The sequence below is a fragment of the Trematomus bernacchii genome, unplaced genomic scaffold, assembly GCF_902827165.1.
Source record: "Trematomus bernacchii unplaced genomic scaffold, fTreBer1.1, whole genome shotgun sequence".
Taxonomy (NCBI): Eukaryota; Metazoa; Chordata; class Actinopteri; order Perciformes; family Nototheniidae; genus Trematomus; species Trematomus bernacchii.
Window position 1 is genome coordinate 366,220 of NW_022987577.1, and position 144,179 is coordinate 510,398.

At 41.3% G+C, this 144,179-nt stretch overlaps 8 protein-coding genes across 14 annotated transcripts in view; all 8 read left to right on the forward strand.

Annotated features, from left to right (window-relative positions):
• Nucleotides 1-27,208: 27,208 nt before the first annotated feature.
• Nucleotides 27,209-31,215, forward strand: LOC117479828 (E3 ubiquitin-protein ligase TRIM21-like). Of its 2 annotated transcripts, none has more exons than XM_034126918.1 (2): nt 27,209-27,350; nt 29,350-31,215. In XM_034126918.1, exon 2 carries the CDS (start codon nt 29,359-29,361, stop codon nt 31,000-31,002), a length of 1,644 nt encoding a protein of 547 aa, XP_033982809.1. In that variant the 5' UTR covers nt 27,209-27,350; nt 29,350-29,358; the 3' UTR covers nt 31,003-31,215. The 2 variants fall into 2 exon arrangements, with proteins under 2 accessions (XP_033982809.1, XP_033982810.1); XM_034126919.1 differs by having other exon boundaries at nt 27,268-27,350; nt 29,357-31,215.
• A 13,537-nt stretch (nt 31,216-44,752) lies between these two features.
• LOC117479825 (E3 ubiquitin-protein ligase TRIM21-like) lies at nt 44,753-61,774 on the forward strand. 2 transcript variants are annotated; one of them, XM_034126915.1, is made up of 3 exons: nt 44,833-44,904; nt 58,371-58,375; nt 58,838-61,774. In XM_034126915.1, exon 3 carries the CDS (start codon nt 58,842-58,844, stop codon nt 60,495-60,497), a length of 1,656 nt encoding a protein of 551 aa, XP_033982806.1. In that variant the 5' UTR covers nt 44,833-44,904; nt 58,371-58,375; nt 58,838-58,841; the 3' UTR covers nt 60,498-61,774. The 2 variants fall into 2 exon arrangements, with proteins under 2 accessions (XP_033982805.1, XP_033982806.1); XM_034126914.1 differs by lacking the exon at nt 58,371-58,375 and having other exon boundaries at nt 44,753-44,904; nt 58,840-61,774.
• On the forward strand, nt 44,819-70,087 carry LOC117479829 (E3 ubiquitin-protein ligase TRIM39-like). Of its 2 annotated transcripts, none has more exons than XM_034126920.1 (3): nt 44,819-44,904; nt 65,062-65,260; nt 67,149-70,087. In XM_034126920.1, the coding sequence occupies exon 3, from the start codon at nt 67,158-67,160 to the stop codon at nt 68,796-68,798; it is 1,641 nt and encodes a 546-aa protein (XP_033982811.1). In that variant the 5' UTR covers nt 44,819-44,904; nt 65,062-65,260; nt 67,149-67,157; the 3' UTR covers nt 68,799-70,087. The 2 variants fall into 2 exon arrangements, with proteins under 2 accessions (XP_033982811.1, XP_033982813.1); XM_034126922.1 differs by having other exon boundaries at nt 67,156-70,087.
• Nucleotides 70,088-78,353: 8,266 nt separating this feature from the next.
• On the forward strand, nt 78,354-94,599 carry LOC117479841 (palmitoyltransferase ZDHHC7-like). Of its 4 annotated transcripts, none has more exons than XM_034126936.1 (9): nt 78,354-78,401; nt 80,376-80,443; nt 83,883-84,198; nt 86,386-86,510; nt 88,107-88,203; nt 90,150-90,231; nt 91,194-91,324; nt 91,894-92,109; nt 93,836-94,599. In XM_034126936.1, the coding sequence occupies exons 3-8, from the start codon at nt 83,884-83,886 to the stop codon at nt 92,074-92,076; spliced, it is 933 nt and encodes a 310-aa protein (XP_033982827.1). In that variant the 5' UTR covers nt 78,354-78,401; nt 80,376-80,443; nt 83,883; the 3' UTR covers nt 92,077-92,109; nt 93,836-94,599. The 4 variants fall into 4 exon arrangements, with proteins under 4 accessions (XP_033982827.1, XP_033982826.1, XP_033982828.1 ...); XM_034126935.1 differs by having other exon boundaries at nt 80,376-80,439; XM_034126937.1 differs by lacking the exon at nt 78,354-78,401 and adding an exon at nt 79,222-79,371 and having other exon boundaries at nt 80,376-80,439.
• Nucleotides 81,400-83,337, forward strand: LOC117479799 (protein ALP1-like). The gene is made up of 2 exons (XM_034126883.1): nt 81,400-82,138; nt 83,186-83,337. Exons 1-2 carry the CDS (start codon nt 81,400-81,402, stop codon nt 83,335-83,337), a joined length of 891 nt encoding a protein of 296 aa, XP_033982774.1.
• A 5,399-nt stretch (nt 94,600-99,998) lies between the features above and the next one.
• Nucleotides 99,999-111,260, forward strand: LOC117479808 (gastrula zinc finger protein XlCGF57.1-like). Its single transcript, XM_034126900.1, has 2 exons — nt 99,999-100,666; nt 109,491-111,260. Exons 1-2 carry the CDS (start codon nt 100,483-100,485, stop codon nt 111,131-111,133), a joined length of 1,827 nt encoding a protein of 608 aa, XP_033982791.1. The 5' UTR covers nt 99,999-100,482; the 3' UTR covers nt 111,134-111,260.
• A 16,198-nt stretch (nt 111,261-127,458) lies between these two features.
• LOC117479809 (gastrula zinc finger protein XlCGF57.1-like) lies at nt 127,459-138,702 on the forward strand. Its single transcript, XM_034126901.1, has 2 exons — nt 127,459-128,133; nt 137,219-138,702. The coding sequence occupies exons 1-2, from the start codon at nt 127,950-127,952 to the stop codon at nt 138,616-138,618; spliced, it is 1,584 nt and encodes a 527-aa protein (XP_033982792.1). The 5' UTR covers nt 127,459-127,949; the 3' UTR covers nt 138,619-138,702.
• Nucleotides 138,703-141,071: 2,369 nt separating this feature from the next.
• Nucleotides 141,072-144,179, forward strand: part of LOC117479810 (transmembrane emp24 domain-containing protein 6-like) — a 5,883-nt gene continuing 2,775 nt past the window's right edge. The window contains exons 1-2 of the mRNA XM_034126902.1: nt 141,072-141,455; nt 142,560-142,686. Coding sequence (XP_033982793.1) covers nt 141,249-141,455; nt 142,560-142,686 — 334 coding nt within the window. The 5' untranslated portion in view covers nt 141,072-141,248. The remainder of the gene's footprint in view (nt 141,456-142,559; nt 142,687-144,179) is intronic.

Consider the following 144,179-nt stretch of genomic DNA (forward strand, 5'->3'; position numbering starts at 1 on the left):
ATCTCCTACACACACTTCTCCTACACACATCTCATCTGAAAACCCTCCTACACTCACTTCATCTCCTACACACACTTCTCCTACACACACCTCACCTGTATCTCCTACACACACTTCTCCTACACACACCTCACCTGTATCTCCTACACACACCTCATCTCCTACACACACTTCATCTCCTACACACTTCATCTCCTACACACACCTCACCTGTATCTCCTACACACACCTCACCTGTATCTCCTACACACACCTCATCTCCTACACACACTTCATCTCCTACACACACTTCTCCTACACACACCTCACCTGTATCTCCTACACACACTTCATCTCCTACACACACCTCATCTCCTACACACACTTCATCTACACCCGAGTATTTAATGAGCCTTCAGTTTGGTCCTTCAACATTAGATATTCAGTGCATTACAACTTAATGAAGCGTCTGCAGTTCTTCAGGAACGTCTCCGTCAGTGTTACTGTTCATAATGTCACATGTTCACCTCTCAGAGTTCATGTTATTTGTTTCGGTGAAGCTTCAGACTCGATGTGTTTCGTCCATTTTGTGTCCACTCCATTGTTTTTCACTTTAACATGAAAGGATGTCAAAGCCGCTAAACTGCAGAAGTCGAGCCTTCATTATTTTTGTACCACTGGTTTTATTTTTAAGGTTTTGGATGTTTTTTTAAATGATGTGAATGTGCCTTATTTAATTCACACCTTGATAATACATATAATAAATCATTGAGACTAATTTAATGATGAGATTAATGTTTTTGTTCCGGTTTAACAGTATTTAATTTCATTTCATTTAATCGGTTATTTGAACCGGGACAGTGCACATCGATGAACACTTTAAAACAAAACAATGCTTACAAGCGTAAATGAGCCGGATTTTAGCTTTGAGCTCAGGGGCAGTCCATGTAAACACATACTTTTAAAAGACTTAAAATGGTAAAAACTCAAGAAATTGTGTTTTTCAAGGATGGTACAGTGGTGAAGTAGAGTATTTAATCACATGAGAGATTATCATATTGAATTTGAAACGAGTGAACATTCAGCTAAATGTTCTTAATCCCAGTGCTTGATAGGATGCGACTGCAGTGAAGTAAACACACCAGTTTGCCTCGTTGTGCTGGTTCAGAGCTGACCACTGATCAGTTATTGGGCTACAGCCCATAGTTACAGAGCTTGTTTCTCAGCTTCAGAGGAGTGTCCACATTCTCCGGCTGGTTCGAGCCTCTGAGGGGAGGAACCGAGAATCTGTCAAACCACACACTCGCTGTGAGACTGTGGCGAACCGTGTCTATCACAACTGGACCTTCTGTAGAAACACACCCCCCAGTTAATGGGAGAAATACGATACGATAGGATAATACTTTAATGGTCAGATCAAGTCTGAAATGCTCCTTGCTTCACAGCAGCTCCATGTGTAACATCAACAGACAAACATCAGGACACAATACATGAGAAACAAACAACAAACATGTAACATAGCAGCAGGATCAGTGAGAGATGCTCAACGAGCCTTCAGCGTGCATCTGATCTGCAGCTCTGTGTTCACTGAGAGGGTCGACTGGAGCACAAAGGATGCTTCAGTCTGACTCTATTGAATCGAGGGACCCTGTATCTCACATTAGATGGTAGCGGGATAGGATCCAGAACTCAGGATCCAGAACTCAGGATCCAGAACTCAGGATCCAGAACTCAGGATCCAGAACTCAGGATCCAGAACTCAGGATCCACGACTCAGGATCCAGAACTCAGGATCCAGAACTCAGGATCCACGACTCAGGATCCAGAACTCAGGATCCACGACTCAGGATCCAGAACTCAGGATCCAGGACTCAGGATCCAGAACTCAGGATCCAGGACTCAGGATCCAGGACTCAGGATCCACGACTCAGGATCCAGAACTCAGGATCCAGGACTCAGGATCCACGACTCAGGATCCAGAACTCAGGATCCAGGACTCAGGATCCAGGACTCAGGATCCACGACTCAGGATCCAGAACTCAGGATCCAGAACTCAGGATCCACGACTCAGGATCCAGAACTCAGGATCCACGACTCAGGATCCAGAACTCAGGATCCAGGACTCAGGATCCAGAACTCAGGATCCAGGACTCAGGATCCAGGACTCAGGATCCACGACTCAGGATCCAGAACTCAGGATCCAGGACTCAGGATCCAGAACTCAGGATCCAGAACTCAGGATCCAGGACTCAGGATCCACGACTCAGGATCCACGACTCAGGATCCAGAACTCAGGATCCAGAACTCAGGATCCAGGCATTCACAAAAAACACATTTCGGGGGAAGCGGGGTCATTCGAGACATGAGAGTAAACAGGTACAGAGAGAGAGGAAAGAAGTAAGGTGTCCCCGACAGTCTAAGACTATCAGGAAGAATAAGGGGCTGATGATGATGATGATGATGATGATGTCGTCCTATAAGCTTTATTGGGACAGTAGGGTATAATGAGATATTTAAGATCAGATGTTGCCTGCCCATTGAAGGATTTGTACGCAAGAAGAAGCATTTGTAATGATATCCTGTGTGTTATAGGGAACCAGTGCAAAGCAGCCAAAACAGGAGGAATGTGGCAACTTCAGATTTTTTCAAACTTGACTTCCTCTTAACAGTGGGTATAAATAAAGTCAGTTTTGCAGATGAGTCATACAAACTAGCTGCAACACGAGGCTCCTGAAAGGGGGGGGCTGTTCATACTCTGCATTATGACAATAAGCCAATACACGGCACATCAAACAGGATATGTACTTAGTAAGTAAGAGGACATGGACTTCATGAACACACAACATTAAACTGTGCAACAACAAGCTGTCCATTCACCATCCTCTCCTCTCCTGCTGCTGCAGGGACTGAGGAAGCAGACGTTGTTGTGCAGCTCTCACTTTACTCCACTAGATGTCAATGCTGGCCTTTCCAACACAAAGAGCTTTAACCCACGTGTTGTGCAATCAAAGAGGACCTGAGATTTGACTCCATTAAGACTAGAGATGACGCTTTGAAGATAAACTATTAAGGTTTTAAGTCCTACCTGATAAAGTCCTAGCATAATGCAACGTTCCCTTCTCTTGCGTTTCGGTCAAAAGTGACCGAATGACTTTTGTTTTAATCATAAATATTGTGTTTTTCATCCAATTGCCTCAATACCTTATGTTATCCTCCACACTAGGCCTCTGAACATATACACTTGATGATCACCACTTGCATTGAATTTTGAGTGATTTATTCAACAGTGAAACACCCATGATGTTTTCGGTCATTGAGGAAAACAGTATCAGTGTCTTATTTTATATTCATCACAGTGAGTGCAGTGAATGCTGAACTTGATGGGCCCACCGGTGGGTCCGGACCATGACATGAAACACTGGCTTGCTGTATCAAATCAATACATCCCATACATCATTGGAACGGGAAGAATCCAGGTAAACACAGCCTACATGGCAAGCATCTTTATAATATACAGCAGGGGTCGGCAACCTTTTTGATATGAAGTGCCATTCAAACATTTTTTTTTTTTATCAGCGTTCGACGATCGTGAATTATCAACGGGGGGGAGGGGGGGGGGGTGAAGAGCTCGACGAAAACGCTCGGGAAAAGTGATGTTTTAAACTCAGTTAATGGGGCTCATTCACTGGCGTTCCACAAACAACAACCAACATAATTGTTAGATTCAAATGAAGACATTATTCAAGTTTACATTAACTTTGGATAATAACACGGGAGAATGAGCGGAAGCGCTCTCTTTTCCTCTCTCCCCCTCTCTCTCTCTCCTGACAGCCTGTCAGTATCTCATGCAGCTCACTGATCCAGTAATGAGTGACAGTGAAGAATAAATATATTTATAACTAGTTTAGCTTGTTCCAGAGGTAGATAAAATAGCTAAGTGCGTTAGGTCTAACTCTTGTGTGTTCTGCTCCGCTCACCGGTCCGTCACAGCGGGTGGAGCTGCAGGATTTTGCTTCACACACGTTGCAAACCGCTATTTTATTGTCTTTTTCGGACACCTTAAAATACTACCAGACTAGTGAAGCGATTTTGGCGAGCTTGTTTTGCCGCACACAGAGAAAAGTGTCATGTATTTTACGTCTCGCGATTGGCCTTTTTAGAGAGCACCGATCGATCGGCAGAGAGTGAGTATCGGCCGATATCGATCGCCACGCAAAAACTGCGGCATTTTTACAGCTCCTTATGAGTATTGCAATTTGTGAAGTGCTTTCCTCTGTGGTGAAACTATGAGCACTGCATTACGGAGGAAAGCGGAAAATGAATGGGTATGAGTGTATATAAGCACTATTTTTTAACTTACTGCAAAAAATAACATGAAATCCACCCCTGGTGTCATTCTGTCTGCCACCCCTTGATTCGACTTGCTTTGGCTGTTCAAATGAGATGTCAACCATCAAAATTGGATAAGGGGTTCCAGAGATATGACTGTGCAAAACACACCGGTCAATTTTGACCGAAAATAGCATGGGAAGGGGGGTATGACCTAACACAAGAGAAGGGTTAAGACAATGACAGGCATGATTTGAATATTTAATCGTCCATAATTTGCATTTAAAGGACTTGATCTCAGATATATGCACAGTAAATATAATAAAAAAGAACAGATTTACCATGAATTCATGCCAGCCCTGTGGGTTTTATAACAAACTGCAGCCTGATGCATGCTTCTTATAAATGACTGTATCACCAGTCTGATACTGAAACTAATGACATGAATGCATGAGTTAAATAAACTCTTAATCTCCTATACTTTCACATATCTACACTTTAGTAGTGAAAGGTGATTGAGGGATACTCTATCTGATTAATGTGCTTAAAACAAGTTATTTGAAAGAAGAATGTTACATTAATAATTGTGAAAACTCAAAATCAAAGAGCAGCCTGAAAGTGGCCCGGAGAAAAAGGGTTTCCATCTTTGCTTTTATACATTTTTATGAGGAAGAAATAGGATTAAAGTTGGGAAAGCAGTAGAAATGTGACATTACATGTAGGAGAAACAGTGAGTTGGTTATTAGAGGGTCTGTGGGACAACCCTGTCTCCTAGAAATTACGTTCCCACAAAACTAAACTGCATTCTCAAATACATTTCGCAAGAAACGTATTTCCTTCCACGTTACGTTTGTTATGAACATATCTTAAATACGTTTATTTTCTACATATCTTCTAGAAACCTATTTTCTCTCACATGACGTTTGTTATGAACGTATCTTAAATACGTTTGCTTTCTACCTATATTTGCCATTTCTTTTCTAGCTTATAATAATGATAATAGTCATTTATTAATATCATTTTAGAGCAAACTTATTTTCGCGCTGGCTGGCGGCTGACTTTTCAGTTGACCAAATCCGTTATTATGCTGGTTAATGGTTAATAATCACAATATTGTTTGTAGTCGTTTCATACAGCATTCTCAATTACATTTAATTTTGTCCCACGTTACGTTTGTTCTGAACATATCTTAAATACGTTTGCTTTCTATGGGCATAGATATGTCTCATAATTATTTGTGTGAACAGAAAAATAATTTGTGTGTAAATATGTGATTTGTAAATGTAAAACACCATCCACAAATGCATTTAAAAGATTTGCAAACTCACAAATAAATGTGCAAATGTAAAACGGATCTGCAAATGCGCAAAATATTTTTACAAATAAAAAAAAGATCTTTGAATATCTCTTTAACATTTACAACTTTAGATCAGGCATTTGTGAATCCATTTTGTATTTGTCAACCAAAAATGCGCTTGTGGATCTCACGTTTCTGCTTGTGGATCTCAAATCTCTGCTTCTGGATCTCAAATCTCTGCTTGTGGATCGTCTTTTTACACACACGGAGTTTTGAAACAACCTTTCCGCCGGTCTCGGCTAAAATCTACTCGTGTCACTCGGTTATTTTCGGAAGCCACTTGATGGCCTGCTGATGACGACATTTCCGCATGGTTTTCAAAGTAAGAGCATGATGGTTTGTTTAAAGCGCTGTTTTTTTAATGAACAGCGGAACGTTAGATGCCATGGCCATGGGAAGTAGGGGTGCTGAGGGTGCTGCAGCACCCCCTGACGGAGGACAGGGAATCTGCACGTCCACAAGATTAATGGAAATATAATACAAATATAATACAAAAAAAACTAATTTTCGGCATTGATGTAACAACATTCATAATTAAGTAAAGATAACACCCTTTTCACCCCGGTTACATTTTCCATTTCCCCTGAGAGGCTCAGTGAGGTAAAGGACTGTTTAAAGCTCCCATGTCATGCTTTTCCGGTTATTACCCGTCCCCTTGTGTGTTATGAAGGTTTTTATGCATGTAAACGGTGTGCAGAGTCAAAACCCTCAAAGTACACCCTGTAGCGAGTAAAACTCTAACACAGAAAATACCTCCCCAAAACGCCTCGTTGGAGATACGTCACTGCCCATTTGAGTCTTCCGGGTACCGCATGATGTCATGCGGTACCCGGAACGAAATGGACCAATCCCGAAGAGCTATGGCCACACCAGCAGCGGCGTGTTCCTCCTCCAGAGGTTCGAAGAACCGGCATTTCACAGACGAAAGCTTCCAAAACATTGCCCAGTTTGAGGCCGGATATGCACAGCTTGTTTGGACCGTTTGGAGCAGGGGAAGATCTGGGTATACAACCTGTAAGTTTGCATTGTTATTTGTGTATTTATCAAACAAGACTGTTTAAATGTGTAAACTGTGTTGGACTGCTAAGCCATTGACACAGTGCTAACTGTGCTAACTAAGTTGCTAGAGTTTCCATATATCAACTCTAATATCAGCAGATGGCCTTGCATACATGTATCTCATAGCAGGAGAATGTCTGCATTCACACACAAAATACCTATTGACAGTATACTGCGGGTGATTTGCCGGTCAGTCGCGAAACGTAATTACATTATAGCTGGCGTAGCGATCTAACACACGGAGCACTAGTTTTGGTCAGAAAAACATTTTTGTTATGCTACGTTGCTAGCGTTTAAATATATCAACTACAATGTCAGCAGATGGCCTTACATGTTTGTCATGGCAGGAGAATGTCTGCAGTCACACACACGGAATACTCATACAGTATACTCCGGTTTACCGTACATTGTGACCGTACATATACTGCATGTAGCTAACGAGGCTAGCTGTATGCTAGCGCAAAACAATGTATTCATGCAAGTTACATTGTATGGTAGCAGAATACCCGTATACGATTGCAATTATAAACACGTTATTGCTAGCCTAATATGAACCACTAGCTTTTGTTCATAGTAGTTTTATTACACTGCATTATAGTTGCCTTTCCTCCAAGCTAACGTTCATATCGTGTTAGCTACCAAGGTAAACAAAGCTAGGTTAGCATATTAGCAGGCAAGCTGTTCATTACACAACTACTACTAACGAATCTAAAACAACTAAGTTTCTCTAATATTTTGTGATTTGCATTTGATTTCGTCCAGCCAGATCCTGGCGGACAATCCATGACGGGGAAGGGATTCTACTACTACTGAGGCCTCGTGCTAAAAGGCACCGCACCGCACCGGCTGTGCGCAGGCAAGAGGAGGAGGAATGAATGATATACCGTGTATATATGTATATTTATGTTCATTTTGTACATTTCTAAAAATAAAGTTTAATGGAAATACTTAGTAGGCCTATCCTTTCTTCCCTGAATTCATATATAGCAAACCATGATTTGATTTCTCATCAAACAGTAGTAGTTTATAACGGGTAAAAATAACTTACTCTTTGTTATGAGAGTAGCTCGTAGGCCACAACGGAAAGACAAGGAGACATACACGAGTTTACAAAACCACGGCACATTTATTGTGGTAAATGCAGATAGGTGGTTGAGAGGATCGCAGAGTTAGTCTTCCTGCAGCCGCTTTGGAGAGAGACTGGGGCCGTAGTGTCCGGAGGTGTCCGTGATCGTGCTGATTAGCCGCTTCAGCTCCACCCCATCGTAAGACAAAGGCCCTGGGGCCGTCACACTCTTCTATAACAACAGTTAAAAATATATATGTATATAAAATATACCGCTGTACCGACGCCATGATAAGACTGATGTTACGCTGAGAGCAGCCGGGAAAAGCACTGACATGGGTGCAGCCTCTCTGGTGGTTGACTAATCAGAACGAGTGGCCGAGCTGACCAATCGGAGCACACTAGGCTCACAGGGAGGGGGGGGCAAGAGCTCCAACGAGTCGTTTAGTGGAGAAAGTGAATACTGCTGAATACACATGCTTGACAGAGATGCTGTATGCGAAACCAATGTGAGTTTGGAAAATTGCACAGTATAAATCTATTTTAGTATACCTCAACAATGTAATTATGATCAGTGGAAATGGCCATGACATGGGCCCTTTAAATAGTTCACTTTAGTCTAAGTTATCTCAGTGGGTCTCAAACGGTTTGGTCACAATTTATGTAAACAAATATTTCCAAGGCACTCCTTTATAATTATTAGGATAAATAAAACAGGTTTGAAATCATTCCAATGTATACTATAGACAGTAAACCAAAAATATCCTTTAAAACTGGAGAGATTAAAAAATATGCATAAATAAATAACTGTTAACTACGTAAAATAAGATATAAATGAACAACAAAAATAAAGTACGTTACATTTATTTGTTATTGGCTATGGTAGGTTATTGGTTATGTTCACATACTTATTTGATTATTAAAATGTAAACCGATCTTCTTCATATGGGTGTTTTAGAGTTGTACCCCCTAGATCCAGTCTCTTGTAATTATGCTCAAAGTGCTCCAGATTGAAGCATTTTACTTTAAAATGTTAAAAACAATCTTCCCGGGGGGGCATACCCCCGGACCCCCTTAGAGGATGTGACGTGTTAAAACATGTTAATACAATACTAAATACATTTTAAGCCTTTTTATATAAGCTGTCCAACATGTCAATAATGCGGCTTTCACACCAGTGCTTTTCCCATTCTAGCTCCTCTAGAGCTTTTCTGGTTCAGCTCCGGTTTCCCTTTTCTGCTCCCGCTCTGTTCACACCGCCCAGAGCCCGACTGGTGCTGCCGCTGCTGCGTCATGACGTCACCGTTTACATCGCTGATTTGCTCCCCAACGGCGCTCACAACAACAACAACAACAACAACAACAACAACAGCAACAACAACGGGGGACTGCGTCGGGTCGATGATCGTGTTGCTTTTAATCATACGAAGCCAGATTAAATTAAATAACGACTTCTCCAACCTTATACTTTTCTCCAGAGTGCCGTGGTTCATTGTTTATTAATGTGTTTCAGCGGCATTTACCGACCGCTGCAGTGCTGGCTGCTCTTCCACGGGAGTTTATTCTCCCGTTAGCTCCGGGTTAGCTCACACGGCTCTAAGGTATTCACTGTCTGACTGTCACACAAGCAGCTCATACATATCCCCAGTTCCCCTTAAAGTGGACCTATCATGGTATATTTAAATGATATATTGTAGGGCCATACCTATATAAGGTATATTTATACGTTTCTGTTTTCAAAATACCAAACAGATCATGCATTTTAGCCATGCCTCATTTTGCTCAATTTTTTGTTAGCTCTGCTCTGCAAGGGCAGATTCAGCACCATCTACTGGCCTGGCATATGTACTACAGCGTCTCCAGCGCTTTCGAACGGCAATGGTCATGGCTGTCTCCTCCTGATTGGTGGAGTTGGCCCAATAGCCGTAGCGCCACCGTCCTGACGTCAGGACAGTGTTCAAATCTGGATCAGTTTTTATCAGATCCGTTGCAGCCCCTTTTTTTAGAGATTTGGGTATGGAGGAAAATAGAGAGGGTTGTGTTTTCTGACACTTGGTGAGTTCCCTGGATCACCGGGGACACATATTCATGTAGAAAAGACGTACAAAAGTGCATTTTGCATGATAGGTCCCCTTTAAGTTGCAGCCCATGTATTGATTCCATCCGATAGCTGCTATAATACAAAACAAAACGTCTCTCCACAATGATCAATAACAGCGAACGGATGGTCAAAGTAAGGTATAAATAAACAGAATCACACGAAGCCTGGTTAGTGTTGCCTGACTTTATAAAGTGTTTTTTTTTCTATAAGTGTGTTGTTGCCTTCTAGTCACTTTGCTCAGCGCTACTTCTTGTAGGCAGGCATGACGAGACTCTTCAGTCGACCCATGTTCAGGGGAGGTGGGTTTAGTTTCCTGCACGCCTCGACGGGGGGGGGGGGGGGGATGCCAGCTAAAATCTTGCCTAGGGCAGCAAATTGGTCAGAACCGGCCCTGGTGTCATCCCCACAGCACCCCCCATTTGAAACATGTTCCCACGGCTATGTTAGATGCATTCTTTATCACTGTTACGCCCAGATCTAGGGGAAACTAGGCGCAGCATAAAATTACCCTCTCCCAACTCTTCCCACTCCCAAGAACATGGACACCGAGACAGAGAATGCCGTTTGGTCATTTTAATTACCAAAGTTTTTAACAAAGAAACGCAACAACCCACAAAACAAACAAATCTCTGAACACATAAATATTGCCTAACAAATAAGAAAAATAAACGTACAGGCTTCTTACCTACTCTGACGTATAAACAGAAGAAAACGAGAATCAACCAAAAGAAAAGGGTTTCACACTTTTGCATAAATTAAAGCGTGTCCAACAAGGACAGGTTAAAGTAGTTTCTTTTCTGAGGTTTTCAAGACAAGCAAGAGGACCAGTATACGGTATAAGTAGACCACAGCACAACAGGACAGATACAGGAGGAGGGAACAATATCTACACACAAATGACATAACGACCCAGGGTCGTAACAATCACCATCATCATCATGTTACAGTGATACAGTTAGTTTGTGTTAGTTTATTGGTTCAACTTTCTTCATTGTTTTTTTTGTATTCAGTCAAGCGGGTCAAAGTTACAAAGCACTTCACATCTTGCTTTTCTACAGATTACCTTACCACTGCACTGGTAAGGTAAAACTAGGCCGGTTAATAACGTATTTAGGTCAGCCTTAGTAAGGCTACATTAAATGCATATATTCCTGTCTATTGCTTTCATTTGTATTTAATGTTATTGTTTCCACACATTTCACAATTTGGGATGAATGAGGTATCTATCTATCTATCTATCTATCTATATATCCATCTATCCATCCATCTATATATCCATATATCCATCCATCCGTCTGTCTGTCTGTCTGTCTGTCTGTCTGTCTGTCTGTCTACAGATAGACAGACAGACAGACAGACAGACAGACAGACAGACAGACAGACAGACAGACAGACAGACAGACAGACAGACAGACAGACAGACAGACAGACAGACAGACAGACAGACAGACAGACAGACGGATGGATGGATATATGGATATATAGATAGATAGATAGATAGATAGATAGATAGATAGATAGATAGATAGATAGATAGATAGATAGACACCCATGAAACAGAACTGTAAACAGATGTACTTTTTCTTATGGATATTTTACAAATCACTCCCCTTTTTAAACTGTATTCTTGTTTTACTGTCCTATAGTATTTCATACCTGTTTTTCATTTATTCTCTTATTGTTTTATAGCCTAACTATAATGATCATATGAAGTGTGCCTCGGAAATACTTGTTTACATAAATGGTGATCAAACTGTTTTGAGACCCACTGAGATAACTTAGACTAAAGTGAACTATCTAAACACTGAGAGTCCTTTAGCTCACTGAGCTGACGTTATCTGACAGGAGAGGACTTTCCTTTCACTAAGTTGTAGAAACAGCTTCTAATATCGGTTAGCGCAGCAACAACAATCTTGCTCTCTCTCTCTCTCTCTCGCTCGCTCACTCGTGCCACACAGACACACACGGAGCCGAGCTTGAATGAAACACCCAGAAGTAGGCTACTTGTACTGTACTGTAGCAGCATATCATTTTCGAATCAATCATTTTTCAAATTACGAAGTTCACATATATTATATTATACGGACGGACAGACGGACAGACGGACAGACGGACATATAGATAGATACTTCATTCATCCCAAATTATGAAATGTGTGGAAACAAGTATAAACATAATAACATGAAATACAAATGAAAGCAATAGACAGGAATATATGCATATACAGTAGAAAGGACACAATGAATATTATAACATTTGATGTAGCCTTACTATTGTAAGCATTGGGTTGAGAGGTCATGTGTTGTGAGCATGCGCAGTCGGGGCTAGAGTGGTGTGTGACATGTGTGTGACTCGACGTTAATAAACGGAGGCATCTGTGACGCTCCAAAAAGTACTAAGTTCCTGAGTTCTTGTTACACAGAAGTATTCTTGAAGCCTTAACACCTCGGACGTTACATTGGTGGCAGCGGCGGGATGGTTTTGGTGCCAGGGAATGGTCTCCACGTGAGCGGGGAACCCGAGACACCTCTGCGGACTTCTCACCGCGACGACCGGGCAGCGATGTCCCGCAAGGACCACACAGCCCTGGGGAACGTCAGCCAGGGCGTGGAGTGAGGTTTTTGTCTCCCTCTCGGCGGTCACCATCTCCATCCTCACACGGACGGCTGCAGGGAAACTTCCAGTGACTGGCGTCGAGACCCAGATGCCGGTTTCACCACTACAGGGTCAAATGGACTATTCTGCTGGGAAAGCGCCTGCTCGTGCATTGGACTCTTGTTCTGTGGGTGAGTCTAAGCCCACAGCCTATGTTAGAGGACTTGTTGAGGGTGTTGATGTTACTGTTTTGATTGACTCTGGGTCCAATGTTTCACTTATTTCTGAGGACTTCAGAATGTCCACGTCTGCCTTACGTAAACGTGTGCTAAATACCCAGTACACTTTTTCACGCACAGTAAATGGTCAATTGTTGGACACTCTGGGTACTGTGACTCTTCCCATACAGTTGGGGGGCAAACATTGGGAGCAGGCTGTGCATGTAGTGCGAGGGGCAACACAAGCTATTCTGCTGGGGTTTGATTTCATGTTGCAGGCTCGAGCTGTTATGGATGTTGGTCGTGGTCTGCTTCACCTGGGGGATGTTGATATTCCTCTCATGCATGCCACAGATTTCATACCAGAATGTTGTTACATCTCTATGTCTGTTGATGCTATTATTCCCCCTTTCAGTGAAATGATTGTCCCAGTTAATGTGAATATTCCCCGTACTGCTGGTCTGCCCATTGACTCTTTCTTAGGCTACCTGGAGCCTGAGGTGCGTGATAACGTGGGACTTGTGATTGCACGTACAGTTGCACCGGTGAAGAATGGATGCACTGTGGCAAGGCTGCTCAACCCGACAGAGAAGGAGTTAAAGCTGCACACCGGTTCCCATTTAGGTGTGTTGCACCATGTTAAGGACTGTGATCTACTCACCCCCGCTGAGGTTTTCCCCTCTCAGCAGGGGGCTACCCCTCTGCCGGATGTGGCTGGTTTCCCGTTGTCTGCTGAACAGAGACTGCAGCTGCAGGCCTTGATGGGGAAACACCAAGGGGTGTTCGGCTCTGGGAAGGGCAGAACAGGAAACACCGGTCTGATCAAACACCGCATACAGACAGGTGATCATTCCCCGGTCAAGCGTCGGGCCTACCGTACTTCGCCAGAAAAACGGAAGGAGATAGGCAGACAGGTTCAGTGCCTGTTGGAGGATGACATAATTGAAGAGAGTTGTAGCCCGTGGTCCGCCCCAGTGGTCCTCGTCAGGAAAAAGAACAACACATGGCGATTCTGCGTGGATTACAGGGGACTCAACTCTGTGACAATAAAGGATTCTCATCCACTGCCACGGGTGGATGACACATTGGACGCATTGGCGGGGGCCTCCTGGTTCAGCACCTTGGATTTTTCTGACGGTTACTGGCAGGTGGAAATGGCTGAGGAGGACCGCGAAAAGACAGCATTCACCACTGGCCAGGGCCTATACCAGTTCAAATCCATGCCTATGGGTCTAACCAATGCACCCGCTACCTTCCAGAGGGTTATGGAGCTGGTGTTAAGGGGGCTGCCATGGCACATCTGCATGGTGTATCTTGACGATATACTAATTTACAGTAGTTCGTTTGAGGCCCACATGTCTGCTTTGGAGGAGGTCTTCATTCGGATTGGGGCAGCTGGGCTTAGATTGAACGCCAGGAAGTGCCATCTTGCCCGTGATCATGTGGTATTCCTTGGTCACGTCGTCTCCGCCGGGGGGCTTCGTCCTGACCCCCGTAACACAGATAAGGTGAAGACTTGGCCAGTTCCACGGTCCGCTACAGAGGTGCGTGCTTTTCTGGGTCTCTGCTCTTATTATAGGAGGTTTGTGAGGAGTTTTGCCCAGCGTGCTGCCCCCCTCAACCATCTGACAGGGAAGGATGTCCCTTTTCAGTGGACGGCGGATTGCCAGGGGGCATTTGAGTTTTTGCGGGATGGTCTTTGTGCCGAACCTATCATGTGTCACCCGGACTTCACCAAGAGTTTCGTGCTGGGTACAGATGCTTCGCAGATTGCTGTGGGGGCTGTGCTGTCACAAGAAGTGGATGGCCTGGAGAGAGTGGTGGCCTACGCTAGTCGCTCCCTCACAGCAGCTGAACGGCGTTGGTCCACCTACGACAGGGAGCTGTGGGCGATAGTGTGGGCAGTGCGTAATTTCAGGCATTACTTGGGTCTTCTCCCCTTCACAATTATCACAGATCATCAACCTTTGTTGGGTCTGCGACGACTTCAGGTTGACAATGACAGGACGGGGCGTCGTAGCCGTTGGGCTCTGGAGCTGGACCCATACGACTGGATGATTGTGCACAAGAGTGGGGCCAAACACACAAATGCAGATGCCCTTTCACGCAGGCCTGACACCACTGAAGCTTTGGAGAACTCAGGCAGTCTCGATGCCACATCCGCTCCCTTGAGTACAATTCTCCCTGGCGCTGGGGACAGTGGTCCTAGTGATGTGTGTGCTGTGGGCACTCCTGCCACGGCCCAAGCCCAGGGACCGATTTCAGGACCTCCTTCTCCTGACTCAGGGTCTTCAGTGGACCAGACCCTAATCTTCACTCTGTCACATGATGGCTCCGGTATTAGGGAGCTCCAGCAAAAGGATGCAGACATCGGACAAGTTTTGGCCTGGCTGGAGCATGGCCAACGGCCCCCTAGATGGAGGTTAAAAGATGCTAGTCGGGGTGTGAAGAGACTTTGGCATGAGTTTCCCCGGCTGACTTTTGTGGAGGGACTTTTATGTAGAGTTGTTTGGCTGTCTGAGGCAGGGCAGTCTACTCAGGTTGTTGTTCCTGCTGTCTTAGTTCCAGAGGTCCTGGGACACTTGCATGGTGCTCCACTGACTGCTCACCTGGCGTATGATCGCGTTTTGGCACGCGCAAGAAGTGTGTGCTATTGGGCCTCCATGCACAGTGACATTCGTTCGTGGTGTGACCAATGTTATGCCTGTCAGAGAAGGAAGTCCCCGGTGCCTAAACACCATGCCCCCATGAGAACTTCACATGCAGTTAGACCTTTCCAGCGGGTGGCGGCTGACATACTGGAGTTGCCGGTCACATCAAAAGGCAACCGGTATGTGTTGGTTGTTGAGGACTATTTCACAAAATTTGTAAATCTGTATGCCATCCCCGATCAAAAAGCCCCGACGGTCGCGGAGTGTCTCTTCCAGAACTACATCTTGGAGCATGGGGTAATGGAAACTCTGCACACTGATATGGGCAGACAGTTCGAATCAGATGTTGTGAGGCATTTGTGCGGCGTGTTAGGTGTGAAGAAGACGCACACCACGCCTTACAATCCGAAGTCTGATGGCATGGTAGAGAGGTTTAATAGGACACTTATCGATCAGTTGGCGAAATCTCTTCTATCATGTGAGGGGGAGTGGGACTCTTTTCTGTCACAGGTCGCATTTGCGTACAATACCAGTGTACATTCCAGCACAGGCTTCACGCCATATTTTCTCACGCATGGCAGGGAGGCCAGGACTCCTGTGGATGTGTTACTGGGTCCAAAGCGGGATGATCTGGTGCAGGGTCCCCGGGAAGACTTTGCTGGTTCCCTTCTCAGACGCTTGGACACGGCGTTTGATCAGACAAGGGATAACAATTTTGCTGCAAGCAGCAAACAGAAGTCGTACTATGACGCCAGAGTGAGGCACGACCCGTATGAAGTCGGGGATTTGGTGTGGTTAAATGATCCCACTGAGAGCCGCCGTAAACTGGCTCCCCACTGGAAGGGGCCTTATCTGGTGCAGAGGCGAATGGATAGGGGTGATGAAGTGGGGGTCACGTACCAACTAAGTAGCCCGTTTGGGGATGAAGCCTCTCTCCAAACTGTCCATTACGACAGACTACGGCGATACAACCTGCCGGTAGCTTTTCCCTTGGAGGGACCATCAAGGTCTCTCTTACACCTTTCTCAGCCTCTTCCGTTGCAAGATGCAGTCTCCCCACAGAGCTCTGGACGCTTGAGGTTTTCCGATGGGGAAAGTGGCTGTGATCTTGGGCCGGGTTCTGGGGCTGGTGATTCCCCTGAGCTCGAACAAGCCGCACCGACGGTGTCCCGGGCTGGGAGGTTAGCGCGGCCTCCTGTCCGATTTTTGGACTTTGTTATGGGCTGAATGACTGGTGGTTACGTGCTTGTGTGATTATTTTCTCCTGTGTATTCTATGCTGCATAATTGGTTTTTTTCATGTTTCGAGTGTGCAGGACAGGGGAATAAGTTATGTCATACCTAGTTTGATGTTTTATTTGGGCTGTGGATGTGTTTTGTTTGTCATTGTTTTTATTCAAAGATTTTTTTTTCGAATGTACGTCATGCCTGCATGTATTATTCTGCGGGGTAGTGTGTGGTTTGTTATGTTTTTGGGGTTTTTCGTGGTTGTATTGTTTTTTTATGTTTTGTTGTGTTTTCACCATGTGTGTGGAAATGGGGACATTTCTTTCAGTAAGGGGGGACGCATGTAAGCATTGGGTTGAGAGGTCATGTGTTGTGAGCATGCGCAGTCGGGGCTAGAGTGGTGTGTGACATGTGTGTGACTCGACGTTAATAAACGGAGGCATCTGTGACGCTCCAAAAAGTACTAAGTTCCTGAGTTCTTGTTACACAGAAGTATTCTTGAAGCCTTAACACCTCGGACGTTACACTATGAAGGCTAACCTAAATACGGTGCTTTTCTACAGATGACCTTATCTGTACTGGTAAGGTAAAACTAGGCCGATTAATAAGATGTGAAGTGCTTTGTAACTTTGACCCGCTTGACTGAATACACAAAAAACAATGAAGAAAGAGTTTCCTCTGGGCTGCTTCGCTGCCAGCTGCTCCGGGACCCGAAAGTGGCAGAGCCTGTACTTCAACATCAATGCATACGAATGTGCTCGATATATGCTGTATTGAACCAATAAACTAACACAAACTAACTGTATCACTATAACATGATGATGATGGTGATGAAGAATGCATCTAACGTTCCGCTGTTCATTATAATACAAAAACAGAGTATTAAACAAGCCATCATGCTCTTACTTTGAAATCATGCGGAAATGTTGTCATCAGCAGGCCATCACGTGGTTTCCGAAAACAACCGAGTGACACGAGTATATTTTTTGCCGAGACCGGCGGAAAGTATGTCTCAAAATTCCGTGTGTGTAAAAAGACGATCCACAAGCAGAGATTTGAGATCCACAAGCAGAGATTTGAGATCCGCAAGCGCATTTTTGGTTGACAAATACAAAATGGATTCACAAATGCCTGATCGAAAGTTGTCAATGTTAAAGAGATATTCACAGATCTTTTTTTTATTTGTGAAAATATTTAGCGTATTTGCAGATCCGTTTTACATTTGCAAATTTATTTGTGAGTTTGCAAATCTTTTAAATGCATTTGTGGATGGTGTTTTACATTTACAAATCACATATTTACACACAAATTATTTTTCTGTTCACACAAATAATTATGAGACATATCTATGCCCATAGCTTTCTACCTATCTTTGACATTTCTTTTCTAGCTTATAATAATGATAATAGTAATTTATTAATATCATTTTAGAGCACACATTTGAAATCGACGATCGGGCTTGATATCCTATGGTTAAATTAAAATCAGTAGGCGAGGCTGTAATTTCGCCAGCTGCGAGGCAGAGTTTTAACATGCCAAAAAGCTGCTGTGTCGTTTATTGCACCTCAAACACCTCAAACTTCCTCTAAGGACAGCAGAAGAGCTCTGTGGCTTCAGGCTTGATCGCCGTTCAAATGACAGCGTTGGTTTCCCCAAAAGTGGGTGGGGCTGTGACGTAGATTTTACTCTCATCTATTATTCAAAACCATTCTATTTAATCCAAACGTAAATTACATGCCAGTGTTTTATCTTTTTATTAAGCGATTTGTTTATGTTGTTTAACTCATAGATATATATAAACATATGTTTTTATATATATCTATGGTTTTTTTTTTTTTTTTTTTTTTTATTGAACATTTTTTTAAACATACAAAAGCTCGGTGAGGATATCATCAACTTATCAACATAAGTTCAAGACATTCATTCACAATAAGACAAAAAAACATAACTAATACATCCAGTAATAGCCAGGGGGAAAGAAAAAAGCATAAAGGCACAAAAACATTTAAGAGGCATTAAGCTTACTTAAAATAATAACCATTTGGAAATGTCATTGCAAATCTTTATAGACAGGTTACAAGATTGTATTTTTCTAAGGGACAGAAAAAAGGACTTGAACTCATTTATGAAACAGGGAAAGGAGGGCTTGCCTCCTCTCCATTTACTACAATGTAAATGGTATTTACCCAAAATAATAATTATATTTACCAAATCAGAAATGGGAGAGTCCAAATTATCAATATAATATAAAATGTGATATATTTTGAAGGCCGGAATATTTGTTAATTTAAGTAACAACCAATCTCTCACATTCGACCAAAACAATTCAGAAAAGGGGCAAGAGAAAAATAAATGTTCCAACGATTCATCAGATAAATTACAAAAGGAACATGGTTCCACTTCAAATTTAAATCTTGAATTTAAAAAAGTAGAAACCGGGTAGATTTTATGAACAATTTTAAAATGAGTTTCTTTTGCTTTAGGGGAAATAGGCCATTTTATAAAATCAGATAGAGCTTTTTCCATTACAGATAAAGTGTCTAAATCGGTCACTTGAGGAAATAAGCCTATATCGCCAATAATTTCCAAATTAGGTAAAACTGATACAACATTTGAGTACAGTAAAGTATTATGAATCATTCCAATAAGTGGTACAGGAATTGCTTTACAGATTTTGTTATAATCTTTAGCAGTACACTATATTGTATTTCGTTGAAAAGGCCAAAAAATCTAGCAGTTTACCATTGCAATCTAGTAAATCTCTAACAAACAAAATACCCCTCTCATGCCAATCACTCCTAAACAAGGATTTTCTGTTTATGATAATCACTCTATTGTTCCATAACGTAGATCCATGAGGAGAAAAATTGTGGGTAAATATCATCTTCCAATAATGAAGTATCTGCTTATGAAAATTTGACAATTTGGTCGGAATCTTATTAACCTCAAAATCACATTTTAAAAGAAAATCAAACCCTCCTAGACGTTTAAATATGGCCTTTGGAATATGGAACCACATGGATTCTGGCTGGGACAAAAAGGCTTTCAACCATTTTATTTTAATTGTTCCAATCATCGATTCAAAGTCTAAAGCTTTAATTCCGCCTTTATCATATTCTTTAACAAGCTGTGACTTTTTAATGTAGTGAGTTTTATTTCTCCACAAGAATTGGAAAATAATTGAGTTGGCTTTTTTTATATTAGCCGAAGAGACAAAACATGAGTGGCATGGATAAATAAGTTTAGATATACCTTCTGCTTTAGTAAGAAGAACTCTGCCAAAAATAGTAAGATCTCTAGTTAACCAACGACTGAGAGATTTCTTCATATCTGTGATACGGTTACAAATATTAAGATCTTCTCTCCTGATATAATTTTTAGATAATGTTATTCCCAAATATTTCACCTCAGGTACCACTCTAATAGAGTCAATAGTGGAATCATCACATGAATGGATAGGGAGTAATTCACATTTTGAAAGATTAAGAGATAACCCTGATGCTTTTGAAAAAATTGAAATTGTGTTAAGAGTTTCCTTTACCATGGATTTATTCTTTAGGAAAATGGATGTGTCATCCGCAAATTGACTAATTTTGAACTCTTTGTCAAAGAGGGTAATGCCTAATATTTTGTGATTCTTTATAATAAGCGTTGTTAATACTTGGGTGGTCAGAATAAATAATTTGGGGGAAATAGGACAACCCTGTCGAATACCACGTAAAACCTTAAACCTAGGGCTCATTCCAGGGTTCAAAGATACAGAACTATAAATGTCCGAGTAGAGCATCCTAATTATGTTGCAGAAATGTTCACCAAAACCCAGAAATGTCAGAGTTTCCATTAAAAAGGAATGTTCAACAGTATCAAAAGCCTTGTAAAAATCCAGAAATAGTACGAGACCTTCAGTATCAATAAACTCCTGGTAATCAAGCATATCCAATATCAGTCTGGTATGGTTATGAATACTTCTGCCCTTTATAAAGGCTGATTGACATTCATCTATTAGTTGATTCAGACCCGAGTTTAACCTGTTAGCATAAACATGTGCTAAAAGTTTGTAATCATTACATAACAGGGTAATAGGTCTCCAATTATCCAACAAAAGATTATTTTTATTTGGTTTTGGAATTAAGGTAATAAGGCCATGTTTCATGGTTGGCGAAAGGTTTCCTGCTGAAATGCAATCTGTGAACGCCTTATAAAGCATTTCTCGCACATCTGACCAAAAACATTTATAAAACTCTATGGTTAAACCATCCAGCCCTGGTGATTTGCCACCAGACATTTGCAGTAATGCACTATCTAATTCTTCAATTTTTAGTCCATCGTCCATATACTGTTTAAAAGAATAATCTATTGTCTTTTTGAATTCTGTAATTTTACTAAAAAAGTTATCACAATTTTCTTTAGAAAACTTTGAGTTATATAAATTGCTATAAAAAAGTCTAATTTCTTCATTTATCTGGTCTTGATTTTCAATAGTGACATCATTAATAATCAGTTTTTGGATTTTCTTTTTCACTTGTCTTTGCTTTTCAAGATTGAAGAAATAAGAAGTGTTTTTCTCTCCTTGCTCAATCCATCGGGCTCTCCAACGAATAAAAGCTCCCTTTGCTTTTTCCAAATACATGTTGTCTAATTGAGTTTGTAAATTGTTCAGTTGAATTTGCTCATCCAATGATAACTCAGCTTTAAGGCATAAATTATTAATTGCACTTGTCATCTCTTGTTGTTTTTGTTTCTTTAATCTAGAAGAGTATTTACAGGATTTTATCGCAATCTGTCTCACACTAAATTTAAACCATTCCCATTTACTGAGAGATGACATATCCAAAGCCAGAGTTTCTTTTATCAGTTGTTTGATCTCTCTACAAAAATCTGCATTCTCCAAAAGACTATTATTGAATTTCCATATAGGGTTAAGATTGGGACTGAAGTTGCATAGTACAAAGAGATGACACAGTGATCCGTCAGAGGTGATGCTGAAATGTCACACTTTGAGACATTATTAGTTAAACTAGTAGAGATTAACCAATAATCGAGCCTAGAGCACTGACCATTGTTAGAAGAGTTAAACCAGGTATATTGTGATTTTGAGGGATTATTTATTCTCCAAACATCAGTTAAATTAAGTTTAGAGGCCAAGTGAATAATAGAATCATTAAAATTATGACATTGTCCCCTTAAAGGAAGACGATCTAACCACTCATCAGGAACTACATTAAAATCCCCTCCGATTATAATCTTATCAGTCATATAAAGTGCTTTCCATTCCTCTAATTTTTGGCACAAGATTGAAAGAAAATTATTGTTTTGAATCATTCTGTTATACCCATAAACACACACCAGTATGTAATTAGACCCATTCACATCAGTCACAACCATTAGCCAATGACCGTTTGTATCACTCCTGTGGTCAATTATATTTCCAGGTAACCTGTTAAATAAAATCATCACTCCAGCCGAATGTGTTGTTCCATGGCTGAAAAAAATGTTGTCTCCCCATTGTACTTTCCAGAACTTAGTGTCTGCCTCTGCAGAATGAGTTTCTTGCAGAAAAACACAATTTGCTTTTTGTTCCTTACAAAAAAGAAAAATTGCCTTACGTTTCACATTGTTTTTTAGCCCCCTAGCATTTAAGGATATGAAAGATAACATTGAAAGAGCAAAGATAGAATCTTTAAGAAAATGCGCAAAGGAATGTTATATCGATGCGCAGGAGTGAGTAACGTAGCCCTTAACAAACATATTTAGTGCAATAGCTCACAACATTTTGAATATAACCTGAGACAAGTCCAATCAAACACTCAAACTGAGAACTTCAGCATACCTACTGAGGACAGAAAACCTGCTCCCTGTCCTTCCAGTTAATTACTGCGGTGTTTTTCACTTTATTCCGGGTCCACTCTTTTGTTGTCAATCAGCGCGAAGCCTTCCTTCAAAAAGGCTCTCTTCCCCTTTCTCCTGGCTTCTTGAACCAGTGGCCACAGCTTGGAGCGAGCCTCCCGGTCCTCCTTGGAGAAATCCTCTTTGAAACGAATGTGCATCTCGCTGCAGACTCTCGCATCTTTGGACTTTTTCCAGATCTCGTCACGGTCCTCATCCCGAACTGAATGATGATTGACCGCGGTGTGTTGTTGGAAGTAGCTGCATTACCCTTCATACCCAGCCGATGGACAGTGTCCACTGAGTCACGCAGCTTCTCCACAGACAGCGGAACAACTCTTGTGAGTATCCCGATCACAGCTTCTCTTGTGTTTTCTCCTTCTTTTTCAGGCAGACCATTCATCCTCAGATTCCACCTCCGTTTGTAGCGGGCTTGCTCCTCGCCAGACTTACGTAGTAAAGTGTTATCTTTTAGAAGATCATCAAACTTTTTCTGAAGAGCAGAAATGTCTTTCTTATTTTCTTTAGCTGCTTCAGTGTTTGCTTCAATGCGTTTTTCAAACTTTCTTAACAGCTCTGTCTGTTCATCCATTTTTCCGGATAAGACTTGAATTGCCTGGAGAATGGTGCTGTTGCTATCCTCTGCCATTTGTGTTTCGCCGTGAACCTTCGATTTCTTTGGATTCGGTCCTTTAGTTGGTGTGTGGTCCCGATTTATTTTGTGTCCCTTAGAGTTGTCTGCTTCCATGTCCTCAATATCCGAGTCGTCACACGCCTCACGGAGAACTTTTAAGTTGTAATCGTGGTCGGTCATGCTAGCAGGCACTTTATGTCAAAAGTGTTGGTAACTGGAGAATTAAAGTAAAATGTGACTATTTAAGCTTCTATAATAACTTAAAGTGTATCATGAATAAGCTATTGCCTGTCAGTTTTACAGTCAAGGACTAAAATCTAAACTTTTTCTACGAGCCTGCAACGTTGTTACTTCTCACTCCGCCATCTTCCCGCGGATCATATCTATGGTTTAACTGGGAATGTTTTCACATTGAACCGGAAGTACGTCACTTCACTTTGTCTTCTTCGTCCCTTTTACGTTCCAGACAATGCATGGCTCAGCGTAACAGACTGAACAGCGACCCCAGGTGTGTCTACATTGGAATTACATCTTCATTACTGAAGGAAAAATACTTTACCTTGTGTTTGTTAACTGGGTTTTTAATGCAGTTGGCTTTTCTTAATGGTTACAATATTGCTATGAGTTACAGTATATATCTGAAGCAAATTATGTTTCTGAAGATGTGTAGTCAATTCCACCCTTCAATGTAGCATAAATGTGAACTCTCATTACAGGAACAATACCGGAAACAGACGTAGGAAAGATCCTCAGCTCGCTGATTGGATGTTTTAGCCGCAATGCACGTTGGGAGATGGTGTTTATGCGATGTGAAATCCGAAAACATTAAAAAAAAAAATAATAATACTTTATTCTGAGTGTTCTTGCTTTTCTCTTTGAAAGTCATCACATAACGGCATTGTAATACACGGTTCGGCTGCATTAAATATTACACATCTGCCATAGTTCTTTATTTATAGAGCCCTGATGAGAAGACTTCTGGACTGAAGTTCTGGAAGAACTGCCGCCGAAACTGAATACGTGACGTGGATCATAAATATATCAACAATTAAACAACATCTTACATTTCTTTTCACAAAATACGTCTCCTTGCAGTATCAATACTAATACGGCTGACTTTTATATTTGATCCAATTGGTAGATAGGTTATATTTACACCATAACGGTGCACAGCTGATAGAAAAGGACTTGTAGTTTTTAAAGATATTACTGATTTTCTTTGAATATAAGAATGTAAATACTGAGTTGAGAGAATAGTCAGGGGATTTGGGTGATGGGAGACACATCTATGGAATCACAATTTCAATAGCTTACCATTAAATGACGGATATACCTTTCTGTCTGTGATGTTTTACAAATCAGATATTAATGTGTAGAAGTAAACATGAGAAATAATATAGCAATATCCTGTACAATTATGTAAAAACATGAATAAAACTACACATCTTCAGATGTTATACATACATAAGTGTCCTACACTAATAATACAAAGTTATTATTAGTATACTGTGTGTACCTTGTGTGCACCGCCTAGTGGTTAAAGCACGTTATTGAATCATTTTTGTTGAATAATGTTATTTTTGTTGAATAATGTTATTTGATGAATAAAATATTAAGAGTACATACTTTCATAGGGGGAAAGTAGAAGGTCAATGATAGAAATATAGAATATAAAAAATCAAGAAGATACTGTAAGTGATCTCTACAATAAAACAGTTTAGTGCCTGATGTACAAAGATATTAATATGAGGATGTGCAAAACAGACAAACTAATTAACCTTTATTAACACATTAAAGAATACTTTAGGTTTTCTTTCAAATAAGAAAAAAGCTTTGGGGGTATCTATCTACAGATAAATATTAAGCCTGACAAAGTACTTAGCGTCTAATATATTGCTTTCCTGCAATGTTAACTGTGTTGAAGCACTTATTTTAACTGATATTATATATATATTAATTATACTCTTATGTATGTAGATAGTATAAGACATGTGCAGAATTTGAGTTTAATGGTGGAGGAATACACACATATTGATAGATGTCTTGTAATGCACTGTTGAGAAACCTGTGACCCAAGTTTTTCATTAATTGCATAACTTCAACATCGTGGTGTATATGATATGTCAATAAACCTTAGAAAATCTTGAAAGGGATGTGCAAAATAGCTATTATATACAGTTTTTAATTAACTATTAGTAGAGAATAACGAGTAATGAATATACTTTATAGAGATCTGCAGATAAATGTTTAGTCTTCTCAAGCACCAACTAATATCTCTCCTGATTGTTGGCACTTGACAATCACCTTTCCCTGAATTTTACTCAGGTGTAACTAAAGTCTGCTTTAAGGGTTGTTTATATTTCACATCATTAATCAGAATCTGCAAAGTAACTAAAATAAATGTAGTGGAGTAAAAATACCAGGTTAACCTCTGAATTGTAGTGGAGTAGAATTCCAAAGTAACAATGAGCTGGCATGTGGGTATATATTAATGCTTCCCATTATGGACACAAGCGATTTTCACCCATTTATTAATTACATGTTTTACATTTGTACACACCAATTTGTTTCCTATCCCCTAAACCTCCAGGGCTGTACACAGTTTAATACTGTCAACTTCTAATTTTGGGAAAAACGAAAACGTCTTTTAAAACTACAATTCCCAGTAGAGACGCTATAGAACATGTTGCGAAACACAATAGCCAGCATGTGTAGTTCTGGGGGGGCGTTCGAGTCCAGTTTTGGAAAGTCTGCCGTGGTTTCGTTCCATTTCGAAGAGCTGTTTGGCACTCGGCGTAACCTTGGCGCACTGCCACTCCAACATCCAATCCCAGAGCTTGAAGATTAATCACGGGGTTTGTCAACAGGACTGTAGTCCCAAACGATAGCTGGGGATTATGGGTAGTGTAGTGTCTTCGGCCATCCTAAACTCTGATTATTTTTTCGGATTTCATATCGCATTAACACCATATCCCGACGTGCATTGCGGCTAAAACATCCAATCAGCGAGCTGATGATCTTTCCTACGTCACTTTACAGCCCTGCTCACTTTTGGGGAAACCAGCTGTCATTTGAACGGCGATCAAGCCTGAAGCCACAGAGCTCTTCTGTTGTATACAGTCCTTTCTTCTTAGAGGAAGTACAGAAACACGTAACTCTGGATTTGTTTTAATGTTTGAGGTGCAATAAACGACACAGCAGCTTTTTGGCATGTTAAAACTATTATTTTCTGCCTCGCAGCTGGCGAAATTACAGCCTCGCCTACTGATTTTAATTTAACCATAGGATATCAAGCCCGATCGTCGATTTCAAATGTGTGCTCTAAAATGATATTAATAAATTACTATTATCATTATTATAAGCTAGAAAATAAATGTCAAAGATAGGTAGAAAGCAAACGTATTTAAGATATGTTCAGAACAAACGTAACGTGGGACAAAATACGTTTCTTGTTAAACGTAATTGAGAATGCTGTATGAAACGACTACAAACAATATTGTGATTATTAACCATTAACCAGCATAATAACGGATTTGGTCAACTGAAAAGTCAGCCGCCAGCCAGCGCGAAAATAAGTTTGCTCTAAAATGATATTAATAAATTACTATTATCATTATTATAAGCTAGAAAAGAAATGGCAAATATAGGTAGAAAGCAAACGTATTTAAGATACGTTCATAACAAACGTCATGTGGGAGAAAATAGGTTTCTAGAAGATATGTAGAAAATAAACGTATTTAAGATATGTTCATAACAAACGTAACGTGGAAGGAAATACGTTTCTTGCGAAACGTATTTGAGAATGCAGTTTAGTTTTGTGGGAACGTAATTTCTAGGAGACAGGGTTGTGTGGGAATGTAGAGGGACTGTAAAGGGAGCGCTGTAGCCCATTTATCAAAACACACAGAATGCTCCTTATTATCTTTCTCTGACCTCTTTTCTCATGTCTGTTTGTAATTGTTTTTGTCTGGTTTGCTGTTTACTTCAAGCAAAGAAGAAGAATAGACTCAAAGTAAACCTCTTGTTACAAAGCTGAGTTAATGTCCTCCCCAGAGAGTGACACACCCTCACTCACAGAGCTACACTGAGAGGAAGAGCACTGAAACAGGAGAGCTTCAACTTCACAGAAACGAAAGTGAAACTTAGTGAGAGCAGAGCTGCGGTCCAGACAGCGTCTCTGTTTCTCTGAAGAAACAACTGAATCCAGCAGCTTCTTCTCGACAACACAGCAGAACCTCTGCAAACACTGGTGAGTACTACAGAGACACAACGACTCACTAAACACGAGACAAAGAACAGGAACAGCAGTTAGCCCAGGCGTGCTAACGGCTAACTAGCCTAGCTCAGATTGTTTGGGAGGTCTCTTTTTGTGTAGTCTGTAAAGGCACGACATTTACATTGTACAACTTATTTAACTGTTATACACTTTGTTCAGCAGCCGTTAACTTATAACCCTTTCTTTCTCAACTTCTCTGTAGTTACTGCTGTCTGTCTTTGTAAAGCAGTGTTTTGTCAAAGTATCATATAATCATTCATCATCAGAGACATAACGACTCACTAAATACTTAGTCAAAGTTGGATTAAAATCAGAATCTGACTGTATTATATCCATTTCACCATATCAATAATATTATACTATAGAAATGTGTCAGTTAGGTTAATAGCAACAGCCAAAAATACAATGTAAACTTTAAACGGCCTTTATACAGCTGATAACGTTTACTGTTTTTTAACAACTATTAACTTCAGTGATGCTCAGCAAGGAGGTCTCACTCCTCTGTCAAATATGGCAAAATCCCCCAAAATGAATAAAGCTTACACATTGTGTTTTTTTAGAGTTTAAACTAAATGCTGCTATGATTTTCCACATTTTATTTATAATAATAAGTGACTTTTCTGAAAAAAAAATGTTTTTGGTTGTTTGTTCTACGTCTACACCAGGGGTCGGCAACCTTTTTTATATGAAGTGCCATGACATTATTATCAGCGTGCCGACGATCGTGAATTATCAATGGGGGGGGGGGGGGTGAGGAGCTCGACACTCGTGAACTGTCAACAGGAGGGCGGGGGGAGCCTCGCTGTGGGGAAGCAGTGTGTGGACCTGTCAGCGCAACTTACATGATGCCGAATTTAACAAACAAATTTAAATAATTGGTTTAAACGGCATAATAATAAGGACGATCGTCCGTTCTGTGATTCTCCAGAACACACATGTTGATATTAGGGTCATGCAGAGTAAGATGAGATCGCTGTCCCTTTAAGAGAGAGAGAGAGAGAGGGGTGTGGCGTGTGCATGTGTGTGTGTGTATGGTCGAGCGAGAGTGAGCGAGCGGCTGTATGTTTCTGGAAGTGAAACGAGGCAGCAGATAAACAGAGGTCTGTGATGTATTTTGTGAAACAGAAGAACAACTAAATAAATGCAACGGCCTCCCCAGAAGAGCTCGCCTCTCTCCAGTCCTTTCAGCTAAAGTGGGTTATTGAACCTGAAGCTTGTTGCTTCTGCCCTCCTCGACTACGGTCTGGGAGCCGACAGGAAAGTTCAACACACAGATGGCCAGTCCGCCCCTTTGTAGCATATTATTTCGATGAGAGATGAGCAGGTCGCCACTGGGCTTTCAACTAAAGACACAGCCACGCAAAAACTGCGGCTTTTGTAAAGCTCCTTATGGGTACTGCAATTTGTGAAGTGCTTTCCTCTGTGGTGAAACGATCAGCCCTGCACCACGGAGGAAAGCGGCAGAAAGTCGCCTGGAGTTAAAGAGAGCGGGGCTGCGTTGCGTGCATGGCTTCCTTCTGCAGGTAACGGGGAGACGCGCCCTAGCGGCGGTCTCGTTCAGGATCCGAAAATACAATTTAAATATTTTTGCACACTTATTCCACTTATTCCTAGTGTGCCACTGGTTACGGTGCCGCATGCCACCATTGGCACGCAGCACCGTAACCAGTGGCCAGGAGTTGCCGACCCCTGGTCTACACCATCTGAACTGCATATTTGAGCCATCTTTAACCCCCTGGTAGATAGAGCTGATTCATGCTGATTCCTGCTAATAACTTAACTTTTGCTAATTGTTCAAATTGCCTGAAAAGTTAGCATCCTTCAGTCTCTATGTGCTGGGGACCTTTACTATACATTTCTAACATAAAACGTTGTGCTTGTTAACATTTTCACGTTCGTATTAGGACTCAAATAGCATGGCAAATAGACAATATGTCATTAAGTTGTGTTTCTTCACACGTTTTGTCCTCAGATTGTAGACATGTCTGCTGCCAGCAGTCTGCTGACTGAAGATCAGTTTCTGTGCTCCATCTGTCTGGATGTGTTCACTGATCCGGTCAACACACCATGTGGACACAACTTCTGTAAAGCCTGCATCTCTGAACACTGGGATAGAAATATCCCGAGTCAGTGTCCCAACTGCAAAGAGGTATTCAACATAAAGCCTGAGCTGCAGGTCAACACTTTCATCTCTGAGATGGCTGCTCAGTTCAGACAGTCAGCTCAACAGAAAGCCAGCAGCAGCAGCTCAGAGCAACACGTCTTCAAACCAGGAGAAGTTCCCTGTGACGTCTGCACTGGAACCAGACTGAAGGCCCTGAAGTCCTGCCTGGTGTGTCTGGAGTCCTACTGTGAGACTCACCTGGAGCCTCACCTGACAAGAGCAGGCCTGAAGAAACATCAGCTGATCGACCCTGTGGAGAACCTGGAAAGCAGGATGTGTGTGAAGCACGATAAACTGCTGGAGCTGTTCTGTAAGACCGACCAGGTGTGTGTCTGCATGCTCTGCACCTATTCAGACCACAAGACACATGATGTTGTTCCTCTGAAAGAAGAATATGAAGGAAAGAAGGCTGAGCTGGGGAAGACAGACGCTGAAATTCAGAAGATGATCCAGAAGAGACGACTGAAGATTCAGGAGATGAATCGCTCAGTGGAGCTCAGTAAGGAAGGAGCAGACAGAGAGATAGCAGATGGTGTTCAGGTCTTCACCGCTCTGAAGGAGTCTGCTGAGAGAAGCCAGGCCGAGCTCATCGACACGATCACAGAGAAGCAGAGAGAGACAGAGGAACAGGCTGAAGGCTTCATCAAAGAGCTGGAACAGGAAATCTCTGAGCTGAAGAAGAGAAGCTCTGAGGTGGAGCAGCTCTCACGCTCTGAAGACCAGCTCCACCTCCTCCAAAGCTTCACGTCCCTGAGCGCTGCTCCACCCACCAAGAACTGGACAGAAGTCAGGGTCCGTCCACCTTCATATGAGGGGACTGTGGTGAGAGCTGTGACTCAGCTGGAGGAGACGCTCAGTAAACAGATGAAGAAGCTGCTTGAGGTCAAGCTGAAGAGGGTCCAGCAGTATGAGGTGGAGGTGACTCTTGATCCTGATACAGCACATCCCAAACTCATCCTGTCTGATGATGGAAAACAAGTTACACATGGTGATGTGAAGAAGAATCTCCCAGGCAATCCAGAGAGATTTAATTATTCTCACTCTGTTTTAGCAAAGCAGAGTTTCTCTTCAGGAAGATTTTATTACGAGGTTCAGGTTAAAGGGAAGACTGACTGGGGTCTAGGAGTGGCCAGAGAGTCGATCAACAGGAAGGGAAAGATCTCACTGTCTCCTCAGAATGGTTACTGGGTGATAGGGTTGAGGAATGAAAATGAGTACAAAGCTCGTGCTGGTTTTCGAGTCCGTCTCTCTCTGAAGTCTCAGCCTGAGAAGGTGGGGGTGTTTGTGGATTTTGAGGAGGGTCTGGTCTCCTTTTATGATGTTGATGCTGCAGCTCTGATCTACTCCTTCACTGGCTGCTGCTTCAAAGAGAAACTCTACCTATACTTTTGTCCCTATCCCAACTATGATGGTAAAAACTCTGCCCCTCTGATAATCTCTCCTGTCAATCACACCGAGTAGAACAACCATTTGATTTTCTACAGAAAGAGAATCTATCACTAAATGTAATAAATATATTCAACGGGGGAAGTACATTGTAAACATTGTTATTTTTTCAGAATCTGATCAGAGATGTTTTACCTTGATGATACAAATAAACACCTAAAATACTGATGAGTATGTTCTAATGTAATCTACTTAATTCTACGGATTGCACTACCTGCTGTCATGACTCACAATGATCAGAAAACAATTTACTAAAAAATTAATATTTGCCACTTCTTACAATTTCTGGGTGAAATAAAATGTTTATATTTGATAAAGTTGTATGTTCAAAACGTGTTTCATACTAGCTTAAATAACTAGTGGAAGTAATGCACTCCTTTTTCATTAGTAAAATACTGTATATATACATGTTTCTTTTTAAATGATGGGTGTTTCTGACATGTTTTTAAAGGGTAGATTCAGGATTCATGCTTTAATTACAGTATATTGGTACAAAATGTATTGACAGTTACTTGTGTTGAGTCTATTTGTATATAACATTACAAGGTTGATTCTTCTTATTACATTATATGCTTATTGAGCTCATGAGATGTTGCTACGACGATGGAATAAATAGACACAATCATCAATCCCTGGTTCTGATGGGTTGGATATTAAACGAAGGGAAAAGTCTTAGAAGAAAGTTTAGCTGCATTTAGAAATGTTGCAAAGCCCAGGTGCAGACACTGTGGAGACAAAGAGTTATTGAAAACAGGAGATCGCCCTGGCCTTGAACAGTGTGAGCTCCTCGCCTACGCATAACTGGGAACTAGTATAATGGAAGATTCCCAATATCTATTGCAGAAGCTTTAGCAAAACAAATTACGGAGGATAGCGTGACTAGAGTAGGGAGGGAACCTTTACCGGCCGGCCGAATGCTGATTGGAGTTCGTGTTGCCAAGAGACTTTGTCCAAGTCTGTGCACCAACAAGGGAGGCCAAAGTCTAAACCACGGTCCTCCCCTTCTAGTCTCAACCAATCATAAATGTACGGGCAGCGCCCTGAATAATAAAATGTATGCACGCACAAGGTTCAAGGCTTTTTGATGGATATAGTGGTTACAGATTACAGCTTTGCTGCCTGTGATTTCTTTGACCTGACGGAGTCCTTGGCTAAGTGAAATATATATCTGTTGCTCTCTTTTAATAAATAGTTGAACTTAGAAGTTGTTTGTCTTTCATGGAATAAAAGAACACGACACTTGGAGAATCAACAATATCTGATCATTAAACATTAGGCTGCAGTGGTTTAAGAAACGAGGGAAATGAAAATGTTACATCTCAGCTGTCTGTTGTGTGATATTCATTTTGTTTTGTCCACCTCTCTGCACACTGCTTGTATAGTTTGAATAAAGTCGACAAAGAGCCAATGGATTTTTTTTTTAAAGAAAGAAGAAAAAAATGTTATTTGTCTTTTTTACAAATGTTTTAACTGAAGAACAGTTTTCACTAGTTCTCAACTTAAGTAAAGTAGCTTAAAAAAATGTACTTGACTATTTCCATTTGTATATTTCTACCTCACTACATTTGTCTGACAGCTTTGGTTCTTCTCAGGCTTTATACACAATTTTAAAACCTCTTGGATCAGCTGATCGTAGATATTAAGATTGCTGTATATGTTTCTGTTACGTGCCGCAGTTGGTGCTTGTGTGTGTGTCTCTCTCCCTGATTGTCTCCAGGTGCAGCCTCTCCCCCAGGTGCTCCCAATCCCCAATCAGGGCCTCCATAAAGGACCTGAGGAAGACTGCAGTGGGCTCTCTCCTTCTCCTCTGGCTGCATGTGTGCAGCATGTCTCTGTGTGAGGCCTGTCTCTGTGTGAGGCCTGTCTCTGTGTGAGGCCTGTCTCTGTGTGCGGCCTGTCTCTGTGTGAGGCCTGTGTCTGTGTGCGGCCTGTCTCTGTGTGAGGCCTGTGTCTGTGTGAGGCCTGTCTCTGTGTGAGGCATGTCTCTGTGTGCGGCCTGTCTCTGTGTGAGGCCTGTCTCTGTGTGAGGCATGTCTCTGTGTGAGGCCTGTCTCTGTGTGAGGCATGTCTCTGTGTGAGGCCTGTCTCTGTGTGCGGCCTGTCTCTGTGTGAGGCCTGTGTCTGTGTGAGGCCTGTCTCTGTGTGAGGCCTGTGTCTGTGTGAGGCCTGTGTCTGTGTGAGGCATGTCTCTGTGTGAGGCCTGTGTCTGTGTGAGGCCTGTCTCTGTGTGAGGCCTGTGTCTGTGTGAGGCATGTCTCTGTGTGAGGCATGTCTCTGTGTGAGGCCTGTCTCTGTGTGAGGCCTGTGTCTGTGTGAGGCATGTCTCTGTGTGAGGCCTGTCTCTGTGTGAGGCATGTCTCTGTGTGAGGCCTGTCTCTGTGTGCGGCCTGTCTCTGTGTGAGGCCTGTCTCTGTGTGCGGCATGTCTCTGTGTGAGGCCTGTCTCTGTGTGCGGCATGTCTGTGTGTGAGGCCTGTCTCTGTGTGAGGCCTGTCTCTGTGTGAGGCCTGTGTCTGTGTGAGGCCTGTGTCTGTGTGCGGCATGTCTCTGTGTGAGGCCTGTCTCTGTGTGAGGCCTGTCTCTGTGTGCGGCATGTGTCTGTGTGAGGCCTGTCTCTGTGTGAGGCCTGTCTCTGTGTGAGGCCTGTCTCTGTGTGAGGCCTGTCTCTGTGTGCGGCCTGTCTCTGTGTGCGGCCTGTCTGTGTGTGCGGCATGTCTGTGTGTGCGGCATGTCTCTGTGTGAGGCCTGTCTCTGTGTGAGGCCTGTCTCTGTGTGCGGCCTGTCTGTGTGAGGCCTGTCTCTGTGTGCGGCATGTCTCTGTGTGCGGCCTGTCTCTGTGTGAGGCCTGTGTCTGTGTGAGGCCTGTCTCTGTGTGCGGCCTGTCTCTGTGTGAGGCCTGTCTCTGTGTGCGGCATGTCTCTGTGTGCGGCCTGTCTCTGTGTGAGGCCTGTCTCTGTGTGAGGCCTGAGGCCTGTCTCTGTGTGAGGCCTGTCTCTGTGTGAGGCATGTCTCTGTGTGAGGCCTGTCTCTGTGTGCGGCATGTCTCTGTGTGAGGCCTGTCTCTGTGTGCGGCATGTCTCTGTGTGAGGCCTGTGTTCTTGTGACTTGTTAGGAGATGTGCTCCAGTTTACCTTTTTGTGTATTGTTTATTTTAGTTTGCTTTGCAAGTTGGCTGGTGAGCCCCTTTTTCTTTTGTCCATTAAAACCTCACTTTGTGGCTTCAGTAGACAGTTTCCTCTCCTTTTTCTCTCGCCCGGTTATTTTGGTGTTTTGTTTTGATTTTTAATTTAATCTAAATTACATTTGTGATACTTTTATGAGCATAAACATGTTTGTCATCAACATTTGGTTGAAAACAAAATAGGCCACCACAAACGTGAGCAAAAATGGAAAAATAAAATGTATTTCCCATGAAGGCAAAAAATTGTGTATTATTTCAGTTAACAAACTTTGCCATCTTATTTAAATTGAAACCTATTTGGTGGGATCAGGATAATCCAGTTTTTTGGGATCAAATTTATCCCAATCCTGTGTTGGTTTGAACTACCCGTTTTGAAGATTTGATCCAGATTAAAGCTTGGATTGGATTTCCTGATCTGATCGGATATCAACGTGATCCTAATCCTGTTTTTTGGTTTTGAACTACCCAAAATCCAAATCTGATCTGATCAGATAGGGATTAAAAGTGTTGAACTCCTGGGCCCTGGCCATCACGTGGTTTCCGAAAATAACCAAGTGACACGAGTAGATTTTAGCCGAGACCGGCGGAAAGGTTGTCTCAAAACTCTGTGTGTGTAAAAAGACGATCCACGAGCAGAGATTTGAGATCCACAAGCGCATTTTTGGTCAACAAATACAAAATGGATTCACAAATGCCTGATCGAGAGTTGTAAATGTTAAAGAGATATTCAAAGATCTTCTTTTTTTATTTGTAAAAATATTTGGAGTATTTGCAGATCCGTTTTACATTTGCAAATTTATTTGTGAGTTTGCAAATCTTTTAAATGCATTTGTGGATGGTGTTTTACATTTACAAATCACATATTTACACACAAATTATTTTTCTGTTCACAAATAATTATGAGACATATCTAAGCCCATACAGCAGGAACATGAAACACAGCAGCAGCAGCATAGCGAGGCAGAGGCAGGAAGACCTGGCAGCTTAAATAGAGCGGCAAGTTAAGGAGAATGTGTTTGGTTGGTTGTAAGAGGGACGAGGTGCGTCACATGTTAATGTATCATTGGTGCTCGAGTTGACTGCCTGAACTAGCTCGCAGGCTTCCCCCCATTATTTGAAAGATGGAATATTAAATATTAAACTGAATATATAAATCTTATCTTATAGTTTAGTTGACAGAGGCCTGTACTACGAAGCCGGTTCAACCTAACCTGGATATGTTTGAGTTACCCGGTTTACCTAATCCAAAACAAACGTGCTCTCGCTAAACTGTCCTACGACGCTGGTTATCAACTCGTTAACTCAAGCCAGCCGTGTCCTATCGAGTTAGGTGCGCGTTCACATGAAAGGCCATCTACTGGCCTGGCATATGTACTACAGTGTCTCCAGCGCTTTCGAACGGCAATGGCCGTGGCTGTCTCCTCCTGATTGGTGGAGTTGGCCCAATAGCCGTAGCGCCACCGTCCTGACGTCAGGATAGTGTTCAAATCTGGATCAGTTTTTATCAGATCCGTTGCAGCCCCTTTTTTAGAGATTTGGGTATGGAGGAAAATAGAGAGGGTTGTGTTTTCTGACACTTGGTGAGTTCCCTGGAACACCGGGGACACCTATTCATGTATAAAAGACGTACAAAAGTGCATTTTGCATGATAGGTCCCCTTTAAGTAAACTTTCTTAACGATAATGTTATATTAGTCAGATTGCTCTGAAGATGGGAGGGGATATTCTATTAATTTTCACGTTCACACAGTCGGTGATTTTTGCCGGCAGTCTTTCCTGCAACGGCAGTCTAAACTGTATTTCCTTTCTCCTGTAATATGACTTGATCGCTTTAAACTCCGCACACTGAGCTCTGATTGGTCAGCAGGCGGTGCTTTCACTGAGTTGATCTCTTATCCTGGAACCTAACCTGCTCCGGACCAGTGGCCAGGGGCCTGTACTACGAATCAGGATTTTCGTTTAGCAAGCTAACTTCAGAGATTTCCGGTCCTACGACGCTGGTTCACTTCTTAGTGGGCTAGATAACTTATGCTGAACGGTTAGCCTGAGGCCTATACTACGAATCTAGTTCAACATATCCTGGATATGTTTTGAGTTATCCGGTTGACCTAATCCAAAACAAACGCGCTCTCGCTAAACTGTCCTACGACGCTGGCTATCAACTCGATCGCTCAAGCCAGCCGTGTCCTATCTACAGGGTTCCCGCGGGGTCTTAAAAAGTCTTAAAAAGTCTTAAATTTGATAATCTGAATTTAAGGCCTTAAAAAGGTCTTAAATATGACCAAAAAAATAAGAAAGGTCTTAAATATGATTTAGAAGGTCTTAAAAATGATCGGATTTGAAAGGTACTTCTGTGTTGAGATCGCGTCTAAATGTGTTTTGGGGGAAATGTCCGGGCTGCAAAGTAACCAGTACGGTAAGAGCCTTTCAGTTCCCCCCAACAATTTGTATTGAAATAAATCAACATGGAACCAGTAATCACTAACTTTGTTTCCCCCGGCCCCTTATTGGAGAACACCCAGCTAGTAACCTAGCAAGCTTCAGCTAGCGGCAGTCAGAAACTCATGTATCTTAGAATCTACTTAAAAATAAATATGGGGAAGTGTAAGTTCAACCGTATTTGGTTGGAAAACATCGAATTTAGTGCTTGGTTGAAACCAGTGGAGGGGAACGTGTTTGAAGCCCGCTGCACCTTTTGCAAAAGAAAGTAGCGTATGCTAATGTAGCGTTAGCTAGTGCAGCAGCTCCTGCAACAACACCGGCGGACCTCTGGGCGACGTTTGGGTGTATGTCAACCCTAAAAGCGGAGGTGCCGTAGACGCTCAATACCGTAGCTAAACACCAATCATACAACAGCAACGATGAAAGATTGTAGCCAAGGCAGCAGAGCTCTGAATATAGCTCTTGTCTCTCTCTCTCTCTCTCTCTCTCTCTCTCTCTCTCTCTCTCTCTCTCTCTCTCTCTCTCTCTCTCTCTCTCTCTCTCTCTCTCTCTCTCTCTCTCTCTCTCTCTCTCTCTCTCTCTCACACACACACACTAGGGCTGCTCGATTATGGCAAAAATCATAATCACGATTATTTTGGTCAATAATTGATATCAAGATTATTAAATACGATTATTCATTGACTTTGAAAACATCCATTTATTGAACTTTAAAACAAATAATAATTTGAACAGTATCTTTTTAACTGTTGATTACCCTGAACGTATAATTCAACTGCAAAACCAATACAAAAATAAATTAAATAAATTATACATTTAAATAAATAATATCAAAAATAATAAATACCAATAAACAAGATCAACAAATATTTTGGAGCGCACTTCCACAAGCTACTAAACATATATAAATATGATAAATACAAATAAATTAGACTAAAATTAATTAGATCAAATATGTTGTAGTGCACTGTCACAACCGAGCAAAGCTAAATAATTTCGTAATTGTGGCAGGCCAAAATCGTAATTGCGATTTAAAATACGATTAATTGCACACCCCTAACACACACACACAAGCACACACAGACACATACACTTTTTGTCTAACACGCTAACACAGTTCTGTTATGCCTTTACATTTACTTTGTAAGTAATTATGGGACGTATTTCTTCTTTCATAGCAATTTTCCTTCATACTTTCTTGCCGTGAAATAGGTCTTAAATTCTATTCAAAGTGGTCTTAAAAAGGTCTTAAAAAGTCTTAAATTTGAGTAGGTGAAACCTGCAGGAACCCTGTATCTAGTTAGGTGCGCGTTCACATTAAAGGGGTGGTATTATTTGGCGCGATCGAGCGAGCGATATTGAACTGCAATGTTCGGCTTTTCTTCTCTTCCCCCTGTCAGTGAACTAGCAAGGCAAGGCAAGTTTATTTATACTGCACCTTTCAACACAAGGCAATTCAAAGTGCTTTACAAAAATGAAAGGACAATAAGAGCATTAAGAAATACAAATATGTGCAGTATAGGTATGATCTTTTTTTAATTTTCTTAGTAGAAATGGGGTCCCCATCATTTTGACTCGGGGTTAATTACACTTTAAAGATGAATAATGACTTCTTATTAATAGCTTTTAGTTCATATAACATTTTTAAAATAACAAAGATTAAAAAAATAAATAATAAAAAAATATATAATAATAATAATAAAATATATATATAAATTCATAAAATAATCAGAAATAAAAATAATATAATAATAACAATAAAATAATATCAAAATATTTATGTAAAAAAAGGTTTTGACTACAATAATTGTATAATTCAGTGGGTGTAATTCCTCACACGGCCTATAGGGGCAACAAAGAGCAAATCCCAACCGACACATGAAAACAAACTTCGACTCAGAGGTGAGATTTATGCTTTATCTGCAGCGTTTTTACACTATATTTCTACTTTTCTAACAGAAAACACGTCAAAGATGAACTACTTCTCATGTATAGCTTTATTTGAGTACATATCACACCTAATATTTTTGGGTTAATTCCCTTTTTTTACAATAAAAATCTTACTTTGATTTGAAAAATGCTGCAGATTTCTTTAGTTATTTTCATATAAATATATTCATTTATTTATTTTACCAAGAACCTGTCAGTGAGAACTCTTCTGAAACCCCCCCCACACACACTTCCTCTACTAAAGCCCCCCCCACACACACTTCCTCTACTAAAGCCCCCCCTACACACACTTCATCTACTAAAGCCCCTCCTACACACACTTGATCTACACACACTTCATCTGAAAACCCTCCTACAGACACTTCCTCTACACACACCTTATCTGAACCCCTTCCCACACACACTTCATCTACACACACCTCACCTGTATCTCATACACACACTTTATCTACACACACTTCATCTGAACCTCTTCCTACACACACTTCATCTGAAAACCCTCCTGCAGACACTTCATCTACTGAAGCCCCTCCTGCACACACCTCTTCTGAATCTCCTCTTACACACAGCTCGTCTACAGACCCTCCTACACACACTTCATCTACACACACCTTATCTGAACCCCTTCCCACACACACTTCTCCTACACACACCTCACCTGTATCTCCTACACACACTTCTCCTACACACATCTCATCTGAAAACCCTCCTACACTCACTTCATCTCCTACACACACTTCTCCTACACACACCTCATCTGAAAACCCTCCTACACTCACTTCATCTCCTACACACACTTCTCCTACACACACCTCACCTGTATCTCCTACACACACTTCATCTCCTACACACACTTCTCCTACACACACCTCACCTGTATCTCCTACACACACTTCTCCTACACACACCTCACCTGTATCTCCTACACACACCTCATCTCCTACACACACTTCATCTCCTACACACACCTCACCTGTATCTCCTACACACACCTCATCTCCTACACACACTTCATCTCCTACACACACCTCACCTGTATCTCCTACACACACTTCATCTACACCCGAGTATGTAATGAGCCTTCAGTTTGGTCCTTCAACATTAGATATTCAGTGCATTACAACTTAATGAAGCGTCTGCAGTTCTTCAGGAACGTCTCCGTCAGTGTTACTGTTCATAATGTCACATGTTCACCTCTCAGAGTTCATGTTATTTGTTTCGGTGAAGCTTCAGACTCGATGTGTTTCGTCCATTTTGTGTCCACTCCATTGTTTTTCACTTTAACATGAAAGGATGTCAAAGCCGCTAAACTGCAGAAGTCGAGCCTTAATTATTTTTGTACCACTGGTTTTATTTTTAAGGTTTTGGATGTTTTTTTAAATGATGTGAATGTGCCTTATTTAATTCACACCTTGATAATACATATAATAAATCATTGAGACTAATTTAATGATGAGATTAATGTTTTTGTTCCGGTTTAACAGTATTTCATTTAATCGTTTATTTGAACCGGGACAGTGCACATCGATGAACACTTTAAAACAAAACAATGCTTACAAGCGTAAATGAGCCGGATTTTAGCTTTGAGCTCAGGGGCAGTCCATGTAAACACATACTTTTAAAAGACTTAAAATGGTAAAAACTCAAGAAATTGTGTTTTTCAAGGATGGTACAGTGGTGAAGTAGAGTATTTAATCACATGAGAGATTATCATATTGAATTTGAAACGAGTGAACATTCAGCTAAATGTTCTTAATCCCAGTGCTTGATAGGATGCGACTGCAGTGAAGTAAACACACCAGTGTGCCTCGTTGTGCTGGTTCAGAGCTGACCAGTGATCAGTTATCGGGTTACAGCCCATAGTTACAGAGCTTGTTTCTCAGCTTCAGAGGAGTGTCCACATTCTCCGGCTGGTTCGAGCCTCTGAGGGGAGGAACCGAGAATCTGTCAAACCACACACTCGCTGTGAGACAGTGGCGAACCGTGTCTATCACAACTGGACCTTCTGTCCAGACACACACACCCCCCAGTTAATGGGAGAAATACGATACGATGGGATAATACTTTAATGGTCAGATCAAGTCTGAAATGCTCCTTGCATCACAGCAGCTCCATGTGTAACATCAACAGACAAACATCAGGACACAATACATGAGAAACAAACAACAAACATGTAACATAGCAGCAGGATCAGTGAGAGATGCTCAACGAGCCTTCAGCGTGCATCTGATCTGTAGCTCTGTGTTCACTGAGAGGGTCGACTGGAGCACAAAGGATGCTTCAGGCTGACTCTATTGAATCGAGGGACCCTGTATCTCCCATTAGATCAGGGGTGTCAAACTCAATTTCATCGCGGGCCACATTCGCATAAAGGTTGCACTCAAAGGGCCGGTTGTAACTATATAAATATATAATATATATATAAAATGATGTATTATATTACATTATTGCCTCTGAATTTGATTATTAATTAGTAAATAGTAAATAACTACGTCTGAAAGCAGAAGTCCAGGGCAAGTAATTGCAAGTCTCTTCAGTGCGCATGTCACAAAACGAGATGCATTCTGGGACATGTAGTTTATGGGCAACCTGCTTCTGTAAAGTGGCATGTAACCGTATAATAAACGTATTATATTCTTTGCAAGCTCTTAAGGGGCCACATAAAATGAAGTTGCGGGCCGGATTTGGCCCCCGGGCCTTGAGTTTGAGACCCCTGCATTAGATGGTAGCGGGATAGGATCCAGAACTCAGGATCCAGAACTCAGGATCCAGAACTCAGGATCCAGAACTCAGGATCCAGAACTCAGGATCCAGAACTCAGGATCCAGGCGTAGACATTCACAAAAAACACATTTCGGGGGAAGCTGGGTTATTCGAAACATGAGAGTAAACAGGTACAGAGAGAGAGAAGAAAGAAGTAAGGTGTCCCCGACAGTCTAAGACTATAGCAGGAAGAATAAGGGGCTGATGATGATGATGATGATGATGATGATGATGTCGTCCTATAAGCTTTATTGGGACAGTAGGGTATAATGAGATATTTAAGATAAGATGTCGCCTGCCCATTGAAGGATTTGTACGCAAGAAGAAGCATTTGTAATGATATCCTGTGTGTTATAGGGAACCAGTGCAAAGCAGCCAAAACAGGAGGAATGTGGCAACTTCAGATTTTTTTAAACTTGACTTCCTCTTAACAGTGGGTATAAATAAAGTCAGTTTTGCAGATGAGATACAAACTAGCTGCAACACGAGGCTCCTGAAAGGGGGGGCTGTTCATACTCTGCATTATGACAATAAGCCAATACACGGCACATCAAACAGGATATGTACTTAGTAAGTAAGAGGACATCGACTTCATGAACACACAACATTAAACTGTGCAACAACAAGCTGTCCATTCACCATCCTCTCCTCTCCTGCTGCTGCAGGGACTGAGGAAGCAGACGTTGTTGTGCAGCTCTCACTTTACTCCACTAGATGTCAATGCTGGCCTTTCCAACACAAAGAGCTTTAACCCACGTGTTGTGCAATCAAAGAGGACCTGAGATTTGACTCCATTAAGACTAGAGATGACGCTTTGAAGATAAACTATTACGGTTTTAAGTCCTACCTGATAAAGTCCTAGCATAATGCAACGTTCCCTTCTCTTGCGTTTCGGGTCAAAAGTGACCGAATGACTTTTGTGTTAATCATAAATATTGTGTTTTTCATCCAATTGCCTCAATACCTTATGTTATCCTCCACACCAGGCCTCTGAACATATACACTTGATGATCACCACTTGCATTGAATTTTGAGTGATTTATTCAACAGTGAAACACCCATGATGTTTTCGGTCAGAACACACACACACACACACACGCACGCACGCACGCACGCACACACACACACACACACACACACACACACACACACAGTTACTCTGTTATGGCATATTTCTCTTTCAATAAATGTTCATTGAGGAAAACAGTATCAGTGTCTTATTTTATATTCATCACAGTGAGTGCAGTGAATGCTGAACTTGATGGGCCCACCGGTGGGTCCGGACCATGACATGAAACACTGGCTTGCTTGTATCAAATCAATACATCCCATACATCATTGGAACGGGAAGAATCCAGTAAACACAGCCTACATGGCAAGCATCTTTATAATATACAGCAGGGGTCGGCAACCTTTTTGATATGAAGTGCCATTCAAACATTTTTTTTTTTTATCAGCGTTCCGACGATCGTGAATTATCAACGGGGGGGAGGGGGGGGGGGGTGAAGAGCTCGACGAAAACGCTCGGGAAAAGTGATGTTTTAAACTCAGTTAATGGGGCTCATTCACTGGCGCTTCCACAAACAACAACCAACATAATTGTTAGATTCAAATGAAGACATTATTCAAGTTTACATTAACTTTGGATAATAACACGGGAGAAATGAGCGGAAGCGCTCTCTTTTCCTCTCTCCCCCTCTCTCTCTCTCCTGACAGCCTGTCAGTATCTCATGCAGCTCACTGATCCAGTAATGAGTGACAGTGAAGAATAAATATATTTATAACTAGTTTAGCTTGTTCCAGAGGTAGATCAAATAGCTAAGTGTGTTAGGTCTAACTCTTGTGTGTTCTGCTCCGCTCACCGGTCCGTCACAGCGGGTGGAGCTGCAGGATTTCTGCTTCACACACGTTGCAAACCGCTATTTTATTGTCTTTTTCGGACACCTTAAAATACTGCCAGACTGGTGAAGCGATTTTGGCGAGCTTGTTTTGCCGCACACAGAGAAAAGTGTCATGTATTTTACGTCTCGCGATTGGCCTTTTTAGAGAGCACCGATCGATCGGCAGAGAGTGAGTATCGGCCGATATCGATCGCCACGCAAAAACTGCGGCATTTTTACAGCTCCTTATGAGTATTGCAATTTGTGAAGTGCTTTCCTCTGTGGTGAAACTATGAGCACTGCATTACGGAGGAAAGCGGCAGAAAGTCGCCTGGAGTTAAACAGAGCGGGGCTGCGCTGCGTGCATGGCTTCCTTCTGCAGGTAACGGGGAGACGCGCTCTGGCGGCGGTCTCGTTCAGGATCCGAAAATACAATTTAAATATTTTGCACACTTATTCCACTTATTCCTAGTGTGCCACTGGTTACGGTGCCGCGTGCCATTGGTGGCACGAGTGCCAGGGGTTGCCGACCCCTGATATACAGTAATGTAAAATAAGCACTATTTTTGAACTTACTGCCAAAAATAACATGAAATCCACCCCTGGTATCATTCTGTCTGCCACCCCTTGATTCGACTTGCTTTGGCTGTTCAAATGAGATGTCAACCATCAAAATTGGATAAGGGGTTCCAGAGATATCACTGTGCAAAACACACCGGTCAATTTTGACCGAAAATAGCATGGGAAGGGGGGTATGACCTAACACAAGAGAAGGGTTAAGACAATGACAGGCATGATTTGAATATTTAATCGTCCATAATTTGCATTTAAAGGACTTGATCTCAGATATATGCACAGTAAATATAATAAAAAAGAACAGATTTACCATGAATTCATGCCAGCCCTGTGGGTTTTATAACAAACTGCAGCCTGATGCATGCTTCTTATAAATGACTGTATCACCAGTCTGATACTGAAACTAATGACATGAATGCATGAGTTAAATAAACTCTTAATCTCCTATACTTTCACATATCTACACTTTTGTAGTGAAAGGTGATTGAGGGATACTCTATCTGATTAATGTGCTTAAAACAAGTTATTTGAAAGGATAATTTTTCTTTCATAATTGTGAAAACTCAAAATCAAAGAGCAGCCTGAATGTGGCCCGGAGAAAAAGGGTTTCCATCTTTGCTTTTATACATTTTTATCAGGAAGAAACAGGATTAAAGTTGGGAAAGCAGTAGAAATGTGACATTACATGTAGAAGAAACAGTGAGTTGGTTATTAGAGGGTCTGTGGGAAAGTAGAGGGACTGTAAAGGGAGCGCTGTAGCCCATTTATCAAAACACACAGAATGCTCCTTATTATCTTTCTCTGACCTCTTTTCTCATGTCTGTTTGTAATTGTTTTTGTCTGGTTGCTGTTTACTTCAAGCAAAGAAGAAGAATAGACTCAAAGTAAACCTCCTCTTGTTACAAAGCTGAGTTAATGTCCTCCCCAGAGAGTGACACACCCTCACTCACAGAGCTACACTGAGAGGAGGAGCACTGAAACAGGAGAGCTTCAACAACTTCACAGAAGAGAAAGTGAAACTTAGTGAGAGCAGAGCTGCGGTCCAGACAGCGTCTCTGTTTCTCTGAAGAAACAACTGAATCCAGCAGCTTCTTCTCGACAACACAGCAGAACCTCTGCAAACACTGGTGAGTGTACTGCAGAGACACAACGACTCACTAAACACGAGACAAAGAACAGGAACAGCAGTTAGCCCAGGCCTGCTAACAGCTAACTAGCCTAGCTCAGATTGTTTGGGTGGTTTCTTTTTGTGTAGTCTGTAAAGGCACGACATTTACATTGTACAACTTATTTAACTGTTATACACTTTGTTCAGCAGCCGTTAACTTATAACCCTTTCTTTCTCAACTTCTCTGTAGTTACTGCTGTCTGTCTTTGAAAAGCAGTGTTGTGTCAAAGTATCATATAATCATTCATCATCATATTTATACACATGTCTTATACTCTGATTGCCTTTTACTCTGTTAAATGTTATTCTTAGTCTCATATGTGTTTAACAGATGTAAATATGTTTAGGTTTTACATTTCAGAGGGCAAAAGGTGGATTTGCAAATGGTTAAGGACTGGGAGGTTTTATGGTGTGGTGGTGGGAATGTTTAGAGAATGTCTAACAGAATTTATGGGTAGGATTAGTAGACTGTTTTCTTTCTTCTACATAGTGGGATGGGAATGTGAGCTGTGTTCGGGGTGCAGACCCTCTTTATCCTCTGAGGATGAAGTTGCTCTGTTCCTGCATTTTAGATCGTATTTTACTTTCTTTATTACTTTGTTAAATATAACAAAAGAAAAACTTTTCTACATGACTCAGTTTTAGTGATGGGAATTATGGCTCTTTGAAGGGAGCCGGATCTTATGGCTCCGTTCCTTTCAAAGAGCCGTTTTTTTAAAGGGGGCGGGGTTACTAGGTTTATCTGCGAAATAATCACCAGGATAATGATTGACTGTATTACCAGACCTAATGTCAATAATCTGCATTGTAAACATGACACAAGGTGGCGCCATATCCATGTCATTCATGTCAGTGAATGTACTACTTTGAATTTATCCTCTGTATGTGTAAAGGCCCTGACACACCAGGCCGATATCGGCCGTCTTCGGTTGTCTGGCGACAACGCATTCCTTGTCGCCCAAAGTCAATTTGGTGTGTCCCGAACCCTCGGCCGTGACACGCCTTATTTGGCCTTTCACGGCCGGGTGTCGGACACAAGCTATCAGGCCAAGAAACCACTCTGATCAGCTGTTCAGCTAGCAAATGAGAAGCGAAACGGAAGTGAGGGACGTAAACAAACGATTTAAGAAGGCACAGGACAGCAGCTAAACCCCAGCAGGTGATACTTTAAAGACATCAAACATAGCCCTTAAATGTCCTCTCTTACCTCCCACACATAGCAGGGACATCTCTGATATCGGCGGGAGCGTCCCCAGCTGTCCTCTGCTGAGAGCTCCGTGATTTGTTTGGTCAAGTCCGGTTTTTCATCTCATCGGTTTATTTGTCAGTATAAAGTTGCAGGATTAGTCTCAAGTACCTCAACATTGTCCTTAAGTACAGTGTCTAAGTAAATGAGATACTGACTACTGCTGTTCATTTACCTATTGTGAGTCGCCTCGGATAAAAGCATCACATGGAAATGTACATTTAGCAAGAAGTGGCCATTATTACATTACATACATTACTACATTGCTGACTCAATAAACTACACACCCGCCAGAACACTGCGATCATCAGAAGCAGGTCTATTAACTGTGATTTTATAGTATGTCTGCACTTTATGTGCTCATTTCATCATTCATGTATTTTTATATTCTAAAACATGTTTTCGATGGACGAGAGTGAAAATGGAACGCACACGCTATTTGTTTGTTTATATCAGTCTGTTCTTCTTCTCTGTCTTCCGGTTGTTGCCTATTTTGAATGACGAATACACACTACCACCGCCTGCTGGTAAGGAGAGTTATTGCCACTCACGCATGCGCAGTTCGTACGTGCTCGGCTGAAGTCTTTGCGGTGTGTTCCAGTGCGACACATGGCCAAGACGCAGGAGAACTCGTCGATGGAACTGTCGGTGTCGGCGAGTTCTCTGGTGACTGCCTGGTGTGTCAGGGCCTTTAAGTAAATAAAGTTGCCTTGCCTTGAATGAAATTCACGCAACTCTTAATATTAGATACTGTCAGGGGCGGCGGGTACTGTAGGCTAGGGAAGGCTAAGCCTTCCCAAATATTTGTGTCACTGCATCCTGGTAAAATAAAATATATAATGTATAATGTTTGTGTCTTTGACATTAGCGCTGCTATGCAGCCACTTGTGCCCTGTACTACGAAGCCAGTTCAACATACCCTGGATATGTTTGAGTTATCTTAACCTCTTAAGGCCCTCGTCCTTAAGAGGTTAAGAAAGAAAACAACATCCGGTTTCAAAACCATAACAATAATTACGTCTTACCTTTTTTGATTTGTGATCAAAAGTTGTGTTCAATGGAATAAAAACGCCGCTCAAGGTTAATCCAATGTCTCTGTGTCATCATCATATTTATGGCAATATACTGGGTATAAAGTTTTGCAGTAGGGATGTCCCGATCACCTTTTTTTGCTCCCGATCCGATTCCGATCATTTGATTTTGACAATCTGCCGATACCGATTTTTCCCGATCCGATCTTTATGTAATGCATTAAGAGAAAAAAAAGGTAACAGATAACGGCTGGTCATCCAACGCGATGAATTCAGCTATCTTGGCTGTTATTTGTTTGGCCTTTTCACTGTTCTGGGGCAGTTTCTCTTTCCTTTTAAAAGTCTCTGAAAGTGTCGGTTGTTTCAGTGCCGTTACCTGAGTGGCCGCTGTGTACTCGTCGTGTTGTTGTTGGTGTTTGTTTCTCAGGTGGCGTATTAGATTGGTCGTGTTGAACGTAGCTCTGTTCTTTCCACCACGCGGAACCTCCGCCTTGCAAACATTGCATCTGGTTGTTACACTGCCTTCGCTTTCAATTTTATAATACTTCCAAACTCCTGACATTTTCTCTGTCCCGACTCCCGAGTCACCAGCTGAACGTAGCCTCTCGTTAGCTTACTGCTACTATTAGACACTGCGCCCACTCTGTTGCCAGATTTGAGAGAAATAAGCAACCAGTTCGATGAAAACAAGCCCAAAAGAAGCAACACATACATGATGTTGTGTAAAAAAAAAAATGTTTTCTCCCGATTCCGATCTTTTGAAAATCACGTGATCGGCTCCGATCCCCGATCACGTGATCGGATCGGGACATCTCTATTTTGCAGTCCAGGGCTTGTACTTTCAGATATGCTTCGTTGCATCTCTATTACGTCCGCAATGGTAATGTTTACGTGGATTTGGGAACTGCCCATCGATTCTATTGGATCTAATGGTTAAGAAAAAGGTTTAAATCACCCAAATCCACCAATGGGTTCCAGAGATATGGTCCTGCGTAAAGTATAAAGAATGCCAGCCAGCGTCAGCACATTACGCAGCAGACTCTATGCAGTGTTTACTACGTAAGGAAGCCGTTATTGCAGGACCCAGAGCGCACGGAGCACAGAGTGGACAGCAGATAACAGAGCAGATTACAAGATTTGCGCTTAGGACTTTTTCTATACTTTGACTCTTGTCAAATAATGGCTCGCAGGAAAGATATTTTTAGTACTTTACAGGCAATGGAAATTCTGACTAATGTTGACAGCGATGCAGATATGTTACCTGTTGATTCTGAGTCAGACGACGAGGATCTCCTGCAGCCAGAACGGAACCCAGACTGTTGTGAATCTGATGATGAAATTCCACCACGGGAAAGGTATGTAATCTCTCTGTTTTTATCTATTACTTATTTATTTGGTGTATGATTTATTCATATAGTAAATAAAAGCGTCTGCTAAATGAAATATAATGTAATGTAAATTCACACGCTCAAAATGGCATGTTTGGCAGGAATTAGAGGGATTATTTACAAAAATACCAAATAGTGTTTCTTGTCTGTTACATTTACTAAAGTATAGGCCAGTGTTCATCTATAGTCACTAAATGTATTGCATTCACACACTCAAAATGGCATGTTTACTGCCAAGGAAACATGGATTACAGGAATTACAGGAATTAATCTAATCTCTTTGTTTTTCCACATTTGTTTTCATAGTGATGGAGATGAGGATGAAATGGCTTCTGGACCCCCACCATTGTCTACTTTCACCCAGCCCACACCTGCCTCACCCTCACATTCCTCAACTTCTGCCTCATCTTTCACTAGAAAGAGATCTGCACCAGTATTGGCCACTCAGCCTGCATCCAAAAAGCACTCACTTCCAAAGCTACCGTCGTCTGCTTTCTACCAGCTTTCTGCTCCCGCTCCTCAGCCAGGAAGAGGAAAAGCGTCAGATACATCTGTAAAACCCAGGAAGCGTGGCCGAGGTTCTTCCTCTTCCAGAACGACAGAAGAAGAACTTGGGTGGCACAACAGAGAGGAGAATGACCAAGCAGCAGAGCCACTGAATTTCACGCCAGCCAGGGTCCCAGGCCCCGCAGGAACTGCCACACTCACCATCGATGGCACCCCTGTTTCCCTATCCACCCAGGCACGCCACCTTGGCGTTATATTTGACCCCACCCTCTCCCTCAAGCCCCACATCCGCCAAGTTGTAAAAACCTCATTTTTCCACCTCCGCAATATTGCCAAACTCCGTCCCTCTCTCACCCGCCCCGCAGCCGAACGACTCATTCACGCCTTCATCTCCTCCCGCCTTGACTATTGCAACGCACTTCTCTACGGCATCAGCACTACATCCCTCAATAGACTTCAGCGTGTCCAGAACGCAGCCGCCAGACTCCTCACCCACACCAAATCATGGCATCATATCACCCCGGTCCTCAAAGAACTCCACTGGCTCCCCGTTTCACACCGCATCCAATACAAACTCCTGGTCCTCACCTACAAAGCCCTCCACCACCTGGCCCCCCCTACCTCACTGACCTCCTCATCCTCTACCAACCACCCCGGTCCCTCAGATCCACCTCAGCCGGTTTGCTTTCCATCCCCAAGGCCAAACTCCGGAGCTTTGGGGACAGAGCCTTCTCTGTGGCAGCCCCGAAGCTCTGGAACTCCCTCCTCCAAGACCTCCGTGAGTCTGAGTCCCTTACCCTGTTCCAGTCCCGCCTCAAAACCCATCTCTTCAAGTCTGTATATCCATAAGCCCCCCCCCCCTCTCAACGGACTTCCTCCTGACTGCTTTACTGTTTTTTTTGTTTTTTTTTGTTTTTCTGTTTTTGTTTTTGTTTTGTTGTTTTATTGCCTGTCCTTGTTTGTCTACCCTTCCCCAAATGTAAAGCGTCTTTGGGTATGATAAAAGCGCTATAAAAATCAAATGTATTATTATTATGATGCTGGCAAAAAGAGGGTGAAGACACCTTGGCACTGCGTGAAGTGCCAGGTCCTTCTGTGCTTGACTATCAAAAATAATTGTTACCAGGAGTGGCATGCCAAAATATTGTAACATTGTAAATGTTTGAAATAAATCTGCTCCAATTTTTTTTTTTTACAACAGTTGTATTTGGATCGAATGAATACCTATAGTGATAATTCAAAGTAATAAATGGATTTTTACAGTGAAAAAGGTCAAATGGAAATGATGGTTCCCATATTACCCAGAGGTGAGTCCGTCTGGACTTTTGGAATTTTTCTAAACCTCTCTAAAAAGGTCAAATGTCACTTGTTTTGCATCAATCTTGATACAGGGTACTTATATGTTATAGTTTGGATTCCTAAAGCTTTTAGTCTACTAACCCATCATTCAAGGGTAGTTTTCACTATAAGTAATGGTTTTTTTTAGGCGGAGATTAGAATTTACATGTTTTTACTATGTTCCATCTGAATTTACTTTAAAATAAAAACATCTATATTGATTCTGACACTTCTACATCCAACTCACAGATGTAACCTTGCTTTGAGAAAAAAGATTATTAATTTACCCCTTTTAGAAGTGAAGATATAGTCATTTGTTTGAAAAAAAAAACAGGCTCAGTGCTTAACAGGTTAACTAACCCTAACAAACGAAATCTCGCTAAGCGGTCCTACGACGCTGGTTATCAACTTGGTAAATCAAGCCAGGGTTTCTCTCTCCAGCTGAGAGCGCGTTCACGTGAAAGGGGCGGGGTTAGCTACATTTGACAATCACAAACAGGGACAAGTGTACAGACAGCGCAGCGTCATACTTCATTAATGAAAAGTAAACTAATATTAGACAAATATGAACTTTAAACATCCATGACTTAAACATATAATCCAGGATACAAGCCACATAGTTGCACCTGCGAGGTGAATATAGAACAACTTGTTAAAAAATAAATAAACTACAGAGTGTTTGAATGCTTACAACAGTTTTATGATATCACTGCCCCATCTAAGACACGAGTGGATCTGACTTTAATGACATTTGAGTTGAGTGTTTCGCCAACCTAATGTGTTGCTTAAAATAATACTTCTGCATACAATATATGTGACAATGTAAGTGTTGCACGGCCAGATACGGCTCGAGAAGCTGACTCAGATAAGGAAATATTGTGATATTATATGATCGATGATCTGATTGATGATGTGATATGAATGGTAAGTGCGACACGTCGGCGTCTTCTCTGCATAGGCTATGGCAGTTTAAACTGTATTTCCTTTATCCTGTAATATGACTTGATAGATTTAAACTTCGCACACTGAGCTCTGATTGGTCAGCAGGCGGTGCTTTCACTGAGTTGATCTCTTTTCTATAGACGCCGGAGGTGGGCAGCGTCAGGTAAAAAAAAGTTATTTAGCCTTCCCAAACCTGAGCCTCACGCGCCGCCTATGGATACTGTGTTTTTAAGTGGCGATGGAGATTATTTGTTGACCCTGCTTTAAAGGATATTTTGCCTTTACAAATGGTGCGCTTTATCACTGCCTGGGTTTTGGTTGAAGTGCATCCAAATGCTGCTGCGTTTTCGCGTTTGGCTCATTTTCCATCCGAAAAACACGTCGTCTACCTGTCCTGTACCACTTGTTATGACTTCTTTCTCTCGCGTATTCCGTTAAGACCCACCCCATCTCACTCCTCGTGCTGAAACCTACCAATCAGAGTAGGGGCGGGTCTTCACAGAATACGTTTGGGGAACAAAATCAAGCTTTTTAAAAGGCGAGTGGATTTTGGCAGGCAGTGAGTGCGGACCAACGATTGAACGATAACAAAGCTGATAATTGACAATGTTTCAACATCAGGTATAAACTCAAAACCTCAGGAATTCCTCTCGGGGAGATTTTTTAGGAAGCCCTATTATGCTTTTAGGGTTTTCCCTTTCCTGTAGTGTTCTATAGGTTTCTGTGCATGTAAATGGTCTGCAGAGGCTAAAATCCATGTGTTTATTCTCTTTGAATAACTAACGAGCAGCTAATAGCCACATGCTTCAGTCATTTAAAGGTCACCTATTATGCAAAATGCACTTCTTGATGTCTTTTATTCATAAATATGTGTCCCCGGTAGGGCTGCACGATATTGAAAAAAACTGACATTGCGATATTTTTTTTTAACTATATTTAACCGGATGAAGGATTTTAGTCACGGACGTCTGGATCTTAACTGGTTGACTCATCATACCTTAAGTCATGATCTAACATGTCATGATAATGCATGTTGCTTACCCTCAAATAAGGGGGTTCATCTGTGAATGAAGAAGAGAAGAACCTTTTTGTATCCAAAATAGTTCCAGATGGCAGATGTTGCTTTTCTTTTGGGAAGTAAATCTTCATTCTCGCCGGTATTGTCCTCCTGTGCCTCGCTCATTTTTTTACCAGTGTTTTGATGGTCTGCAAACTAGCGGGGCGGGGCCTGCTGTGATCTGATCAAGAATGATTGTGATTGGTGGTTTGCTGTGCATGCAGAGCCTGCATGTCACTCACTCAAGTACCCCTGACATGTGAGCCGCGCAAGTTTTCCTTTTGTAGCAAGCAGCAAAATAATTGTAACATGTCGTTTTTGAGTTAATTTACCTACTTAATAAAAAGATAAAATTGCACGTCCCTGCGATGTGAATATCGCGGTTATCGCCATGACACGATATATCGTTCAGCCCTAGTCCCCGGTGTGTCAGGAGACTAACAAAGTGTCAGAAAATACAACCCTCTCTCTTTCCTCTTTATCCAAATCTCTAAAAACGGAGGAACAACGGAGCTGATCCAGATTTGCTGCGGTCATGACGACATTACTAAAATGTGGGCTGGCTTCAGGTTGAACTCCTGGTAACATCTCGCCCCAACCTATAGTCCCTTATCAGAAACGTCGCTATCAGAAACGATGCGCGACATGTTTTGGAAGTAATATGGTCTGTATTTACATTAGCATCGCTAACACTCAGAGCTAACCTGTACTGGAGAGAGTATGTGAAAAGCAGGAAATAAAAAGGAACTCACCTTGTGGTAAACCTGAGAGAGAGAAAAAGCATTTGAGCTCCATACTGTTTCAGAAATAATCCTTGATTTGGTTTTGGAACATAATATGGCGTTTAATCATGGCAGCATTTAGCTGAGTTTCTGCCGTCTCCTCACTGCTCACTTCCGGGTCGCCGGTTCAAGTCCACGAACAGACTTAAAGTATGGAGTGTGGACTGCTACTTGGAGAGGTCCCAGTTCACCTCCTGGGCCCTGCCGTGGTGCCCTTGAGCAAGGCACCGGACAACCCCCCCACTGCCATTGCTCCCCGGGCGCTGTACCCACAAAAAGCACTCACTTCCAAAGCTACCGTCGTCTGCTTTCTACCAGCTTTCTGCTCCCGCTCCTCAGCCAGGAAGAGGAAAAGCGTCAGATACATCTGTAAAACCCAGGAAGCGTGGCCGAGGTTCTTCCTCTTCCAGAACGACAGAAGAAGAACTTGGGTGGCACAACAGAGAGGAGAATGACCAAGCAGCAGAGCCACTGAATTTCACGCCAGCCAGGGTCCCAGGCCCCGCAGGAACTGCCACACTCACCATCGATGGCACCCCTGTTTCCCTATCCACCCAGGCACGCAACCTTGGCGTTATATTTGACCCCACCCTCTCCCTCAAGCCCCACATCCGCCAAGTTGTAAAAACCTCATTTTTCCACCTCCGCAATATTGCCAAACTCCGTCCCTCTCTCACCCGCCCCGCAGCCGAACGACTCATTCACGCCTTCATCTCCTCCCGCCTTGACTATTGCAACGCACTTCTCTACGGCATCAGCACTACATCCCTCAATAAACTTCAGCGTGTCCAGAACGCAGCCGCCAGACTCCTCACCCACACCAAATCATGGCATCATATCACCCCGGTCCTCAAAGAACTCCACTGGCTCCCCGTTTCACACCGCATCCAATACAAACTCCTGGTCCTCACCTACAAAGCCCTCCACCACCTGGCCCCCCCTACCTCACTGACCTCCTCATCCTCTACCAACCACCCCGGTCCCTCAGATCCACCTCAGCCGGTTTGCTTTCCATCCCCAAGGCCAAACTCCGGAGCTTTGGGGACAGAGCCTTCTCTGTGGCAGCCCCGAAGCTCTGGAACTCCCTCCTCCAAGACCTCCGTGAGTCTGAGTCCCTTACCCTGTTCCAGTCCCGCCTCAAAACCCATCTCTTCAAGTCTGTATATCCATAAGCCCCCCCCCCTCTCAACGGACTTCCTCCTGACTGCTTTACTGTTTTTTTTGTTTTTTTTTGTTTTTCTGTTTTTGTTTTTGTTTTGTTTTATTGCCTGTCCTTGTTTGTCTACCCTTCCCCAAATGTAAAGCGTCTTTGGGTATGATAAAAGCGCTATAAAAATCAAATGTATTATTATTATGATGCTGGAAAAAAGAGGGTGAAGACACCTTGGCACTGCGTGAAGTGCCAGGTCCTTCTGTGCTTGACTATCAAAAATAATTGTTACCAGGAGTGGCATGCCAAAATATTGTAACATTGTAAATGTTTGAAATAAATCTGCTCCAATTTTTTTTTTTTACAACAGTTGTATTTGGATCGAATGAATACCTATAGTGATAATTCAAAGTAATAAATGGATTTTTACAGTGAAAAAGGTCAAATGGAAATGATGGTTCCCATATTACCCAGAGGTGAGTCCGCCTGGACTTTTGGAATTTTTCTAAACCTCTCTAAAAAGGTCAAATGTCACTTGTTTTGCATCAATCTTGATACAGGGTACTTATATGTTATAGTTTGGATTCCTAAAGCTTTTAGTCTACTAACCCATCATTCAAGGGTAGTTTTCACTATAAGTAATGGTTTTTTTTTAGGCGGAGATTAGAATTTACATGTTTTTACTATGTTCCATCTGAATTTACTTTAAAATAAAAACATCTATATTGATTCTGACACTTCTACATCCAACTCACAGATGTAACCTTGCTTTGAGAAAAAAGATTATTAATTTACCCCTTTTAGAAGTGAAGATATAGTCATTTGTTTGAAACAGGCTCAGTGCTTAACAGGTTAACTAACCCTAACAAACGAGATCTCGCTAAGCGGTCCTACGACGCTGGTTATCAACTCGGTAAATCAAGCCAGGGTTTCTCTCTCCAGCTGAGAGCGCGTTCACGTGAAAGGGGCGGGGTTAGCTACATTTGACAATCACAAACAGGGACAAGTGTACAGGCAGCGCAGCGTCATACTTCATTAATGAAAAGTAAACTAATATTAGACAAATATGAACTTTAAACATCCATGACTTAAACATATAATCCAGGATACAAGCCACATAGTTGCACCTGCGAGGTGAATATAGAACAACTTGTTAAAAAATAAATAAACTACAGAGTGTTTGAATGCTTACAACAGTTTTATGATATCACTGCCCCATCTAAGACACGAGTGGATCTGACTTTAATGACATTTGAGTTGAGTGTTTCGCCAACCTAATGTGTTGCTTAAAATAATACTTCTGCATACAATATATGTGACAATGTAAGTGTTGCACGGCCAGATACGGCTCGAGAAGCTGACTCAGATAAGGAAATATTGTGATATTATATGATCGATGATCTGATTGATGATGTGATATGAATGGTAAGTGCGACACGTCGGCGTCTTCTCTGCATAGGCTATGGCAGTTTAAACTGTATTTCCTTTATCCTGTAATATGACTTGATAGATTTAAACTTCGCACACTGAGCTCTGATTGGTCAGCAGGCGGTGCTTTCACTGAGTTGATCTCTTTTCTATAGACGCCGGAGGTGGGCAGCGTCAGGTAAAAAAAAAGTTATTTAGCCTTCCCAAACCTGAGCCTCACGCGCCGCCTATGGATACTGTGTTTTTAAGTGGCGATGGAGATTATTTGTTGACCCTGCTTTAAAGGATATTTTGCCTTTACAAATGGTGCGCTTTATCACTGCCTGGGTTTTGGTTGAAGTGCATCCAAATGCTGCTGCGTTTTCGCGTTTGGCTCATTTTCCATCCGAAAAACACGTGGTCTACCTGTCCTGTACCACTTGTTATGACTTCTTTCTCTCGCGTATTCCGTTAAGACCCACCCCATCTCACTCCTCGTGCTGAAACCTACCAATCAGAGTAGGGCCGGGTCTTCACAGAATACGTTTGGGGAACAAAATCAAGCTTTTTAAAAGGCGAGTGGATTTTGGCAGGCAGTGAGTGCGGACCAACGATTGAACGATAACAAAGCTGATAATTGACAATGTTTCAACATCAGGTATAAACTCAAAACCTCAGGAATTCCTCTCGGGGAGATTTTTTAGGAAGCCCTATTATGCTTTTAGGGTTTTCCCTTTCCTGTAGTGTTCTATAGGTTTCTGTGCATGTAAATGGTCTGCAGAGGCTAAAATCCATGTGTTTATTCTCTTTGAATAACTAACGAGCAGCTAATAGCCACATGCTTCAGTCATTTAAAGGTCACCTATTATGCAAAATGCACTTCTTGTCTTTTATTCATAAATATGTGTCCCCGGTAGGGCTGCACGATATTGAAAAAAACTGACATTGCGATATTTTTTTTTAACTATATTTAACCGGATGAAGGATTTTAGTCACGGACGTCTGGATCTTAACTGGTTGACTCATCATACCTTAAGTCATGATCTAACATGTCATGATAATGCATGTTGCTTACCCTCAAATAAGGGGGTTCATCTGTGAATGAAGAAGAGAAGAACCTTTTTGTATCCAAAATAGTTCCAGATGGCAGATGTTGCTTTTCTTTTGGGAAGTAAATCTCCATTCTCGCCGGTATTGTCCTCCTGTGCCTCGCTCATTTTTTTACCAGTGTTTTGATGGTCTGCAAACTAGCGGGGCGGGGCCTGCTGTGATCTGATCAAGAATGATTGTGATTGGTGGTTTGCTGTGCATGCAGAGCCTGCATGTCACTCACTCAAGTACCCCTGACATGTGAGCCGCGCAAGTTTTCCTTTTGTAGCAAGCAGCAAAATAATTGTAACATGTCGTTTTTGAGTTAATTTACCTACTTAATAAAAAGATAAAATTGCACGTCCCTGCGATGTGAATATCGCGGTTATCGCCATGACACGATATATCGTTCAGCCCTAGTCCCCGGTGTGTCAGGAGACTAACAAAGTGTCAGAAAATACAACCCTCTCTCTTTCCTCTTTATCCAAATCTCTAAAAACGGAGGAACAACGGAGCTGATCCAGATTTGCTGCGGTCATGACGACATTACTAAAATGTGGGCTGGCTTCAGGTTGAACTCCTGGTAACATCTCGCCCCAACCTATAGTCCCTTATCAGAAACGTCGCTATCAGAAACGATGCGCGACATGTTTTGGAAGTAATATGGTCTGTATTTACATTAGCATCGCTAACACTCAGAGCTAACCTGTACTGGAGAGAGTATGTGAAAAGCAGGAAATAAAAAGGAACTCACCTTGTGGTAAACCTGAGAGAGAGAAAAAGCATTTGAGCTCCATACTGTTTCAGAAATAATCCTTGATTTGGTTTTGGAACATAATATGGCGTTTAATCATGGCAGCATTTAGCTGAGTTTCTGCCGTCTCCTCACTGCTCACTTCCGGGTCGCCGGTTCAAGTCCCCGAACAGACTTAAAGTATGGAGTGTGGACTGCTACTTGGAGAGGTCCCAGTTCACCTCCTGGGCCCTGCCGTGGTGCCCTTGAGCAAGGCACCGGACAACCCCCCCACTGCCATTGCTCCCCGGGCGCTGTACCCACTGCTCCTAGTACTAAGATGGGGTTAGAGCAGAGAACAAATGTCACTTTGTGTGCCGGTTGAAGCTTCAACGCAGCTTCCCATTCACTTTGAATGGGGTGACGTCACGCTTTGCCGAACTGCATTGTGGTTCCGCGTTGCTCGCTTCAAAAGTTGAGAAAAGTTCAACTTTTCAAGCTTCGACGGAAGCATCAGCCAATCAAATCATATGCCAGTACAAGCTCTAGCCAATCAAACCGCGTGCTTGTGTGTCCGGGGCGGGAGATTCATGTGATTGGTTGGTGGTCGCGCTCCAGACACGCCCACCGGCAAGCTTCAACGCACGCTGCCGTGTGGACGTACCGTTAAAGAGGGTTTCATCCCTCCAAATTCGAATTCTTCTATTTAAAGCTACGGACCATGAATCAGCACTTTTGTTACAGGGCTGAAATAGAGTGTATGAGGCATGGCTACAATGGGTGTTCTGTTTGGTATTTTGAGCAAAACACTTCAGAGACATGTTTTGTTGATATGGCCCTATAACATATTGTTAAAATATAGCATAATAGGTGACTGGTAGCAGGCAGGGATCACAGGCTATGATTAAATATATTGTGATGCATTAGGCTTTTCAAATAATGTAACTGAGAGCATTGCGACATGCAGAGTCCGTTTAATGAGTCAATTGCTTTTACTGTGATAGAACAAACAGTGGTTATGTGTTGTTTATGGGCCACAGAGTTATAGCAAGACATTTCATCAAACTGTAAAATGATCTCCATGTTTAACACATTAAGGATAGTACTTAACTTTTAAAGCAAGCAGTGAACTTTAGTGTCAGCTTTTTACATCCAGTATGCATACCGTATTCTCTACTACATTTTGTTAAAACTTTTTTTTTTTTTCTACCCATTTTCTTACAGACATGTCTGCTGCCAGCTGTCTGCTGACTGAAGATCAGTTTCTGTGCTCCATCTGTCTGGATGTGTTCACTGATCCAGTCAGCACACCATGTGGACACAACTTCTGTAAAGCCTGCATCTCTGAACACTGGGATAGAAATGTCCCGAGTCAGTGTCCCAACTGCAAAAAGGTTTTCAACATAAAGCCTGATCTGCAGGTCAACACTTTCATCTCTGAGATCGCTGCTCAGTTCAGACAGTCAGCTCAACAGAAAGCCAGCAGCAGCAGCTCAGAGCAACAAGTTGTCAAACCAGGAGAAGTTCCCTGTGACGTCTGCACTGGAACCAGACTGAAGGCCCTGAAGTCCTGCCTGGTGTGTCTGGAGTCCTACTGTGAGACTCACCTGGAGCCTCACCTGACAAGGCCAGGCCTGAAGAAACATCAGCTGATCGACCCTGTGGAGAACCTGGAAGGCAGGATGTGTGTGAAGCACGATAAACTGCTGGAGCTGTTCTGTAAGACCGACCAGGTGTGTGTCTGCATGCTCTGCACTGTTTCAGACCACAAGACACATGATGTTGTTCCTCTGAAAGAAGGATATAAAGGAAAGAAGGCTGAGCTGGGGAAGACAGAGGCTGAAATTCAGCAGATGATCCAGAAGAGAAGACTGAAGATTCAGGAGATGAATCGCTCAGTGGAGCTCAGTAAGGAAGGAGCAGACAGAGAGATAGCAGATGGTGTTCAGGTCTTCACCGCTCTGAAGGAGTCTGTTCAGAGAAGCCAGGCCGAGCTCATCGACACGATCAAAGAGAAGCAGAGAGAGACAGAGGAACAGGCTGAAGGCTTCATCAAAGAGCTGGAACAGGAAATCTCTGAGCTGAAGAAGAGAAGCTCTGAGGTGGAGCAGCTCTCACGCTCTGAAGTACAGCTCCACCTCCTCCAAAGCTTCACGTCCCTGAACGCTGCTCTACCCACCAAGAACTGGACAGAAGTCAGGGTCCGTCCACCTTCATGTGAGGGGTCTGTGAGGAGAGCTTTGGAGAGAGCTGTGACTCAGCTGCAGGAGACGATCAATAAACAGATGAAGAAGCTGCTTGAGGTGGAGCTGAAGAGGGTCCAGCGGTATGAGGTGGAGGTGACTCTTGATCCTGATACAGCATATCCATGGCTCATCCTGTCTGATGATGGAAAACAAGTTAAACTTGGTGATGTGAACAAGAATCTCCCAAACAATCCAGAGAGATTTGATCAGTGTACTTGTGTTTTAGCAAAGCAGAGTTTCTCTTCAGGAAGATTTTATTGCGAGGTTCAGGTTAAAGGGAAGACTAAGTGGGATTTAGGAGTGACCAGAGAGTCGATCAACAGGAAGGGAAAGATCACACTGTCTCCTCAGGATGGTTACTGGACGATGGTGTTGAGGAATGAAAATGAGTACACAGCTCGTGCTGGTCCTTCAGTTGGTCTCTCTCTGAAGTCTCAGCCTGAGAAGGTGGGGGTCTTTGTGGATTTTGAGGAGGGTCTGGTCTCCTTTTATGATGTTGATGCTGCAGCTCTGATCTACTCCTTCACTGGCTGCTGCTTCAAAGAGAAACTCTACCCATACTTTAGTCCTTGTCCTAACGATGGTGGTAAAAACTCTGCCCCTCTGATCATCTCTCCTGTCAATCACACTAAGTAGAACAACCATTTGATTTTCTACATAAAGAGACACTAAATGTAATAAATGTATTCAACGGGGGAAGTACATTGTGAACATTGTTATTTTTTCAGAATCTGATCAGAGATGTTTTACCTTGATGATACAAATAAACACCTAAAATACTGATGAGTATGTTCTAATGTAATCTACTTAATTCTACAGATTGCACTACCTGCTGTCATGACTCACAATGATCAGAAAACAATTGACTAAAAAAATTAATATTTGCCACTTCTTACAATTTCTGGGTGAAAGAAAATGTTTATATTTGATAAAGTTGTGTGTTTTCAAAACGTGTTTCATACTAGCTTAAATAACTAGTGGAAGTAATGCACTCCTTTTTCATTAGTAAAATACTGTATATATACATGTTTCTTTTTAAATGATGGGTGTTTGATATGTGTTTAAAGGGTAGATTCAGGATTCATGCTTTAATTACAGTATATTGGTACAAAATGTATTGACAGTTACTTGTGTTGAGTCTATTTGTATATAACATTACAAGGTTGATTCTTATTATTACATTATATGCTTATTGAGCTCATGAGATGTTGCTATGACGATGGAATAAATAGACACAATCATCAATCCCTGGTTCTGATGGGTTGGATATTAAACGAAGGGAAAAGTCAGTCATACTGAAATATTTTGGGTTAATTCCCTTTTTTTACAATAAAAATCTTACTTTGATTTGAAAAATGCTGCAGATTTCTTTAGTTATTTTCATATAAATATATTCATTTATTTATTTCACCAGAAACCTGTCAGCACTCTTCTGAAACCCCCCCACACACACTTCCTCTACTAAAGCCCCTCCTACACACACCTCACCTGTATCTCCTACACACACTTCATCTACACACGAGTATTTAATGAGCCTTCAGTTTGGTCCTTTAACATGAGATATTCAGTGCATTACAACTGAATGAAGCGTCTGCAGTTCTTCAGGAACGTCTCCGTCAGTGTTACTGTTCATAATGTCACATGTTCACCTCTCAGAGTTCATGTTATTTGTTTCGGTGAGGATGAAGCTTCAGACTCGATGTGTTTCGTCCATTTTGTGTCCACTCTCCATTGTTTTTCACTTTAACATGAAAGGATGTCAAAGCCGCTAAACTGCAGAAGTCGAGCCTTAATTATTTTTGTACCACTGGTTTTATTTTTAAGGTTTTGGATGTTTTTTTAAATGATGTGAATGTGCCTTATTTAATTCACACCTTGATAATACATATAATAAATCATTGAGACTAATTTAATGATGAGATTGATGTTTTTGTTCCGGTTTAACAGTATTTCATTTAATCGTTTATTTGAAGAGGGACAGTGCACATCGATGAACACTTTAAAACAAAACAATGCTTACAGGGGGGGGGGGGGCAGTCCATGTAAACATTTATAAATAAAACACATACTTTTAAAAGACTTAAAATGGTCAAAACTCAAGAAATTGTGTTTTTCAAGGATGGTACCGTGGTGGTATGAATTAGGCTTTCTGTCAAACACCTTGATAGCTCTCTTTTTAATGAAAACATTGGCATGGCTTTTAATTGATAAAAGCAAATGAATAACAAACAATAGAACTTGTACAGGTCACCTTTATATCTGAGACCTATGATATGTTGTTGAAAATGAGTATAATAGGACCAATATGTTTCCCACTGAGTGTATATGAGAGTATTTAATCACATGAGAGATTATCATATTGAATTTGAAACGAGTGAACATTCAGCTAAATGTTCTTAATCCCAGTGCTTGATAGGATGCGACTGCAGTGAAGTAAACACACCAGTTTGCCTCGTTGTGCTGGTTCAGAGCTGACCACTGATCAGTTATCGGGTTACAGCCCATAGTTACAGAGCTTGTTTCTCAGCTTCAGAGGAGTGTCCACATTCTCCGGCTGGTTCGAGCCTCTGAGGGGAGGAACCGAGAATCTGTCAAACCACACACTCGCTGTGAGACAGTGGCGAACCGTGTCTATCACAACTGGACCTTCTGTCCAGACACACACACCCCCCAGTTAATGGGAGAAATACGATACGATGGGATAATACTTTAATGGTCAGATCAAGTCTGAAATGCTCCTTGCATCACAGCAGCTCCATGTGTAACATCAACAGACAAACATCAGGACACAATACATGAGAAACAAACAACAAACATGTAACATAGCAGCAGGATCAGTGAGAGATGCTCAACGAGCCTTCAGCGTGCATCTGATCTGTAGCTCTGTGTTCACTGAGAGGGTCGACTGGAGCACAAAGGATGCTTCAGGCTGACTCTATTGAATCGAGGGACCCTGTATCTCACATTAGATGGTAGCGGGATAGGATCCAGAACTCAGGATCCAGAACTCAGGATCCAGAACTCAGGATCCAGAACTCAGTATCCACGACTAAGGATCCAGAACTCAGGGTCCAGAACTCAGGATCCAGAACTCAGGATCCAGAACTCAGGATCCACGACTCAGGATCCAGAACTCAGGATCCAGGACTCAGGATCCAGGACTCAGGATCCAGAACTCAGGATCCAGAACTCAGGATCCAGGACTCAGGATCCAGAACTCAGGATCCAGGACTCAGGATCCAGAACTCAGGATCCAGAACTCAGGATCCAGAACTCAGGATCCACGACTCAGGATCCAGAACTCAGGATCCACGACTCAGGATCCAGAACTCAGGATCCAGAACTCAGGATCCAGAACTCAGGATCCACGACTCAGGATCCAGAACTCAGGATCCAGAACTCAGGTTCCAGAACTCAGGATCCACGATTCAGGATCCAGAACTCAGGATCCAGAACTCAGGATCCAGAACTCAGGATCCACGACTCAGGATCCAGAACTCAGGATCCACGACTCAGGATCCAGAACTCAGGATCCAGAACTCAGGATCCACGACTCAGGATCCAGAACTCAGGATCCAGAACTCAGGATCCAGAACTCAGGATCCACGACTCAGGATCCAGAACTCAGGATCCAGAACTCAGGATCCACGACTCAGGATCCAGAACTCAGGATCCAGGCATTCACAAAAAACACATTTCGGGGGAAGCGGGGTCATTTGAGACATGAGAGTAAACAGGTACAGAGAGAGAGAAGAAAGAAGTAAGGTGTCCCCGACAGTCTAAGACTATCAGGAAGAATAAGGGGATGATGATGATGATGATGATGATGATGTCCTATAAGCTTTATTGGGACAGTAGAGTATAATGAGATATTTAAGATCAGATGTTGCCTGCCCATTAAAGGATTTGTACGCAAGAAGAAGCATTTGTAATGATATCCTGTGTGTTATAGGGAACCAGTGCAAAGCAGCCAAAACAGGAGGAATGTGGCAACTTCAGATATTTTTAAACTTTACTTCCTCTTAACAGTGGGTATAAATATAGTCAGTTTTGCAGATGAGTCATACAAACTAGCTGCAACACGAGGGTCCTGAAAGGGGGGGGCTGTTTATACTCTGCATTATGACAATAAGCCAATACACGGCACATCAAACAGGATATGTACTTAGTAAGTAAGAGGACATGGACTTCATGAACACACAACATTAAACTGTGCAACAACAAGCTGTCCATTCACCATCCTCTCCTCTCCTGCTGCTGCAGGGACTGAGTAAGCAGACGTTGTTGTGCAGCTCTCACTTTACTCCACTAGATGTCAATGCTGGCCTTTCCAACACAAAGAGCTTTAACCCACGTGTTGTGCATTCAAAGAGGACCTGAGATTTGACTCCATTAAGACTAGAGATGACGCTTTGAAGATAAACTATTACGGTTTTAAGTCCTACCTGATAAAGTCCTAGCATAATGCAACGTTTTAAGACAATGACAAGCATGACTTGAATATTTAATTGTCCATAATTTGCATTTAAAGGACTTGATCTCAGATATATGCACAGTAAATATAATAAAAAAGAACAGATTTACCATGAATTCATGCCAGCCCTGTGGGTTTTATAACAAACTGCAGCCTGATGCATGCTTCTTATAAATGACTGTATGACCAGTCTGATACTGAAACTAATGACATGAATGCATGAGTTAAATAAACTCTTAATCTCCTATACTTTCACATATCTACACTTTAGTAGTGAAAAGTGATTAAGGGATACTCTATCTGATTAATGTGCTTAAAACAAGTTATTTGAAAGAAGAATGTTACATTAATAATTGTGAAAACTCAAAATCAAAGAGCAGCCTGAAAGTGGCCCGGAGAAAAAAGGGTTTCCATCTTTGCTTTTATACATTTTTATCAGGAAGAAATAGGATTAAAGTTGGGAAAGCAGTAGAAATGTGACATTACATGTAGGAGAAACAGTGAGTTGGTTATTAGAGGGTCTGTGGGAATGTAGAGGGACTGTAAAGGGAGCGCTGTAGCCCATTTATCAAAACACACAGAATGCTCCTTATTATCTTTCTCTGACCTCTTTTCTCATGTCTGTTTGTAATTGTTTTTGTCTGGTTGCTGTTTACTTCAAGCAAAGAAGAAGAATAGACTCAAAGTAAACCTCTTGTTACAAAGCTGAGTTAATGCCCTCCCCAGAGAGTGACACACCCTCACTCACAGAGCTACACTGAGAGGAGGAGCACTGAAACAGGAGAGCTTCAACAACTTCACAGAAGCGAAAGTGAAACTTAGTGAGAGCAGAGCTGCGGTCCAGACAGCGTCTCTGTTTCTCTGAAGAAACAACTGAATCCAGCAGCTTCTTCTCCACAACACAGCAGAACCTCTGCAAACACTGGTGAGTGCACTGCAGAGACACAACGACTCACTAAACACGAGACAAAGAACAGGAACAGCAGTTAGCCCAGGCGTGCTAACGGCTAACTAGCCTAGCTCAGATTGTTTGGGAGGTCTCTTTTTGTGTAGTCTGTAAAGGCACGACATTTACATTGTACAATTTATTTAACTGTTATACACTTTGTTCAGCAGCCGTTAACTTATAACCCTTTCTTTCTCAACTTCTCTGTAGTTACTGCTGTCTCTCTTTGTAAAGCAGTGTTTTGTCAAAGTATCATATAATCATTCATCATCAGAGACACAACGACTCACTAAATACTTAGTCAAAGTTGGATTAAAATCAGAATCTGACTGTATTATATCCATTTCACCATATCAATAATATTATACTATAGCAATGTGTCAGTTAGGTTAATAGCAACAGCCAAAAATACAATGTAAACTTTAAACGGCCTTTATACAGCTGATAACGTTTACTGTTTTTTAACAACTATTAACTTCAGTGATGCTCAGCAAGGAGGTCTCACTCCTCTGTTCAAATATGGCAAAATCCCCCAAAATGAATAAAGCTTACACATTGTGTTTTTTTAGAGTTTAAACTAAATGCTGCTATGATTTTCCACATTTTATTTATAATAATAACAAGTGACTTTTCTGAAAAAAGTTTGTTCTATGTCTACACCAGGGGTCGGCAACCTTTTTGATATGAAGTGCCATTACATTATTATCAGCGTGCCGACGATCGTGAATTATCAATGGGGGGGGGGGTGAGGAGCTCGACACTCGTGAACTGTCAACAGGAGGGCGGGGGGAGTCTTGCTGCGGGGAAGCAGTGTGTGGACCTGTCAGCGCAACTTACATGATGCCGAATTTAACAAACAAATTTAAATAATTGGTTTAAACGGCATAATAATAAGGACGATCGTCCGTTCTGTGATTCTCCAGAACACACATGTTGATATTAGGGTCATGCAGAGTGAGATGAGATCGCTGTCCCTTTAAGAGAGAGAGAGAGAGAGAGGGGTGTGGCGCGTGCATGTGTGTGTGTGGATGGTAGAGCGAGAGTGAACGAGCGGCTGTATGTTTCTGGAAGTGAAACGAGGCAGCAGAAAAACAGAGGTCTGTGATGTATTTTGTGAAACAGAAGAACAACTAAATAAATGCAACGGCCTCCCCAGAAGAGCTCGCCTCTCTCCAGTCATTTAAGCTGAAGTGGGTTATTGAACCTGAAGCTTGTTGCTTCTGCCCTCCTCGACTACGGTCTGGGAACCGACAGGAAAGTTCAACACACAGATGGCCAGTCCGCCCCTTTGTAGCATATTATTTCAATGAGAGATGAGCAGATCGCCACTGGGCTTTCAACTAAAGACACAGCCACGCAAAAACTGCGGCTTTTGTAAAGCTCCTTATGGGTACTGCAATTTGTGAAGTGCTTTCCTCTGTGGTGAAACGATCAGCCCTGCACCACGGAGGAAAGCGTCAGAAAGTCACCTGGAGTTAAAGAGAGCGGGGCTGCGCTGCGTGCATGGCTTCCTTCTGCAGGTAACGGGGAGACGCGCCCTAGCGGCGGTCTCGTTCAGGATCCGAAAATACAATTTAAATATTTTTGCACACTTATTCCACTTATTCCTAGTGTGCCACTCTATAACCCCCTGGTAGATAGAGCTGATTCATGCTGATTCCTGCTAATAAAATAACTTATGCTAATTGTTCAAATTGCCTGAAAAGTTAGCATCCTTCAGTCTCTATGTGCTGGGGACCTTTACTATACATTTCTAACATAAAACGTTGTGCTTGTTAACATTTTCACGTTCGTATTAGGACTCAAATAGCATGGCAAATAGACAATATGTCATTAAGTTGTGTTTCTTCACACGTTTTGTCCTCAGAGTGTAGACATGTCTGCTGCCAGCAGTCTGCTGACTGAAGATCAGTTTCTGTGCTCCATCTGTCTGGATGTGTTCACTGATCCAGTCAGCACACCATGTGGACACAACTTCTGTAAAGCCTGCATCTCTGAACACTGGGATAGAAATGTCCCGAGTCAGTGTCCTAACTGCAAAGAGGTGTTCAACATAAAGCCTGAGCTGCAGGTCAACACTTTCATCTCTGAGATGGCTGCTCAGTTCAGACAGTCAGCTCAACAGAAAGCCAGCAGCAGCAGCTCAGAGCAACAAGTCTTCAAACCAGGAGAAGTTCCCTGTGACGTCTGCACTGGAACCAGACTGAAGGCCCTGAAGTCCTGCCTGGTGTGTCTGGAGTCCTACTGTGAAACTCACCTGGAGCCTCACCTGACAAGGCCAGGCCTGAAGAAACATCAGCTGATCGACCCTCTGGAGAACCTGGAAGCCAGGATGTGTGTGAAGCACGATAAACTGCTGGAGCTGTTCTGTAAGACCGACCAGGTGTGTGTCTGCATGCTCTGCACTGTTTCAGACCACAAGACACATGATGTTGTTCCTCTGAAAGAAGGATATAAAGGAAAGAAGGCAGAGCTGGGGAAGACAGACGCTGAAATTCAGCAGATGATCCAGAAGAGACGACTGAAGATTCAGGAGATGAATCGCTCAGTGCATGTTAGTAAGGAAGGAGCAGACAGAGAGATAGCAGATGGTGTTCAGGTCTTCACCGCTCTGAAGAAGTCTGTTGAGAGAAGCCAGGCCGGGCTCATCAACACCATCAAAGAGAAGCAGAGAAAGACAGAGGAACAGGCTAAAGGCTTCATCAAAGAGCTGGAACAGGAAATCTCTGAGCTGAAGAAGAGAAGCTCTGAGGTGGAGCAGCTCTCACGCTCTGAAGACCAGCTCCACCTCCTCCAAAGCTTCAAGTCCCTGAACGCTGCTCCACCCACCAAGAACTGGACAGAAGTCAGGGTCCATCCTTCATATGAGGGGACTGTGAGGAGAGCTGTGACTCAGCTGGAGGAGACGCTCAGGAAACAGATGAAGAAGCTGCTTGAGGTGGAGCTGAAGAGGGTCCAGCAGTATGATGTGGAGGTGACTCTTGATCCTGATACAGCACATCCCAACCTTATCCTGTCTGATCATAGAAAACAAGTTAAACATGGTGATGTGAAGAAGAATCGTCCAGACAATCCAGAGAGATTTGATTATTCTCACCGTGTTTTAGCAAAGCAGAGTTTCTCTTCAGGAAGATTTTATTACGAGGTTCAGGTTAAAGGAAAGACTCAGTGGGATTTAGGAGTGGCCAGAGAGTCGATCAACAGGAAGGGAAACATCGTACAGTCTCCTCAAAATGGTTACTGGGTGATAGTGTTGAGGAATGAAAATGATTATCAAGCTCGTACTGGTCCTCCAGTTGGTCTCTCTCTGAAGTCTCAGCCTAAGAAGGTGGGGGTGTTTGTGGATTATGAGGAGGGTCTGGTCTCCTTTTATGATGTTGATGCTCCAGCTCTGATCTACTCCTTCACTGGCTGCTGCTTCAAAGAGAAACTCTACCCATACTTTAGTCCCTATTCTAACGATGGTGGTAAAAACTCTGCCCCTCTGATCATCTCTCCTGTCAATCACACTAAGTAGAACAACCATTTGATTTTCTACAGAAAGAGACACTAAATGTAATAAATGTATTCAACGGGGGAAGTACATTGTGAACATTGTTATTTTTTCAGAATCTGATCAGAGATGTTTTACCTTGATGATACAAATAAACACACCTAAAATACTGATGATTATGTTCTAATGTAATCTACTTCATTCTACGGATTGCACTACCTGCTGTCATGACTCACAATGATCAGAAAACAATGTATTAAACAATAAATATTTGCCACTTCTTACAATTTCTGGGTGAAATAAAATGTAAATATTTGATAAAGTTGTGTGTACAAAACGTGTTTCATACTAGCTTAAATAACTAGTGGAAGTAATGCACTCCTTTTTCATTAGTAAAATACTGTATATACAATTTTCTTTTTAATCATTTTAAATTGAGGGAAAAATGATGGGTGTTTCTGATATGTTTTAAAGGGTAGATTCAGGATTCATGCTTTAATTACAGTATATTGGTACAAAATGTATTGACAGTTACTTGTGTTGAGTCTATTTGTATATAACATTACAAGGTTGATTCTTATTATTACATTATATGCTTATTGAGCTCATGAGATGTTGCTATGACGATGGAATAAATAGACACAATCATCAATCCCAGGTTCTGATGGGTTGGATATTAAACGAAGGGAAAAGTCTTAGAAGAAAGTTTAGCTGCATTTAGACCAGGTGCCTATACTACAAAGCAAGATTTTATTTTTTTATTTAGTCAACCGGATAACTCAAAACATATCCAGGATATGTTGAACTAGATTCGTAGTATACCCCCCTGGTGCAGACACTGTGGAGACAAAGAGTTATTGAGAACAGGAGATCGCCCTGGCCTTGAACAGTGTGAGCTCCTCGCCTACGCATAACTGGGAACTAGTATAATGGAAGATTCCCAATATCTATTGCAGAAGCTTTAGCAAAACAAATTACGTAGGATAGCGTGACTAGAGTAGGGAGGAACCTTCACCGGCCGGCCGAATGCTGATTGGAGTTTGTGTTGCCAAGAGACTTTGTCCAAGTCTGTGCACCAACAAGGGAGGCCAAAGTCTAAACCACGGTCCTCCCCTTCTAGTCTCAACCAATCATAAATGTACGGGCAGCGCCCTGAATAATAAAATATATGCACGCACAAGGTTCAAGGCTTTTTGATGGATATAGTGGTTACAGATTACAGCTTTGCTGCCTGTGATTTCTTTGACCTGACGGAGTCCTTGGCCAAGTGAAATATATATCTGTTGCTCTCTTTTAATAAATAGTTGAACTTAGAAGTTGTTTGTCTTTCATGGAATAAAAGAACACGACACTTGGAGAATCAACAATATCTGATAATTAAACATTAGGCGGCAGTGGTTTAACAAACGAGGGAAATGTTATTTGTCTTTTTTACAAATGTTTTAACTGAAGAACAGTTTTCACTAGTTCTCAACTTAAGTAAAGTAGCTTAAAAAAATGTACTTGACTATTTCCATTTGTATATTTCTACCTCACTACATTTGTCTGACAGCTTTGGTTCTTCTCAGGCTTTATACACAATTTTAAAACCTCTTGGATCAGCTGATCATAGATATTAAGATTGCTGTATATGTTTCTGTTACGTGCCGCAGTTGGTGCTTGGATGTGTGTGCTTTTGTGTGTGTGTCTCTCTCCCTGATTGTCTCCAGGTGCAGCCTCTCCCCCAGGTGCTCCCAATCCCCAATCAGGGCCTCCATAAAGGACCTGAGGAAGACTGCAGTGGGCTCTCTCCTTCTCCTCTGGCTGCATGTGTGCGGCCTGTCTCTGTGTGCGGCCTGTCTCTGTGTGCGGCCTGTCTCTGTGTGAGGCCTGTCTCTGTGTGAGGCCTGTCTCAGTGTGAGGCCTGTCTCAGTGTGAGGCCTGTCTCTGTGTGAGGCATGTCTCTGTGTGAGGCATGTCTCTGTGTGCGGCATGTCTCTGTGTGCGGCCTGTCTCTGTGTGCGGCATGTCTCTGTGTGAGGCATGTCTCTGTGTGAGGCCTGTCTCTGTGTGCGGCCTGTCTCTGTGTGCGGCATGTCTCTGTGTGAGGCCTGTCTCTGTGTGCGGCATGTCTCTGTGTGAGGCCTGTCTCTGTGTGAGGCCTGTCTCTGTGTGAGGCCTGTGTCTGTGTGAGGCATGTCTCTGTGTGAGGCATGTCTCTGTGTGCGGCATGTCTCTGTGTGAGGCCTGTCTCTGTGTGAGGCCTGTCTCTGTGTGAGGCCTGTGTCTGTGTGAGGCCTGTCTCTGTGTGCGGCGTGTCTCTGTGTGAGGCCTGTCTCTGTGTGAGGCCTGTCTCTGTGTGAGGCCTGTCTCTGTGTGAGGCCTGTCTCTGTGTGCGGCGTGTCTCTGTGTGAGGCCTGTCTCTGGTGTTTTGTTTTGATTTTTACTTTAATCTAAATTACATTTGTGATACTTTTATGAGCATAAACATTTTTGTCATCAATATTTGGTTGAAAACAAAATAGGCCACCACAAACGTGAGTAAAAATGGAAAAATAAAATGTATTTGCCATGAAGGCTAAAAATTGTGTATTATTTCAGTTAACAAACTTTGCCATCTTATTTAAATTAAAACATATTTGGTGGGATCAGGATAATCCAGTTTTTTGGGATCAAGCTGATCCCAATCCTGTGTTGTCGGTTTGAACTACCCGTTCTGAAGATTTGATCCAGATTAAAGCTTGGATTGGATTTCCTGATCTGGGGGTATACTACGAATCTAGTTCAACATATCCTGGATATGTTTTGAGTTATCCGGTTGACTAAATCCAAAAAAAAAACGCTCTCGCTAAACGGTCCTACGACGCTGGCTATCAACTCGATCGCTCAAGCCAGCCGTGTCCTATCTAGTTAGGTGCGTGTTCACATAAAAGGGGTTGTATTTGGAGTGTTCGACCAATCACAAACATGGACAAGCGTACTGACAGCGCAGCGCGTCATATACTTCCTGAATGAAAAGTCAACTAATATTAGTCAAATATGAAGACGTTAAACCTTAAACATCCATGACTTAAACACTTTATCCAGGATCAAAGCCACATAGCTGCACCTGCAAGGTGAATACAGCTGGTAAAAGAAAAAGTGTTTGAATGCGTACATTAACAGGTTTATGAAATCACTGCCCCGTCCAAGACACGAGTGGATCTGACTTTAATTACATTTGACTCGAGTGTTTCGTCAACTTAATGTGTTGCTTAAAATAATACTTCTGCATACAGTATTTGACACTGAGTGTTGCACGGCCAGATACGGCTCAAGAAGCTGACTCAAATAAGGAAATATATGATACATTATGATGTGATATGATATGAATGATAATGGGACACATCGCCATCTGCACTCACAGTGCCGCGGACTGTAGGCTACGTAATGTTACTTTGATCCGGTTACTTATGTTGTGGCAGATATTTAACTAAGCTTTCTTAACGCTAATGTTATAATAGTCAGATTGCTCTGAAGATGGGAGGTGATATTCTATTCATTTTCACGTTCACACAGTCGGTGATTTTGGCCGGCCGTCTTTCCTGCAACGGCAGTTTAAACTGTATTTCCTTTCTCCTGTCATATTAATTGATCCCTTTAAACTCCGCACACTGAGCTCTGATTGGTCAGCAGGCAGTGCTTTTATCCTGGAACCTATCCTGCTCCGGAGGATAGCCGTTCAGAATAAGTTATCTAGCCTGCTAAAAAGTGAACCAGCTTCGTAGGACCGGAAACCCCTGAAGTTAGCTTGCTAAACGAAAATCTTGCTTCGTAGTATAGGCCCCTGCTCCGGACCAGTGGCCAGGGGCCTGTACTACGAATCAGGATTTTCGTTTAGCAAGCTAACTTCAGGGATTTCCGGTCCTACGAAGCTGGTTCACTTCTTAGTGGGCTAGATAACTTATGCTGAACGGCTAGCCTGAGGCCTATACTACGAATCTAGTTCAACATACAGATGGAGCGTCTTATTTTGGACAGTTTAAAACGCGAGGGTCGTGATCGGTTCGTGCACGGTCCGTGATGGCCGGCCGGCCCCCAGTCTGACTTGATACCGCCCCCGTGATAAATAAATGTAATTATTGTGAAGCCAGCTGCAATGGATCATTGATCCACCAGGGGGTGCAGTGGGGTTCCACACTGGAGTCATGTACAGTATGTCTGGTACTAATGTATAGCGGATCTTTGTTAAGATCCATATGTCACGGATAGGATCATAGTCTGCGCTAAATAAGACATGTAATCATTTACAAAACATCACCATGTTGTTATTTAACAAAATAATGTTGTTTAGTCGAAAAAAACGAACGAGCCGGCTCTCCCGATTTTTAATCCTAATTTAATCATCATCATTGTTTATGTTCGCCGAATTGACATGAAATCACTGACAAATATGAATATTCTGTATTCAACTTCATTGAAACGATCAGGATGGGTGTTATTTTTCCCGTGTATTACATGGCCACATTCTCAACAAAGTTACGTAACGAAACATTCTGTATTCCTTGCTTACTTCCTTAAACCTTTTCTCATCCTTATCTCTTTCATGACTTTTTATTTAATGCTTTTGAATGTTTTGAATTACAGTAAGGCATAGTAATCATAGATAACACGGCAGGGTCCGTTACAGTTTGTTTTCATCTGATTTCAAATATTTCAAATGTCTGAAGTTAATAAATACATTCTCAGTGTTCAAGTCAATAATAGTCATATAAGAAAAGTACTGATCTAATAACAGAGATTTTATAAGGACTTTTCAATGTTCGACATCACTCATGTGAAATACAGTAAACTGGATGTTGTGGTGCCGAGAGGCGGGGTATCAAAAGTACAAGCTAAACTTTTATTTAGCATCTGAACACACTTGTAAACAACGTGATGCCCGGGAAGCGAAGACCCGGCGGAAACAGCTGGTCTGGTTCACTAAAATGTCCGTGTACAGTATATCTGGTACTAATGTATAGCGGATCTTTGTTAAGATCCATATGTCACGGATAGGATCATAGTCTGGATCATAGTCTGTGCTAAATAAGACATGTAATCATTTACAAAACATCACCATGTTGTTATGCGCATGTGCGAGATGTTATGCATGTGCGCATGTGCGAGATGGTCCGCCATATTGCACAACTCCGTACGGCAACCCAACTAGGACACTTGACGTCTAGACCGTCTAGACCAAGCCCCCAGGAAGTGCGCCGGACTCTGATGAAAATATTCGTGCTGGCCAAACGGCGGTACTACACTTCCTTTTGGTTGCCAGGCCCGGAAACACTTTTTCCCATTGACTTACATGGGGAAAGAGCGGTCTGTAAATCGTTGGATAATTTTTTTTAAACTAAATAAACTACCCAGTATGAACACTATACAGCCCTTATTAAAAACATTTGTTCCTCAAGTTGTAAAATGTGCTAATAACGTTATTCTGAGAGTTATTTCCCTCTGCATTATGAACGCGCATCTAACCCACGGGACCGCGCCGCCCGGCACGTTCATGTTACGTGTTCAGCACTACATGCGTTTATCTTTACCCATGGATGCACAATAAGAACGGACCCATATCGCCTTACTGCCAGCCCACGGAGCTGTAATAATGGATATATTGCACATGTTTGCTGTAATTCATCATTTGTAAAATATTATACTACATGGGCTGTATGATTAAATGTTGTATTAAATAAAGTTAATATTACCGACGTAGATTAACGTCCCTGTAGCTTCTTATTGCACTAAGAAGCTTATTGCACTGTGTATATATATATATATATATATATATGTGTATATATATATATATATATATATATATATATATATATATATATATATATATATATATATATATATATATATATATATATATATATATATATATACAGTGCAATAATTATTTCATGCTAAATGAAGCTCTGTTGCTTGGACATCACTAGATCCTGTTACAGCGTTTTGGTATGGGGGGGGGATTTGTTAGAAGGTGCGACGGGGGAGGGGGGAGAGAGTTAGACGCTCGTGAATTGTCAACGGGGGGGGGGCCTCTGCACGGAGGAGCCGCGGAGAAGTGAATCACAGTGATCTGCTATTTTAAAGTAAATTCAACACATATCGACCCTAAATATAGCATATATTAAGAACGAGAAAGTGTTAACATCGTTTTTTGTAAACATATGACCAATGTGCGAGGGTGATGACATCAGAGCATCGTCCTATGGGCTTAGCCCCGGACAGGTACAACAGGTATTCACTCAGAGGGGGGTAGTTACCATTTACATGTCAAAAAGCAACATACAGTAGGCGGGTGGGGGATGGTGAACGTTTACATTTATCTACAGAATACATTTAATTTAAGGGGAGCAGTTACTGAGAAGTATATAATGAGAACTGCTACCAATGGTGGCCTATTTAGTTTATTAAGAAATACATATTTGTAGCTTTTTTTTAATCTGCAGTAGGAAATGCAGAGAGTAGCGACAGGGCTGGTCCAACCTGATCTGTAAAGTGATCTAACTAAGTGCTATTCATTTTCTTGACGGGGAAGTGCAGTGTAAATGGGGGGCTTATATGCATTTGAAAAGCAATATAAATCACACAGTTCGTACTGTATACAATAGGCATTAAAAGCACCATCGATAACCATTGCCCTTCTCCTATTCAAACCAAAAGAGAAAATGCAGATATTACACTCTGAAAATAAAGGGTAGACATATCTGTACTCTTAGTGCCAAGTAGCTAAGCTATTCATTCGCAGAAATGTAAAGTGATCTATCTAAGTTCTATTCAGTTTTTCGCCGGTCAACGTGTGTGAAAGTTTAAAGTTCAATCTTCCTTATTGAGCTTTAAAACAAATGAATAACGACTATATATTATAATAAAACTATATATTGAGCTTTAAAACAAATGAATAACGAATGAATAACGACTATATATTATAGGAAATGAATAACGACTATATATTATAATAAAACTATATATTATAATAAAACTACATATATAGTTATATAATAAAACGACTATATATTATAATAAAATAAACACCGGCTGTTGTTATGCCTGCTGTAACGTTTACTTACTCCGTTCTCCGCTTAAGTAATTATGCCGTTACAAGCTTCATAGTTGTATTTATCATCTAAATTTGCCGAAACAAGTTTAATATTCTGAAAGCCAAGACTTTGTTTATTTGAAATCAGATGAAAAAACATATTCCGAGTCATAAAGACTTTATTTAAAATAAACATTTATAACTAGTTTAGGTTGTTTGAGAGGTACAGCTACCATTCTTTAATTAGATGTTTGATAAGTGCATGCAGATCACATAGTAAAACACGTACACAGATACATTATTTTGTATTTTTATTAAATTCGACAATGTCAATTTCACTTTCCACTATGTCCACCGTTGTTTTTCACAACCAATGGCAGAACTTTATTGAGGCCTGTAATTAGTCAACTACAGGTCTCTTGGGTCAGTCTTTTTCTTCCAAAAAGCTTGTGACAATATGTTATTGCTCTTGGGGCATTAAAAACAAGATTTTAACTTTAGTTTTTTATATAATATCTGCATTTTCTATTGTGAAAAACTAAGGTTGCGTTCGAATACTCCAAAAAAACAGCTCCTAAGTTCTAACCCTATCGTCTATTCCTTGACCTCGGAGTGAAACGTCATGGGGTTAAGGGATAGTGGATAGGAGAATTCAAAAGGATTTAGGAGAAGAGACTGCGGCACTTTAGAGAATCCGACTGCACTTTCACTATCCGACGTGTTTATGATGCGCCAGCAGAGGTCATAAATGTGCGCCTGCTGCTGTGGGGAAACTATGGAAACTACAGTTTTCTATACAGCGGACTACAACATGGATGTTTAATAAGAACGAGGGACTACTGTAAACTCATCTAGAGACTCTGCACCGTGCTCTGATGCTGTTGTTTTATGCTTTATGAACGGGGACAACAGAGAAACATATTCTTCATGACCAAAGTTGGAATTGAAATAAAAAAGGAAAGTGAAACTGTCACCCTCTCCCTCCGGTCCACATTAATACAAATGATCCCAATACGTATGATTGTATGAAAAGATCTTAAAATCAATACAAATGTATTTATTATAACGGTTAGTCCTTAACATCTATCACTGTGTATATCACCATTCAAACATCTTTTAAAAGTTGAACAAACCCCACACAGCTCAGTAAAGACTGTGAAATGTTGACTTTATTTGATCATTTCAGTAAAAACTAACGTTCATATTTCTCTTTTTGATTATAATACTGATGAACGTTCAAAACAAAGCACTTTGGCAACTTACCACATACGTTTTAAAATGCTTAATAAGCACCGTAACTTTCATGATATCATTTCTCGTTCATAATCGGTTGTTTCCGTGAACGGCCGACTGTTGTGTGACGGCAAATGCTGCGGCCGCAAGGCATTGTGGGGCAGCATTTTCTCCTCTCCTTTCGGTTAGGGAGGTCCAGTGGTTCCTAAGCTAAAGGAGGTTATAAAGGAAGTTTGAAACCTCCTTTCCTTTTAATTTAGAGAATTCGAACGGCACTTATCATGGCTGCCACTGAGGGACTTCCGGGTCATTTCACTCCGTTAGGAAGGTTCCTAAGCTAAATGGACTATTCGAATGCAACCTAAGTCTTAGTTTGGCCATAGTTATTTAATATATAGCGCCATCTCCTGGTTAAACCCTGGAATTGGAGAATAGTGGGAGGGCCTAACATTCTTGGATACTGGTCTTTGGCAGGTCTTAGGCAGGTAACTGGCTGGCAGTAGGCAGGAAGGTGTATGCTGGAGTCCAGAATAAGATGCCCCATCTGTATCCTGGATATGTTTTGAGTTATCCGGTTGACCTAATCCAAAACAAACGCGCTCTCACTAAACTGTCCTACGACGCTGGCTATCAACTCGATCACTCAAGCCAGCCGTGTCCTATCTAGTTAGGTGCGCGTTCACATAAAAGGGGTGGTATTATTTGGAGCGATCGAGCGAGCGATATTGAACTGCAATGTTTGGCTTTTCTTCTCTTCCCCCTGTCAGTGAACTAGTAAGGCAAGTTTATTTATACTGCACCTTTCAACACAAGGCAATTCAAAGCGCTTTACAAAAATGAAAGACAATAAGAGCATTAAGAAATACAAATATGTGCAGTATAGGTATGATCAAGGAAGAAAGAACATTTAAACAAAGACACACGGACTGACTTACTGCATCTTTTTTTTATTTTCTTAGTAGAAATGGGGTCCACATCATTTTGACTCAGGGTTAATATAACATTTTTAAAATAACAAAGATTAAAAAAATAAATAATTAAAAAATATATAATCATAGCAATAATAACAAACACAAAAATAACATTAATAAAATACAATTAAAAAAATAAAATAATAAAAACTAAAATAATAATAATAATAAAATATATATATAAATTCATAAAATAATCAGAAATAAAAATAATATAATAATAACAATAAAAATAATATCAAAATATTTATGTAAAAAAAGGTTTTGACTACAATAATTGTATAATTCAGTGGGTGTAATTCCTCACACGGCCTATAGGGGCAACAAAGAGCAAATCCCAACCGACACATGAAAACAAACTTCGACTCAGAGGTGAGATTTATGCTTTATCTGCAGCGTTTTTACACTATATTTCTACTTTTCTAACAGAAAACACGTCAAAGATGAAGAACTACTTCTCATGTATAGCTTTATTTGAGTACATATCACACCTTTTATCGGTTAAAGAGCAGCTCAACGCTACTTCCGTGTTGATTTGTATGGGATCGTGGCCAAAATATCAAATTCATTTATAAAACCAACATCTTTTTAACCAGAAAATGATTTATAAATACTTTCTGAAATGTGATATATCTCAGTCAATGTAATGCAGGTTATAATAATAGTACAAAGACAAGTTCTACAGCTGAATATCAATATTTTAACCCTCTGTTCATTTGGATGTTGCTGTTTAGTAGATGTATTATTTAGCTTTAATATCATTTAGGTGGGAATAATAACCATCCACAAAATGTCTCGTCTTGCAGCTTTAATAACCGGTATTTTGTCGGTAAACACACCAGCTGCTGAATATCTAAAAAGAAGAATTTGTAGCTAAACATATGAAAGTATGGATGTATAAAGAGAAGCCCAATTGTACATTCAGAGAGTACCCGTATGTGGGCCCATAGAGCATGCGCAGTTGAGTTTTCCCTTAAGCCCCGCCTCCGATCTCCTTCACTCTGTCAGTCAAATGAATGGAGAGAGAAAATACCTCTGGATTCAGCTTTCAGCGCATTTTAGAACTTTTAACACCACAATGATTTAAATAAGGGTCATAAAAGAGTTCGTGCTAGGTAGTTTATTTAGCTGAAAAAAAGGTTTACGCTGATTTACAGACGTTTCTTTCCCCCCATGTAAGTCAATGGGAAAAAGCCAGTTTGGGCCGAAATGACTTCACGGAAGTTGTAGTACCACGGTTTGGCCACTGCGTCCATTCATAAAATCGGCTTCAACAACCGGCGCACTTCCCGTAGTTTGCTGATAGCTAGCTTAGGTTAGCTATCTCACGCTGAATGCTACGGTATTTACAGTCACGACACTATACGTTATATCCGTATTAACTCCGTATTTGTATCAGTATCTACGTTATTAAATGTACGCTATTCACAGGGGGGTTTATCGTGCTAACATCTACAGCTAGGAGGCTAGAAGCCGGTTAGCTGGCTGCTAGCTTTGTTATGCTAACGTCTTATGCTAGGTGACCTTATTTTGTTTTGCAATGAAGTGTTTCAGACATAGATTTCACATTAAGTATATGAACATTTCAGGTACTTATACTTTACTTGAGCGTTTTCTTTTCAGGCTATTTTATACTTGTATTCTACTACTATATAGGTGGTAAATATTCAACTTATTTCTCCACTTTTAGGTTTACTAAATATGATCAACACATACCTATTTGTCCTTTAATATTACCCACAACCATTTGCACAACAGCTGCTTTGCACAACTGTAATTTATATATAATCCAATGCTAATATGTGTCTGTAGTATCTTTCTTTATATTTCTGTAGCTAAGTGAGACTGTATTGTGTGTGTGTGTAGTAATATTGTTAACTCGTGTAATGCTTGACAACAATGCTGCAAATAATGTCCTAATTTGGGGTAAATAAAGTATCTATCTATCTAAAACTTACTTGAGCCCAATTGGGAAATTCACTCAGCAACATATGTAGTAATAGATATAGAAAAAGACTCAATACATACAAAAGAAGATGCCACAGCTTTTCCAGCAACATACCATCATCAATAGTTATTATCCAGTAATTCAATACATATTATTCTGAAATGGTTAACACTGAATAATGTCTACTTTTGATACTATATACTTTTTCTATTTCTACACTATGGTATTTTTAATCATGTCAATCACTTTTTTTAACCACCTATTTTGACCAATTACTGCACTTAAGCACAACTTTGAGGTACTTTTACTTTACTACAAGTGAGTTTAAGTACTTTTATGGAAGTAAAAGGTCTGAATACTTTTTCCAACGCTGCTTAAACTTTGATTCTTGTTTCCAGCGATGTGACTCGATGGATCCGCAGGAAGAGACGAGATAATGCTATAGAGTCGAGACGCTTTCAAGTAAGTAAGTGTGCATCAGAATCAAGTTTAATGCCAGGTACGTTTACACATACAAGGAATTTGCTTTTGTAATCTGGTGGTGCGAACAGAAACAATCTAAAAGAATAAGTTGCAAAGTAGGTAAAAAAAGAAATGTATAAGTATAATAAAAAACAAGTATTTTTAAGAAACAATTTAGCATTAAAAAAGGATGCTAAAGACAAGTATATACACCAGATTTAAATATAACTATACAAATAACCTTAACAGCATGACTTCCTCAGGCCCCGGCCACACGGAGACGAATCGGGTTGTATCCGCTACAGTTCTCTATCGTATAGACGGTTCGTCCACACGAGGCCGACACGGAAAAGTGGATAACGATAACGGCTCCCAAGGTGGGTAGATCTGCGGACGCAACGCTCTGGGGGGGCAAACGGCTCCGTGTGTACGCCCTATACGATCATATCCTGATAACGATGACGTCATAGCCCCGCCTCTCCCCACCTCTGCTGCTCACCCCCGCGTCACCCGCGTCATTGCTGATGTGTTTCGCCAACAACAACAACAACAATGGCAGATCACAGGGTTGCTTTGATGCTCCAGACGCTACTGACCATGCTACAGATGTTAGTGCAAAATCTACAGCTCCTCTTCCACAACCATCAGCAACAAGTGGACATGGAGAACAACATGATCAACATGCTGCTAAATCCACCGCGGGGAATAACCAGAAGGGCGACCAGGAGAAGGTTTTGGGTAAGACCGGGCAGAACCAGCAGTTGGTGGGACAATTTTGTCAATGGCGTTGTCGTGGATGATGAATGGAGGGAGAAATTCTGCATGTCCAAAGCCTCTCTCGTCGCCCTGACTGAAGAACTGCGCCCATATATCGAAAGGCAAACTACAAACATGAGGGCACCAATTGATCCACTGAAAAGGGTTGCGTTAATACTTTATTACCTGAGCGATGGGGGAAGGATGCGGAAGACTGCTACCGCCTTCGGAGTTTCCCGCCCGGCTGTGTCCCTCATTATTAGGCAGACATGCAGAGCGATCTCCATCCACCTGGGTCCAAAATACATCAAGCTGCCTTTTACTGAGCCCGAGACCGCGGATCTGGTTGAGGGCTTCCATCGTGCTCATCACATGCCACAATGTTTAGGAGCAGTGGACGGAACCCACATCGAAATCAAGCAGCCATCTACCAACCCCACTGATTACATCAACAGGAAAGGCACATATTCCCTTAATGTACAGGCCGTCTGTGATTACAAGTACCGATTCATGGATGTCGTGGTAAAGTGGCCTGGGAGTGTGCATGATGCACAGGTCTTTGCTAATTCAAAGCTAAACATGTACTTAGAGACTGGAAAGATCCCTGCTCTGAAAAAACAGATTGTGGACGACGAGGAGGCCATACCAATTTATCTTCTTGGTGATCCTGCCTACCCGCTGCTGCCGTACCTGATGAAGGAATATGCAACCGGTGGCGCCACAGTTCAGGAACAGTTCTTTGGGCTAACTTTGTGTAGTGCACGTATGGTCATTGAGTGTGCTTTTGGTCGCCTCAAGGCCAGATTTGCTGCACTTAGAAGGCCTATGGACACAAACTTGGATGACCTGCCCCATGTCATTTACTCCTGCTTTGTCCTCCACAATTTTTGTGAGGCCAGTAAGGAGGCTGTGGATGATCAGTCTGTGTTAGGAACAATGCAAGGTGAGAAGGACTTACAGCCTCCCACACAGTGCAATAGATATCTCACTGACTGTGATGAGGGGGAGGGAAAGAGAGTGAGGAGAGTGCTTACGGCGTACATTGACCCTTAGGACTACATGAGAGACAGACTGTTATTTTTTTTGGAAGGTTTTTATTAAGATCTGATAAACATTCTTTGTTACATTCCCTGTCCTCACTGTGCAGCTCCTTCAGCGACAGGCTGCTGTTAAATACCAACCAACTATGTGCTATATGTGCAAAATATATATATGCCGTTAATAACTGTACAATATATACCTGGCTGCTAAATCCTAAGAACTACTACAGGATGTGTATTTTGTAAATTGTGTAACTTTTTATTTTGTATTATATCATAATTTTTTTTTAACTTAGTACTTTTTAATGCATGTAACATTAAGCTAAAAAATATGTGATTCTCCAATGTTCAAAGTGTGAAATTAAAAATAAAATTGGCTGCAACCACTTCCAGACTTTCTTTGAACATAAAGTGCAACAAATAACAAATGTGCAAACGCAGTATCATATATATATATATATATATATATGACGGGTGTCACATGAACTTTAAATGTTCTGGAAAGTTCCTTATACAGCGTTAGCCTTTATTTTATCTCATGATAAACACAATTTCTTAAGTTTTGAGCATTTTAAGTCTTTTAAAAGTATGTGTTTTTTTATAAATGTTTACATGGACTGCCCCCCCCTCCCTCCCTCCCTCCCTTAGAGGAATTCATCCACAGAAAACACACTGGACGCTGCACTAGGTCAGAAACCAGAGGAGACTGTGAAGTCCAGTCTTAAATGTTTTTTGTGAGGGACTGCGGATGGAAATGAGCTCAAAGCTAAATCTGGCACTGTTACGCTTGATACATTTGAATGTATTAAGTGTTCATTACTGTGCATTGTCCCTGTCAAATAATCGATTAAAAAAATAAACATTATGTTCCCCTTAATTTCCCCAAAACTAGAAATGGGTCCGGGTTCTTGGCGTACAACGCAAACACCTGAAGCTCACTGCTTTATCAGTCGACTTGGCCAGTAAGGAGGCTGTGGATGATCACTCTGTGTTGGGAGCAATACAAGGTGAAAAGGACTTACAGCCTCCCACACAGAGCAAGAGATATCTCACTGACTGTGATGAGCGGGAGGGAAAGAGAGTGAGGAGAGGGCTTGTGTAGTACATTGACCCTTACATGAAAGACAAGACGTGTACACATGTTTACAGTAACAGAAAATAAAACACCTTGGCTAGCAAAAAAAAAAAAATGTAAAAAAAAATGTGATTCTCCAATGTTCAAACTGTGGAATACAAAATAAAATTGGCTGCACCCACTTCCAGACTTTCTTTGAACATAAAGTGTAACAAAAAACTGAAGCTCAGTGCTCTTGAAACAGTGTCTGCCTGTATGAAAAAGAGGTTTGTTGCTGTGGGGTGTCAGGCGTCATCGTTCGCGTGTGTGGTCCAGAGGGGTTTGTTCTTGGTGTGTAGGCCAGTGTAGCCGGGTGTGGCCTTCTATGCATGAATGGCAGTGGCGAACCGTGTCTATCACAACTGGACCTTCTGTAGGCACACACAGCCCCTCCGCCGCCGCGCAGTTGGGATACCTTTGTCATCATGTTACTCTCATATTGGAAGAGGACATTCAGGATTTTCCCAACATTTGCTGTTCTTGATTTTTTCCGTTGTTTGACTCATAACTACACAACTTTGTTTTTCCTCCAGGATGTCCTCAGGCCACCGGCTGCGGGACGTTGAGCAGCAGCGCCCCCTGCTGGTCGGGGAGGAGGAGCAAGATGTGAAGGAGGTGGAGAGGATTCCCCTCGGTGAGACGAAGAGACTTTGGTTCATCCCAGACTGCTGTGGCATAGTGTGCGCCTTCATCACCTGGTTCCTCGTGTTCTACGCTGACTTCGTGGTCACCTTCGTCATGCTGCTGCCCTCCAGGAGCTTCTGGTACGCCGTGATCAACGGGGTTCTGTTCAACAGCCTGGCAGTGCTGGCACTCGCATCCCATCTGAGAGCCATGCTGACAGACCCGGTGAGGAAGAGGAGGCTTTTGATTTAAAGGTCCCCTATTATACTGTCTTTCATCAATATATCACAGGTCTCAGATATATACAGAACCTGTCTCTGATTGGCTGAAACACCAAACAGATCATTGCAGCATTACCCATAATCCCCTCTGTTTTAGCCCTGTTTCCAAAGTGCTGATTCTCTGTCTGTTACTTTAGATGAAAATAAGGAGCCCCTCCCCACGCCCCTCTGAGAGAGACTTGGTTACAAAGAACTCAATGGTGCTCTAGGAGGAGACTCAGGTGATAAGGGGGGGGGGTTACCTTGGTTGCTGATTGGCTCATGGTTACACAAGTCAAAACATCGTTATGACATCATCAAGTGACCAAAATCTGATCAGCTCATTTTCAGACAGGTTTTTATAGAAATGGATCAGGACAAAGAGAGAGAGAATCTTTGTTCCTGAAACTTTCAGAGTCTCTTTCCACAGAGGGGACACATGTTGATGAAGAAGAGACATGAAGAAGAGGGGACACATGTTGATGAAGAAGAGACATGAAGAAGAGGGGACACATGTTGATGTAGAAGAGACATGAAGAAGAGGGGACACATGTTGATGTAGAAGAGACATGAAGAAGAGGGGACACATGTTGATGTAGAAGAGACATGAAGAAGAGGGGACACATGTTGATGTAGAAGAGACATGAAGAAGAGGGGACACATGGTGATGTAGAAGAGACATGAAGAAGAGGGGACACATGTTGATGTAGAGGAGACATGAAGAAGAGGGTACACATGTTGATGTAGAAGAGACATGAAGAAGAGGGGACACATGTTGATGTAGAAGAGACATGAAGAAGAGGGGACACATGTTGATGTAGAAGAGACATGAAGAAGAGGGGACACATGTTGATGTAGAAGAGACATGAAGAAGAGGGGACACATGTTGATGTAGAAGAGACATGAAGAAGAGGGGACACATGTTGATGTAGAAGAGACATGAAGAAGAGGGGACACATGTTGATGTAGAAGAGACATGTTTGCGTTGCAGCAGCGTAACACAACTACTAACCAAAACAAGGCATTGCACATAAGTAGAAAGTAAAGAGTAGAAATGAACAATACTAGAATTTAAACATCTCAAAATAGAATTAAAGCAGCATTACAAATGTACAATAGGCTCTGAAGATAAAAAATCAATAAACTCTGTCAGCAACAAAAATAAATGTGAAGCTCTGAGTTATAATTTAGCCCTCAAGGTCCTAACTCTCAAAGCACCTCACCACAAACCATAACTATCACATCCATTTAGCTGGACTGCTGTTTTCACAATAACTGTTTACCGGCACACATACATGTAAATATATCTAATATGTATATATGTATAACTAATTTCTTATTTTAAAGTTACTTAACTGTATATAATTGTAATGTTATCTTTATTCTGTGCGAATCTGTCCTGTTTTTCATTCTCACCCTGTTGCTGTTAAAACTACTGAATTAAAGGTCCATCTTATCTCATAAGAAAACAGACATGGAACCTAATATCGCGCTCACTGAGAGACCATGTCATTTCTTATTTTAAAAGTTACTTAAAGGGGACCTATCATGCAAAATGCACTTTTGTACGTCTTTTCTACATGAATATGTGTCCCCGGTGTTCCAGGGAACTCACCAAGTGTCAGAAAACACAACCCTCTCTATTTTCCTCCATACCCAAATCTCTAAAAAAGGGGCTGCAACGGATCTGATAAAAACTGATCCAGATTTGAACACTGTCCTGACGTCAGGACGGTGGCGCTACGGCTATTGGGCCAACTCCACCAATCAGGAGGAGACAGCCACGGCCATTGTCGTTCGAAAGCGCTGGAGACGCTGTAGTACATATGCCAGGCCAGTAGATGGTGCTGTTCTCACTGAATCTGCCCTTGCTAAAAGGAGCTAAAAAATGTCAAATTGAGCAAAATGAGGCATGGCTAAAATGCATGATCTGTTTGGTATTTTGAAAAAAAAAAAAGTATAAATATGCCTTATATAGGTATGGTCCTACACTATATTATTCAAATATAGCATGATAGGTCCACTTTAACTGTATATCATTTGAATTGCATCTTTAATTTCACAGGGATTAATAAAGCTCCATCTTATCTTGTCAGTGTCTTTAGATGTTTCTATTTTTTCATCGCCCATGTTTCCTCCCTCCTCTCCTCAGGGAGCCGTTCCGAAAGGAAACGCCACGAAGAAATACGTGGAGAGTTTGCAGCTGAAGCCGGGCGAGATCATCTACAAATGTGCAAAATGTTGCAGCATCAAACCGGAGAGAGCGCATCACTGCAGGTCAGAGCAACTTCAGCCCTGACTGGGGATACAGAGCATGCTCTTAGTCTTCTCCGACACTTTAGTTAACGTCCATTGCAAAGTGTTATTTATGTAGAATCAAAATATCCTCAGTGTTAGTGGTCAGAGAGGACAAAAGTACACACATCCTTTACTCAAGTAGAAGTACAGATACTCGTGTTTAAAAATACTCTGGTAAAAGTAGAAGTACTGACTAAACTTCTTTACTCAAGTAAAAGTAAAGAGGGCTTTGAAATGTACTTCAGTAAAAAGTACCCATAACTAGCAGCTGTTTTAAAGAGTACCTGACCTCCCTTTATATTAATAGAACAATAATGTCATTGTTACCTAATGAATGTTTCCATGCTGAACAACGGCAACATGACAACGTTTTCATTGGTCCCTCTTCTTTAGAGAAGACCAGGAAATGATGGATACACGGATCGTGTTCAAATCAATAGGCACGCAATGACTCTAAATAATAATGATCACGCCACCAGACACACATTCAAACTAAAGGAACCAGCCTGTTTGGAAAATGAGAGAAGTAGAAAGTACAGGTATTTGGGTTCAACATGTAAGAAGTAGAAAGTACAGGTATTTGTGTTCAACATGTAAGAAGTAGAAAGTACAGGTATTTGTGTTCAACATGTAAGAAGTAGAAAGTACAGGTATTTGTGTTCAACATGTAAGAAGTAGAAAGTACAGGTATTTGGGTTCAACATGTAAGAAGTAGAAAGTACAGGTATTTGGGTTCAACATGTAAGAAGTAGAAAGTACAGGTATTTGTGTTCAACATGTAAGAAGTAGAAAGTACAGGTATTTGGGTTCAAAATGTAAGAAGTAGAAAGTACAGGTATTTGTGTTCAACATGTATGAAGTAGAAAGTACAGGTATTTGTGTTCAACATGTAAGAAGTAGAAAGTACAGGTATTTGAGTTCAAAATGTAAGAAGTAGAAAGTACAGGTATTTGTGTTCAACATGTAAGAAGTAGAAAGTACAGGTATTTGTGTTCAACATGTAAGAAGTAGAAAGTACAGGTATTTGTGTTCAAAATGTAAGAAGTAGAAAGTACTTAGGTACAGAAACAAAGTATTTGTACTCCACTACTTCCCAGATTGTATTCCTAGAAGGATGCATCTGCCTCTGGGCCCTTTCACAATTTGTCACACGGGATTAGAGATGTGTTTTTAAAACAGCATCATGTCGGTTTAATTAAAGAGATCCCTTTTGATTGTTTACTCACGGCAAATATTTAGACCTCAAGTAAATGCATTACGTCCCGCTTTACAGAAGCACGTTGCCCATAAACTACATGTCCCACAATGCATCTCATTTTGTGACATGCGCACTGAAGAGACTTGCAATTATTTGCCCTAGACTTCTGCTTTCAGACGTAGTTAATAATGAAGTTATTACCCTCTCTGATAATAATCCAAAGCAGAGGCAATCATGTAATATAATACATTTTTTTATATTATATATTTATATAGCCCGCGATGAAATTGAGTTTGACACCCCTGCAAAGAGGCATCTGAGGTGACGCTTATTAAGTTAGGGAAATAAAGATGTCATTTCTCCTTCTTCTTCTGCAGTATCTGTAAGCGCTGTATCCGTAAAATGGACCACCATTGTCCCTGGGTGAATAACTGTGTTGGTGAGAAAAACCAGCGCTTCTTCGTCCTCTTCACCGTGAGTACATCCAATGATTTTGACCCCACACTAATCTGATTGTATTATTCAGACAGATTTACACACACGTCAACGATAACACAAGTGTTTCTAACAGGAAGGGTTTTTGTTTTAGTGCCTCTGATGATTCCAATGAACTATTACTGTGGATTGATTACAAGGATTATCATTTATATCCATATATTTTTATTATTATATGATTATATCGTATTTTTAGGGGAATATCCCTTTAAGATGGCTCACAAACATAAACTATATATATATTTCTCTACGAAAAAACACTGAAGTTCTTTTCAAAACGTACTATAATACTCTCATTAGACGAGTATTTAATTCATAAAGCAGTATAGAAAAAGGCTTTACCATGTGGTTATTTCATATCGGCTATTCATTATTTAAATACCATAAAACATGCTTTATTTGAGACATGACATCTCGTTTTTAGGGTTGTTACATCTCTACAAATGTTGTTTAATGGCGAAATGACTTTCATATTTTCCTTTTTCTAAATCCTGGCTCTTGGAAAAACTCAGTCTTCATCCGACTGACGAATCAAAACTGGTGAAAAATGTGTGTGTGTAGATTATAAAGCTGTAGCTCTTTGTTTACTAGTTAGAAAAGTGTGTTTTAGAGTTTAGACAAAGAATAAAACTACAGAGACGTTTCTCAGGGACACTTTCACAAAAAGGACGGCGCTGCTTTTGTGGCTGATTAACCCGCACAAATATATATAACTGTTATCTTTTAAAGGTCCCATGTCACGCTTTTCTGGTTATCACCCGTCCCCTTGTGTGTTATGAAGGTTTTTCTGCATGTAAACGGTCTGCAGAGTCACAAACCCTCAAAGTACACCCTGTAGCGAGTAAAACTCTAACACAGAGAAGACCTGTCTATGCTGCCCCAGAACGCCTCGTTGGACATTTCTCTTTTTCCATTGTTTTCTTCCTGGGTATAGTGACGTGACGGGTATAGTGACGTGACGGGTATAGTGACGTAACGGGTATAGTGACGTGACGGGTATAGTGACGTGACGGGTATAGTGACGTGACGGGTATAGTGACGTGACGTGACGGGTATAGTGACGTGACGGGTATAGTGACGTAACGGGTATAGTGACGTGACGGGTATAGTGACGTAACGGGTATAGTGACGTGACGGGTATAGTGACGTAACGGGTATAGTGACGTGACGTGACGGGTATAGTGACGTGACGGGTATAGTGACGTGACGGGTATAGTGACGTGACGGGTATAGTGACGTGACGGGTATAGTGACGTGACGGGTATAGTGACGTAACGGCACACACACTCACTCAGCCTTATCTTTTCTCTGCCTGGCTGTGAGTGTGTGTGTGTGACTCATCAGTAACAAACAGACATTTTTATTACACGGTTTAGTTGAATACTCGGTTCTGATTGGTCGATTCAGAACATGTGACACATTGTTAATCCAGTAGAACAGACAAGGACAGTAATGGCCGTTGCTAAGGAGGATCGAGAAAGAGAAAGGAAAAGAGGTTCAAATACAAAATAAATCGTAATAATGAAATGTTTCCACACAAATTATAATGTTTTGCAAATTATTTGGCGGCCCACTTGCAAAGCCTTCAGGTTGGGAACCGCTGGTATAAACAAACAGTCAACTAATGTCATCACTCGACCTTTGCAAAAAAAAGTGCAAATTGCATTTAGCTGCAAAACGATATCACTGTGATTTTAATGTAATATCATACCTTTAATATATATTTTTTAACTGCACCTTGAAGCTCCTCCCCGGCAAGTGCTGCATTATTTATGGAGCGTCCACGGGCCAAAATCCATCTTTTGTGATTTCGCCTCTCACTTTTTCTGCATAGCACCCAATTTCTTTCATGTCAAACCCTGTAACTGATTGAAACTGACCCCTCAGACTGTGCGATGTTAACACCGTGTGAACGTTTCCTCCAGATGTACATCGCTGTGATCTCCAGTCACGCTCTGGCTCTCTGCGGCTATCAGTTCATCACCTGCGTCAAAGTGCAGTGGAGCGGTGAGTCCTGAACCCTGCTGCTCACTCTGACTACAGTTTGACTTTATCTCTCACTTATGAGACAAATCAAATCAACATGTATTATAGCCCCAAATCACAAGAAAGGCCTCAAAGGGCTGTACAAAGCAAGCAAAGACAAAAACTAAATACAAACGTCACACACTGAAACAAATGCTGCTCCAAAAACAAGTTAAAGGTGGGGTAGGTCATTTTGGAGAAACCGGCTCGAGTGCGCTAGAATTTGAAAATACACAGCCGGGGAAAATCTGCCACTTCCTTATAGAGCCCCTCCTCCAACACACACGAACGCGCACATGACCAATGAGGGCACGAGATAAGTTTGTGCACAGGTTGACAGGCTGACAGGCAGGTAGGCCATCCAGTTATTTTAGCCGGGCCATGGAATATAACAAAAAGTGTGTCTCGAGCCGGTTTCTCAAACTTACCTACCCCACCTTTAAACAATAATGAAAACAAGCTGCTTTCACTTGAAATAAGTACAACAATCTGCCAATAGAACAAGTGAACATTTGCTTGGTTAGATTTCTTGAAATAAGAAGGGATATTTAGATAAATCACATCTTGTAATTATCTGGGAGAACTCATTTTGAACTATATTTGACCAGAATCAGGAAATGTTTTATATAATCTGCAAATGCTCAAAAGTGTTCGTTGGTGATTTTCTAATAAATATGTAAAGAAATATGTGTGAAGAGACTGAGAAGCAAATGAAAATGGCCCAGAGAGATGTCCGAGGCGAAGACATACACACTCATTTTGTAGAATGTAGTTGTTCATTTTTGTACTATTTAAGGTGCAATAGTCTCAGTTCAGGTTTAAAACCTTGAGTCTGTGTCGATGTGAAAAGTGAGCGCACAGACTCTGTTCCTCTTTATTCACTGTTCTGTATATTAGTTATTTGAACAATGGTCGTCTGATGTCACCGTGTGTTTCCGTGCCAGAGTGCAGTGATTTCTCTCCTCCGGTGACCATGCTTCTGATGATCTTCCTCTGCATGGAGTCGCTCCTCTTCTTCACCTTCACCGCTGTGATGTTCAGCACTCAGCTGCACTCCATCTGCAACGACGAGACGGTGAGCACGGAATGACATGTCCCCAAAAAAAGGCAATTTTTACTGTTTAAATTGAAAAAGATATCCATTGACTGTGTGTGTTTGTGTGTGTGTGTGTGTGTGTGTGTGTGTGTGTGTGTGTGTGTGTGTGGTGTGTGTGTGTGTGTGTGTGTGTGTGTGTGTGTGTGGTGTGTGTGTGTGTGGTGTGTGTGTGTGTGTGTGTGTGTGTGTGTGTGTGTGTGTGTGTGTGTGTGTGGTGTGTGTGTGTGTGTGTGTGTGTGTGTGTGTTGTGTGTGTGGTGTGTGTGTGTGTGTGGTGTGGTGTGTGTGTGTGTGTGTTGTGTGTGTGTGTGGTGTGTGTGTGTGTGTGTGTGTGTGTGTGTGTGTGTGTGTGTGTGTGTGTGTGTGTGTGTGTGTGTGTGTGTGTGTGTGTGTGTGTGTGTGTCCCTCTCTCTCTGTCTCTGTCTCTGTCTCTCTCTCTCTCTCTGTCTCTGTCTCTGTCTCTGTCTCTGTCTCTGTCTCTCTCTCTCTCTCTCTCTCTCTCTGTGTGTGTGTCTGTCTCTCTCTGTGTGTGTGTGTGTGTGTGTGCAGGAGATCGAGCGTCTGAAGAACGAGAAGCCCACCTGGGAGCGTCAGACTCGCTGGGCGGGGCTTCGCTCTGTCTTTGGGGGGGGGCCGCCCTCTCTGCGGTGGATCAACCCCTTCGCCGGACTCAAACTACCAACCCTGCTGCCCCGCCGCTCCTGGAGGGGGGGGGCCGAGTTCTCCGTCTGACGAGCTGTCCGTCAATTACCAGAGATGGCAAAAGTAAACACATCCTTTACTCAAGTAGAAGTAGACACTCGTGTTTAAAAATACTCTGGTGAAAGTAGAAGTACTGACTAAACTTCTTTACTCAAGTCAAAGTAAAGAGGGCTTTGAAATGTACTTCAGTAAAAAGTACCCATAACTAGCAGCTGTTTTAAAGAGTACCTGACCTCCCTTTATATTAATAGAACAATAATGTCATTGTTAGCTAATGAATGTTTCCATGCTGAACAACGGCAACATGACAACGTTTCATTGGTCCCTCTTCTTTAGAGAAGACCAGGAAATGATGGATACACGGATCGTGTTCAAATCAATAGGCACGCAATGACTCTAAATAATAATGATCACGCCACCAAACACACATTCAAACTAAAGGAACCAGCCTGTTTGGGAAATGTGAGAAGTAGAAAGTACAGGTATTTGGGTTCAACATGTAAGAAGTAGAAAGTACAGGTATTTGTGTTCAACATGTAAGAAGTAGAAAGTACAGGTATTTGGGTTCAACATGTAAGAAGTAGAAAGTACAGGTATTTGGGTTCAACATGTAAGAAGTAGAAAGTACAGGTATTTGTGTTCAACATGTAAGAAGTAGAAAGTACAGGTATTTGAGTTCAACATGTGAGAAGTAGAAAGTACAGGTATTTGGGTTCAACATGTAAGAAGTAGAAAGTACAGGTATTTGAGTTCAACATGTGAGAAGTAGAAAGTACAGGTATTTGGGTTCAACATGTGAGAAGTAGAAAGTACAGGTATTTGAGTTCAACATGTGAGAAGTAGAAAGTACAGGTATTTGGGTTCAACATGTAAGAAGTGGTCAGAAAAATAAGTAGTGGAGTAAAGTACTGATACGAGAAACATGTACTTAAGTACAGTAACGAAGTATTTGTACTCCACTACTTCCCACCTCTGATTATTAGTTATTTTCTCACATTCCCCTTTACATACAATCGTCCTCCACTTGAACACTTTCTTTAACAAGGGCTCACAACATGTTTAAGTCTCATATCCTAAAATGTCAACATGAGAATATGAAAAACTAAATGTATAGAAATCAAATCAATAATAACACTGATAATGTAAATAACAAAGGTATAACAAAAATAGAATTAAAGATGGGTTATATATAAGGTCATCCTGCATATTACAATAATACAGTCCAATATACTTCCTGGAGGAGAAGGAAACAAAAAGGACAGATTAGGAAACAAGAGAGGAGACTAGCCCTGGATCTGAACCTGGATGGAGGAGAGGAGGGAGGAGACAAGGGAGGGAGGAGACTGGCAAAACAGTAGATAAGAGGAAGTAAGGAAAGGAAACAAAATAAGAGAAGAGGAAACGAAGAAGACTATGGGACGAATGGGGATGAAAATCGGAAAGGAAATAAGAAAGCAGATAGGAGGAAGCAAGGAGAGGAATCAAGGGAGGAGACAAGGAAGGAGACAAGGAAGAGAATAGAACATGGGCTAGTGAGGGGAGGAAGGACACGAAGTGAGAAGACATTAAGGAGGTAGGAGACAAGGAAACAAAACAATAGAGGAGACCAGAACATGTCCCTACTTGTTTTAAAGCTATTTTCTTTCTATTGAGATGTTTAAATGTTGGAATGTTTATTTTTAGTCTTTTAATTGTTATTGTACAAATGCCATGTCGCTGTACTGTATGCTGCAACGCAAACATTTCCCACATTGGGATCAATAACGTTCTTCTTATCTTATCTTATCAGGGGGAGAACAGCAGGGGGTCTGCCTCGAGACTCAGAGCCCAGAGAGAGGTCTCCGTCAGGGGGGGGCGGGGCTTCAGGTGTTAACCCCCCCCCCTTAACGATCAAACGCTGCTGCTGGATGTGAGGAAGTGTTCAAAGGCAGCAGATTCAGACCCGGGGATCATCTGCTCAATCCATCATCATTTTATGGGGAAATCGCAACTTGGATCAGTGCAGTAATCACATTGCATTTAGCACAATATTATAAGGGTAAATATGTAAAAATGTATGAATGAAGTAAAGCAACGCAAGTTTATTTATACAGCACAATATCAAACACACCTGTGGCTCTACAGATCAACAAACATAGATTACAGTGTGTGATGTAATTGTGATTGACAAGAAATTCAAAGTGCTGTACAAACACAGAAAGCATTACAATGTAGTGACATGACATTGAAAACATTTTGTACCGAGCTAAGATAGAATAAGACAGGTATAAAATACAAAGTCACAGTTCGGTGTGAGATATAAATAATTATTACAATTAAATCGGAAGCAGCTGCAAAAGGAAAATGTGGAGCTGCATATTTGTTTGGTACAGATCCTCTTAAAGGGGCCCTATATTCTGCATTTGGGGGTTTCCTCTTGCCTGTAGTGTTTTCTATAGGTTTGTGTGCATGACTATATAACATCTAACATCACTATAGACAGGGGTGCACACAACTTTCTCAGTGAGGTCCTCAGATGAGTACCTTACCTGGAGTCAGTGTTTGGTACTCCAACTTCTGACCATTGTTAACGGGGGGGGGGGGGTGGCGTCAGTGGAGTACACCGCTTCGCGATTGTCAACGGGGGGGTGGCGTCAGTAGAGTACAGAGCTTCGTGACCGCGGCGCGTGTGAACGTTGTGATCAGCTGTTTTAGCGCAGGGCTGCTGTACAGACCGACGTTAACAGCAGCCCTGTCTGTGCACACGGAGACCGACTCTGTCGTCCGGTGAACTAACCGCCTTCTGGAAAAGCTTCACATTTACGTTGCGCTTTGTGACACAAGTGACGGTACGCATTTCAGATTGTTGCCGCGCATGCGTACCTGCGTACCAGTTATGTGCACCCCTGACTATAGAACATTCACCCTCCTATTGGCTTGAGCTCCAACACATTGCACGTGATAGGCTAAGGGGCGGGACATCTCTAAGCTGGTTGACCAATCACAAAAGAGCCGGCCCGCTAACCAATCAGAGCAGCTCTGGTTTCAGACAGAGGGTGAAAAGAGGTGCTGCAGCACAGGTAGTATGAGAACAATAAAGAGCTTTTGAACATCAAAGCATGGAGACATGTCCCAGGAGAGGAAGAGCAGAATAAAGCCCCTTTAGAAAAATCAAAGTAGTCATTCAACTTAATATATATTACAATGAGGTTCCCTCCAATATCATAAATCATATCACAATTGCAATATCAGTCAAAATAATCATAGTTGGTTATTTATTCCAAATCGTTCAGCCCGAGTCTGAAGGTTTTTTTTTGTTGATTTGCTCGTGAAGATGCTGGATTTTCTAAAAGCAGCTGCTGCCGACAGACATTACTAAGTGAGGAAACAACTTCTCTGACTATAGCTGCTCTGGTTTGATCTTTATTTTTGTATAATCTATAATTTAACTGGCTCTCTGTTTGTATCAGGGTTTCTGTTAGAATACAATGTCTAGAGGATTTGAAAAAAAATATGGTGTGTGTGTGTGTGTGTGTGTGTGTGTGTGGGTGTGTGGGTGGGTGGGTGGGTGGGAGGGAGAGGAAAGAGAGTGTGTATATGTCCTTGTACGTGCATTAACATCCATACGTGTGCGTGTGTGTGTGTGTGTGTGTGTGTGTGTTATTTAACACGAATAAGATCCAAATTTAAATCTGATGAGAATCACAGAAAACGGAGAGATTGAGAAATATGTCGGATAACAGAAACCCTGGTTTGCATCCATATAAATCAAATATCCTTCTTTAAAATGTCCTGTGGAGTTTGTTTTTTTAAGTTTTAAAGCCTTCAGTTGGAGTTTCTCACTAAAACACACTGTGTGGATCTTTAAAGCTTAGAGTGATTAATATCAATTAATTTCCTTTTTTAGTATTTTAGGAACCAATGGTTTTAAAAAAATCAAAAATCATAAATCAAACACTGCAATGTTTTATATCTTTAGATCCAACTTTTCTACAAGTTGAAAGTCATAGCACAATTGGGTTTTCTGCAGAAGTGATTATTTTCCTGTCTTTATTTGTTTGTTGAGGTCTTCATCAAAAACTGCACAAACGTGTCGTAAATAACGTGTTTAAATGTGACGAATACAACCTTTATAAGGCAACCTGTTTTACGTTTCATTCAGAAAAATGTCTCGAAAACAAGTGTGAAGTTTTTCTGTCAGACATCAAGGATTGTAAAAGTTGTCATGCCAAAAACACTCCAGTATTTAGCATCATTGAAGCTATGGTATATCTATTAGCCGTAGCACTGCGGGTTGAAATATCGATAGAATAAATGGATCTAATACTTCGAATAATGTCTAAAATAACGGCAAAACAAATGACATTCCCATAAGCCTCAGCAGATCTTTGTTTTAAGTATGAATTTGCCAATGTTAGCATGCTAACACGCTAAGCTAATACCATGCTAAACATAAGCATGTTAGCATTTTAGCTGCGTTGACATACAGCCTCACATGCTACTACCGTTGCTTCAGACTTTTATTCTTCATTTTTTGGGGTCGAAATGATCACACAAAAACTTTAACTCCAAGTGTGAAGTTTTTCTGTCAGACATCAAGGATTGTATAAGTTGTCATGCCAACACACTCCAGTATTTAGCATTATTGAAGCTAATGGTATTTCTATTAGCCATAGCTCTGCGGGTAGAAATATTGATCAATCGTTGGGATTTATTTGTTTAATACTTCAGATTTTGACTAAAGATCTCCAAAAGAATTGATGTTAATTGCGAATTTGCCAATGCTATCATGCTAACACGCTAAACTAATACCATGGTAAACATAAGCATGTTAGCATTTAGCTGGGTTTACATACAGCCTCACATGCTATTAGCGTTGCTCCAGACTTTAATTCTTCTTTTTTTGCCCTGATTTGGGGAATTTTAACTACAAATAATATAAATTAAAGGTGGGGTAGGTAATTCACTTCAGAAACACTTGTTATATTCCATGGAATGCTCTTAACATCCAGAAAAGCAATGAATACATTAAATGCTTTGACAATAAAAAAATGTCATCTGTGGAAGCCGTGGCGCTGTGAAAAGCACGACCAATCATCTGATCCGGCCCGGCTAAAGTAACTGGATGGCCTACCTGCCTGTCAGCCTTCCATCTCGTGCACAAACTTATCTCGTGCCCTCATTGGTCATGTGCGCGTTCGTGTGTGTTGGAGGAGGGGCTCTGTAAGGAAGTCTGAAGGAAGGGGCAGATTTTTTTCGGCTGTGTACTTTCAAATTCCAGCGCAATCGAGCTGGTTTCTCCAAAATTACATACCCCACCTTTAAGTGGTAAAACAAGCTCTGTTGATGAAATCTCCTGAATAACAGGCCAGTTAAGAACAAATGTGCTCATATGAATGTCTTTTCTTGAGGCCTTATGTCCTCAAAGGGCCCCTTCTTTGTATATGTTGTCAAATGTTAAGTGTGTGTGCAGTGGGATTGAACCTTGTGTGTGTTGTTTGACATTCCCGGAGAGCATGATATGTTCTGTGGTGTGTTGTTTATTACCCGAGTACAATCTGTTTTAACCCCCAGCTTCAGAGGATAAACATCTGATTCCTTCTGGTTATTTACATTTTTCTTTACTGATTATTCGCTAAATGTATCTGGAAAAAGAATCTTATGAAAAATGACAACTCTACAAATTAAATCAGGGTGTCTGCAAGTCTTGAAAAAACACTTAAATAGCGTTAAAATGAAACGTAAAATAGTTTGGCATCATTTTGAAATGCTTTCTTATCGAATCAGTGCTGTCCTGCAGACATTTTGATCTAATGTTTTCATATTTTATTCTGAAAACACCTGAAAGTACAACTTTAAACGGCCGGTTGACTTGGAGAACGTTGTTGAAAAGAAAACCCAGAGAGTTTGACTTGCAAAGAATGTATCTGAGTTGAAGTCACTGTACATTTGTTTCCTGTGATTTCTGAGATTTTTATATGTTGATTTGTTTCCACTTTCAATAAACGGAGTCCCTTTCTACCTCTTCAAAGGATTTCAGCTTGTTTTTTATTGTTATTGTGAGAAATGAATCCATTGACAGCACCTAATAAATACAAAGTGGGTGTAAATAAGAGAGCAAAGGAGAGGATAAAACACATTTTCATATCAAAAACTGGATTTGTATTTAGTTATCTATATCTAGCTTCCAGGAACGTCTTCTTGGAGCTGTGTAACTCTGAGAGCAAGTGAGGGGAAACAGTTTTGTTGTTAAAAACAAAGGGAGGAGCTGCAAAAGGGAGGGACTTTGAAAGTGAAAGTAAGAAGTTCATTTTATGGCAAGCCGATTTAGCTTTTATTCATTTCTGGAGGATAAAAAAAAAAATCTATTCTTACTAGTAGCCTAATAATGTTTATTTCTGATATCAAAAATTGAATTTTAACTAGTTAGAATGCAAATTCTTGATATCAAAAATTAAATTGTAACTAGTTGTAATGTGTATTTCTGATATCAGAAATGCGATTTTAAAGGTGGGGTAGGTAATTCACTTCAGAAACACTTTTTGTTATATTCCATGGAATGCTCTTAACATCCCGATAGCAGTGAATATATGAAAAGCTTTGACAATAAATACATACAAAACATGTCATCTGTGGAAGCCGTAGTACTGTAAAAAGCACGACCAATCATCTGAGCCGGCCCGGCTAAATAACTGGATGGCCTACCTGCCTGTCAGCCTTCCATCTTGTGCACAAACTTATCTCGTGCCCTCATTGGTCATGTGTGCGTTCGTGTGTGTTGGAGTAGGGGCTCTGTAAGGAAGTCTGAAGGAAGGGGCAGATTTATTTCGGTTGTGTACTTTCAAATTCTAGCACACTCGAGCTGGTTTCTCCATTCCTACCTTTAACTATGAGATTTGCATCGTTTTTCTCATTCATTTCAAATGGGAGTTGGAATTTGAACTAGTTCAAATACCAATTTCTGATATCAGTAATTACATTTCAACTAGTCGAAATGCCAATTGTTGATATCAGAAATACAATTCGAACTAGTTAAAAAATAATTGTTTTGATATCAGGAATTCAATTGTTACTAGTTATAAATACAAATAGAATTTCTGATATCAAGAATTCACATTCTAACTAGTTAACATTACATTTTTGATATCAGAAATAAACATTATTACTACTAAGAATAGATTTTTTGATATCCTCCAGAATTGAATAAAAGCTAAATCGGCTTGCCATACCATTTCTCTCTTCGACAGAGCAGGAGGAAAACAACAGGGTGAGTGTTAAAACCAGGCTCTATTATTATTTAGTCAGTTATATACTGTTATATCAGGAAAACTAAACATCCGAGAGTCCAATAAATGTGAACTTTTTCCCTTTACTGGTTTCGGAGCCTTCATGGCTACGTCCTCAAAATGGAGGGCAGCCTGTCTGAAGTCTGAACTATTAGTTGTATTTAAGAACAATACTGTTTTGGTGCAGAAGTCCTCTGTAAACTGTTAAATTCCATATTATTTCAAATGTGTTGCTTTCTCATCTGAAATTGTAATACCAATGTTAATAGCTTCATGGAAACCTCATCTTTTTTAAACTTAGGATTGTGTTTAGTCTAGAAAAAGGTACATGTGTGCATTTTATTATAAAGTTGTGTATATTTATAGACTGTTGCAAAAACTAAGAAGCTTATAAACATCAGGCTTAAAACTAAATTAAAGATTTTTGGAGTTTTATTTTTATTTTAGTTATTAATTTAGAATTGTTGTCCAAGAGATGCCGGAGAGAGAGAGAGAGAGGAGTTTGTCCCAAAGCTTGCTGCTGTTTTTAGACCCTCCATCTGATAGGAGGGAGACTCATTTAGCTGTGAGTTTCGAGTGGGAGTGGGTAGGGTGTGGTTTGGAGTTGGGCCTACATGTCTATCTTGTTTGGCGGAACTATTTGAAAGCAGCTTGTTTCCTGACGGACACACCCAGCGGTGAGTCCTTTCAGATGGAGCAAATCCATGGGAGCAGCAGGTGATGCAGACTCGCTGTTGAAGGGCTTTATAAGTTATAACTATAGGTTATAACCCACTCCCCCTCATCACTCGTTGGTTTGGAACAGCACTTAATGTTGCGAGAACACGCAAACTGAGGGGTAGTGTGTAGGTGGCGGTTTGGAATTGAGCAAAAATCCATGGAGTTAAGAATGCTAGCGGAAGTTAGCTTAGCGCGCTAGCTCCACATAGACGGTGACGGAACTTGACTACACAGCGTTCATTGCAGAGACCAAACTGTATTATTTGCGGGGGGGGGAACCGTCAAAACACACCTATCTTAATGGAGTATGTGGTGTTTATTGCTTAAGAAATATCTGGAATATCTCCCCCACGAAGCTAAGGATGTTAGCTTTCTAGCTCGAGACGGACGAGAACGTAGCCTAGCAACACAGCTTTCACTGGAGGAAAAGTTGCTGTGATTTGATAAAAACATGTCTAAAGTTGAAACGCTGAGAGCTTTTGTCAACGAGCGGCTCACTGCAGCTGCTGAGGAGATATTCGAGCTGTTCGAGAGGACGATAGCAGAGGAACTGGAGTCAACTTTAAAGGAGAATCAGCGACAACAGAAGCTACTGGACGCCCTTTTGAATCCGGAAGTCCGGCTACACAGAACAGGTTTGTCAAGTGTTATAGAGTGCAATATGATCTAGCTGCGGCCGCGGCCAGTACACGACACTACACGACACGCCCCCTACACGACACGCCCACCTGACACGACACTACGGTGGCTGAGAGACATTACCGTACATGGCAGATTAAAAACGAATTGCAAATGTTATTGTAGCATTTTAAGCAACTATTAGGCAAATAAATTAATAACCTAGTCTATCCGTTTGAGACACAACAGTATAACTTTCAACCCAAATCATTTTGTCAACAAACGGTGGTTTAGTAAACTTTTTTTTAATATATAAAATAGGTATTAATGAGATAATCTATTGATTATGTTTGTCTAACTGCTACACATGTATTTTATACATAAATGTAGATATTTGTGAACATCTAAATATAGTTGTTAAAGGTTTTAAGATATACATAATCACATCATGGGGTCATTAAGGAACAAATTAGGAGGGCCAGTCAGGCCACTAATGAGTGTATTATCACATGTATTATTACTTTATAAATTAAAAGTACTAGGGGTCTATTACAAAACCTTTGGAGGAATCGCATCAATTAAAATAAATGTATGGCAAGTATGATCAAATTAACATTATGTCAAGATATAGCCAATAGACAATCAACATGCTTTGAATATAAAGGAAGAACAATAAACAGATGAACATTTAGGTTTTATGTGTAAATTGTGAACAAACCATCTTAATACATCTGGCAGTCTAAGACAGCAAACTAAGCTTCTTTAACTGCTGCTAGAACACAGTTTTACCATGGGGTATTTCTAACAAGACGAAAAAGATATACAAGGCTTCCAAAACAGAAGAAACCAACTCAATACAGTATTTTAATTTCCTTCAAAACGACAAAAGCACTAATAAAAACCAAATAACAATACCATAAAGGAAAAGTAATTGAAGTGGTTGCCTGTTGTAAATACCTTGGTATCTGGCTTGATGATTGTCTCTTCTCTTGCGTTCGGTCATACCCCCCTTCCCATACTATTATCGGTCAAAATTGGCCGATGTGTTTTGCACAGTATTTCTGGAACCCCTTACCCCATTTTGATGGTTGACATCTCATTTGAACAGTCAAAGCCAGAATGACAGCAGGGGTGAATTTCATTTTATAATTTTGCAATAAGTCAAAGATATGTTTACTGTATATTATAAAAATGCTTGTCATGTAGGCATACTGGAGATGGGAAGGCTTTAGTCAGTGTTGTAGCTGAGATTCTTACCGTTCCAATGATGTATTAATAATAACTTGGATTTATATAGCGCCTTTCATGAGACCCAAGGTCGCTTTAAAAAGAACAGGAGTAGAAACAAACATAACAAAAGGCAGTCAGTCAGTGTGTTGTTGACCAGAGATGTAGTTCATTGAGCGTTTCACACAAACAAATGTGTTACTTCACAGTTTTACGACACATTTTATTTTTTTTGACTTGCAAATTTATCTTTTAAATTGACAAACATCATATGTGCAATTCGTGGCACAATTCAAACGGGATCGAAAGATAATCTTTCTTTCTCTCCCATGGAGGTCCACCGGAAGGGGAGGGACTTCGCCACTCTATAGAGTGGCGAAGTCCCTCCCCTTCCGGTGGACCTCCATGGGACCTTTTTTCGAAAAAATTATGAATTGAAGTCAATGGAGAGAGAAAGATTATCTTTCGATCCCGTTTGAATTGTGCCACGAATTGCACATATGATGTTTGTCAATTTTAAAAGATAATTTTGCAAGTCAAAAAAAATAAAATGTGTCGTAAAACTGTGAAGTAACACATTTGTTTGTGTGAAACGCTCAATGAACTACATCTCTGGTCAACAACACATGTCACCAAGATGGCCGTCACTACTGTCTTGTCAACAAAACGATTGACTATCCTCACTATCACCACAATGAAACACGTCCTGAAGAATGTCATGCAAAGCTGCCTGCCTGCCTTCCTTTGATTCTCTCTGAACTGCCTGGTCTTTTTAATTTCAACCATTTGTGCAGATAGCATGAAGTAGAAAAGATCGCCGATTGTCGATGCTAGCGTTAGCGTTAGCATTTCTCCCCCGGGCTTAAATTGTGTATTATAGAATGATCACACCGGTGACAGTACTCTTCAAAGGGTTCACGAAATATGACTACTACTCTACTGTTTAACATTTTGGGTTACTTAATGTTACTTCATGTTAAAGGGCCCATGTCATGGCCATTTCCACTGATCATAATTACATTGTTGAGGTATACTAAAATAGATTTATACTGTGCAATTTTCCAAACTCACATTGGTTTCGCATACAGCATCTCTGTCAAGCATGTGTATTCAGCAGTATTCACTTTCTCCACTAAACGACTCGTTGGAGCTCTTGCCCCCCCCTCCCTGTGAGCCTAGTGTGCTCCGATTGGTCAGCTCGGCCACTCGTTCTGATTAGTCAACCACCAGAGAGGCTGCGCCCATGTCAGTGCTTTTCCCGGCTGCTCTCAGCGTAACATCAGTCTTATCATGGCGTCGGTACAGCGGTATATTTTATATACATATATATTTTTAACTGTTGTTATAGAAGAGTGTGACGGCCCCAGGGCCTTTGTCTTACGATGGGGTGGAGCTGAAGAGGCTAATCAGCACGATCACGGACACCTCCGGACACTACGGCCCCAGTCTCTCTCCAAAGCGGCTGCAGGAAGACTAACTCTGCGATCCTCTCAACCACCTATCTTTGCATTTACCACAATAAATGTGCCGTGGTTTTGTAAACTCGTGTATGTCTCCTTGTCTTTCCGTTGTGGCCTACGAGCTACTCTCATAACAAAGAGTAAGTTATTTTTACCCGTTATAAACTACTACTGTTTGATGAGAAATCAAATCATGGTTTGCTATATATGAATTCAGGGAAGAAAGGATAGGCCTACTAAGTATTTCCATTAAACTTTATTTTTAGAAATGTACAAAATGAACATAAATATACATATATACACGGTATATCATCCATTCCTCCTCCTCTTGCCTGCGCACAGCCGGTGCGGTGCGGTGCCTTTTAGCACGACGCCTCAGTAGTAGTAGAATCCCTTCCCCGTCATGGATTGTCCGCCAGGATCTGGCTGGACGAAATCAAATGCAAATCACAAAATATTAGAGAAACTTAGTTGTTTTAGATTCGTTAGTAGTAGTTGTGTAATGAACAGCTTGCCTGCTAATATGCTAACCTAGCTTTGTTTACCTTGGTAGCTAACACGATATGAACGTTAGCTTGGAGGAAAGGCAACTATAATGCAGTGTAATAAAACTACTATGAACAAAAGCTAGTGGTTCATATTAGGCTAGCAATAACGTGTTTATAATTGCAATCGTATACGGGTATTCTGCTACCATACAATGTAACTTGCATGAATACATTGTTTTGCGCTAGCATACAGCTAGCCTCGTTAGCTACATGCAGTATATGTACGGTCACAATGTACGGTAAACCGGAGTATACTGTATGAGTATTCCGTGTGTGACTGCAGACATTCTCCTGCCATGACAAACATGTAAGGCCATCTGCTGACATTGTAGTTGATATATTTAAACGCTAGCAACGTAGCATCACAAAAATGTTTTTCTGACCAAAACTAGCTCAAGCTCCGTGTGTTAGATCGCTACGCCAGCTATAATGTAATTACGTTTCGCGACTGACCGGCAAATCACCCGCAGTATACTGTCAATAGGTATTTTGTGTGTGAATGCAGACATTCTCCTGCTATGAGATACATGTATGCAAGGCCATCTGCTGATATTAGAGTTGATATATGGAAACTCTAGCAACTTAGTTAGCACAGTTAGCACTGTGTCAATGGCTTAGCAGTCCAACACAGTTTACACATTTAAACAGTCTTGTTTGATAAATACACAAATAACAATGCAAACTTACAGGTTGTATACCCAGATCTTCCCCTGCTCCAAACGGTCCAAACAAGCTGTGCATATCCGGCCTCAAACTGGGCAATGTTTTGGAAGCTTTCGTCTGTGAAATGCCGGTTCTTCGAACCTCTGGAGGAGGAACACGCCGCTGCTGGTGTGGCCATAGCTCTTCGGGATTGGTCCATTTCGTTCCGGGTACCGCATGACATCAGGCGGTACCCGGAACTAAATGGAAGACTCAAATGGGCAGTGACGTATCTCCAACGAGGCGTTTTGGGGAGGTATTTTCTGTGTTAGAGTTTTACTCGCTACAGGGTGTACTTTGAGGGTTTTGACTCTGCACACCGTTTACATGCATAAAAACCTTCATAACACACAAGGGGACGGGTAATAACCGGAAAAGCATGACATGGGAGCTTTAAGGCTAATAAAAATGACAAGGCTGTAATGCTAACTAACGTGCTAGCTACTAGCTAACTTGATCCTTTCATCAGACGGGAAGGGAAAGAACGAGCAAGACCGATTGCTGGTATGATAACAACCTGGTGCTAAGCACACAGGCATCTTGTTAAAGTTATCTTATCTTTGGCCCAACCCCACATTCCCCTGATAGGTGGAGAGTTGGCCCAATAGCCGTAGCGCCACTTTACTGACGTCAGTAAAGTGTTCAAATCTGGATCAGTTTTTATCAGATCCGTTGCAGCCCCTTTTTTAGAGATTTGGGTATGGAGGAAAATAGAGAGGGTTGTGTTTTCTGACACTTGGTGAGTTCCCTGGAACACCGGGGACACATATTCATGTATACAAGACGTATAAAAGTGCCTTTTGCATGATAGGTCCCCTTTAAGAGTCTTGATCACGCCCGTTCTCCACAGTGATGCAAATGCACACGCACATGTTGTGAAAACCATGTTTGTAAACCAAAGCCCTGCAGGGGTCTGGGGGGGATTTTCTTTGAACATGTCAAGTACGCATTCTGGTACTCTTTGATAATAACACAAAGCAAAAAGACAACGTTTACTTAAAGGGGACCTATCATGCAAAATGCACTTTTGTACGTTTTTTTTATACATGAATATGTGTCCCCGGTAGTGTTGTCACGATACCAACATTTTGGTACCGATACCAAGTCAAGAATTGCGATTCCGATTCTTTTTCGATACTTTTCTTAAAAAAAGGGAAACAGTCTTAAATGTAATTATTGTGCTTTTACTTCTGTAGTTGAAATACATGGGTTAGAAAAATGATGGTTAATTAGTTTGTGAGATACCATCATCAGTAGTGTTCAGGGCAGGCTAATCCTGGGTTTGAGCTTCATCATTCTGAAGTACCAAACTCACAGTTAATGTCATTTATGTTTATTATTTTCATGATCAATAAAATTGTAGTTTATCTGTTAAGTTAGGACTGTGCGATTATGGCAAAAATCATAATCACGATTATTTGGGTCAATAATTGATATCACGATTATTAAATACAATTATTCATTGACTTAAAACAAATACAAATAATAATTTGAACAGTATATTTTTAACTGTTGATTACCCTGAACGTATAATTCAACTGAAAAACCAATAAAAAAAATTAATTAAATAAATGATACATTTAAATAAATAATATCAAAATAATAAATACCAATAAACAAGATCAACAAATATTTTGGAGCGCACTTCCACAAGCTACTAAACATATATAAATATGATAAATACAAATAAATGAGACCAAAATTAATTAGATCAAATATGTTGCAGTGAACTGTCACAACCTAGCAAAGCAAAATAATTTAGTTTTTTTCTATTATGTTGTTTTCGTAATTGTGGTAGGCCAAAATCGTGATTGCGATTAAAATACGATTAATTGCACAGCCCTATGTTAAGTGTTTTCTTACAACATGGTCTCTTCTTTATACTTGAGTTTATGTGATTTCTTTGATAGTTAACTTTGATATTTTATTAACATGTAATATAAATAATTATTGACAAAATGTACATTGCAGATGTTAGCCACATTGGTAAGTTAGCTAAAAAGATAGCCATATTAGACAGTTGTCATTGCCATTAATTGCCTTTAAATTCTTTAAACAGCTCTGGATGCCGGTCGGCGAGGTGCTTAGCCAAGTTTGATGTGTTGGCTCCCTTGTAGGGCTGCTCAATTACGCAATTACGATTATGGCTTGCAACGATTACAAAAACAACGTAATCGAAATAAAACGATTATTTTTTTATTATTTTTATTACTTTTATTTTAATTTTTTTTATTACTTTTTTTTTTATTGGTTTTTCAGTTGAATTATACTTAAAGTTCAGGGTAATCAACTGTTAAAAACATACTGTTCACATTTTTTTTCTCCAATAAATTGATGTTTTCAAAGTAAATGGATAATCGTTTTTAATAATCGTGATATCAATTATTGACCCAAATAATCGAGATTAAGATTTTTGCCATAATCGAGCAGCCCTACTCCCTTGGTTTGCAGGGATCTAAAACATGTCTTGGACAGGCCTCGTGGTGTCCGTAGGCTTTCCCTCACTGTCAGAGATATAGCTAAAATACTTCCAAATTTCGCTTCTGGCGTCTTTTTTTGTCAACAAGCCGAGGCGCAGCGGCAGTTGCACTCCCACTTGCAGCTTCTCGTTTTCTCACATGCTCTGGCAGCTAGCGCGTGCACGAGAGAGGGGAGGCACTTAGAGCGTGCTTGAGAGGGGAGGGACTGCAGGCACGGCTGCAGTGCAGGGAGTGGAAGCAGAGCGCTGAACACACACGGCTCTTATTAAAACGGCGCTTTCTCACCGGAGTACTTTTCCCTGTCATTCTTAAAGTACCGATACTAATGAAACGGAGGAATCGTAACGTTTTTAACGGCAGGGTGTCGCGGTACCTTTTCAAGTATCGGTACACCGTGCAACACTAGTCCCCGGTGTGTCAGGGAACTCACCAAGTGTCAGAAAACACAACCCTCTCTTTTCCTCCCTACCCAAATCTCTAAAAACGGGGCTGCAACGGATCTTATACAGACTGATACAGATTTGAAAATTATCTGACGTCAGGAACGAGGAGCTCCGCCTATATGGCCAACTCTCCACCTATCAGGGGAATGTGGGGTTGGGCCACGGCCGGCCATTGCCGCTCGAAAGCGCTGGAGACGCTGTAGTACATATGCCAGGCCTGTAAGTGGCGCTGTAGTCTGCCACAAAAGCAGCGAAGAAGACTTCCCGCGCATAGTTACCATGGTTACCCTTCTGTTTATTCTCCGCTGTGGCTTTCTTTCTCCCTCCCCGAGGCAAGTGTTTGCTCCCGCTGCTTTAATTCAATGCAATCCCTCCCCGTCGAGGCAAGCACTGTAATTCTCTCCGGTTAGTCCACCAGCAGATGACAAACACCCACCTCTCCGCCTCTTCCAAGGAACGAGGGGACCGTGCGGCAGAGTTTCAGTTAGATTTTTTTTTTGCCGGTCAACATGTCCGTTAAAGTTGAAATCTTCCGGACAAAATTTGAAAAGTGCCGGTCAAAGGTCTTCTTTGTTATTTATTGAGCTTTAAAACAAATGAATAATGACTCTATATAATCATATAAGAATAATACACGGAGGACGGAGATCTCTTTTTCTTCCCCTCTTCTGACTTGATCAGAGCACGGCTCCCCTCTCCTGCAGGGGGGCGTGGTCAGCTGCAGCTCACAGAATCAGCCCCCTGCAAAAACAGGGCTGGAAAGAGCAAATAGAACGAAATGAGGCATGGCTAAAATGCATGATCTGTTTGGTATTTTGAAAAAAAAAATTCACAGACATGTTTTTTATAGGTATGGCCCTACAATATATTGTTCAAATATAGCATGATAGGTCCACTTTAAGGAAACAGGCCAAACAACATTCCCGCATGTTTCTGAGTCATTTGAGAGTCGGTAGATTAAGGAGGCTTTTTATTTTTAAAGCTGCAAAGCGGGATCAATGTAGTTTTTTACATTTGTAAAGTTTGTTAACATCTTTACACTAAACCAGTGTTCTTGTTTTTTACATTTCTTTGTGCACGCTATTTCTCAGAACATTTACAAGTTGTGCTTTTAGATTGTCCGTCTATGGTTGTCTGACGGATTACGTTTTTTCCTCATATTAAAAACGATGTATCTCAAGATGCGTTGGAGGTAAACTGAAGGGAGAAAGGTTCTGGACATCCTTGGTCTTCCATGGTTTCCTGTTTTTGTAAAAACTCATTTGTTGATACAGACATTTTCAACACAGGTCCTGATGCAGAAGAGTTCTTATGAGGCGTATTCCTCTTTATCAGATCAGAGAACATGTCCCGATGTTTGCATTCATATATATGTTTTGCAGACGCTCCCTCCGCCCATGTTTTGAACCATGTTCACAACCACATTTATATCTATTGGTTATATAAGAGTAGACACTAGGGATGGGAATCAGTCTCCCTACGATACGATACTATCGCGATACTTAAGCCACGATACGAAAGTATTTACTTATATGCTAAGTATTGCGATACGATATATTGCGATATTGCAAATCACATGGCTCATATCCATGTCCGTCTTCCCTTCCTGTTTAAAACATGTATTTGCAATATGAATAGTTTATGTGAATAACCCAATGTGTGTTCTTTGAACCTGAAAAGGAGATGGCATTGTTTGTGTTACTTTCATACATGTAATTAATGTAGCTTCCTGTTTTATATACGACCATCTTGCGGAGGGATATGCTACAGTTTATATAAAAAAACATCGATACTTGGCATCCGTGTATTGATCAAATATCGCCACGCAAAGTATCGCGATACTATACTGTATCGATTATTTCCCCCACCCCTAGTACACACAGTGGGGAGATTTCTCATTAAATTGATAATAAATGATTGAGTGTTAACATGAAATTAGAGTCTTCTAACACACCTGCATTCATGTCATTGATCTCCACAGATACCCAGCAGCAGGAGTGTAGCCTCAGTGTTGTAAAGGAGGACCCAGAGCCCCCCCACATTAAAGAGGAAGAGGAGGAACTCTGGTCCAGTCTGCAGATAGAGCAGGAGGTGGCTGATACTTTCACTACTGTGAAGAGTGAAGAAGAGGATGAAGAGAAGGCTCAGTCCTCCTCACCGCTTCATGAAATCAAGACTGAGAATAACCGAGAGGTAGAGACAACAGAAACCGATGAAGAGGAGGGTGAAGGATCAGATCCAGATCATCCTTTACAACCAGCTACTCAATACACAAGTTCACACTCTGAGTACGAGACTGACGACAGCAGAAATTGGGAGAAACCCGATTTAAACCCTCTGCAAGACAATGAAGTACCCGGAAGTGGCATTGAGGGTGATGATGGGCGTGCTAGAAGCTTTGTGCATGAGGGGAATCTGCAGGAACACACTGGAGAGACACTTTATAGTTGCACCTTCTGTGATTTCACATCTGCGAAAAGGTCAGGTTTGACCGAACACCTCAAAGTTCATAGTGAAGCAAAACCTCAAAGCTGCTCAGTTTGTCAACAAACATTTAAAAGGAGAGGAGAGTTGGCGTCGCACATGAGAATCCACTCAGGGGAGAAACCATTCAGTTGTCCTGTTTGTGGTAAAGGTTTCGCATACAAGTCTATTCTGAATAGACACTATACTGTCCACACAGGGGAGAGACGAGTCAGCTGCTCAGTTTGTAGTAAAACATTCGCAACAGTAGGCAATCTGAGAACACACCTGGTCCTCCACTCAGGGGAGAAACCATTCAGTTGTCCTGTTTGTGGTAAAGGTTTCGCATTCAAGTCTATTCTGAATAGACACTATACTGTCCACACAGGGGAGAGACGAGTCAGCTGCTCAGTTTGTAGTAAAACATTCGCAACAAGAGGCAATCTGAGAACACACCTGGTCCTCCACACAGGGGAGAAACCATTCAAGTGTAAGGTTTGTGGTAAAAGATTTGCCGACAGGTCCAATCTGAAAAAACACTCAACTGTCCACGATGGGGAAAAACCATTCAGTTGCACGGTTTGTGATAAAAGTTTCACATACAAGTCAATTCTGAATAAACACGTCCACCTCCACACAGGGGAGAAAGAATTCAGCTGTTCAGTTTGTAGTAAAACATTCGCAACACGTGGCAATCTGGGACAGCACTCAACTGTCCACTCCGGGGAGAAACTGTTCAGTTGTACGCTTTGTAGTAAATCCTTCACCCACAAATCAAGTCTGAGAAAACACTTGATTGTCCACACAGGGGAGAAACCATTCAGTTGTTCACTTTGTAGTAAAAGCTTCACCCACAAATCAAGTCTGAGAAAACACTTGATTGTCCACACGGGGGAGAAACCATTCAGTTGTTCAGTTTGTGGAAAAGACTTTGCACAAATGACAAATCTGACACAACACTCAATTGTCCACTCCGGCCAGAAACCATTCAGTTGTACGGTTTGTGGTAAAGGCTTCACCCAAAGGTCCAATCTGAGACAACACGCAGCTGTCCACACCGAGGAGAAACCATACAGCTGCTCAGTTTGCAAGACAGGTTTCACTCGGGTGTTCAATTTAAATAAACACAAGTGTGCTGGTGAGAAAAGCAAAAAAGAGTGAAGTTGCAGAGATGTTTTTCAAGTTTTTTTTGCTGCAGATATGTTTAATAGAGTGGTGCAGGAATGAGTCCTAAAACCCTGAAGTGAGTTAGCATTTTACCACTTCCTGTTCCCTCGTCTCAGAGCCAATAGAGAGGCGAAGTCCCTCCCTTTCCGGTGGACCTCCATGGGACCTTATTTCGGAAAAGTTATGCATTGAAGTCAATGGAGAGAGAAAGATTATCTTTCGATCCCGTTTGAATTGTGCCACGAATTACACATATGATGTTTGTCAATTTAAAAGATAATTTTACAAGTCAAGAAAATAAAAATGTGTCGATGGGCGGGACTTTGCCTCTCTATGGGATTTCTCCATAGGATTTTGGAAAATATCTGGAAATAAGGTCTGTGAGACACATTGAAGAGACGGATCACTTTTGTTCTATGACATTAAATCCATCAGCAGTGACCCCACTGGTGATTTCTGAAGAGTTGACGTGTCTGAAAAACTATGGTTGTTACCAAGTGGCTGAATAGGACTACAGAAGTTGTGGAGGACGTTGTACGTCATTACGCCGAACACGTAAACACCCCTCTAAGTTTGTTTGCCCTGTTCTGCTTGAAAGCAAGTACCTGCCTCCTGCAAACTGTTCAAACAAATGCTTCAACTTGTACTGTTTAGAATCTGTATGTTTGAATATGGATCTTAAGTTGGCGTGACGTTGAAGTCGTGCTGCTGTACTCGGCTATAGTTCCTTTATAGCATAACGTTAGCATTTCGCTTTTGGAGATTAGATTTATGATTTAGAAAATTATAAAAGTAGGGTAGACGTGGAGATTATCCGGCTGAACAAAACTTGCATTTATCAAACAGGTTAGTTTTCTACAAACCTTATTTACAGCTATTTTCCAAAATCCTATGGAGAAATCCCGTTGCTTTTTTGTCGAGAGAACCAGCAGCTTCCTTCCGGGTAAATACGTCATCCCTGCACCACTATGGTGTTGGGTTATACATGTTGTGTGAGTTGAGTGTAAATAAAGAATCAGAAATTCAATCTTGATGGTTTTCTTGATTTTACTTTGCCTTTACTTTACTAGTCAGTTCAATCAACAGAGCAGGGAGAGGGGATTGGTGACACCTTCTGCATTTAATACCAACTTTAGTTGATATAAATGGGTTTGTATGACATCAAAGGCAGACTGGAGGAAATCTAGACTTTGCTCTATAGAAGCGGAGGAACAATAAATAACAGTATCATCTGCATAAAAATGGTAAGAAGCATTTGCTCAATTATTACATAGGTTATTTACATATATGGTAAAAAGAATGGGTCCTAATATGGAACCTTGTGGCACACCCTTTGCTATCGGGAGGAAGGAAGAAGAAGACCCAGAAAATTGGACGCATTGGGTTCTCGCTGATAAATAATTTAAAAACCAACCTACAGTATGCCTAGATAAGCCGATACTGTGAAGTCTTTCCGCCATGATGGTATGATCAACTGTGTCAAACGCCTTTGACAAATCAATAAATAGAGCTGCACAATACTTTTTACAGTCCAATGCCTCAATGATGTTGTTCACCACTTTAATAGCAGCAGTTGTTGTGCTGTGTTGTTTTCTAAAACCGGATTGGTGCTCTGACAAAATATCATTTGTGTCCAAGAATAATTTAAGTTGTTCACTGAGAAGCTTTTCAAGGACCTTCGCTACAACCAGTGTTGTAGTCAAGTCACCAATTCACGAGTCCAAGTCACTCTCGAGTCACCACTCTCCGAGTCCAAGTCCGAGTCACCCAAGGAGTGTCCGAGTCACCCAAGGAGTGTCCGAGTCATCATTACCTGTGTTCGAGTCCAAGTCCGAGTCACCCAAGGAGTGTCCGAGTCGAGTCCGAGTCCGAGTCATCATTACCTGTGTTCGAGTCCAAGTCCGCGTCACCCAAGGAGTGTCCGAGTCGAGTCCGAGTCATCATTACCTGTGTTCGAGTCCGAGTCCAAGTCCGAGTCACCCAACGAGTGTCCGAGTCGAGTCGAGTCCGAGTCATCATTACCTGTGTTCGAGTCCGAGTCATCATTACCTGTGTTCGAGTCCGAGTCACCTAAGAAGAGTCCAAGTCAAGTCCGAGTCCGAGTCATCATTACCTGTGTTCGAGTCCGAGTCCGAGTCATCATTACCTGTGTTCGAGTCCGAGTCACCTAAGAAGAGTCCAAGTCAAGTCCGAGTCCGAGTCATCATTACCTGTGTTCGAGTCCGAGTCCAAGTCTGAGTCACCTAAGAAGAGTCCAAGTCAAGTCCGAGTCCAAGTCATCATTACCTGTGTTTGAGTCCGAGTCCAAGTCATCATTACCTGTGTTCGAGTCCGAGTCACCTAAGAAGAGTCCAAGTCAAGTCCGAGTCCGAGTCATCATTACCTGTGTTCGAGTCCGAGTCCAAGTCATTGTAAACAAGAATTCACGAGTCCGAGTCCGAGTCCAAGTCATCATGCGCGAGAATTGACGAGTCCAAGTCCGAGTCGCGTCAATCAATGCGCGAGTCCGAGTCGAGTCACGATTCCGAGTCCAGGACTCGAGTACTCCATCTCTGGCTACAACACATCATTTTGAAATTGGCCTATAATTATTAACAGATGAGGGATCCCCTCCTTTCAGTAAAGGAAGAACATATGCAGATTTCCATATGTTAGGAATCTCATTGTTGGAAAGAGTTCAATTAAAAAGATAAGTAAGAGCTTGAAGCTACTGTTTGATGTCCTTTTGTTGTTCTGTTTATGTTTTTAATGTTTCATGTGGAACCTACTTGAGCAGGTCTCCCTTAAAAAAGAGGTCAATGATCTCAATGGGATACAACCTGAATAAATAAAGGTTTGAAATGAAATGAAATGAAGAGTTCAGGTAATGGCGGACGGCTGAACAGGTGACGAGCCCCGACTCTCCGATCAATTCCATCCTTTTACCTATACTGACCAGTTAAATATTCATAAAAACCCACAGTTTGAGACATAAAACAATGGCAATCTGATATGCCAAAAAAAACACCAAAGCTGAAGCCAAATTGTTCCAGAACATGAAGGACTCCAACAACCAGGCAAGCTAAGCTAAAGATGGACACGGCTAATGCCAATGCCGATGGAGCCAGCGCGAGCCTCATAGCTAGCTCAGCCCAAGCTGAATCTAACGGCAAAATATTAGAAGCAATCCACTCCCTAAGAGCAGACGTTACCACCCGTAATGATGAGATTCTGGCTGCAATCTCGGAAATTAAAACGGATCTCAACTCCTACTCGGGAAGATTAACACAGGCCGAGGATCGCATTGGTGAGACAGAGGATAACGTGACAGTGCTTCATAACACAGTGAACGGGATGGAGAAGGTGATTACAGCACTCACCGAGAAAGTAGACGATCTTGAGAATCGCGATAGGAGGTCAAATCTACGTGTTATTGGTCTCCCAGAAAACGCTGAAGGTAGAGATGTGGAATCGTTTTTGGAGAAATGGATACCAGAAGTACTCGGTCCCGAAAACTTCCCAACACCGTTGGTAATCGAGCGAGCTCACAGAATCCCGGGTGGCAGACCGAAGCCCAACTCCCCTCTTATCCCGAGACCTCTCATCTTAAAGTTTTTAAACTTTAGGGATAAAGTAAGGGTGATGCAGGCGGCACGAGCCAAGGGAAAGGTGATATACGGGACTCGCCATATCATGTTTTTCCCCGACTTCTCAGCGGAGGTGACGAAGCGGCGTATGAAGTATGGCGAAGTGAAGCAACAGCTCCGTACCCGGGGAATACAATTCGGCCTCATTTTCCCCGCGAGGATGTACACGCTGCACAACGGGAAAAGACGTGTGTTCAATACCCCTGAAGAGGTTGAGTCATTTCTTCGAGATGGAAAGGATACAGACAACGGCTAGATGTGGTGAGTTTAAATATTTGGATCATCCAGCGGAGCATTTTTTTTTTGTTTTTTTTGTTCCTATACTGACTGTACAACTTGAACTATGCTTTGTACCGACTTCAACGCTTCAAGCCTATGGATATATCCTGGCGTTACTGACGAAGAACGCACTGTAATTTCACTAGGTTTGACACTCCGCTATGTCCCTAGTTTGTCCGGATGCTCTGCTGGAATTAAGATAAAAAGCTAATACTATTGGACGCTAGTTTTCACTTGGAAATGATACGATCCACATTACGTCGTTTGAAGGTTAATCTGCATTCATATCTCTGTTCAGGCTTACTACCGCTCATTCATGCATTGTAACGCCCAACTACATTTTAAGCTTATCTCCGTTATCTCGATATGTGGTAGTGATTTAAAACAGTGTTGAATGCACCACATTTCATGTTTAGGGTGTGTTAAAAATACTGAATGGATGTTTAATTTGTCTTAATGTTTTGCAATATTTCGGATTTGTTGTTGCTTTTGGTCTCTCTCATCCCTCGAATATATATTGGTCGAAGATGAGGGGTTCTTGCAGTGGTTAGTTATTGGTTTAACTGCTCCTCTTAAAGGATCGGTTAAATAGCCTAGGAGCTCTTACATGGAAGAGGTGAGGAGGACGGCGCGTTTCGTTAAGGCCGTTGGTGAGAGTGTTTCACGTCTCGTTTGGGGAGACGGAGGGTTCATGCTTTCTTATGGTGTATTTTTGTATTTTTACGTTTGTTTATATGTGATCCTTGATGTGACAATGTGGTCTGGCAGACGAGTAGTTGCTGTTTCAATATTTACAATGAGGTCCCTTTTGATCATTTTGGAGAGATGGTTTAATGACACTTGATAATCTTTTTAAAATATCATCATGGAATGTTAGAGGGCTAGGGGGATTATGTAAGATAAAACAAGTAATGACTAGAATTAAAATTTTGCAATCCAAGGTAGTATACCTGCAAGAGACCCACCTAACATCCACTGAGATTTTGCGTTTAAGAAGACGATGGCAGGGTCAGGTCATAACTGCGTCATTTTCGTCACACTCAAGGGGAGTGGCAATACTCATTCATAAATCGGTCCCTTTTCAAGTGACGGACATCAATGCGGACATAGGGGGTAGATATATAATAATACAAGGTACCTTATTGGGTGAACAACTTAATTTAATAAATGTTTATGGGCCAAATATTGACGACCAACTTTTTTACAATAATCTTTTTCTAAATATCTCTTCACTTAGAGGCAACATTATAATGGGTGGAGATTTTAATTGCACCCTCAACCCTCTTGTAGACCGATCTTCAGGCATAGATGCCTCCCACATACAGACAAGGAGGGTGATCTCACAGTTCATGACGGATATGAGTCTATGTGACATATGGAGAGTGCTAAACCCTGACAAGAAGGAATTTTCATGCTACTCTTCCACGTACCATACTTACTCACGCCTTGATTATTTCTTAATCTCCAAAAACCTAATGCCAAATGTTAAGAATTGTACCTACGGCAGCATAGTAATCTCGGATCATGCCCCATTAACCTTGGACTACATTGCAGTAAAGCCATTTAAGGGTCCACCGAGATGGCGTTTTGATACAAAGTGGCTGCATGACCCAAGTTTTGTAAGCTTCCTGGATTCTCACATAGATATGTACTTCCAAATAAACACTACACAGACCTCTCCCTCTGTCAGGTGGGAGGCATTTAAGGCGTACATTAGAGGTCAGATAATTAGCTACACAAGCTCTAAATCGAACAAATTCCGTCGTCAAATGTCTGATTTAGAAAGAGAAATAAAACAACTAGAAAGGGACATAGCCCTTAACGACACACCTGATCTACAAAGCAAATTGACATTACAAAGAGCCCACTACAATGAACTATCGTCCAATAAAGCCTTGGCAAGTATCAATAGACTCAAACAGTCATTTTACGACCAAGGGGAGAAAGCAGGCAAATTACTAGCCTGGCGAATTAAGACATTACATGGCGAAAGAGCCATAAACGAAATTCAAAACAATGCTGGAAATATTACATCGGATCCTAAAGAAATTAACGAATCATTTAAAACATTTTATAATCACCTATACAAGTCTGAGCCCCCTGGCGACCCAAAGACTCAGTCAGTTTTTTTGGACGGGATACACTTTCCATGTTTGTCTGAGGAACGAAAAGCTAATTTAGATAAACCAATACAACTATTAGAATTGTCTGAGGCCATGACTAACATGAAGGGTGGAAAGGCAGCTGGCCCTGATGGGATCCCCATAGACATCTATAAAGCCTTTAAAAACAAACTGCTGCCACCGCTCCTGAATATGGTCGAGGAGATATTCGAAAAGGGTTGTCTTCCCCCAACCTTACAGGGTGCATTAATAACAGTTATCCTAAAACCAGGTAAAGACCCCTCCAGATGTGGCTCTTATAGGCCTATATCATTGCTTAACTCAGATACAAAATTGATCGCTAAAGCACTGGCTTTAAGACTTGAAAATCACCTGCCTACACTGGTGGGCCTGGATCAGAATGGCTTTGTCAAGGGCAGACAGGCCTTCCATAATATTAGGAGGCTGATCAATATTTTACATACAGAGAGGGGGGGCTCCAGATACGGCCATTCTGTCCCTGGATGCTGAAAAGGCTTTTGACAGGGTGGAATGGCCGTATCTATTCGAAATATTATCCAGATTTGGGTTCGGGGAGGGTTTTTGTAGATGGATACAAATTTTGTATAGCACCCCAAATGCAGAAGTATTAACCAATAGCATAGTGTCTGCACCATTTGCACTATCGAGAGGTACACGTCAGGGGTGCCCTCTATCTCCATTACTATTTGTACTGGCAATTGAGCCCCTGGCTATCGCGGTTAGAACTCATTCTCATATCACAGGAATAACAGTTGGGGACATTGAAAATCGCCTGGCCCTTTACGCTGATGATATTGTTTTATTTATAAAAAATGTATCAGTGTCATTGCCAGCGCTCAATAAACTGATAAAGGATTTTGGTACGTTCTCAGGGTATAAGGTGAATAGTTCGAAATCTAACATTCTTCTACTTAAAGAATCTGAAAGACTTAATCCACCTCTTCAAAAAGATTTCCAAAATTCCCTGGAAGGCTTTAAATATTTAGGAATACAGATTACACCTGAAATAGAAGACCTTGTTCCAACAAACTATGACCCCATAATAGCTTCTGTGACAGATTCTATTAACAGGTGGACATCACTCCCTCTATCCCTAATCGGACGAATCAATATTATCAAGATGAATGTCCTACCTACATTTTTGTATCTATTTCAATCCCTGCCATTGCACCCACCATCCTCATTCTTTCCCAAAATGAAGAAAATCTTTACAAATTTTATCTGGAACAATCAGAGACCAAGGTTACGGCTATCCCTTTTATATCTACCTTATGAGAGAGGAGGACTCCAGGTACCCAATCTGTCCTGGTATTACTGGGCAGCCCAAATAAGAGCAGCAATGTGTTGGTTCTTGGACGGAACCCCCATACCATGGGTTGAAATTGAACGTTATACAACAACTCCACTACCACTGAATTTGTATTTGTTCTCTGACTCTCCAAAACAGCTTAAAAAGAATACAAAAAACCCTTTTGTCAGGAACACAGTTGATGTCTGGTTCAAAGTACAAAGCCACTTAGGTTTAAAGTCACAGATATCCTCTTTTACTCCTGTATGGGGTAACAGAAGATTTATACCAGGAACATATGACTCAGGGTTTAAAATGTGGGCCAACAGAGGCATCAATAAGATCAGTGATCTATATGATGACAACAAACTGATGACCTTTGAGATGCTAAGAAATAAACATCATATTCCCTCAACACATTTCTTTAAGTATCTGCAGCTAAGGAGTTATATATCTAAGGCACAAAATCACTCACTATTATGTCCACCTCTGTCAAAGCTGGAAACAATTATAGTACATCACTCCTCTGGTCATGGACAGGTGTCTTTGATCTCTGACCTTTGCAAAACTGAATCAGAAGAGTCCTCAGAGAATAAAAGACTTGCTTGGTCTACTGATTTGAATGCAGAGGTAACAATTGAGGAATGGGGGCAGATATACCACAAAGCCCAAATGGATTATGCGTACCTATATAACTCCATCCCTACTACACCATTTTGATGCAAATATTCCAGATCAATGTGTAAAGTGTGATAATGATAAGGGAACATTGTTCCACTGCTTATGGGACTGCCCAAATATTAAATCATTTTGGAAAGATGTTCTGGGCACATTGTCAAAAATAATTTCCGCCACATTACCAGAATGCCCAAAACTCTGTATTCTTGGGGTTTTCCCTCTAACTCCCAGACTTAATATCACTAAGAAAAGACTAGTAGTTTTTTCTCTTCTCCAAGCTAAACACACGATAGCTGTCTTTTGGAAAAACCCAGAAAAGCCCTCGATCAATCACTGGTTAAAAAATCTCTCTCATTGTTTAGCCTTAGAAAAATTGACATTTGCCATAAAGGGAAAGCCTGAAGCGTTCCATCAAATATGGGGGGAATTCTTGGAGTTTTTGGAAATAAATGTACCTCCTAATTGACCATGTCCTCTATAATGGTTGGATGTGATGTGGCTACTTGTCTGCCGGCTTTGTAACTTGCAATGTTTAAATTACAATATTTACCACATGTCCACTTACATGTGTATATATGTGTATATATTTTTTTTCTTTTTTTTCCTTTCTTTCTTGTATTTTCTTGTATTATTATGTTTTTGATTTTTCTTTGTGGGATATATACTTGTGCAATGTCTTATGCTGAAAAAACGAAATACCAATAAAAATATTTGTCAAAAAAAAAAAAAGATAAGTATGCGGCTCAGCTATAAAGTCTGCAGCTAATTTAAGAAAATGAGGAGGAAGTTTGTCCGGACCTGCCGATTTGTGTGGATCCAGATTCTGCAATGCTTTATGGACCTCTATCGCCTCGATAAAAGTGAAATTGAATGGCTGAGCCACGGGATGGGATGGAGGTGGTGAGGAATCAACGTTCTGTCCAGAAGAAATAAAATGTTCATTAAAGCAGTTGAGAATGGCCGATTTGTCAGTGAGAGTTTGCGAGTCTGTAACAATGCAGGCTGGTAATTCAATTTTAGTTTCTGTTCCAAATGAGTTTTTTATTACCTTCCAGAATTTCTTTGGATCATTTAAGTTACTAGTAGTATTAGAAATGTAGTACTCAGATTTAGCCTTTTTAACTAGGAAGGTGAAACGATTTCGGAGCTGTCTAAAAACAATACAATTTCGATTTTCTGGCCCTTGACCAGGCAATATCCCTTTCCATTAGAATACTACTTTTTGCCGACCAACGTAGCTATTACACGTTTTTTTGTGAGACTAGGTTGGATACTCCCAAACAACGGGGTCTAATCTGAATTACAATCATCTGTGTATTCTTTTTTCTTTTCTTTTTTACTTTATTAAACTGTATATTTAACACATACAGTGTCAAAGACCAAAAAAAACAGGTGTGCAGATTGTCCATTTTTGTATCCCCCTTTTAAAACATTAATAGTACAAAAACATTTAAAATGATAGACAAACAAATGGTTGAAATCACAGCACAAAACAACAACAACAACAACAACAACAACACACATAAAAAGGTTGGTCAGTTAGGGAAGAGTACACAGTTTCAAACTTTCCATGTACGTTAAAAATGGTTGCCATGTCCTATAAAATGTACGAGTGGAGCCACCCAAAGTACACTTTATTTTCTCCATGTGTAGAAACTACATAAGCTCTGTCACCCACTGGACATGAGTGGGAGACGCCTCCAGCTTCCACCTCATAAGTATACGTCGCCTAACAATTAGGGAAGCAAAAGCGTTTGAATAATGTCTGGAAAGGACAATGTCGTCCGGGACTACTCCAAACATCTGTGTATTCTTGGCAATACATATATATTGTTACATCAAAACAAATCTCTCCTGATTGAAATATGTTGTCAAGCGTATGGCATTGAGATATAGAAATTGTACTTGCAATGATATGAACTAATCACTGAATGACTTTCATGAAACCTGGAACAAACAGCGTGCAGGATTGTGCTTTCTCTGATATGTTATCAGGCGTTTGTAAATGGTTAATCATTCTTTTGTCCGCTGATATCTGAGCGTTAGCAGCAGCTGCTCCACAGTGATCTTTGATGCATTAAATAATGTAGTAATTAGTCAAGGCCGGATTGGTACCTCCAGGGGCCCCTGGGCACTGAGTGCTCATGGCCCCCCCCCCCCAACCCACGTACCAACAAGTAACACCACGCCTACCCAATCCTACCAACATGACCAATATTTAGAATTTTCAGTCAATCTGGCAAATCGCACACCTATTTGTCAAAAGCAGGGACGCAGCCACATAGTTCAACCAAAGTAGGTCTAGCCTTTTGCCCTTTTAGTCAAAAATCACAAGACAATGATACAATGGATAAGATCCCAAGACAGTATGGCTCAGGAATACCTAGGTAATATCACTCAAAACCTCAGAGCAGCACCCCACTTAATGCCAAAATATGACTGGCTGGCTGTACAAGTACACAAGGAGTTTTATTACAAACATTGAGAGTTACAAAAGTAAAATATGTAGTGAAATGGTGTGGTTGCTCAACTAAGTAATCAGTATATGTGATGGAAGAGTGTATGTGTGTGTGTGTGTGTGTGTGTGTGTGTGTGTGTGTGTGTGTGTGTGTGTGTGTGTGTGTGTGTGTGTGTGTGTGTGTGTGTGTGTGTGTGTGTGTGTGTGTGTGTGTGTGTGTGTGTGTGTGTGTGTGTGTGTGTGTGTGCGTGACTCGCATGACTCGCTCTGAGTCACTGCTGTCCCCCTTGGGTGCACAGCCAGGGCAACGAGAAGGGTTTATTATGTGTGTGTGTGTTAGAGGGAGAGTAAAGTCTGGCCGTTTCTCAATCGCGAGGATATTGGCTTCCAAGCCAATATTTCAAGGATGCTACGTCATCGAGTGCCGCCGAAGGACTGTTCCAATCTCCAGCATACATGGAATTCCACCGAGGCCGCGTCCTTGCTTTGGGGGAAATTTCGAGGCTGCACATGGGTAGACTTCGCGTCCTTAAAATCCCCACAATGCTTTGCGCACGGACCAATTTAAAAAACCCTTGCGGAAAATGGCTGAACCGATGCAGCACACATTTAAATGTAAGTATATAGTGGCGTATAACATGTGTTGGTAAATATGTTACTTTGTTACATTTGTTTGTTATCACCAAAAATGTGTTCCGTGAAAGTAAAGCAAGTTCATAATTAGATAGACATCGTGAGGTATTTATTTTCGGTGCAGTTTATGTTGAAACCGTTAGAGAGAGTGGCACACTCCATTCTTCTTCGTTTTCCGAAGCCGTGGCTTGGAAGCATACTTGCTTCGTTTCTGAAGGAAGTGACTTGGAAGTACGCGACTACCAAGCCAGCATCCTCGCGATTGAGAAACGGCCAGTGTGTGTGTGTGTCCTTGTACGTGCATTAACATCCATACATTTGTGTGTGTGTGTGTGTGTGTGTGTGTGTGTGTGTGTGTGTGTGTGTGTGTGTGTGTGTGTGTGTGTGTTTGTGTGTGTGTGTGTGTGTGTGTGTGTGTGTGTGTGTGTGTGTGTGTGTGTGTGTGTGTGTGTGTGTGTGTGTTTTATTTAACACGAATAAGATCCAAATTTAAATCTGATGAGAATCACAGAAAACGGAGAGATTTCGAAATATGTCAGATAACAGAAACCCTGGTTTGCATCCATATAATTCAAATATCCTTCTTTAAAACGTCCTGTGGAGTTTGTTTTTTTAAGTTTTAAAGCCTTCAGTTGGAGTTTCTCACTAAAACACACTGTGTGGATCTTTAAAGCTTAGATTGATTAATATCAATTAATTTCCTTTTTTAGTATTTTAGGAACCAATGGGTTTAAAACGGAAAACATGCACAAAAAAAAATACATAATTGTTTTTTGTTCTTTAAACTATTTTGTCCGGTTGCGTTAAATCTCCCTTCAATAAATCAAACACTGCAATGTTTTATATCTTTTGATCCAACTTTTCTACAAGTTGAAAGTCATAGGACAATTGGGTTTTCTGCAGAAGTGATCATTTTCCTGTCTTTTTTTGTTTGTTTGTTGAGTTCTTCATCAAAAACTGCACAAACGTGTCGTAAATAACGTGTTTAAATGTGACGTATACAACCTTTATAAGGCAACCTGTTTTACGTTTCATTTAGAAAAATGTCTCGAAAACAAGTGTGAAGTTTTGCTGTCAGACATCAAGGATTGTAAAAGTTGTCATGCCAAAAACACTCCAGTATTTAGCATCATTGAAGCTATGGTATATCTATTAGCCGTAGCACTGCGGGTTGAAATATCGATAGAATAAATGGATCTAATACTTCGAATAATGTCTAAAATAACGGCAAAACAAATGACATTCCCATAAGCCTCAGCAGATCTTTGTTTTAAGTATGAATTTGCCAATGTTAGCATGCTAACACGCTAAGTTAATACCATGCTAAACATAATCATGTTAGCATTTTAGCTGCGTTGACATAAAGCCTCACATGCTACTACCGTTGCTTCAGACTTTAATTAGGGCGTCGGAAAAACGCGATTTATCGCGTTTTTCGTCCTCCGCGCAAAATCTATCTTCTCCCAGGGACTTTATCCGTACGACTCCAAATTCGTCGGGTAGCGTCTCGAGACATGGGCAATTCAAAGTTATCACGGAAGTTTTTTTCTTTCGCACGGCGCAGCCGTTATTTAGCGCCAAAGTTTGCATTCGCTCGATGCTAGGCCCATCCCTCGCCATGGAATACGATGATGTCATAACTGAAACTGACATGCTCACAACGCCACCAAACTTCACAATGTTGGCTTAAGTCAATGGAAAATGGTCCAAACTGCACCAGACTTCAGATGAAAGTTAATGGTCCGGCCCTCAACACCTCAATATGACAAAAGTGAGTTTTCTTCAAAAGCTGTTGCCATGGCAACGAATCCCTCGCCATAAAACACGGTGTCGCTGTAACTCCAATGGACACGGTCCCATCGTCCCCCAATCTTCACTTTTATATCACCGGTCCATGCCTCAACAGCTCTACGTGAAATCTGAGATCTCATCGTATGCCGTTTCCATGGCAACGCATCCCTCGCCGTAAAACACAATGTTGTCTTAAGTCAATGGAAAATGGTCCAAACTGCACCAGACTTCAGATGATGGCTAATGGTCCGGCCCTCAACAGCTCTATGCCAATTATGGGATGTCATCATATGCTGTTTCCATGGCAACGCATCCCTCGCCATAAAACACAATGTTGTCTTAATTCAATGGAAAAGGTTCCAAACGGCACCAGACTTCAGATGACAGTTAATGGTCGGGCCCTCAACAGCTCTACGTGAAATCTGAGATCTCACCGTATGCCGTTTCCATGGCAACGCATCCCTCGCCAAAAAACCCGATGTTTCCGTTACTCCTATGAAAATCGTCCAAACTGCACCAGACTTCAGATGACAGTTAATGGTCCGGCCCTCAACACCTCAATATGACAATAGTGAGTTTTCCTCAAAAGCTGTTTCCATGGCAACGCATCCCTCGCCGTAAAACACAATGTTGTCTTAAGTCAATGGAAAATTATCCAAACTGCACCAGACTTCATATGATGGCTAATGGTCCGGCCCTCAACAGCTCTATGCCAATTATGGGATGTCATCATATGCTGTAGCCAGGGCGACAGATCCCTCGCCATGAAACACTGTGTTGTCCTAAGTCAATGGAAAAATGTCCAAACGGCACCAGACATCAGATGATGGCTAATGGTCCGGCCCTCAACAGCTCTACGCCAATTCTGGGATGTCATCATATGCCGTTACCATGGCAACGCATCCCTCGCCAAAAAACACGAAGTTGTCTTAAGTCAATGGAAAATGGTCCAAACTGCACCAGACTTCAGATGACAGTTAATGGTCCGGCCCTCAACACCTCAATATGACAATAGTGAGCTTTCCTCAAAAGCTGTTGCCATGGCAACGCATCCCTCACCGTTAAGCACGATATTGCTATAACTCCTGTGTAAATGGTAAAAAAGTGTTCAAACTTTACATGTGTGCTAACAGTACAGCCCTAAAGACATATATGTGTCAGTTTTGAGATTTCGTCAAATGCCGTTGCCATGGTAACAAAATGGTCGCCGTGAAACACGGTTTTCTCATAACTCCAGTTAACATGCTCCAAACGGCCCAGAACTTCACAGGTTTGATAACGATGCAGCCCTCAACACATCTCGGCGTATTATGGGGTGTCATCAAATGCCGTTGCCATGGCGACAGATCACTCGCCATCAAACACAATGTTTATGATACTGCTGTAAATCCCATGTACGTTGTCCGATCGGCCTGAAACTTCCCACGTTTGCCAACGGCCGAGTCCTCGAGACACCTAGACACACACCTCGACTTGCGCACAACAGCCTGCGGAGCGTCGAAGACCCGCTCAACGCTGCTTGCAGCTTTAATTCTTCTTTTTTTTGCCCTGATTTGGGGATCTTTAACTACAAATAATATAAATTAAAGGTGGGGTAGGTAATTCACTTCAGAAACACTTGTTATATTCCATGGAATGCTCTTAACATCCCGATAGCAATGAATACATTAAATGCTTTGACAATAAATACATTAAAAAAAATTCATCTGTGGAAGCCGTGGCGCTGTAAAAAGCACAACCAACCATCTGAGCCGGCCCGGCTAAAATAACTGGATGGCGTACCTGCCTGTCAGCCTTCCATCTCGTGCACAAATTTATCTCGTGCCCTCATTGGTCATGTGCGCGTTCATGTGTGTTGGAGGAGGGGCTCTCTAAGGAAGTCTGAAGGAAGGGGCAGATTTCTTTCGGTTGTGTACTTTCAAATTCTAGCGCACTCAAGCTGGTTTCTCCATTCTTACCTACCCCACCTTTAAGTAGTGAGATTTGCATCGTTTTTCTCATTCATTTCAATGGGAGTTGGAATTTGAACTAGTTAAAATACCAATTTCTGATATCAGTAATTACATTTCAACTAGTCAAAATGCCAATTGTTCATATCACAAATACAATTTGAACTAGTTAAAAATCATTTTTCTGATATCAGGAATTCAATTGTTACTAGTTATAAATACAAATAGAGTTTCTGATATCAAGAATTCACATTCTAACTAGTTAACATTACATTTTTGATATCAGAAATAAACATTATTACTACTAAGAATAGATTTTTTGATATCCTCCAGAATTGAATAAAAGCTAAATCGGCTTGCCATATGGTTATGAATACAAATTTAATTGTAACTAGTAACAATTGAATTCCTGATATATAAAAAAAATGTTTTTAACTAGTTCAAATTGTATTTCTGATATCAACAATTGGCATTTCGATTAGTTGAAATTGAATTATTGATATCAGAAATTGGTATTTTTACTAGTTCAAATTCAATTGTAACTGGTTGATTTCTGATATCAGACTGATATCAGAAATACACATTACAACTATTTACAATTGTATTTCTGACAGGGGCGGACTGGCCATTGGGAATACCGGGAGTTTTCCCGGTGGGCCGGTACCGAAGTGGGCCGGTCGGCCGGTCGAGTTTCCCGGGCTGATTTTTAGTCCCAGTCCGCCCCTGATTTCTGATATCAAGAATTTGCATTCTAGCTAGTTAAAATTCAATTTTTGATATCAGAAATAAACATTATTACTAGTAAGAATAGATTTTTTTATATCCTCCAGAAATGAATAAAAGCTAAATCGGCTTGCCATACCATTTCTCTATGTTAAAACCAGGCTCTATTATTATTTAGTCAGTTATATACTTTTATATCAGGAAAACTAAACATCCGAGAGTCCAATAAATGTGAACTTTTTCCCTTTACTGGTTTCGGAGCCTTCATAGCTACGTCCTCAAAATGGAGGGCAGCCTGTCTGAAGTCTGAACTATTAGTTGTATTTAAGAACAATACTGTTTTGGTGCAGAAGTCCTCTGTAAACTGTTAAATTCCATATTATTTCAAATGTGTTGCTTTCTGAAATTGTAAACATGATAAACATCAGGTTTAAAACTAAAAGAGGTTTACAAAAAGAAACACAATTAAAGATTTTTTGAGTTTTATTTTAGTTATTCATTTAGAATTTTTGTCCAAGAGATGCCGGAGAGAGAGAGAGGAGTTTGTCCCAAAGCTTGCTGCTGTTTTTAGACCCTCCATCTGATAGGGGGGAGACTCATTTAGCTGTGAGTTTCGAGTGGGAGTGGGTAGGGTGTGATTTGGAGTTGGGCCTACATGTCTATCTTGTTTGGCGCAGTTTATCATTAACTGTTTGCACGGAACTATTTGTAAGCAGCTTGTTTCCTGACGGACACACCCAGCGGTGAGTCCTTTCAGATGGACGAAATCCATGGGAGCAACAGGTGATGCAGACTCGCAGTTGAAGGGCTTTAAAAGTTATAACTATAGGTTATAACCCACTCCCCCTCATCACTCGTTGGTTTGGAACAGCACTTAATGTTGCGAGAACACGCAAACTGAGGGGTAGTGTGTAGGTGGCGGTTTGGAATTGGGCAAAAATCCATGGAGTTAAGAATGCTAGCGGAAGTTAGCTTAGCGCGCTAGCTCCACATAGACGGTGACGGAACTTGACTACACAGCGTTCATTGCAGAAACCAAACTGTATTATTTGTCGGGGTGGGGGGGAACCGTCAAAACACACATATTTGAATGGAGTATGCGGTGTTTATTGCTTAAGAAACGTCTGGAATATCTCCCCCACGAAGCTAAGGATGTTAGCTTTCTAGCTCGAGACGGACGAGAACGTAGCCTAGCAACACAGCTTTCACTGGAGGAAAAGTTGCTGTGATTTGATAAAAACATGTCTAAAGTTGAAACGCTGAGAGCTTTTGTCAACGAGCGGCTCACTGCAGCTGCTGAGGAGATATTCGAGCTGTTCGAGAGGACGATAGCAGAGGAACTGGAGTCAACTTTAAAGGAGAATCAGCGACAACAGAAGCTACTGGACGCCCTTTTGAACCCGGAAGTCCGGCTACACAGAACAGGTTTGTCAAGTGTTATTGTTTTTCAGACGTGGGAAGTAACTAAGTACATTTACTCAAGTACCATTTTGAGATACTTGTAATTTACTTGAATACATTTCCTTTTTATGCTGCTTTGTACTTCTACTCCACTACAGTTCAGAGGTAAATGGTGTACTTTTACTCCACTACATGTTTTTAATACCTTGAGTTACTTTACAGATCTGGATGAATGATGTGAAATATAACCAAATGTTAAATCAGACTTTAGTTCCACCTGGAGTAAATTCACAAGCTACCCTGCAGTATACAAAAGCCGTGTTCACACCGGAGTACTTTTCCCCGTACTTTTCACGTTTAGTTCCGTTAGTACCCCTTGTGTCGCGTTCACACCAAAAAGAGTACTTAGTGCCGGGAACTTTTACCCCCATTTTTAGTGCCAGCTGAGAGATGGTACTTTCCTGGGGGAAAAAAGTGCCCCAGTTCTGATTGGGTGGGCGAATTGCAAACCACGCCCCGTAAAACTCTGAAATGTTTTGTAGAGCCGCCATTTTATTATCCTCGCATTAGCATTATTAGCATTAGCATTCGCCCAGCGCACAAACGCAGAGAGACTAACTTATGGCAACACAAAATAAAACATGGGAGCGGTGGAGATGAGGAGGTGTCGGCGTTCTGGCGATTGAGGGGCTCTGTAAGGAAGTGGCAGATTTTTTCCGGTTGTGTATTTTCAAATTCTAGCGCACTCAAGCTGGTTTCTCCAAAATTACATACCCCACCTTTAATGATCAATCATTATAAAACATATCATATATATTATTCTGAAATGGACCAATCTGCACAAATACGATATTACTTTATTTGTCAGATCAAGTCTGACACGATAATACACAGGGTTCCCGCGGGGTCTTAAAAAGTCTTAAATTTGATAATCTGAATTTAAGGCCTTAAAAAGGTCTTAAATATGACCAAAACAATAAGAAAGGTCTTAAATATGATTTAGAAGGTCTTAAAAATGATGGGATTTGAAAGGTACTTCTGTGTTGCGATCGCGTCTAAAATGTGTTTTGGGGGAAATGTCCGGGCTGCAAAGTAACGGTAATAGCCTTTCAGTTCCCCCCAACAATTTGTATTGAAATAAATCAACATGGAACCAGTAATCACTAACTCTGTTTCCCCCGGCCCCTTAACGGAGAACACCCAGCTAGTAACCTAGCAACCAAGCTTCAGCAAGCGGCAGTCAGAAACTCATGTCTCTTCGAATCTACTTACAAATAAATATGGGGAAGTGTAAGTTCAACCGTATTTGGTTGGAAAACATCGAATTTAGTGCTTGGTTGAAACCAGTGGAGGGGAACGTGTTTGAAGCCTGCTGCACCTTTTGCAAAATAAATTAGCGTTTGTTTGGCTAATGTAGCGTTAGCTAGTGCAGCGTTAGCTAGTGCAGCAGCTCCCGCAACAACACCGTTGGACCTCCGGGCGACGTTTGGGTCATCGACGTCAACCCTAAAAGCGGAGGTGCTGTAGTGTATACGCTAAATACCGTAGTTAAACACCAATCATACAACAGCAACGATGAAAGATTGTAGCCAAGGCAGCAGAGCTCTGAATATAGCTCTTGTTACTCTCTCTCTCTCACACACACACACACACACACACACACGGGCTGCTCGATTATGGCAAAAATCATAATCACGATTATTTAGGTCAATAATTGATATCACGATTATTAAATAAGATTATTCATTGACTTTGAAAACATCCATTTATTGAACTTTAAAACAAATAATAATTTGAACAGTATCTTTTTAACTGTTGATTACCCTGAACGTATAATTCAACTGAAAAACCAATACAAAAATAAATTAAATAAATGATATATTTAAATAAATAATATCAAAATAATAAATACCAATAAACAAGATCAACAAATATTTTGGAGCGCACTTCCACAAGCTACTAAACATATATAAATATGATAAATAAAAATAAATTAGACTAAAATTAATTAGATCAAATATGTTGTAGTGCACTGTCACAACCTAGCAAAGCTAAATAATAGGTTTTTTCGATTATGTTTTTGTAATTGTGGCAGGCCAAAATCGTAATTGCGATTAAAATACGATTAATTGCACAGCCCTAACACACACACAAGCACACACAGAGACACATACACACTTTTTGGCTAACACAGTTCTGTACTGTTATGCTGTTATGTTCAGTCATTGTTCTTATGTTGAACATGAATACATTTGATTTGTAAGTAATTATGGGACGTATTTCTTCTTTCATAGCAATTTTCCTTCATACTTTCTTGCCGTGAAATAGGTCTTAAATTCTATTCGAAGTGGTCTTAAAAAGGTCTTAAAAAGTCTTAAATTTGAGTTGGCGAAACCTGCAGGAACCCTGATACATTTTGTTGGACGAAATTATTGCGATAAATGATAATATTGTTTTATTTAAATAAATTATATAGACTCAGGCCACATTTACACGAGAACGAAACGGCTTGTATCTGCATAGTTTCTCTTACGTATAGCCCTATTATTTACACGAGGCCGTAACAAACGGACCCCACAAACGATAACGGGTCCCAAGGTGGATAGATTTCCAAACGAAACTCTCTGGGGGGTCAAACGAGTCCGTGTAATCACCTCTATACGAATATTTCCTGAAAAAATAACGATAGCCCCGCCTCTCCCCGCCTCTGCTGCTCACTGCTGTAGCATGGCCAGTAGCTACTGTCAGTAGCTACTGCTAGTGCTACTGCTACTGACCATGCTACAGATGTTAGTACAACATCTACAGCTCGACCATGCTACAGATGTTAGTGCAAAATCTACAGCTCCTCTACCACAACCATCAGCAACAAGTGGACATGGAGAATTACATGAACTACTACATGTTGCTAAATCCACCGCGGGGCATAAACAGAAGGGTAGCCATGGCAACATTGCTCCGGGCTGCTCCGGGGTCTTCTTCGCTGCTTTTGGTGTATTTTGTGGCGGAAGTTACAGCGCCACTTACAGTCCTGGCATATGTACTACAGCGTGTCCAGCGCTTTCGAGCGGTCTCATGTGGAAGTACAGCGCCACTTACAGTCCCGGCATATGTACTACAGCGTTTCCAGCGGTCTCGTTTGAACAGACACGTTAAATGAAACGAATGCATGTGAACAGAAGACTTTTTTGAAAACGCATACTGTGCATAAACGCAAACGTTCCCGTGTAAAAGCAGCCTCAGGCTGGAAAACAGAGCTCTATATCTATCTGTCTATCTATCGATCTATCTAAATATGAGCACACATTGTCGCACATTGTCTCACAAGCAAAAAAAGCGTCCTTAAAACAACAGTCAAGTGTACAGTCCTCTGTCCATACAAAGACCCATATGCCTCAACAGCCCATATCCAAATCTGTAATTCAAAGATTTCGAGCAAGGAACACCAACATGTTTGCATTGTCGGGCAAATGCATCTTTGATTGCAAACTGTCGGGAAGGTGGGGGCTCTCCATCTCCAGCTGCCGTGTTTGAGGTGGTTGTGTTTCAGGTGCAGTTTAAGGTTGGTCGTATTGCTAGCTTTTGTTGCTATCTTTTTAAAACAAATGCGACACACCGCCCGGCTCATTCAAGTCTGTAGGTTCGCCTCGTTGATTTGGCTTAAATCCAAAATATTAGGTTTTGCAACCAATTCCATTTAACTTCAAATTCCCCGTGATTAAGTCACACGTTGTCTCCTGCTTGTCTCTATATTATTCATTTGGCTGCTACGCTGTTGCACGCGGAGTGTCCTGACCTGGCTGTGTTTGAGCCCCGCCCCTCACAGCGTGCCTGGCTCTGTGTGAGCCCCGCCCCTCACAGCGCGCCGGGCCGGCAGACACAGCGCGCCGGGCTAAAATGCAGGTCACATCCTTATGTAAACAAACACGCATGTAAACGGCAATTTATCGAGGTCAGAAAAGTTATCGAGTTAATTTAAGTCAATTAATTGCTTATCGCGACAGGCCTATGTATACGAATAGGATATTAAAACACTGTGAAAGGAGAATAATGAATGACATATGTATCATCATTTGGAAATAATATGACAGTAAAATATCAGTTCAAAGTTGATGTTTTGTTAGAATAAAGTTATGTTTAATAGTTATTGGTTATGTTTATATTATTGTAACGTATACTGATCTTTATCCAATCGGCGTTGAGATTTGTATTTAGAGTTGTACGGAATTTGGTTATTCATACTTGTGTACATATTCATAATAAGTATATATTACTTGCATGGGCGTCACTTTGTTTTTAAAAGTGGTTGGGACACTTCTTTCAAATTAAACTATATTGCGCGCCACCCTTTTTTTTGGTGCACACTGATGGCGCGTCTCCACTACAGCGCGGAGCACGGTTTAAGAGGGCTGTGACGTCAGCGGCCCGTCTTTGGTTGCGTTTCCACTTGGCCTAATACCGGCCGGCGGGTCCTAATTCACAATTTTTCTGGCCTCATAAAATCGTGGTTCTAGGGCCAGAGACAACGAGGCTGAGTCGGGCTGAGTATGCTAAACTAGAGAGAGAATCGCTGGCAAGGGGGCTACAACTACAACAAGATGGACATATTTGACCGTGATTTAATTGTAATACACGTTTCAAAATGATGCCGAAGTAACAACATACTGATACCGGTTAGTAAAAACCATGAATTAATGCTTTGACAAGTCTGCAGACAGACGGCAGGCGAAAAACCTTTTAAAATGCGTGTTTTCTAAATGGAGATTGGCTAAGCTAACGCAGTATATGCTCCTACCGTCCACACTCACAACAACGGCCTATACAGACATAAATAAACCAGCGACTGTATTCACCATGACACAGACAGTCTGTGGTTTGTACTTGTTTAACTTTTGTCTAGTTTCTGAACATATATGATGAGCTGTGAGCTCTGAGTGCTAACAGCTAACGGCTGTGTTGTTTTTCTGGGGTTCTCATTGAAGATGACGTCACGGCTCCGCCTACACTGCGTTACTATAGATACTACCCCAGTTCCTAAACTGTAATGGCAATGCGCCATAAAGTGAGCCAGTCCTAACGAGGCCTAGCCATACCGAGCCAGGCCGAGCGAGGCCGTGTAGTGGAAACGTGCCATAATGTCCTTACAGTGTTTCCCCTAGGATGGAGTCATAGCAGTGGTGCTAAGGCACGTGGGCCCAGCATAATGTGAGCGCGGAGCGCGTGGAATTTTTTAGTGCGTGCGCCCCGCCAATTTGTTTCTATGTGTCTGCCAGCACAAGAAAGGCTCTTGAGGCCTAGTACCAGGGCCGGTTCTAGCCAAATTGCTGCCCTCGGCGAGATTTTATATATAAAGAATAAATGAAAAATCTCTACAAAAGACAAATACACTACAAAAACAGAAACTTATTGACATAGGTAATAGACGTCAAAATGGCTTCAAATGTATTCAGTATTTTATGAACATGTTTTAATTGGGGGGTGGACGTCACATCCTCTAGGGGGGTCCGGGGGTGTGCCAAAAAAATTTTTTTGAACATTTTAAAGTAAAATGCTTCAATCTGGTGCACTTTGAGCACACAATTACTAGAGACCTGATCTAGGGGGTACAACTCTAAAACACCCATATGAAAAAGATCGGTTTACATTTTAATAACCAAATAAGTATATGAACATAACCAATAACCTACCATAGCCAATAACAAATAAATGTAACTTATTTTATTTTTGTTGTTCATTCATATCTTATTTTACCTTAACATTTATTTATTTATGCATATTTTTGTATCTCTCCAACTTTAAACGATATTTTTGGTTTACTGTCCTATAGTATACATTGGAATGATTTCAAACCTGTTTTTATTTATCCTAATAATTATAAAGGAGTGCCTTGGAAATATGTGTTTACATAATTTGTAAACACATATTTGTTTGAGACCCACTGAGATAACTTAGACTAAAATCTAAACCCTCAGAGAGTCCTTTACCTCCCTGAGTCTCTCAGTCTGGCAGGAGAGCTCTCCTCCACCCTGGTAGTAGAAACATCTACTTTATATATCCGTTAGCGCAGCTAGCACCAGATTCTAATAACAACAGCGCCGGTACCGGTGCGCCCTCTCTCTCTCTCTCTCTCTCCCTCGCTCGCTCTCTCGCTCCCACGCTCGCACTTTGGCTGTGAGCTGCGGGCGCCTGATAAGCCAACATCCCCCACTTTCATCACTTACAGCGCCCATCGTACAGGGCAAATGAAAAGTGTAACCGGGTGTTACATTTACTTAATTATGAATGTTGTTACATCAAGGCCGAAAATTAGGATGAGCGCCAACGGTCAAAAATGTTTTTTCCCCTCCCAAAGCTACCAGCGCAGCGCCCCCCAGATCTGGCGCCCAAAAATCGTCCCTGCCAGTACATACAGTGGCAATGTCTCAAGATTTAGCAAAAATACACCTTTATTGAACATACAATAACACAAATACTACAAATCCACATAAGAAACAATCAAAAATGAAAAAGGGTCGCCACTAGCTGCGCCGCCGCTATTTGTATATAGGGGAAACACTGCCTTACTATTATCTGGCAGCACCTGCTGTGTAGACAGGATTCACAGAGTCACGCTACAGACTGTTTCGTAGGAACCATTATATAAATGTGTGGCCAATGATCTCTGCCTTTCTTATAGAGTCTTGATCACGCCCGTTCTCCACAGTGACGCAAATGCACACGCACATGTTGTGAAAACCATGTTTGCAAACCAAAGCCCTGCAGGGGTCTGGGGGGGATTCTCTTTTAACATGTAAAGTATGCATTCTGGTTCTCTTTGACAATAACACAAAGTTTACTTAAGGAAACAGGCCAAACAACATTCCCGCATGTTTCTGAGTCATTTGAGAGTCAGTAGAGTAAGGAGGCTTTTTTTTCTTTTAAAGCTGCAAAGCGGGATCAATGTTTTTTTTAAAACATTTTTAAAGTTTATTAACATCTTGACACTAAACCAGTGTTCTTGTTTATTACATTTCTTTGTGCACGCTGTTTCTCAGAACATTTACAAGTTGTGCTTTTAGAAAGTGGTGGGGACAAAATTGGCCGTCTATGGTTGTCTGACGGATTACGTTTTTTCCTCATATTAAAAACGATGTATCTCAAGATGCGTTGGAGGTAAACTGAAGGGAGAAAGGTTCTGGACATCCTTGGTCTTCCATGGTTTCCTGTTTTTGTAAAAACACATTTGTTGATACAGACATTTTCAACACAGGTCCTGATGCAGAAGAGTTCTTATGAGGCGTATTCCTCTTTATCAGATCAGAGAACATGTCCCGATGTTTGCATTCATATATATGTTTTGCAGACACTCCCTCCGACCATGTTTTGAACCATGTTCAACACCACATTTATATATTGGTTATATAAGAGTAGACACTAGGGCTGGGAATCACCAGGCTCCCCACGATACGATACTATCGCGATACGTAAGCCATGATACGATAGTACTGCGATTCTACGGTATGCTAAGTATTGCGATACGATATATTGCGATATTGCAAATCACATGGCTCATATCCATGTCCGTCTTCCCTTCCTGGTTAAAACATGTATTTGCAATATGAATAGTTTATGTGAATAACCCAATGTGTGTTCTTTGAACCTGAAAAGGAGATGGCATTGTTTGTGTTACTTTCATACATGTCTTAACCTGTTTCACACCTTCCCCCCGGTACCGGGCGGATAAACGCGTCATTTGCAGGAAACAACGTCTAAGGAATCTTAATATTGAATAAAACTATGAATGTGTTATATCCATGTAACGGGAAGAAACTCAGCTAACTGATCTTTTTAATTTTTTTTTCCAAAAAAACCCCACAATGCTAGCACTCAGCCTCTGAATTAGCCACGAGCGAAAACATGGAACGTAATGCGGCACTTAAACTCACTCAGAACTCCCTTATTACTTATCCTAGATGCACAACCAAACACTCTTTTTTGGTGTCCTGGAGACACTGAATCTACCGGTGCCCACCTCAACACTCAGTGATAAACATTCGCGACGCTCTAAACGAAAGCGTACATCATCACATGTGGAGCTAAGAAGCTAAACACGTAAATATGGCTTACCTTGGTCAAAAGTGGTCTTCAATGGCATTAAAACGATAAAAAAACGATGCTGCAGTTAATCCATAGGTTCATCCTATGTGTCTGTGCCTTCTTTGGAATTATTTCTGATAATCCATAAGCAATACAACTGCGTTTTAGTTTCCAAACTCCAGAAGGAGACATTCCTCCAGTTTGGTTTCGTTTTCCACACGCGAAGCAACCACATTTTTTCTTTACAACGTGTCTGGGTGGGAGCCTCCCCCTTCGATTCTATTGGTTCTAACGGTCACAAGGGTATGTTAACCAACCAAATCGAGCAAGGGGGGCCAGAGATAGGTCAAATCCACCCAAATGACCCCAGATGGCCCAGTTTTTGGCTAAATCTCTCTAAAAAGGTCAAATTTCACTTGTTTTGCATCAATCTTGATACAGGGTACTTATTATATGTTGTACTTTGGATTCTTAAAGCTTTTAGTCTACTAACCCATCATCCAAGGGTAGTTTTCACTATCTGTAAAAAATAATTTTTGGACGGACACTATAATTTACAGTTTTTTACTATGTAAAATCTGAATTTTCTTTAAAATAAAAAACATTTATATTGATTCTGACACTTCTACATCCAACTCACAGGTTTATCATTACTTTGAGAACAAAGATTATTAATTTAACCCTTTTAGAAGGGAAGATATGGTCATTTGTTCTGGGAATGTCATTTTCGAGCCTGAGACCTGAAAAACAGGCTCAGAGTGGAACAGGTTAACGTAACTTCCTGTTTTATATACGTCAATCTTTCGGAGGGATATGCTACAGTTTATATAAAAAAATATCGATACTTGGCATCCGTGTATTGATAAAATATCGCCACGCAAAGTATCGCGATACTATACTGTATCGATTATTTCCCCCACCCCTAGTACACACAGTGGGGAGATTTCTCATTAAATTGATAATAAATGATTGCGCGTTAACATGAAATTAGAGTCTTCTAACACACCTGCATTCATGTCATTGATCTCCACAGATACCCAGCAGCAGGAGTGTAGCCTCAGTGTTGTAAAGGAGGACCCAGAGCCCCCCCACATTAAAGAGGAAGAAGAGGAACTATGGTCCAGTCTGCAGATAGAGCAGGAAGTGGCTGATACTTTCACTTCTGTGAAGAGTGAAGAAGAGGATGAAGAGGATGAAGAGAAGGCTCAGTCCTCCTCACCGCTTCATGAAATCAAGACTGAGAATAACCGAGAGGTAGAGACAACAGAAACCGATGAAGAGGAGGGTGAAGGATCAGATCCAGATCATCCTTTACAACCAGCTACTCAATACACAAGTTCACACTCTGAGTACAAGACTGACGACAGCAGAAATTGGGAGAAACCCGATTTAAACCCTCTGCAAGACAATGAAGTACCCGGAAGTGGCATTGAGGGTGATGATGGGCGTGCTAGAAGCTTTGTGCATGAGGGGAATCTGCAGGAACACACTGGAGAGACACTTTATAGTTGCACCTTCTGTGATTTCACATCTGCGAAAAGATCAGGTTTGACCGAACACCTCAAAGTTCATAGTGAAGCAAAACCTCAAAGCTGCTCAGTTTGTCAACAAACATTTAAAAGGAGAGGAGAGTTGGCGTCGCACATGAGAATCCACTCAGGGGAGAAACCATTCAGTTGTCCTGTTTGTGGTAAAGGTTTCGCATACAAGTCTATTCTGAATAGACACTATACTGTCCACACAGGGGAGAGACGAGTCAGCTGCTCAGTTTGTAGTAAAACATTCGCAACAAGAGGCAATCTGAGAACACACCTGGTCCTCCACACAGGGGAGAAACCATTCAAGTGTAAGGTTTGTGGTAAAAGATTTGCCGACAGGTCCAATCTGAAAAAACACTCAACTGTCCACAATGGGGAAAAACCATTCAGTTGCACAGTTTGTGATAAAAGTTTCACATACAAGTCAATTCTGAATAAACACGTCCACCTCCACACAGGGGAGAAAGAATTCAGCTGTTCAGTTTGTAGTAAAACATTCGCAACACGTGGCAATCTGGGACAGCACTCAACTGTCCACTCCGGGGAGAAACCGTTCAGTTGTACGCTTTGTAGTAAATCCTTCACCCACAAATCAAGTCTGAGAAAACACTTGATTGTCCACACGGGGGAGAAACCATTCAGTTGTTCAGTTTGTGGAAAAGACTTTGCACAAATGACAAATCTGACACAACACTCAATTGTCCACTCTGGCCAGAAACCATTCAGTTGTACGGTTTGTGGTAAAGGCTTCACCCACAGGTCCAATCTGAGACAACACGCAACTGTCCACAGCGAGGAGAAACCATACAGCTGCTCAGTTTGCAAGACAGGTTTCACTCGGGTGTTCAATTTAAATAAACACAAGTGTGCTGGTGAGAGAAGCAAAAAAGAGTGAAGTTGCAGAGATGTTTTTCAAGTTTTTTTTGCTGCTGATATGTTTAATAGAGTGGTGCAGGAATGAGTCCTAAAACCCTGAAGTGAGTTAGCATTTTACCACTTCCTGTTCCCTCGTCTCAGAGCAAATGGGTTTTTTGAACATGTTTTTGGAAAATATCTGGAAGTAAGGTCTGTGGTTGACACAAATTTAAGAGACGGATCACGTTTTGTTCTACGACATTAAATCCATCAGCAGTGACCCAACTGGTGATTTCTGAAGAGTTGACGTGTCTGAAAAACGATGGTTGTTACCAAGTGGCTGAATAGGACTACAGAAGTTGTGGAGGTCGTTGTACGTCATTACGCCGAACACGTAAACACTCCTCTAAGTTAGTTTGCCCTGTTCTGCTTGAAAGCAAGAACCTGCCTCCTGCAAAGTGTTCAAACAAACGCTTCAACTCGTAACATTTAGAATCTGTATGTTTGAATATGGATCTGAAGTTGTCGTGAAGTTGAAGTCGTGCTGCTGTACTCGGCTGTAGTTCCTTTATAGCATAACGTTAGCATTTCGCTTCTGGCCATTAGATTTATGATTCAAAAATGATAAAAGTAGGGTAGACATGTGGAGATTATCCGGCTGAACAAAACGTGCATTTATCAAACAGGTTCGTTTTCCACAGATCTTATTTTTTACAATATTAATTAATATTTTTGTCGAGGGAACCCTTGAGCAGCTTCCTTCCGGGTCGGCCTACAAAAATACGTCTTCCCTGCACCGCTCTATGGTGTTGGGTTATACATGTTGTGTGAGTTGAGCGTATGGTGTTGGGTTATACATGTTGTGTGAGTTGAGCGTAAATAAAGAATCGCAGAAATTCAATCTTGATGGTTTTCTTGTTTTTACTTTGCCTTTACTTTACTAGTCAGTTCAATCAACAGAGCAGTACAAAGAATAATGGAAATGTAATTACACACCGTTATGTTAATGGGAATATTATTTAGCCTTTGCAACCATTTGCATGCACTAAAACCTATAGAATACACTAGAGGAGAGGGAAAACCCCAAAAAGCATGATAAGGCCTCTTTAAGACACAACATGTCCTTTTTTTGTGATCACTTCTCAATTCAACAACTTATATTCATTACACGCTTAACCTGTTAAGCCCGAGAGACCCCGGTACCGGGGTACTGCCGCAACATCTTGCAGGAAACAGTGTCTGAGGGCATGTTCATTTAATAAAAGTATGAATGTTTTATATCCATGTAACTGGAAGAAACTCATCTAACTGATCATTTTTATTTATTTTTCAAAAGAAAACCCACAATGCTAACACTGAGCCTCTGAATTAGCAACGAGCGAAAAATGCTAACACCTTACTGCACCGGTATTTATCTTTTCACCACATCCAACACATCGATTCACATCGTGAGGTGACACAGAATCTATTGACACCGACATTACCACTGAATTATACGTATTTGCGACGTTATAAGCAAAAACGGACATCAAAACAGGTGACGCTAGGTAGCTAAAAATGCTAACATTTTTACCTTGGCTCTGTAGTCTCTCCAAAGTGGTCTTCAATGGCATTAAAACGATAAAAACACTGCTGAAGTTAATCCATAGGTTAATCCAATGTGTCTGTGTCCCTTTGAAATGATTTCTGATAATCCATAAGCATTAAAACTGCTTTTCCGTTTCCAGATGTCAAAGCTAGAGATAGGTTCACTCTGATGCAAAATTACATGCGCGAAGCCCCCACCTTTTCTCTTCACAACGTGTGTCTGTGGGGGACTCCCCCTTCGATTCTATTGGCTCTAACGGTCAGAAAGAGGTGTCAACCATCAACATCGAGCAAGGGGGGCCAGAGATATGGAAAATCCACCCAAATGACCCCAGAAGTGGTTTATTTTTGCTAAATCTCTCTAAAAAGGTAAAATGTCACTTGTTTTGCATCAATCTTGATACAGGGTACTTATTATATGTTGTACTTTGGATTCCTAAAGCTTTTAGTCTACTAACCCATCATCCAAGGGTGGTTTTCACTATAAGTAAAAAATTATTTTTGGACGGACACTATCATTTACAGTTTTTTACTATGTAAAATCTGAATTTTCTTTTAAATAAAAAACATCTATATTGATTCTGACTTTTCTACATCCAACTCACAGGTTTATCATGACTTTGAGAAAAAAGATTATTAATTTAACCCTTTTAGAAGGAAAGATATGGTCATTTGTTCTGGGAATGTAATTTTCGAGCCTGAGACCTGAAAAACAGGCTCAGGGCTTAACAGGTTAAGGAAATTAGATTTTGAATTTGATGGATGTAGAAATTAATAGCGTAGGTGGAGCAGTCTCTCTTTTTCAATTAATCTCTTCTTGGAAACCTTTATATATATATATCTTTATAAATGGAGCAGTATTACTCAGCTCATTTGCTTACAAGGGCTAGTCCTGGGATTTTGTTGGGAGAGAGGGGAGGGGAGGAGAGGGGAGAGGTGACACCCTCTTCATCCCACCTGTGAGGCAGCCCAGTTTTCCCACTGACTTGTTGGTGCTGGTTAATCATTCCTCATCTCTCCCCTCCCTCACTCAGACTTTAGCAAACCTCCTCATTTGGACAGGAGCTCCTCGTGTTGTCAGACATGTGGAGGATTATCCCCTTTTTGTTCCTCGTGCTTTGCGGTCCGGTTCTCGGCGGGCCGCAGACAAACTTCCACGGAAACATGACGGACCAGGAGCTGTTCTGGGGAACCGACCAGTACGACTTCTCCGTGGTGGTTCCTGCCGCCGGCCTCGAGTGTTTCTGGCACTTCGCTCACCGCGGAGAGAGGTTCTACCTGAGCTTCATGGTGAGGCCTCGACACGAGAGGAATGTTTCAACGTTTACTTTCAAAGCCTCTGAAAGTGAGGTTTTTAAAAAGCCTTTGAGCAGTTCAGACCATGGTGGAAAGGAGCAGGGAGAAGGACGTCTTATTTTAACCCGTACTCAAAGGTAGCTGGTGTTTCATCACAGCTGTCAGTAACACACTTTCACAAAAAGCAAAACATAATAAGACTGGCTTTTTATTATTGTTTTAGAGGCACAAAATACACAAATATGATCCTTAAAATGAGCATCATGCCCTCGCTAAACATAGGGAAGCTTTAAATGGGGAAGAGAGATTCTACCTGAGCTTCATGGTGAGGCCTCGACACGAGAGGAATATTTCAACGTTTACTTTTACTTTTAACGCCTCTGAAAGTGAGGTTTTTAAAAAGCCTTTGAGCAGTTCAGACCATAATGGAAAGGAGCAGGGAGAAGGACGTCTTATTTGAACCATTACTCAAAGGCAGCTGGTGTTTCATCACAGCTGTCAGTAACACACTTTCACAAAAAGCACAAAACAAAACAACCTCTTCAGATTGGCTTTTTATTATTGTTTTAGAGGCACAAAATACACAAATATGACTGTTAAAATGAGCATCATGCCCTCTCTAAACACAGAGAAGCTTTAAACGGAGAGGTTGTAGGGTAAGTAAATCCAAATGGTCAATCAGTTTGGGAGCACACGTGTTTTATGTGAGATATTTATGGACAAAGTGGACATTTTAACCTGAATACATTTACAAAATGTATGTTTTTTTTAATCATCTTTCATGGCACGTCTTTGCTTTAAATGTATATATATATATATATTCGTGAAATCTTGAACACATGGTAGCACATGGTCGTCAAAATCGAAATTGTGCATCAGTTTTTGAGCAAATCATATTATGAGCGACATAACATGTGCAAAGTTGTCATTTTATACTGAATATCACATTTCTGCCAAATATTGCTATGTAAATGATATCTTTGTTATTGTCTTTATGTATCTTGTCTCGCTCTGTAAATCACTTTGGGCTGCATCTTGCTTGAAATGCGGTGTATAAATAAAGTTATTATTATTGTTGTTGTTATTGTCTGTGTGCAGGTGCAGTGGGTGACGGGCGTCGGCCATGACAGGCACCTGTCCGTCACTGTGAACGCTCCCAGCAGCCTCATCATGGCGACTGTGGATGACGCAAAGGGTCAGATCAACTTTGAGACCGAGGAAACAGGTAGACACACACACACACACACACACACACACACACACACACACACACGGGCACACATACACACACACACACACACACACACTTGTATCTTTCTCTGTCAACTTTTCTATGTTATATTTCATGTTTTCATGTTTTAGTTGGAATGCTGATACAGCATTCCACTATATGTTATGCTACGGACGAAAAGTTTATTATTATTATTCCGTCCAATTATTTTGTCCGTCTTCTCCTCCCACATTCAACATCGCAGAAACTCCGTTCAAACATCAAAACGTTCAGCTCGGTCGGGAATCGACTGCTATTACTTTTATCATTCATAACTTTCATAATTCCAGAGATACATCCCATAATACATCACATTTTAACCATTGAAGTCAATGGAGATATTCTTCAGACTTCAACAAATCTTCATGCGACTTCAACTGCTAACTGTTCATTCATACTTTCACTCAGAAACCTCATTCCAACTTTAAAATGTTACACATTTTTCTGACATTATTCGTGTAACACAACTTTTAAATCTGATTCTTACTTTTAGAGATATTAAACATTGTTCAGACCTTGTTAAAGAGGTTTTCTTCAGATTTTAACATTAACTAGAGTGCGTGATGTCACAGCTAGAGGGTAAGAAATCTTGAAATGTGCCTTCATATCTTTTTTTTAAACTGCCATAATTCCCAAACCCTACATTCCTGAGACATCATTTTTCATGACAAACGTAGGAAAACATCTCGTAGCTTGAAAAATGACAAATAATTAAGCAAAAATAATTAAACAAAATGCCTCTTGAGGGCATGAAGTGACAAAAACGTTCAACATGTCTCCATTAAAGCCCATTGTAATTTCAGGCAGATATTTCCTCACAGCAGCAGCCGCACACCTTTAGTTAAACTGCCAAAAAGGTCACATTATTAACTCGAAAGTACACAAAAATTACACTTCAGATACTCAACTTCCTTGACATGCTTCACGTTTTGAAATTTCACAGATATCTGTTATCGTTCTTCCACAAAACGTTCACATGTAAGAGGTTCATCTCTCATTCAGAACAATGCAAACCTTTGATCTTTTCATAGCTCGTTAGCTCAACTATAAACACCTGTGTAATGGAACACGATGATGTCATCACTCCAACTGACAGCAGTCAGTGAAACACAGTGAAACACGATGTCGATGTAACTCCAATGGACACGGTCCGATCGTCCCCAAACTTCGCTTGTATATCACCGGTCCATGCCTCAACAGCTCTACGCCAAATCTGAGATCTCACCATAGGCTGTTTCCATGGAAACGCATCCCTCGCCATAAAACACGATGTTGTCGTGATACCTATGCAAATGATCCAAACACCACCACACTTCAGATGACAGTTAATGGTCCAGCACTCAACATGTCTATATACCATTAGTGAGTTTTCCTCAAAAGCTGTTGCCATGGCAACGCATCCCTTGCAATAAAACACAATATTGCTTTAACTCCTATGAAAAGTGTCA

Coding starts and splice junctions, on each gene's coding strand:
- LOC117479825 (XM_034126914.1), top strand. CDS start 58,842: ATGTCTGCTGCCAGCTGTCTGCTGACTGAAGATCAGTTTCTGTGCTCC.
- LOC117479829 (XM_034126920.1), top strand. CDS start 67,158: ATGTCTGCTGCCAGCAGTCTGCTGACTGAAGATCAGTTTCTGTGCTCC.
- LOC117479828 (XM_034126918.1), top strand. CDS start 29,359: ATGTCTGCTGCCAGCAGTCTGCTGACTGAAGATCAGTTTCTGTGCTCC.
- LOC117479841 (XM_034126936.1), top strand. CDS start 83,884: ATGTCCTCAGGCCACCGGCTGCGGGACGTTGAGCAGCAGCGCCCCCTG. Junction 86,511..88,106: donor GAGAGAGCGCATCACTGCAG/GTCAGAGCAACT, acceptor CTTCTTCTGCAG/TATCTGTAAGCGCTGTATCC. Junction 91,325..91,893: donor CCATCTGCAACGACGAGACG/GTGAGCACGGAA, acceptor GTGTGTGTGCAG/GAGATCGAGCGTCTGAAGAA.
- LOC117479799 (XM_034126883.1), top strand. CDS start 81,400: ATGCGGAAGACTGCTACCGCCTTCGGAGTTTCCCGCCCGGCTGTGTCC. Junction 82,139..83,185: donor TGTGTTAGGAACAATGCAAG/GTGAGAAGGACT, acceptor CTGCTTTATCAG/TCGACTTGGCCAGTAAGGAG.
- LOC117479809 (XM_034126901.1), top strand. CDS start 127,950: ATGTCTAAAGTTGAAACGCTGAGAGCTTTTGTCAACGAGCGGCTCACT. Junction 128,134..137,218: donor AGTCCGGCTACACAGAACAG/GTTTGTCAAGTG, acceptor TGATCTCCACAG/ATACCCAGCAGCAGGAGTGT.
- LOC117479808 (XM_034126900.1), top strand. CDS start 100,483: ATGTCTAAAGTTGAAACGCTGAGAGCTTTTGTCAACGAGCGGCTCACT. Junction 100,667..109,490: donor AGTCCGGCTACACAGAACAG/GTTTGTCAAGTG, acceptor TGATCTCCACAG/ATACCCAGCAGCAGGAGTGT.